General features: G+C 40.0%; 1 protein-coding gene and 1 long non-coding RNA gene across 2 annotated transcripts in view; one reads left to right on the forward strand and one right to left on the reverse strand.

Moving 5' to 3' along the window:
- Positions 1-2764: 2764 nt before the first annotated feature.
- PREP (prolyl endopeptidase) lies at positions 2765-94006 on the reverse strand. Its single transcript, XM_032101355.1, has 15 exons — positions 93766-94006; positions 92396-92470; positions 86031-86164; positions 81701-81831; positions 77647-77856; positions 76296-76417; positions 66843-66948; positions 50776-50967; positions 41426-41623; positions 37750-37853; positions 17659-17795; positions 11935-12029; positions 8699-8830; positions 4215-4371; positions 2765-3425 (listed from the first exon to the last, which is right to left on the reverse strand). The coding sequence occupies exons 1-15, from the start codon at positions 93997-93999 to the stop codon at positions 3131-3133; spliced, it is 2322 nt and encodes a 773-aa protein (XP_031957246.1). The 5' UTR covers positions 94000-94006; the 3' UTR covers positions 2765-3130.
- A 48851-nt stretch (positions 94007-142857) lies between these two features.
- The window catches only part of LOC116440531, a 3783-nt gene continuing 2461 nt past the window's right edge, over positions 142858-144179 (forward strand). Inside the window, exons 1-2 of the long non-coding RNA XR_004238660.1 lie at positions 142858-143361; positions 143548-144179. The exon at positions 143548-144179 is cut by the window's right edge and continues 2461 nt beyond it. This is a non-coding gene — a long non-coding RNA (uncharacterized LOC116440531). The remainder of the gene's footprint in view (positions 143362-143547) is intronic.

The following is a 144179-nucleotide window of genomic DNA, read 5'->3' on the forward strand; positions in this document are numbered from 1 at the left end:
TTACATACCCACAGGCCAGCTGCCCTCTTTCACCCTTGGACTATGGAGCGCAGCTCCCAGCTGAAATCAGTACATACATACATACAGTTTTTTTTTTCGTTGCAGATACCAAGACGTAAATTAACTCTAATGCAAAGGAATTCAAATATCTCTCTCTGTAAAGAAAATGAAGACTCTCAGCTCTTAAAAATACTTCTGACCTTTTTCACATAAATCAAATCTAATGCAAAGGTACACTCACGGGAGGAAAGACAACTAAGATACCTTGATATCAGTTGTGAAGAGTATTAGAAGGAGAAATATGTAAAAAGTTCATTTATTTCCACGTAAAACTAGATTTTTCTTCATGTAGCATAAGCCTCTTACAGGACTTTTTTGGGGAGCTGGATTTTGGCACAAAACATTAGTATCTATTTTTCTAATGTCGTTTTGAAAAAGCAGATAGTTGTGAGGTTACCTTGCCCACCTTGTGAATTTTGCTTCACATACTGGAAACAGAAGCCACAAAACACAAGAGTATTTTCATAAAATAGCATTTCCGCTATAGAGAAAAGAACTTAACCTTGAAACCAGACTAACAGAAATTTCATTATGTTTTATACAGCAGGAATGGTTTGGCTCCAGGTCTATTTAATCAAAACCCCGAAGGTTTAAATCCCACTATATTACAAGACCATTACTTGCTCAGACTTAATTACAGATTCCAGTTGGATATGACCCTGTCTGCCTCAAAAGCAGCAACTCAGATAACAGGACAGCTTTGCAACATCATTTTTTTGGCACCTGAATCCTGAACTTGGCACAGCTGATTAAGATCAAATAAATGTTGACGTGATGACCCCGCTACAGAAACAAAATGCCTTCCCAGTACTGACACTAGCATTCTACAAGTGATACTCTGGAACACTTACTTTGTGAGTAGTGTCTCCAGCAAGCAGCTCCATCTTCAGCACTACTGATTGGTGCTCAAAGAGAAATGTTTGTTTCTGAACTCCCCAGATTATGGGTCATCTGTCACGACACTGAGTCATTCAGGGAACTCAGCTTCAACAGAAAGCTTCAGAAGGAAAAGGAGTTACTTTTAACCTGTTCCAGAAGTTTTGCGCTTGAGCAACTGGAGAATAAGGAAAACCATCTTTAGGAACAGACCTAGAGGTGACTGAGGTGGCTGTACCCAAGCATTTGCAATTCAATGCACTGACACAGTTCAGCTCTATTTCTCGAATGTCTGAGGACTGTGTTTCCACACACCCTATCCTGCAAAGCTCTGCATCAGAGGTGAAGCTCTGATATCTTGACAGTAACTATAAATTCAATAGAAGGCCACATGCCACAACTATGAATATTACAAGTAGAGATGGCAGAGCTTTATGTGCTTTGTTTCTGCCACGTGGGGAAGCTGTTGAAAATTTCCAATGATCAAAGAAAGCAGTTCATATACCTCTGGGAAAAGGGGGGTGCTAAATCTGCACCCTGTTTTCACAGCCTGGAAGGAAAAAACCAATCCTCCCTCAACTCCCTATTCTGGTTGTTTATTCAATGCTGTGATCAGAATGCAAGTCTACAGAGTGTCTCGTAAACAACTGTAATGCCTGTGGATCCCAAATAAACCCCCAATCACATATGAGTTTTAGGTGTGGTATTTCTTATGAAAGCAGAAATAATTTTTTATTTTCTCCTAAAATCAAATTAGCCATACATAATAAAGGCCTGGAGAGGATGATCATTCCTGGACTCCAGAGGGAATCAGAAGAAGTCCAGATCATAAGGGAAACACAGAGTGACTCTGGTACAAATTTATTTTTATTTTTGCCCTCTCTTTTAAATACCACTCCCTCCTCTTCCTGCACCGAGACACTATTTGCTTAGAGATAAAACTCCTGAGCCCAGAGTTAAAATACAGTCCTTAGGGTCTAAGTATGAATGTAATGACAAGCATGATTCTGTAAGATTAGATCAGTTCATCCAAAACTGAGAAACAGTGATGTTTTCTGGAGGGGCAACAAGACTAATAATAGTTGATAGAATACTTTTTTCTCTGCAAAATCGAACTTTAATTGCTGCAACGCATGAGAGATTAGACAGTAGGCAAATACTCACATCTACTTTATAGCTCTTCAGCTTAGATGGGAAAAATGGCAGTTCAAATAATGTGCCTGTGTCAAATCATTAGGGAGTCTGACTACAAGCTCTTGTTTTGCAGCCAAAACTAGGTTGTATGTGCATGTTCAGATTTTCCCTTGTTAGAGAACATCCTGTCAGAAGCATCAGAAAAAAACTGAACCTGAACAATCTGGACAAAGCTGTGGCTTTGGGTTGGGGTGGATTTTTTTGTTTTGGTTTTTTTTTTTTGTTAGCTTATTTTTTGTTCATTTATTTAAATCAGTGCCTGGTCTACTCTTCAGAAACAGTTAAAGAAATAACTTCACACAGGTTGTTGGAGAGTATCTGTATAGCTTGACTGAGATTACAGTGAGAATCTAAGACTTCTTCAAGTTTTTCGGCCTCCAGTTTTCTGTGCAGAGATAAATGGCAGAAAACTGGTGACATTTTGAAGACTCTTTGGAAAGAAAGAACAAATTAGCAACATCATTATTACAGATTGTAACACGATTATGAACAGAATGTAATGTAAGCTTTTTAATAATATTTGATGTAACTGTATTAGTGTCTCTTCAGTTTTTCATGGTTATCACTGAACACCTTCAATTTACATTCTTAAATTACTGTGTAAATAAAATATGCGCAGAGTTCTTGTATGTGAACAGTACTTACATTTAATTACAAATGATCTGGACATGTTTATAGATGAAATACATTAAAATTGTTTACAGGAAATAACCTCAACTAGCACTAATTTTGAAATCTAAATTTTCACAACAGTACTGAGAGTAGCTCAGCTATTTTTTTGAACATGCTTTTCAAAATGGGATTTGGAATGCAGTAGAAAAAAAACCCAAAGAAATGCCAAAAAGAGGGAAGCACAGAAGATCAAAACTCCATAGCAGGTTGGATCAATAAAATATTAAACTGTAGTTCTTAAATGTAAGTACTACACCAAGTAGTAGTGTGGCTGTTCTTAAATGTTAAAGCCCTTGTTTTCTAAAGGAGACAGTAATAAGCATTTTGCCTATTCAATCCACTCAAGATTTAGACATTGTGCTATAAAAGCAAACATATCCGACACTTCTTCTATAACTTTAGCAGTTGGCTTTCCTGCTCCATGCCCAGCCTTAGTGTCAACATGGATGAGAAGCGGATTGGTTTGTTTGCTGCTTCGGCCCACAGTGTACTGCAGGGTAGCGATAAACTTCAGTGAATGCAGAGGGACCACACGGTCATCATGGTCCGCTGTGAGAAGCAGCGTGGAGGGGTACTGGACACCATCTTCTTCTGGTAGTTTGACATTGTGAAGTGGAGAGTACCTGAGAAAAACACACAAATGTTTCTGTATCTTTTTCTTCAAGACCCAACAAGAAGGTCCTTTCCTATTGAAATCGTCACAGTCGCATTTGTTAGCACTCAGAATAGAACAGTTCTCAGTTACTTTAATCAGAATTGCACTAATGGCAACTGACACGCAGTAGTGGCCACAGATCTCTGGCTCTTAAACGTGAAGCAAGTGCATTTCTTTAGTTTCAGAGAGACATATGTGTACATCTCACAGAAATGTCCAAAATATCATGAGCAGCCAGCAGGGTAACTGCAGCAAAACCTGTCAAGTCCATAGCAGGATCTACCCTGCTGGAAACAGGGAAATTGAGACTCTCAACAGAAGCTAAGAAATTAATTAAGATCCTAATATGGTCTAGTGCCACTCAATTCCTACAAATAAATCCCACCCACATCGTATAATACAATTCACAATGGTGACTGTCCCTTCCTCATGGTAAAAAATACAATTTTTGTAGGGGTTCACTTGAGAATACTCTGTTCTAATAGCCCAAAAGAGTCATTATTCAGAAAGAAAACTTCACGACTGTTAAAAGCTGCTAGGAGAAAAAGGTCTTTGAAAATATGACCACTTGATTCAACTGGGCTTTGAAGACAGTCTTTTATTCAAAACTGACTTTTGGAAGGAAATGCTCAACTCCCCAAATTCAGTGTGGGAAAGGATGAAGTAATCATCAGAATAGGTATTGATCATGACAACCGGAAACTGTTGAGCAGACTACATGTTTTAACAACCACAGAAAGTATTTAAAGGCACTTACTTGCACAGCCATTCAAACTGCTCTTTACAGTCGGAGCAACCATAGTCAGTGGTCCAAGCATGGCCGATGGTGTACTTGTGGAATTTGAGCATGTCCATCACTCCCACTTGGGCAATAGCACAACCAAATAGGTCAGGGCGCTGATTAGCACAGGCAGCTTCAACAGGAAAACAATTCCATTAGCATTCAGATCTTAAAGAATTAAGCTCAGCAGTAAAACGTTCACTACCAAGTCGCAGAAGAGAGAAGGCTGTCAGTGAATATGAAGTCAAATAAGACTTTCAAGCAAAACTGTAAGCAAATACAAAAATGAATAAAAAATACAACTCTGAAAGATGTTGTGTTCAAAAGAACTTAAGAGCCATTTCTGTGCTCTTCAGACACCAAACATGTTGCCCTATGAAAACTGCCTTTCCAACCACCAAATTGGGTCTGAAAGAGAAATGAACTTTTAAAGCATGTGACATTTTGAACTGCGGAACTGAAGGTACCTAAACCAGTCGCTGTTTAAACTTTTAATATTAGTATCAAGAAAGAAAAGGGCATTCAGGATCAAAAGCCCTCCATTTACTGATGAAAGTTGTCTTCCATAATTACTATGTAAACCCATATGAAAAGAGTTTTGATAAAGGCAGACTGATACAAAATCAGTGGAATAACCTCAAATTAACAAAGGGAATTACTGCTGTTAAAATTTTCTTGTTTTACGGTTTTTATCTTCCTACAACTGGGAGGGACAATTTCTTTAAGAATAATGCTTGCTTATGTACTTTAAAAATAACCGCAGTAGGCCCATCAAGCTCAGTGTTCAATTTATAAGAGTGGCAACTGGCAGATACCCTGGGAAAAGGTGTTGAACAAATACTGGGAGATCTCTCCTTTTAATTATCATGTGATGAACTCTAAGTTTTCTCTGAGTTGGAGTTATCTCCAGCCATCCTATTAAACAGCCATCAAAACACACCTCCCCTGTAAATACAACTACTCCTTCTCTTAATGTTTATTCATCCAGTGTTCATCATATCCTGTGGCACTAAGTTCTTCAATTCCAATTCCTGTTTCTTGATCTAAACCTTTTGCCTGCTGATTTTACAAGTTCCCCTGCTTTTTTTGAATTTTAAGAAATAAGAGCACCGAAATTTTCACATAACTACTACAATGGGTCCCAGAATCCCTTAATTGATTCAGAACTATTCCCTGTGCATCAAGATGTAGGTATAATCTTTCCTAAATTCTTCTTATCTCCTCATTTTTGTCCATTGTGATAATGGATTGATTATTGCCACTCTTTGCACCCTGCTAACCATGATACTGCTATGACATGACTTTGCTTCCAGCTCAGCAAGGACTTTCTTTCAAAGCCTTATGTGAGGAAGCTTTTGAAAATCCAAGAATAACTCCTCCCCTAGATCACCATTACAAGCCCCATATGCAGCCTGACCCCTTCAGATAGCTCTAATACATTTGAAAGCTGTAGCTTCAGCCTGCAGAATTCTTATCTGTCAGCTATTATTTATTGGTTTCAACTAGCTTGCCCATTAGAGAAGTCAGATTTACTCATCTGCAGTTTGTGTATCACCATGAACCATTTAAAACTTGGCATTACACTTGCCCCCTTCTGTTCCTCAGATATTCAGGCTTAGTAGCCTGCAATTTCGTATCAGAGTTCACTTAGGATCCTGCATGTGCACCATCTGGTCCTGGCAACATATTGCTTTTCATTGGATTGATTCATTCCAGAACCTCTTCTGCTGATGCTTCAACTGGAGTCAGCTCCCCAGAATACTCCCCATGAAGACAGACTGGTGCAGGGAACTCCCCACACTCCACAGGAGGGAACATCAATACAAACAGACCATTTAGTTGTTCTGCTTTGCCATTATTTTTCTTGAATGCTCCTTTTACATCTCACTAACCTGGAAGTCCCACGGATCGTCTGGCCAGCTTCCTGCCTCTGATGTGCACAGAAAAATGTCATTGCTAATCTTAATATTGGAAGCAATTTGCTCATCAGTCTCCTGTGGTCTGTCAGTCCCTGCGAAGAGTTGACACTTTACCCTATTTTCTTAATTTAAACATGATTTTTACTTTCTGAAAGATGAAACTTTACTCCTGGTCATCTCTGATATGTAACTATGCTAACTCTTCCTTATTTATGAGTCGTTTCGATAAAGTATATATAGACCCCTAAAGAGATCTACGTAAAAGATCTTTAGGTTTTAACTGAAGCTTTTGATCAGATCCCCCCCTTTCAAGCTATTTTCTTTTATGAACATAAATTGTATTCTGGTAGGAAGAAAAAGCCAAAACAACTACCATAACATTTCATTGTAATAGTCTTTATTTCAGAGTATCTCTTGGAGCACTGTCTGTTGCTCAGGATTTTGTAAGAAATTGGTCCTTGCTAGTTCCTTAAGTAGTTACTTCAGTAAGAGATCATCCATGGAGACATTCATCCATGCACACTGCACCTTTTTAATTAGCCATAATACTTAATTATATTAATTAATGAAGTACAATGTGGAACAACAATTTATTTGTGAATTTTATCCCTCTATACATAACTTTGAGCTTTAAAATTCAGTATGAAAATATGCCTTCAAAACGTCGGAACTGGTTTTGTCTAGCAAACATGAGAGGTCAAACACTGCGTTTGCAGCAGGGTTTTCAGCTCACAGCTGTGCCACTCTGCTCAGCTTGGGGATCACACTGCAGGACAAGGAAGTCTTGTTTTGTGGTTGAATGAGGCAACAGCTCAGGGCTCTGCAGTCCTCAGAGTCACCTCCTGTTAGTCTGACTGAAAGGAAACAGTATTTTGGAAGAGTGTCAATACTCTTCCTTGTCAGCTTTTTCTTCAATAAATAAGAACGGACAAAATCTGGCAGTGAGTCATTAAACCTAAAGGATGAGTTATGATCTCTAATGTTGCATCAACAACTATTGCAAAATTCATTCTTGCTTTAATGAAAAAGACCTTACATGAATTTCCTAAATTCACCTAATTCTACCCAGTCAAGGAAAATCCCTATCTGGTTCATCAAGAGCATGGAAATCCTGCTTGATAGTAATCTACCAGTAAATGCAAGGGGAGGATTCTAACAAGATTTTTTAGAGCAGGGAAGTCTAGATTCCTAACACCTGTCTCCTATCAGAATGATGTATTCCCTGCAGATGTCACTTGCTTCCCCTTACTGAGGAGCCCAACTGAATAGTTCAGCCAGTAAACCAGGGGGTTTTATTACTGAAGCTGGGTAGGATGCACCTCATCCTGACTGAAACTGAAGTCCACGTAAGCACAGACCAGTATTTTCAGGCACTATGTAATATGTTCTAAGTTTAACTGCTTTTCCAAACACATATTTAGGCTCACATAAAATTGACTTGCGCAATGCCCACATTCCCAAATGGAATGCAAACGCTTTAATCCTTAACCATATTCACCCATTTCTATTTTCAATGCACAAACACCTCCTGACACTTGTTACTGAGAAGCATATAAGCAGAAACCAAAACACAACTTTACAAGTACTTGTTACTTGATCTTTAAAACAACTGCTTTTTAAAAATAATAATGCAGGTCTAGCCAAGATGGCTTAGACCAAAGATCTGTACAATTCCAAATCCTGTTTCTTATGCTGGATGCTAATTCACTGAAAAATCGAATAAAACCAATAGAGTCAGTATACAGCAGCAGATAAATACAAAAAGGAGACCAAGCAGAGTGGGCCTGGTAAAATTGCTGGTTTTCTATAATTCAGTTGTTTGTGAACTTGAGGTGCCTTTTCTAACCCCTTCTCACACAAGTAGCTCAAATCTTTCATACTGTCACTTTTCCTGTTGCTTAAAAAAAGGCAAACAGACCCTGAAATTACTACTTTGTGTCTCCTTTTCCTTTCAAAATTGCACAAAAAAATCACCTTCTTTTTCTTCTGCTACTTTCAGACACTTTCAGATAGGGATCTTACCAGAAATAAATTTTGTAGCTCTTAGACTGCACAGAACATGAGATCTTTCTGTGACAAGACTTCTGCTTAAGAGGAGGCTATTAATTTCCTTGAATTTAAGAACACAGCAGTGAAATTTGAGTGAAGAAGATGCATTTGTAACAGACCACACACAGTTTCCCAATGCTACATGACAAATTAATAGTTCAGTAGTTATTTTGTAATGGTTAATCTTAAGAAAGAAAAAAAAAAACCCAAATGTTTTTTAAACCATTCTTACTTTCTGTGTGATTCTACCACAGGGCTAGCTCTTACCACACACGACTGTGTGGCTTTTAACAGTCAGCCTTTGCCAGAGACTGCAGAATCCCAAAGTTCTATGCAAACAGCAAATGAAGAATGACTGTACCTATTTAACACCTGGTATACATTAACGCATTGACAATCCGGCAACTTTTGACAGGCAGATCTCATCAAATTTTGTCTGGTTACTTTAGAAAACCCAGCACCAAACCTGGGAAATAGACAAGCAGTGCTTACCAACTAAAAGGCCCCCATTTGAGCCTCCATTAATAGTCAGCTTCTTTGGGGATGTGTAGCCTTCCTTGATGAGGTATTTGGCAGCACACTGGAAGTCATCAAAGCAATTTTGTTTGTTGGCCAAGATACCACCTAGCACGGAAACAAAACAAATCAGTTGATACCATCAAATCCTTTTAATACCATCTCTTCAGAAAAACATGTGTGCAAAAATACCTGGGAACTATTCCAGTTTCATGAACATTTTAATAATTGATGCAGCTCGGAAAGACAGCAAAAATGAAAGATTCTGTCAACACAAAGAGGCTATAAGATGGTTGTGTCAATAACTCTGATGCTTTCAGAAACTCTGAATAATACATACCTATATTGTGGAGTGAGTGCCAGGTAATGTTCCTAACTAGTGAAAGGAAAGCTAAAAGCTTTGCACAGCAAAATATATACTAAATGACCACATACAATCCACTTGAGGTTTGAGCTAATGGGACTTCAACATCATTAAACTCAGTGACAGTTTCTTAAGGCAATAAAGATTCAGCTTATAAAATAAGCCGTATAAAATAAGCACTTCTAATTTCCTGGATATATAATATGTGGCTGGTAATTTACTTTTTTTTCTTTCATCTGTTTTCAAACCAGATGATATATAGCTACGGTCAAAAAGGGACTTCAGAGTTGCATCTTGCTTTCGAATTTTATTCATTAACTTTCAATATGTAAATGCTTAAGATAATGCCATCATGTTGAATGAAATTCCAAATGTCATCAGCTGTAAGAAGGAATAAATAATGACAGAAAATGTAGGTCGTGATAAGTCTTAATTGATAAGACTCCCAAGTCTGAAAACAAAAAAATTTGCAGGGTGGGATAGGGAAGGAAAAGGATGGTTTTCCGTACAATTTTACAATTATTTCAGTAGAAGAGTATCCACTTAGAGAGCTCACAGTTGTCCAAATCTTGCCTGTTAGGCAAGGGACTAAAACTAGCTCCTCCTCAAAGGTTATCCTACCTAAAGACCATGGTAATCTCAGGCAATTAAATGCTAGGAAGAAATGGGAACTAGGAAGAAAATCCTTGCGTTCCTGTAGCAAAGGCCGTGGCCCACACAGGCAAGCGGGGCTTAAAGGATGCAGAAATGGAAGCCCAGTTTTTTCTGCTTTCTTTGAAAGCTGGATGTTTATTCCAAGCTGATTGCCTAAGGTTCCCCTTATGGTCCAGGAACCTCCAGGAAAATTAACTTTACACTAAAATAAGTGAGATGATCTACAGTCTGGAAACGTCTCTTTATCTCCATTGTCCATCAAGTGATCCTAGACAACCAGTTTAGAATGGTTGCTTCATTTCTATGTTGCAGAAGTTTAGCAAGTCTGACATTCAATCATAAAGATCTTGTAGAACTGAAAGCAGTACATTTTAATTTTTTTGTCTTTTTTTTTTAACAAATACACATCATTCTCGTATTAACAAGACCATTGAAGAGAGACATACTGTGACAACAAAAAGGTCTTCAAATATAGGGCAATAAAGGAGAAATAAATCTTACTCTTTACTCAAAGTACCAGGCTGGTGTAAGGTCAGAATCCTATCTATACAATTAAACCTAAGCAAAAAAAACTTCCGTAATTGCTTCTGGAACTAACAAAGAACACATACATATTTTATTTGAAACTGCAATAAAAGACTTTGGGTCAAAATCAAGCAGGAAATAGGTGGATCAAAGAAGCATTATCATATTAAGATAAATTTTATTAAAATCTATTACAAATCAATCAGCAAATTAAGATTAAAAAAGGATATTTCATCTTTAGCAATAATATCCTGTATCTGCAAGCACATACAGTTTCTATTTATGAAACTATTACATAATTAACTCAATTGTGAGGAAATGACCCAGACAAATAGTTACCACAGATGAAACAGTAAAATCAAGATGCAATGATCTGGAAATACCATTTTGCCAGATAAAAAGATATTATGGATTACTGCCATGGCAAATTGCTACATCACAAGCACCACTGCTTTGGTACATTTGGCTTGCTGACAACATTTCTGGCAACTTATCTACCAGATTCTTGGAATATGAGTAAAGCATCAACATTAAATAGTGATGGGTATGTTACAGAGATAAGAAGGACTTTTCAAGCTTTTTCCCCTCGTAGAGGAATGTGGACAGTTGTCAACAATAAGGCAAGTGGACAAAGACAATTGAATGATTAAGACAAAGACTTGATGGGAAAAACATGGACAGAAATACATCAAAAGTGTTAAGAAAAGGGGAAAAGAGATTGACAGAGCTTTGCAGTGTTTGACTTAGTTTTTCTGTGGCATAAAAGTCTACTTAAAAAACCCTAAAAGGTCAAATGGTTGCCTACAAGTTGGATCCCCCAAGAGTGTGAAGGAGATGATGTCAATGCACTTCTGGAGCGGTTGCTTTCATGTGAACTTCAATCACAGAATCACAGAACCATTTAGGTTGGAGAAGACCTGTAAGATCATCAAATTCAACCATTAACTCAGCACTGCCATGTCCCTAAGACACACCTATGTGTCTTTTAAATACCTCCAGGGATGGTGACTCAACCACTTCCCTGGGCAGCCTGTTCCAGTGCTTGAAAACCCTTTTGGTGAAGAAATTTTTCCAGTCACATTCATCAAACATTAAAAAAAAAAAGTCTATTCATAAATTATGCAAAAACAATATGGAAGAATTATATTCTGAACTCAAGAGTTCACACCTTCTGTAAAATTCTGCAAATGATTTTTTTTGAGTGTGCGTGATACCAAGAGAGTCTAAATAGTCAGTGTTGCTGTCTTGGGGATTTAGAATTGCGCACCTGCAATAACGAAAGAGGTATGTGAAAGCAAGACAGGTCTTTTGCAATACAGACAGACATTTTTTCTAAGATCATTTCAAGATAAATAGCTGCTTTTTACAGTGTTTAAGTCTAGGGAACTTGATCTTGCTTAAAAAACCACAATTATTTTCTTGGAAAATATTGTCTTTGTACAAAACTGTTTTTAATTAGGGGGCAAAAATTAAAAGAATCTAATGAAAACCATCAGATTAACACTGGACAACGTACAGCTCTAACATGTAAGTAAGGAAAAAATCTACTTTTTTTCAGAGTAAGTAAAATGCAAAAGGAGATGTGAGCATGGAAGAGGGAGTGAAAAGAAAATGTTGCAATTTTCATTGCTAAGCCTGCAGTTTTGTTCCTCTGCTTTGACTGACTTACCTTTGTGCCAGGTCTCCCCATATTCACCACCGCCCCTGATGTTCGCCACTGCTAGAACACCTCCCAGGTGTCGCACAAAAATAAGTCTTGACACACTGAAAAAGCAAACAGATAGAGGATTACTTTTATTTTCCAATTTTTATACACTCACCACTTCTGCAGAAATACTTTGAGGGAAAGATCTCTCCCAAAATCAATGATGAAATTGTGAATGAAGTCCCTTTCGATGGCGGACCTGAGTAGTCAGGCTTTTTACAATGGTTATCCATGGAAATGAAACTCCCAGCAGCTTTGAGAGAGGAAGGAACCAGTGCTGGTCCACTCTTCCTCCCTTAGTTCTGCTCTTCGAAGGAGAATGGCCAGTGGTTTGGCCTGACAGATGGCCACTCAGGACATGCCACAATCTTAAAAAATTATCTTCAAGGTCATTAGTGTGCAGATTAGAGTTATGCAGTACCACTGGGCCTTCATAGCTTTCTGAACTGTTCCTTTTTCATGGGATCTCCACTTCTTCAGAGAGGAAAGCAAGACTTAGGAAGAAAGCAAAGAATTAAAACTTAAGATCAGCACTTGATCTTTGTTTATGAGCAGCTATTTTCAACCTAACCTCTGCTTAATATATTTCTTCTGGACCTTTGTAATACTGTGTTTGCAAAGAAAAATTCTGTATCTACCACTCTTTTGTGCCGTGGTCAGCAGTAAAGTGCTGGCCAATCCCATTCTTATTCATTTTCCTCTTGCACTGCTAAATACAAAACAAATAGTATAACATAAAATTACAGGTTCTGCCTCCCCTACTATCTCCTGAACCTGTCTGAAAGCCAAAACAGCATATTTTTTTAAAATGCCAAACTGCAAAATGATCAAAAATATTACTATCATTTTTTTTTCAAATGGACTGAAGTAATTTAAATTATATTTAACAATTAGAATAATTTAATTGTTGATCTGTTGAGGCAGTAGCTTAACATAGCAGAAGCTGCAGAAGGCCAACCACACATACGCCAAGGAGACAAGTAAAATATTAAAATTTAACCTCAACAAGTCTTTTTTCCCCCTCTAGTAGGTTTAAATTTCTTATTTACTTGAATTCTTTGCTCATCCAGAAACCACTGTCTGCAGAAATTAAATTTGTTCAACCACAAGGGCAAGGATTGGGTCTTTTTTTAAGTCCCACTACTGCTTATTAGAAATGGCTTGAAAGATGGTAGTCCTTCCGTGTGTCTCATGTGGATGTAGTATCACAACAGGTAGAATTTTCATACCTCCAAAAACAATTATCTCCGTACTGGCACATGTTCTTGAGAGTATATACCAAGAAGTAAGGAAATAAAAAGCACAAGGATAACTGGTAAGAGATTTCTGCATTTTCATGACCATCAAAGGAAAACTTTTCCACCTAGGCTGGTTATGTGGCCATCAGATGGCTCAGGAGGCATGAATAATCTCAGCTTCTGTAAAATCAATTCTCAAGACCATCACTGTCAATTGCATTTTCCTTAGATTGCTGTGACATGCTGATCAAACGCAAGATTGATATTCTGTAAGCACATTGCCCAAAGGCCAGAGAGCATTACACTGGCAAACTCCAGGACTCCTAATTTCAACAGGTTGCTACACAGCTAATGTGGAGTAGCCTGACAGTAGATTGCCTCATTAGAGTGTGGCTTCTTAATTTTTGGTATGTAGAGTCACAAAACCTTCCAAAATATTCTCCACTTCTTTTCCCTGTCTGTCTCAAACGTTGGACCTCTTGGTCCAAAGTTACTTGATTCCCCAATAATCCGAAGTAGTAAGAATTGCAGGTAAGGTAAGAGCTTGCTTCCCAAATATATTCCCTGAGAATACTGAAAAAATAAAATACTCCACAACAGAGTCCATCCTCTTCCACCTGCTGAAAGAAACTGTGCCTGTCTCAGGGATCATGGTGAGTCAGGACCGTAACTTGATCAATACTTTGAGACACATGCCTTGAGCTTGTAACAAACTTTCTCAAAAGTACTTTTAAGTTCAAGGAACCAGGTTTTATAAGCATAGAATCTGAACTTACTACTTTTTTAAAAAGTGAAACTTCCAGGTAATCAGACAGCACAAAGCTCAAGTTTCACACACAACCCTACTACTGCCTCCTGTGTTTTTCCAGGTGGATTCTTGCTTACAAATTTGATTTCAAGTCACCTTTGTGGCTGAGTCACAGCAAACTGCCCAGTCAACCTGGATGGCTACAAAATGTCTCATTCTGCAAAAGAAAGTCTGGGTCCCTGCTCTTTCTAACAGTCCCTGCAGCCTTTTGCTCATTACACCTGTTTTTCTTTCTCTCCTGGAAGCAGGATAAAGGAAAGGGCAACAGGGTCAGGATGGAGTCAGTGGAGGGATTAGAAAATAGTTACCGCCCTGGAGAACTCCTTCCAGACCCTCTCATCACTCTTAAGGAGCATAACACAAAAAATAATAAATCAGGTATTGTTTTTTACAGTAGAGAACAATGTGAGGATCTATGCTTCACAGAGCAAGAACACTTTCCCAGAATTACTAATCTGATTTCAGGTATTAGAGCTGACAGAAAAATGGAGGCTAGCGCACAGGTGATGGAGAAGAAGTCCTGAGTCACTGGACTTGGTTGCTTTCTCAGTTTTTGTGGAGCTGAAGGGAGCAGTAACAGAATAAGCAAAAGGAGTAATCCTCCACTCTGCACTGAGGGCTGCTCTGTTGCTTGACCTTTCTCCAGGCTCACAGTCTCTCTTCCCTGCACCTCTTTGCTTAAAGGCTGGGAACAACCTGGCAGTGAAATGCAATTTCACAGTCTGCTGCACAACCAGCTGTATTCCAGGATGAGTTAGAAATTGCTTCTCCTGTACCCACGCAGGCACACACAGAACAGTGAAGGGAAACATGTTGGTTCCTACAGCGTGGTTAGCCAAATCTGAGGCATTAGTAGTGGGTTTGTGATGGCATCTCCCCAGCAGCTCTGCCAAGCCACTGGTATCAATTCCATCAGCCTTCACTTGCACTTGCTATGTGGGCTGTATAATTAATGACAGTACTCTCTCTAGCAAGCACCATCTCAAAATGCCACCAAATGCAGCTCTCCAGTCCAGAGAAGCATATGAAAGATGCATGCTTGCATTCAAAAATAAACCACTACTGTAACTGACTTAATGACTTTGGCCTGTCATTCTTGCAGTTATTTCTGGATCCTGTAACCTGTTGGTTTGTTTCTATTGCTTTCAGTGAAGAAGATTTTTTCATTTTTGATGTGAAAAGGAATGCTAGTTTCTGAATTAAGCAGAAATAAGCTACCCAAAGCAGAGAGCTGGCTCACACTAATGGGTGTGAAATACCAGTAAGAAAATACTGTACTGGCTGGAAGACATACAGGACAGAATTGAACCATTGGAAAGGAGAAGATGGAGTGCTTTGTGGAAAGTTCTAAGAGCCTTAAGTTTAAATAAAACAACCTAGGAGTGTTTAGCTAGGAATATTTTTTTTTGGTTTTTTAAAGGTAAGCTGGCTACTACCTGGTTACATTTCCATAGCTACATCTCAGCTCAGGACCAGGTGAACGATGTGGCAAGTCTCAGCCTTGGCCATCCTGTGGCTGCTTTCTAGCACTTGTGCCTGTTGCCATCAAAAAAAAAAAAAAAAAAAGACCAAATAGTGGTGTTGGGCTGTGGCTGGAACAGCACTTGGACTGGGGAACTCCTTGTGGAGTGCTGTAGTATACAGTAACAGGGATGGAGTAAAACATTAGTGGAATCTGCCAGGTAAAGGGTGAACTGGACATCCTGCCTTTCTGTCATAAATTCTCTCTCACAATTTCCTTTCCCTGATTTTGCCTGCCTACTTTTGGAACACATTCCCTCATCAAGTACACAATTTTCAAGTTATTAGCCATAAACATGTATTTGAAGGCTTTGGCTTTTTTTTCTTTTAGAAAGAGACAGCCGAGAAATCGTATCTTGATATTACAGGGAGAGACTAAGGAGGGAGGTGTAGCCAATCATGTTTTATTTACATGGTCAGTGGGATAAAATATTTAAATCTGAAGGTCACTGATTGTTCTCTGTGCATTTACTTTTAAGCGACTGTTACAAACTCATATTCTTAATTTATGAACTGTATAATGAAGGTTTCATGGGGTTCAGGAAAATATAGGTCACTGCTCCTACCTCCCATCTTCCTCTCTTCTAAATGTCAGCTGCACCCTCTTGCTGCTGTTTGCTGGACTCCTACGGGAATCAATTTTTAGCTTGCCAAAATGGCAGAAAACCACCCACTCTGTTTTGCTGGGATAGTTTTCTGTCATTCTTGTGAGGTAAATCAGCTTAGCAAAGGCTCCAGCAAGCACCAGGGCCAATGGATGGGAGATGGAAGTAGGCAATGTGAAATACCTTCTCCTTTTGCCAGCAACCAGCTTGTGTCAGCTCTGCAGTATGTGAAATTTTACCTTAAATCAATAGATATGTAATATTTATTTTATGTTCTTTAAAAAAGAAAGCATGGTAAGTTTTATCACAGTTTTCAGCATTTACAATAAACTGTAATAAATCAGTGGTTGAACCTAACTAAAAAGGAATTTGAAAACTATGCTAGTTATATAATTGTGTCTCTCAAGAACCACAGGAAATTAAAAGTGTAGCTTTATGAGGCAGATAAAAAGCTTACAAATAATCACAGAACACAAGATGGGAGGTCCATTGTTAGACAAGGTATTTGCTAAAAAGGATGAGAAACTGTAAATGCTATTCAGAAATACAATCACAGCAAACAAGAAAGGCAAGCACTAAAAAGGATTTCTTGAAATGTACTAACTCTAAAGCAAGACTGGTAGCACCTAAACTTAATAGGATTGTTTTGTAACAGATTGTTTTTCTGCGGTGAGTTGCTCTTCTGCTACCTGAAAAACTGTTCTCTATTCAGCCCTTTCCATTTTTTTCCTCTGCCTCACCTAGGAGCATTTCTTAAGTATTCAAACACTGCCTCTTAGCAAGTCTATTCAAAATGCTTTGCTTAAGAAATAAGCCTTTTCTTTAAAGAGATCATCTATGCAATAAAGCTTACGGCTTTTGAGAGCTACAAAGCCTGTTCTGCACACAGCATTTTTGGTTTAAGTGTTGCTTTGCATTTGTGGAGACAGTATCATTTGCGTCTCAAGACACAATCCTCTTTCCTCTTTCTTGATCGTATGGGACATAGAAGGATTTTGCTTCTGACATAATCTCAGAAATGTAATATGAAAACACACCCAAATTTTAATTATTTACATTAATTTAGCCAAACATTTGATTTTCTATACTATCTAGACATAGGTAATTGTTTAACTTGAAAAAAGAAAACTTCCTATGTTATTAGTTCAGCAAAGGGCTCAAATATTTCCTTAATATATAAGTCCATGATTTTCTGTTGAACTCAGTGACAGAGCAGGAAGAGGTTAAAGTGTAATCCTAAAGGCTGGGTGACTGTTGTAAACCTCAGGAGAGCAGAGCACTTCTCTGCTCTGGCAAAATTTCTTCTGTGAGCCCAGGCAAAACCCTTGAATTCAGAACTAACAAAGCCTAACAAATGATGCCTGGGCACTGATGTGCAGGCAGCCCTTATGGCGCCCATCTTGCTCCTCAGGGACCTGAAATGCATCCTGTCAAATTCATTGTCCACTCTGCCCACAGTCTGTGACAGTTGTTAACACCAGATACTTCAGAAGAAAGTGGGAATCACCCTGCTTACCTGTAGCTTGGTGTAATTGATATGTTGAAGCCTCCATATCCATACAAGAAGGCAGGATGAGAACCGTCTAATTTAATTCCTTTCTTGTGAATAATAAACATTGGGATCTTAGTGCCATCTTTGCTAGGGTAGAAAACCTAAGACAAGAGAAAAAGAAATACAAAATGCTCTTAGTGCTGTAACTCTCCACAAGTGCTGTTAAAAAGAATCAGAGGTGATCGTTTCTGTTGTGCCTGATGGGTAAAACCTTCTGAGCAACTTGCACCAATTGCCCAGGTCAGGTTCAGCAATGGGCACCACCAGTTTGGTTTCTTAATAGCTCTGGAAAATGTATCAAAATGAGACAATACAAATGATGGTATGATGATATCATGTTTAGGTGTCTTTTCTATCAATTCTACACACAAGAGGGTTTAAGAAAATGTTGCCAAAAGAATACAGTTCTCTGCAAGGGAAGACTGGGAAAACACAAGGGCTACATGGTCCATCACATGTGAAAGGAGCAAAGACTGAGCTGGCACAGAGAACAGAACTAAAACCAGATTACCTGCACAGATGAATTCACCAGGGCAAGTCTGTGTCCAGCAAAAGTGGACTAAGCCCAGTCTTTCAAGGTTGTCTCAGAAACGCTTCACCTCATCAGGATGGAAACACAAGCCACGACAGAAACTTTTGTGGCACTTGGTGCATTTTCAGACATTATGTAGCAACTAGAACCAGGAGAAGTTGCAGAATCCCCAGTCCATTATGTAAGACAACTGAACTGCCCACTGGCTTTCAGGAAACCAGCTCCCAAAACATCAAGTATCCACATAGCACATGCTTTCATATGTCTTTCTATTGCTTGCTGCCACAGCACTGTGTGAAGTTAAAAGCTGAACTCCATGTACACAAACACAGACTGTAATTGCTTAACACAGTTCCCACATCTTCTTGTTTTGATGCATGTCTCTGCCTGCATACTCTAATTTGGGATCCACTGTGTCATATTTTGCCAGTCAAGCAAAACACGTGGCTGTGAATGCAGTTTATTGCTTGTCCTAAAATTCTGGCTGATTCCTTTTCACTGCCTCGCTTTAACATCATTGCAGCTTCTACTCTAATTAGAACAAAAATGTAGTAAATGAAAAATGACACATTCTTATAATTTAGTTGCCTGTTTACAATCTCTGCTTTTAAAGGAAATAGTCCTACTGTGATTTATAACGCACATGATCAACAGGTTCTATTTTTACAAGACATGAACCTCACCAGTAATATGAACCTATGCAACACATTTATTCTGAGCATTGCCTGTAATGTGAAACATGTAAATCCACATGGCATGCTGAAAACAAAGTAATCACATATAATTTTAGTTCAATCATTGCTAAGGAAATGTGAGAAATTTCAAATGAAATCACATCTACCTCCAAAGGCTTTACCAAAACCTCTATAGACATATTACAGATAAAAATTCAGTATTTCACAGTGCCCAGTAGATGGAAAAAAACCCAAAAAACAAAAGTCTAAGGGCATTTTTACACAGATGAAATCACTGTTTCCAACTGCAGCCATAACTGTATCTTAACTGACAAAGTGCTTCTCAGAACGGTAGAATATAAAGAATTTTCACTTTAAATAGTTACTTGAACACTATAAACAAACAAAATAACTGATGAACAGGAGAACTGCTGAGGATGATGATGAGGAGTCCCAGAGACTCTTCCATAAAACACCATCCATCAACTCCAGCTGGTGCTGGCAATTCTCGGGAAGCGAGCACCTGGCCTTTCTACATTTCCAGAAACTTACTGCTGTTGGCCAGTCCTTTCCTGATGATTAAAATATGCCATGAATTTTAATGCTGGTTTCTGAATGAGGACTTTATTTTTTTTACAACTCCCTAAAAACTGACTTCTGTAGGGCTTTTATTGTCATCAGTTAAGATAAAACATACCATTAAATGAAATCTCAACAGAAAAAAAAGATGCATGTCAAGCTGACACTTGCAATTTAAGGGTTTTCAGTCCTATCTTTGCTAAAATAATGATTATCTCTCCCTGCAAGATGAACACACGAGAGAGGGGTGGAAATCAATTCAGCGAGACGCTAAGATATGTGAAGCTATTTAAGCATCTCCAGATAGACTATTTTCAACAACTGATTCAATCTCACCTTTAAATTAGCTGTTATCTCTGAAGCAAGTCCAATGGTTTATTCATGTAACCAATAAAGGGACGTGCTTCTATCTCAATTAAGTTAAACTGCAAAGGGCAAGCCCTAAAAAGGATTCCCAAGATGGTGTTTCATGCCTAATTTTAGATGCTGTCAGCTTTTACAATGGTAAATGCTCATAAAAGGGTACTACATTTTTCTGCTTTATCACAGACAGGAGTGATCCACTTGTGCCAGCCACATTATATTACTCATTGTTCATATATTGTCCAGTAAGGTCTCATGTCACTAAACTCAGCATATGTAAGAAGAGGACAAGTTAGAAAAATTTATTTGAAGGGAAAAGGATGGAGAAAAATACTTCAGAAGTACTATTATGAACGCTGAAACTCACCATTCAAGGAGGGACCTGCTAAAAATAAGTATCTTCAGCCTTTAGGAATGCAACAGCAATGCTGTGTGGTAGACAGGGCACTCCTGCTGTGTGCAACCCTTGGTGCTATTCTAGGACCATAGTGCTGGAGCAGTACAGCAGCCCTGGAATAGCCATAGCTTTGTCTCCCTCTAATATCCCTGTGTCACATGGCAGTGGGGTCTCAGTGCCAGAATCACTTTCAATTCAGATGGTAGAACCTGAGGCATACATTTATAGCCTCTAGTCTACTTATTGTGATGCAAGGAAAAAGCAACACTATTTGCTATAAATTACATGAAAATTAAGCTGTATAAGCTACACAAAGCCCAGTCTTTATCATTCTTCTTTAGTGCACACATATATATTTAGAGAGTGGTGTGTTGTTTTGTTTTGGTTTTTAAACTTAGCATTTGAAAGCAATTTACACTCCATCTTCACCTGAAAAAGTCAGTGGAAGTTTATGTCAGAGACAGTTTACAGAATAAGTTTTACAAGCAAATACAGTTAACAGCTCTGTGATTGGGCTTGTAAATTTACTTAGGGGTTGAACAGGATAAAAATGTTCTATACATTCATTCCTGGGGAGCTCTCTGTCCTCCTAATTATTATCTTTAAATGTGCAGTATTTTTGTTAGGTGAATGTTCACTTAGGGAAGAGGGGAAATATCAGCTTGCATTGTAGACACAGACACTAATTCAGAAAGACTCTGTATTTATCCACCTCTGCCTCTGCTATGACAAGAAGCATCCTCTCCATCTCAAGTCACCAGGAGGCAAAACTAAGTCTTTTAGAAAAGTAAAAAGATTTGAAAAACAGACGCTGCAAATGAAGTTTTTCTTTCATTTATCTACAGAGATAACACAGACAGACATTGATACTTACACACAGAACTAAAAATAATTTTGGCAATCATCCGACATGCACTTCTCTTACGAGCAAATATGAAATCAGTATTTTGAATATTAAAGAAAGTGACACAATAATCCCCACAAATAAGTAAAACTCATGCACTCGTATTGTGCCACATAACTAAAAATACCTAAAATTACTGACATTGAATAGAAACTTCAATTTTTAAAAATTAAAAACCTCAACAACTTCTGAGGTTTTATTTTCACTTTTACTCCCTTTCAGAACTATTTTTTCTGTTTATATAATGGAGATATTAAAAGATGTTGGGGTAAGAAAAGTGCACCTGAAATCATCTTGCTTTTACAAAACCTAAAATCCTTCTACACAAAAAACCAACTGCAAACCCGTACACATTTAAAATTAACCTTCTAAGGTATTCAACACAGGTTTTGAAATACTGCTGTAAAACACACATCTAAAATAATCTTGTCCATATGGGTCTAATGTATATATGTTTTGAACTGTGAACAATATCTGAATGTTCAGAAATCTTTTGTCATTTGCCTGACTCGCTCATGAATGGCAAAGCATTAAAATCCAGTTAAAAAGTGATCAGTTTGTCTTGTCAAAAAGAATTATTTCCTGTAGATAAAACATGAATTTTATACCTGAAAAGAAACTTTGATTTCTGAGACTTGAAAACACTCCTTATGTCACAGTAGGCTAATTATTCTTAGGAAGCCAGTAGTTATTCTAATAATGTCTCTCTCAAACTCTCTTTCAAGATTAGGTATTACATACCCGAAATAGCAAATGTTTCCATGTCTATGTGTGCTTGATCAAAACCAGGTAAGAATTACACTTGTCATTAGATTGACATCCATTGTGTGAAATGCCAAAAAATTTTACAAGGAGCAATTAAAACGGCATATAAATCAAGCTGGAATGCTCCTTATTAAAAATTCATGTTCAATAATTTAGGTTTATTAACACCACAACAATGCCTTTAAAACAATTTTTTCCAATGTCTCCTATATAATTTTTCTGAGATAATTCCTTTTCACTTGAATCAAACACAGGATTTAGCAGTTTTGTGAAATTTAGTCATTGTTTTCTGCTTCTAGGTAAGAACAGCTGCCCTCACACACTGCTGCAACCACCACAAAGTTACAGACAGCACTGGGGAGGCAAAACATTCTGTTCAGTCCCAGCAACCCCAGACACAGGGGCTATAGGGAATGACTACTTCAGGTTTTACTTCCTGGAACTGAGTTTCAAACATCCAGTTTCACATAAAGTATTTCCCTTGTTAAATGAAGATTTCTCATAACACACCAACATTTGAGATTTGTGGAAGAAAAGCATAAGGAATTCAGAGTAAATCATACAACGTTGCCCATGTTTTCCGAAATGTCAATTCCCAAATGTCAATTCCCAAATGCTTTGTTAAAGGCTCACTGTTTTAAAAATCCCACACTAGTATCTTTGAAAGGTGACCAGGACAGTAAACTTAAAGGAGTAGCCCCTGGAGAAAGTTTTCCCGCACAGATGGAACATCAAGGTTTTCAAACCTATATTTAGGTACCGAGATAACAGTGCCTGAGGCTGAACAATGCCACATAGGAACACGTCCCACCGACAAGCCCTAACACTTGGTGCTTCAGGAAGGCAAGTCACAAAGACCCTGCTCTCACACCAGCAAGTCTGAACACTTCTGCTGAATTGGCAGGCAAGGAGAAATCCTCTCAAGATGCCAGGGCAGAAAACTCACTGATTCAACCAGAATCATGTGCTGCCTTCCACAGCACCTGTCCATAGCCCATTCCATCCCTCATCACCTCTGACCTTACAAAAAACCTGACACTAGTCTGGGGCTAAAGACTATATAGCTCATCAGAAGCAAAACTCCCTATTTATTGCAGCAGTGGCATGGACCCAAGGATAAGATCAGCAGTGGCCCCTTAGGCAGCTCTAGCAGCCAGCCAATGGCCACCCGTAAGAGCAGCTCTTACTAACCACCAGTTCTTGTATTCTTATATAGAGCATGAATCAGAAGTCAGGAAAAATAACAGAGAACTGTCACCACTACAGAGTAAATCCACAGGATCTGAGGTTTCCTTTCTTCAGAGGGGAATCCTCATCCATCTTCTTTAAGCCTCTTAAATTAGCTTCAAAGCAATTCTGTGTGGGTTGCAAAGCTTGCTTAACACAGAGCTGGAGAGGGGCCAAAGTAACTCAGTACAGTAAAAATTCATGCAGGTAAAACCCAGAAAGAAGAACACCCACCACAGACGTTTGCAAAAGCACTATGAAAATAATCAAGAATCCGCTCAGAAGAAATTGTTTCACCACCCACTCACCGGCACAAAAAGCAGACTCATGCTGACAGAGGCAAAGAGCCAGGAGATGGTCTTTTAGAAGAAATGTCTCCTTGCTACTAGGTTCAGCTGCCTAGCTGCAATTGACTGCAGGGAGGTCTCTCACAGGGTGGTGGGAGGATGTAGGGGAAGACAAGAGAAAAATACAGGTGAAAGATCACAAATCCTGCAAGACTGGCATGGCAGAAATTTAAATCACTCTTTGCTAGATAAGCTAAAAGGTATCATCCCATTTATATAAAGCCTTAGTGGTAAATGGGATCCAGTGAGACCCCTACACACACTCTACTTCTGCAACCAGAGAGGCTTTGTGCCTCTTCTGTTTATTCTTTGCCCCTCTCAGTGCAATCTCAGAGCTTCCTGCAGCAGAATAATTAGAATCTGTCAGGTACAGTTACTCCTTTCATCAATTTGCCTTGAAGATGACTTAGTGTACAGTGTAGAGACAGACAGATATGAGAGATAAATTTACCTTTTCATTTAAATATACATTGTAGTCATATTAAACAGCAAAATGTCCCAGGGGCCTTTGTAAGTTACAGTCTCTTTTCTGAATTGCCTCTGTGCTTAGGCATTCAGGAAATGTACTACTATGAAGTAGTATAGCATGAGACAAGCAAAGGAATGTCTCGATGGAAGCAGCACACCATTATGAATAAAACCATAAATAACAGCTGCTAGCTAGTCCATTTTCTGTCATTAAATCATGCTTTACTTCACTGAATAAACTGCTCTGACGAGGCAACTCACTGCAGTAGTGTGTAGGCATTAGAAAGTAAACACTACTCATTTTTACCATGCTGGAAATCAGTTCAAGCTGTGATGAGAAACATGATAAGAACAAAAATGTAGAGGCAACTTTCCATGGGTAAACAAGAGGGAGAACTCACTTTTTGCAAGCTACTTCACAATAACTATTCTTATTTATGGTTTTATGATGTGGTAGGTGCACACACCTAATCCAATGTGCTGAGAAAGAGATACATTCACTCAAACTAGCTAGTAACTAGCTAATTTACCTTTTCTTTCTTTGACTCCGTCTTGCTTCAAACTTGCTTGGTTATCTCAACATAGCCTCATTGTTGAGTGTTTACAAGCTTCAGGAGGATGACACAACTACTGTTGGATTTTCTCCATAACATAGGGGCAGCTACACAGTTCAGGGTGCTCAATTTTCACTTGCAAACCCATACCCAAAAATTCTTGCACAGAGAAAATTCAATCTTGACAATGGGGATGTCAAGTGCCAGCTTGTGCCAAAGCCTTGAGAGGATCCATGCGTTTTTTACATGGCCAAGAAGCTTTGTTCATGACTTTCAAATGCCAGGCAATTTCAGAAGGCTCTGCTCTCTCTTCCTTAGAGAATCATACCATGTTTATAGATGCCAAGTTGGCTACCTAAATGCAGAAGTGCTATAAATCACTAAACACCTACAAAAATTCTGCGTGTGGCTAGTACAATATTAAAAAGCCATTCATGCTTTTTGGTTTGAAAGAAAACAGAGATCATCTACACCAGACAGTGCATATTTCAAAATCAGTTCCAAATCACTTTTCCTGTGAATATTTACTCTGAAGTACTTACTGAAATGAATAGGTCATTAAAAATATTGTGAAGCAATTCCGTGTGCATTTTCTCACTCAAATTATAGCTACATATAATTCACTTTCTGAGATAAACTTGAATTTAAAGTTACTCATTTGTGCCCCTACGTGATTAAAAAACCACCAAAATGGTAGCAGAAGAAGAAAAAAATCCCTTGAGAATGGTTGAGGAAAAACTTAAGTCCTGGAAAATATCTGGGGCGCTATCTTAGAAAAAATAATTCTAAGGTTCAGATGCTATTGATTTTGAAAATTTGCTGTGGAGAGACTACTATTGTTTTCAGATTTGCAGTAGACATTTGTACAATGAAGAAAAATCACTCAGTGAGTAGCAAGAAGCAGAAGAGAATTATCAGTTTTCATTCACTGTTGTAACAATACTTAGGGAAAAAATTAAACCAAATCTGGTATAAAGCAACCCAGCAAAAATTTCAACTGCTGCTGTAGTTTCCAGACAGATGTCAAAACCAAGACTTTGAAGGTACTTCATACCAGGCACACCAAGGAGTGTGCTGAAGCACCCTTGTAATACTCTTGGAACAGTGCAGAGAAAAATGAATAAAAAAGAGGAATGCTTTTTTTTTTAAGAAGCCCTAACACTAAGGACAGTCTGCAGCAATCTTTCCTTTCTTAGGCAAAAGATGAACAAGACAGTAAAAGCCAATAAACTTGTATCAGACATTAGGTAATCCACAACTAATAATCAACTATCAATAAATATATGTATCAAATGTCTAATGATGCCAGATCAACTAGAATGAGTGCTATCAGTTCAAAAACCATCAGTAAGCAGAAAGAAAAAGTCAGGGATGTTCCTACTAGTAAAAGACTCCCTGATTTCAGGCATTCTACCATTACGCTTTGAAGCTTTTTCTGCATCCAGACTATTTTTAGCTGCTAGCAGGGATCTCTGTACACTGCTACTTTCAAAAATAATTGACAAATTGGATGAAAAGCAAGCAGTTCAGGCAGCTGTCAGGGAGAATTTATGTAGCAATTTTTCCCTGTCTATGAGAACAGAAGCTGGAACTAAGGAAATCATCTATTTCTTTATATCATTCATCTACACAGCTGAAACACTGGTTACTGTGAATAAAAATGATAGTTTTTAGAGGCTTTCCTTGTCCCATAAATCTCCTGGGAGATGTCTCAAGGACAGAGCAGAAATAATTAATCTAAGGAAAGATAATATTTTATCAGTACCTCTGAGCACTGTTGATAAAATCAAATCAACTGCTAAATGAAGATGCAAACTAGATTACCATTAATAAAATTGCACACTGATGAATTTGTGCTGCATCATAAGCAGACAAAAGCCCAGAGAAAATTAGTGACTGAACTGTTCCTGGGTAGAAAGTGAACTGAAAAAGAACTATCCTTCTTTCTTTTCCCTCAAAAAAATGTTCTTTCAGATTGCCCCAAGATTTTGTGATTTTTAAGTTTTTACTACTTCAGTTTTTATACTGAGGGCAAGTAAGAGAGGTCTGCAGAATGATTCTACTCATACAAGTTCCACTTACACAAGTTCACCACTCTGCATCTCTGGATACTTATCAAAGCACTTTGTGTTCAGCTTGCCCCCTCTCTTCAGCAATGAACCCAATTTAAGAAAAAACAACCCACCAAATCTGTTGACAAAGCTATTGACTAAGCTTTTTAAGCTCTGTCTTTTTTTTTCTGTGTTTAGTATAAATGGAGACTATGCCCTTCAAAGTGGCCAGCAACACCAACATATATATGCTAAGAGGTATGATTGTGCCGTCATAAACTGGTAAGAGAGATTCTCCAAAACCTCCTCTCTACTATTTAGCAAAAATTATTTGCTCAGTATAAACTGAACTGCTCACAACTATTATATGATCATCTTTGTTACCATGCATCCTTTTCTAAGATAATCATGTTCACAGTGAATGCAAGAGTTATAACTTTAGGTTACAATACATGTTATAATTTGCTTCCCTTTTTCCCTTTCAATAGCAGAGTCTGCTCCAAGTAGTGGCCACACACACTCATTTACTTCGCAGAGGTTCTCATTTTCCATATGTCTATGTAAGATCCCACCAACATTTGAAACTGTTGTTTTCCACTCTCAGCTCTAGTACTCTGCTTTCCACCATGATGATGAATGTTAATTAACAGCAACAACAAAAACAACAACAAAACCCCTAATCCACCAAGCAGTTTTGACCCTGGATGAAGACAGCAAGTATAATTTTACTGGGCTGCGGTGATTATGTGTGTGTATATATACATATCTCAAGAATTTATCTGCATTTTTTACCAGTTCTAATTTGGTTTTGTCTCCTTTAGGTAGTTAATGCACAGCCATCATTATTAATCTTCCAAATGTAATTTATTTCTCTCTTCTGATTCAAGCTGTGGTTGGAAAGGGCCCTGTGTTGGTCTGCATTTCCATGCTATCCAGCACACTGCTGATTGTGGTCCATGATTAAGACTCTTAAGTCCTGCAATAACCAAGTAAATGAAAGAGCAACAACCTTCTAATTTGTTGTCTGCAGGCTGCCCTACCTCCTTAAACCTCTTTGTAACAGTTGTATGCCAAGCCTAATAAATAACTGCATAAACTAGTTATGAACTTGTGTGTGCCTGGAGGCCTGCAACTCCAAAACACAAACCTCCCAGCTCTGCCAGAGCCACGTCTATTCTGGAAACACTCCAGTCCCCTGGTTGCCTACAAGGACGCTATTCAGAATGAGAGATGTATCCACTGTGAAGTATTTAAATGGGAGTATGGAGCTGTGGTGAAGCTTAATTGCTGACAGGAAACACTGAGACACTGAAGAAAAGAGGTGACAAGGGAGTGCTGCTTGGAAGGAGTAACAAACAAAAGGCAAAACTAGCTGAAACAGTAAAATGCAATCCAGCAAGGTCAGAAATACAACCTACTACAACCTGACAGATGCAATCACATAAAGAATAGTGAACAGCTCACTAAAAAGTAGTTTAGAAAAGTATCTTAGAGTTGTAGACATGCCAAACTGAACTTGAACAATGAATCGTTAGGGAAAAGGCAAACCCTACATGAGGACATAAACCAAAGTCTCACCCACAAGATATTATCAAGTAACCCCTCCTGTTGCATTCACATTTGCAAAGCCTCAGCTGGAGTGCTGTGTTCAGTTGAAACCATGACACACCATATGCTGAGCATCTAAATAGATTCCAGGAAGAAAAAGCAGAGTGATAGGAGGCCCACGAAATACAATCCACTAGAAAAACTGAACAGAGCACAGATTTTTCTTTTGTTTTGATTGTTTTTAGTCTAAAGGAAAATAAAACTGAGGGAGACACAGTGACAATCTCTAAACATGCAGAAGTTGGCTGCAACTAGAAGAGAACTAACTGTCTTCCATGTCAGTGAGGGACACAAAGCAACACATTTCAAACTCAAGAAGGGAATTCAGGTGAGGCCTTTAGGTGGTGTATCCCCTATTCACTGCAAAAGCTTTTTAACAGTAAACTCGGTGAGAACCTGGGACAGATTTCCTAGGGAGTGAAGGCTTTTAAACATAAGGCAGACGGAAACCAGTCAGGAATAGTACAGGCAGAAGTGACCTGCCACAGTGCCCAGGACAGATCAGTGTGCTCTAGCCACAATGGCCAGTTTTGGGACATGGGTACATGCCCACATCACCACCATGTCCACATTCAGGAATTGTAGTTTCTTCCTCTTCCCAGTCTTTTTGCTCCTTGTTTATTATGGCAGGTTTTTCTGTTCACAGCTGCAGCCACCTGTTGGGCAGTAGGAGCTGGTTCCTCTCTTCCTGCAGGAAAAGCCAGTGTCCTACCTCCTGGGTCTCCAGTGGGTTAGATGAGCTTCTGAGATTGTTCTTATACAGATTTTATATGATTTTAAGAAGAGAAGCCTCAAAAGCAGAAGTGGAAAAGACAGACACCTAAAACAGAACTATCGCCTCCCTTCTCACTCCCTTTTGCCTTTCATAAAACTATGATTGAGAAATGTGAAGGCCATCCAGGGAGTTCACATATGTAACAAAATCTACAGGAACAGCTGGTGAACAGAGACATATTGAAAAATCCACCACTTGCATTATGGATCTGCATTAGTTAAACTTGAGAAAATGGTTTAAAAATTTAAATATTAAATATTTACATGTTAAAACCAAAGAAAACATTTTTAAAACTTGCCCATATGTATACTACAGATGTGCAAACACCTATTAACAGAGCGACCAACATTTCATTTTCAAGTAATATGAGCTTCACTATCAAATAAATGACTATAATTGCTACTGTTCTGGAAATCTGTTTGAATTTAAACACTGTCCTATGGCACAGACAGATATATATCTGTGTATATAACTCTTACTAAAAGTAAATCCTCTTCCTCGGAAACCTAATGACTATTAAATGGACTTACATGACACTGCTAGCACAGTACTGAAAAATACAACCAGGAAAGTCTGGTTATCTTGGGGGCCTAGTAAAGGAAGTCAATGTGTCTCTCCCTGCTGGGTCAGTGGCTCGAATGCTGGCCCACACCAACGATGACTGACAACTGCAATCATCTAATGATCTTTTGCCAGCTGTGTGAATAAAACTCATGATTGTGGTCCCAGAGCAATCTGTCCTCAATGCAGCATTATCATCACAATTAAACCCCACCTCCCCGGCCAGGCCCCATGAGGCAAAGTGATGGGTGGGCAGATGAATAGAAATATTCCCACTCAGCAGAGGAGCACTCTCATTCTGAACAATGCTGGCGTGCCAAAGTTTGACATTTATCCTCTTAGTGAGAAAAGAAAAGGGGCAGCTATCACTTTTTTCTTTCAGCAGAGGACTGTGCTGAAATTTCCCATTTTTATGACTACTTGGTTTAAGCAAGAATTAAACAGCTATAAAGAGGCTAAGAGGCTTTAGAGCATTTTTTTTGTGGAAGCATTCTGTGTTTAACCTTCCACCATGGATGGTATCGGCCATTCAATCTGCACTATACAAGACACACAAACACCATAATGATCAAAAGACTGTATGTTGTCCGCCTTTATTACTATTAGACGTATTGAGAGGGGGCTTTTTATTGATGCTGAAGTTCTCTGAACTGCTATTTGTGTAAGATTTTAATAACTGTCTTGATGAAGTTTTCAATCCACATCTGAAAACTCAACTCTGAGGATCAGCAAACTACTGCCATTAGAACAGCAAACCGTATCCCCAGAGCAACACCTCATCAATGTAGAGCCACAGACAAATTTCATTCTGAATGTTTCTGTTCCTGTAGAATGAAGTTAATAATATTCACTACCTTTGAGAAATAACATGGATAAGCCTGTACAAATGGGAGAAGAAAAGTTGGAGGTAGATTCCCACTGAGGAACATTAAATAGAATTCATACTTGTGAGTAAGAGTTAATTAAAATAGCAATGTGTTCATGCTTAATTACTGGAGGTGAGTTCAATCAGAGGAGCGAATATGGAAGTTGGAGGAAAAATAGAAGGGAAGAAGTTTTCAGTGACTTGTTTAGAAAGAAGACAAATCCCAAGTATTTTCACTACAATATTATAATTTTAATATCTCTTTATAAGCAAAGAACCTACCTACTGAGGTTCCTGAAGACTTTAACACACGTGCTCATTTAAGGCGTCTGACTGAATGACTTTTTAAATATTTTTGATGGCAAAAGGTATTTTCCCATTTACCGTAAAAATCAAAACTATTTTTTATTTACAACCAACAATGCAATCATTTAAGACATGCGAGGCAATCCTTTAAGCTCCACTACAATTGCTTAAGCTCTTGTTTAAAACTCCTGTGTGTAAAAAGGAATTCACTACACTATGTTCAATGGTTACGGGTCTGTTTTAGTCCATGCTATTTTGCCTTGTGTTTTAAGGAATTCTGAGAAAGAAATGGAGCGTGGAATGCATCTTGGGATTAAGTAAGCCAACTAACACCTCCCTTCACTAGAAAAGTGGAAAACAAACCACTGCAAGTTCAAACAAAAGTTCTACTGAGTAAGGCATAAGAATAATATTTCATAATGAGCTTTAGTTAGACTACTAAGCAATCACTTCTCTTGTAGGCTTAAAACAAATGAGCATTTTTATAAAGTCTAGAGGTTCTACAGACATTTCCATCTTAAAAAGCTCTCCAACTCCCTGCATACTCAGCAGAAAAAATAAACAATTTACTATTAAAAGCTTGGAACTAATGAATCACAAAGCCTATATGACAATCCAAATGAACACAGAGAGTATTATTTTAATATTTTAGTATTATTCCCCACATTGTGTGGTCTGGTAGAGTGCTAATTCTTTCTAAGAGCAGTTTTGCACTCCCCTCCATCCTAAACCACATTTCCATTGTTCTGCATTCTGCTGAACAAAAGCTCCCAACCTAAACTGTGCATCAGTCCCCTGTGGTATATAAGGGGATAGAGCAAATCCAGACATTTAGACCTTAAAACAGGACTTGAACTGGATTGGTGAAGAAAGCAATGCAAAGTCTATTGCTTCATCCTCTTACTTAGAATAGAGAGATCTGGTTCCTACTCCAGATACCTAAGGAATCTCTGAACTGCATTGGATGGGACTACTTAAATATAATGGATGTAGAGCCAACTGCTACTCTGCTACTCTGGCATATGGTTTTCAAAGTTCAAGAGCATTTAAGGTCATCATAGGAAATCCATCTCTTGATACTCTATCTAGATGTAAAGTCCTTGATTCTGACAATTTCCTCCTTTAAAAAGGAGTGTAATGTGGCTGCAAATATGTAACATTTAATATACAATCTCTTGGCTTTCAAGAACTGCAAGGGCCTTTAAACTAGAGCGTTACATTTTCAGTTAGTGTTTCTTCATTGACCTCCAATTAGAAGAGGTAATGGCAGACAAATGTGGTGTTTGTAACAACCACATGCCAGGGCCATAAGACACTACATTCACACAGGCAAACCGCCAATGCTGTCACAGTTGTCACTGTAATTTTGTTGATGTCCTCCAGAGTGAGACTGGTGCCTTGGTGCCAAAACACTAGGTGAGATCAGAGCCAAAGCCCTCAACCTCCTTCCTGGGAGCTCTGAAAGAAGTGGTTCAAAGCTTATTTCCCCCCTGCAAGAGAGCAGGTGTCTGCCATAATGTGGCAAGCACTAAAACTGTGGTGTTTGTCACATTCCTTCTCCCCGCAGTATTTCACAGAATCACTGACTATGCCAAGTTGGAAGGGACCCACAAGGATCATCCCAAGAGTCACACTATGTGTCCGAAAGTATTGTCCAAACACTTCTTGAACTCATTTTCTTCCTTACTGCAATACAAAACCTCAAGGAAATAAAAAGAATAAAATAGAAACAAACAACAATAAGCAACTTGTTTTCCCCAAGCATTAATTCTATCCTCCCATCCCATGAGATCACAGCAGGATTCAAACCCCAAATACTGTGAGAAGAAAGAAAGTCCAGGTCTTCAAAAATCAACCCCATTTTGGTTGTGATGGATTCTTAGGAAAGGGATGAAAACGATGCCAAAATTACTTACTCCTCTGTAGAAATGGGGAGCATTATTTGTCTCTGCCTAGAATCAGCGTAAAGTACATGCCTTTAGCTCTCTGGTGTAAAAGTGCTTTGTCTCAGCAGATAAGATTCAAAGCTACTGAACTTTTCTCCAACTTACAATTGATCTATTCATATAGAAAGTTGCACTCAAGAGTTTTGGTCAATGGGGTTCGCATTTGGGACGGTGCTGCACAACATCTTTGTCAGCAACATGGACAGTGGGATTGAGAGTAGTATCCTCAGCAAGTTTGCTGACACCAAGTTGTGCAGTGCAGTGGATACGCTGGGGGAAGGGATGTCATCCAGAGGGACCTTGGCAGGCTTGAGAGGTGGGACTGTGTGAACCTCATGAAGTTCAACAAGGCCAAGTGCAAACTCCTGCACTTGGATCGGGACAATCCCAAGCACAAATACAGGCAGGGTGGAAATGGATTGAGAGCAGTCCTCAGGAGAAATACTTGGGGGTGTTGGTTGACCAGACACTCAATGTGCCCCAGCAATGTGCACTCACAGCTCAGAAAGCCAACTGTGTCCAAGGCTGCATCCAAGGAAGCATGGCCAGCAAGTCACCACTCTGGTGAGGCCCCACCTGGGGCACTGTATCCGGCTCTGGGGTGGCCAACATATATAGCACACCAACCTGTTAGAGCAGGTCCAGAAGGGGCACACGAAGATGATCAGAGGGCTGGAGCAGCTCTCCTATGAAGACAGGCTGAGAGAGTTGAGGTTGTTCAGCCTGGAGAAGAGAAGGCTCTGGGGTAGCCTAATTGTGGCCTTCCGGTCCCTAACAGGGGCCTGTAAAGGAGCTGGAGAAGGACTTTTTACAAGGGCATATTGCAATAGAACAAGGGGAAATGAGTTTAATCTGCAAGAGGGAAGGTCTAGATGAGATATTAGAAATAAAGTCTTTACTGTGAGGATGGTGAGGCACAGGAACAGGTTGCCCAAAGAAACTGTGGATGCATGATCCCTGGAAGGGTTCATGGCCAGGATGGGCGGGACTTTGAGCAACCTGATGTAGTGGAAGATGTCTCCGTGCATGGCAGTGGGGTTGGAACTAGATGATCTTTGAAATCCCTCCCAACTCAAACCATTCTTTGATTTTATGATATATATTTGGATAAGGGGAAGAAACAACATTAAGACCACTTTATAACTACACTGAAAAAACCAGAGCTAATTATAGTATCAGCTCTTGCACTGCTTTGCAGGTTGAGCTTACTACAGTTTTCAGAGGACACTGCTTTCCTCTATTATTTTTATATTAATGAGGGAACCTAATGCTCATGGAATGATACCACCAGCAACAGCAAGATCCAGGAATAGCATGGGCAGGTGCTGTACACAAGTTTCTCTGCCAATCAACCTCAAGCCTGACTCATCTTCTCTGAGTGTTTTATTTCCCTGAAGCAGAGCTTAATCACTGTGCCAAACTGTATGGTGTAAAGTTCCACTTGGAATGACAATGACTGTAGACAAATTTTCCCTATCAATGCCTCATAACTTGAAATCAGTACTGCAGGGGCTTCGTGATGGGAGTGAAAGACTGAGCAAGAAAAGAAAAAAATTCTCATGAAAATTACTTCACCTGCAAAAGTAATTTCTGCAAAAGAAAGGAGGAAATTCATTCCGGCCTGAAGAGAAATATCCTTTTTAAGACTTGAGCTTCTTGCATCTGTGCAGCAATATCTAAACAGCAGCTGCTTTTTTAATCAAACTAAGTTGTAAAACCAAGTTGTTCTATGAATTTCACCTTCTGCAAGAGCTAATCCAAAATGCATCTCTCAATAGCTGCATCTACTTTTGGTTCATCTCAAAGTATTTTAAGTACTGGAGGGTATTCAAAGAATGGCGAAAGGAGCCAAGCAATATTTTTATTGTTGCAATTTTAACACTTAAAAGCCTACACATCAGCCTAAAAGTAGGTGAGCTGTGAACCACACCAGAAGACTGTTTATCCATGATAAAGTGTCACTGTGAGGTGCTAACATGGGGAGGTATATAAGAATGTAGTTGGCAACTCCACAAAGATAAAATAAAGGCTGCAACTTTACAAAGATAAAATAAAGGCTTTTTATTTAAACCAACAGTTGAGTTATTAGCACAGCAAACATCTTAGGGCAAGTGCTGTTTTTAAGTTCCTGAAAAAGTGTTTTTTCCTTCTGTAAAGCCCACCACAGGCCATTTCCTGAAAAAGTCTGCCATTGTGATAGATGGAAGTACGCAGGGAAACAAAACCAAATTTCAAGAAGTGCTTGGCAGAGTAATTAATGCAACCTAATGTATCATTTAACAAAAGTAGCTAGGATAAATTTTTGATGTGTGGCAAGCATTTTAAACAGTTTGACTTTTTCATGGAGGTCACAGAGTCTTTCAAGGTAAGGGCATAAGCACAAGCTACAGCACAATAAATCAGACTATGTACTTGCAGGGTGTCCCATGGAGCTGATAACTTACAAACATGCTCTTACCCTGGTGCAAAAGTCAGGTATGTTGAAACAGCTCTCCCTTCAGTGCAAGCTGGCTAATTTGTTCTTAGTTTGGGCTGTCAGAGTGTAAGATCTTAACCCTAAGTACAAAAAATGCAGCAGCTCTACCACAACTTTTCCTAGTGTAGTAAATTTATCACTGGTCCACCCTTGCACTTTACAACTTCTACCAAATACTGTAGACTGGATTTGAAAGACCAAAAAACAGGCACTGTGGCAATTTTCCAATTGCCATTAATTCAGGTTTCATATACACGACACCTTACATTTCAGTTCAAATCTTGACCCAGTTACATTGAAAGACTGTTAAAGAACAACTCATTACAGTTTCCTATATGCTACACAGCGAAACTGGGAAGATTGCTAGTATTAGTAGGTATTTCTTCAGGTATATAAGAATGAAGAAAGAACCTTGGCAGGAGACCTGCCTTTCATTAAGGACATGTATTAGGACAGAGTCAGCAATATTATCCTTTACCACTTAGTAATTCTCATGGAAATTAAAATTATTAAATAGATTCTGCAGCATTGTTCATTCTTCTACAGTAATCAGGTTTTGCTTACTTTCAGTATATTTCTTGCATTCTTGTTCTTGATTTTTTTTCACAAATCCCTGCAATGTTGCCCGAGTTTTGAAATGGCTATGCATTCATCTAGGTTGATAGCCATTTATACCCTGCTTTGATACCCTTCCATCCCCTTTCCCTCCTCCAAGCAGAAGCACCACCAAGGCTCTAAGCGAGACCACACAAATGGAAATGAAGACTGGAGTCCATCTGACCTGTGCAGCACTGACAGGCTCAGTTACTACAAACCTGAGCAGGCAGTCCCAGCCCTGGCCCTGACAAACAGCCTTTTTCACAGCTCAGCTGAGACTTCACCATGGATCTGAATGAAAGACACCAAAAACTAATTTCCAAGATGTTGGTGTACTGAGATCATTTGTTGGTAGAATGCAAAACTGGATGACCAGTGAGCCAGGAGTGATCTTTATAAGCACTGATCCCAGTGTAACTACACAGGTCACATTTTCCTAGAGCTAGAACTGAGCAGGAGCCAAGAAAGGAAAAAACCAGAAACAGTGATACTGACTTCCACCACATTACAGCCTAGCAGTGAATCTCTGCCAGTGCTTCAGACAGTGCATGTTTCCAAGGGCATAGCAACAGCATGCTTCCTCCTTTACTCCTCCTGAAATTATTTATATTGCTGTTCTACTTTTACTTGATTTAGTGTAATTGATTTAAGTGTAAAACGAGATTTTTTTTTCCAGACATTTATTTTATAAAATTTGATTTACTAAAAAAATACATTATTTCTAACTTATAGCAACCTCTCCTATACCCTTTCAAATTACATGTCTATTTGTGTTTCATTATTATCCTTCTGGGTTAGATGGCAGCATTGTAATTGTACCAAGTTCTTTCCTAAAGAGAACGTTTTCTTTCTCTTACCCAGCTCACTCTGCCCTAAAGTTATCCTGTGGAAGTCCCTTAATGAATTTGAGTGAAGCAACAAAAATGTATTCTCTGTGAGAACACTTACAGCAAATTGTCCTCTACCACACTCTTATTTCTGTCTGGAGATGCAGAGACAAACAGTTGGGGCTATTTACAACCACCTCATGCATACATACTACTGTCTTGATGTTTTTAGAGAATCTGCCTTGTGCATATGTCAGAGGCAAAATTAAAAATAAGATATTAAGAGAAGTATCTAATCTCTTTTCAAAGACTCCAAGCCATGCTGTCACACTGTTGCTTATCTTCTACATAATTTCACCTTTTTCGAGGCTAAGCTTATTAAAATTCCACTTTTGGCACTAGACATTGTTATGCCTTTGCCTATAGAAAGAAAAAGCCTCAATTCCATTCTTACTTTACACCAGAAGATGAAAAAATCCTACATATAAAATAATGAATCCATCCTCCAGTATTTATTCTATAAATTGCAAGTCTTAAATATGCTAAGAATCCCAATATAATGACTGTTTTTCTAGACCCCTAATGATTTTACTTGTGTCACCATCCCTGCAGGCTTTTAAAAGACAAGTAGATATGGCACTTAGGGACACGTTTAGTGGGACTTGGCAATATTAGGTTTATGGTCGGATTTGATCTTAAAAGGTCTTTCCAACCTAAATGATTCTATGGTTTCAACAAATTTCCATGAACTCCCTCTAGAAGTTCCATACCTGTCTTAAAAGTCGTGACCAGGGCATAGTATTTTATCAGGGTCTTACCAAAGCTGTGTTTAGCGGAAAGATCACTTACTACTTAAAATGTATATTTCGTATAATCTTTTTACTCACAATACCTGTTATGAGGTCAAAGCAGTTGTCTGTGAAGAACGCTGTATTTTCCTGAACCTGTTCCATATAATCTGTAGCTTACACTGTTTTCCATTGAAGTAATTTCTCTTAATGTTATGAACCTTAAATTTAGCTAATTCTTATACACTTCCACTATGTGTAATAGGCATCTCCAAAGGAGTCTTCACGCTACTACACTGAGTTACTTGTCTGAACCTACAATAGTATTTCAGTTCAAAACCAAAGTACGGTTCTAAAGCAAGTCTCCTCACCAAGAGCCAAGTCCAATTGTCTTGAGCTCTGCCATAGGTGATTAGAGCAAGACAGCAGGGTTCATGTTTATTACCTGAATTGTCTGGTAAACCGAAGGATCAAATCCTTTAACAGTCACTTCTCGGAAAACTCTTGGCTCCAGTTCCTCTTTGGTCAGATCACAGTGATATATAATACCTAAAATACAGAATACAGTGCAAGTTTGACAGCTTAATACATAGCTATCATTAAAAAGACGCCAGTTTAGGCACTGTGATGGAGTAATGAATGGTAAAGGTAACTCAGCAGGGTGAAAAACAGTACTTCTGGACGCATTTTTTCATTTATTACATAATTTAACACTTACATACATGCACTTGATCTAGGGAGGGTGCAAAGGCTTTCTGTACAGAAAGAGTAATTCTCACCACTCACACAAAGCCAGGGGGCTTAAGCAAAATAGGGCAAAAAAAGTGTTTTCATGAAGTTAGAAAGCACTTATTGAGAATGATAATGCTGGAAGAAAGAAATATAAAGCCAATTTTAAAACACTCCTTTAGATCCACCAGACTGAGAATAAATATATCAAGAATTTCACTCAGGTCAACATTTTTCTCCTTGTGATAAAATATTTGAAATTAAAATTCAAATGGACTCCAGGTAACAGTAAGAGCTAAACATCCACTTGAAATTGTGGCAGACTGGCACAGGTTACCTATGGAACTGAACAAAATACAGTCTTCTGTAATTTCTTTTACATCCTGATCCTGCAGGTTTGAAGACAACTTCACTTGAGTTGTATATATGATTTCCAAAGGGCTGTGCACATGACAAAACTCGTATCTATAAACAGTATAAAACTTCTAGGTTTCAGCAGAGACTGAGTCACAGGGACTGCAGCTATCTAGACATTACACAGATGTGTAATTAGCCACTAATAAATTTGCATTTAAACGATAAAACGTATTTCCTGTCATTCAACCCTAATAACATTTAAGTATGTGTCATACAACATGACTGTGGTGTTTGCACACTGGTTAACATACTAAAAAAATCCTAGTATTCATGCCTGTACTACGGATACATGTGATACATAAACTAACTTGAGTGTTAATTATCCTTTCTTTTTCTCCTTTACAACAAGCTGGTCCTTGCAAAATTTAGAACATATATTAGGGAAAAGAACACTAAAAGGTATGGCAGTAAGCACTTTACTGGGATCCTCAATGTAATGAAGTTAACCAAGGTGGGCAGGACTTGACTGAAATACTGCATTACAGATACATTCAGGAAACAGAAGTAATTATTACAGAAGTTATAACTATAAAAGTTGATACTGACTAAAACACGAAATAATGAGGAAACTTATCTGATACCAGGGAATTGTCTCTTTAAGTCACTTTTATAGACTAGAAAATCAGGAAGATAGAGATTGATAAAAAAATGCAGATGTAAACTAACATTTCTAGCAACCAATAAAGCCTTTTGCCATAACAGGGCATTAACAGGGGACTAGAAGGACTCCCCTAATCTGCTGGAATTTTTTTTTCATTTATCACAAAATGACTAGCAAGCGTAATCAGGTGCAAAGAAGCATTAAGGCAGCATTATCCTTAAAGATTAGGATCCAGAAAATGATGCAAAACTGCAGTGTAAGGCGCTCCAGGCAGTAACAGGCAGAGCAGCTGTTTGACACACAGGCAGCTGCCTAGGCTGGGTAATGTATTGGCAAACGCTGCACACAGAGCAGGCAGAATTGCCACGTCTTAGCAAACCACATGAGGAAGGGTAAGCACAGTCACAGACTGCATTTCCAGAGCAAATCAACCTAATGTTATAGTAACATGCAATTCAACCCCTGCTACTGCATCTCTTGTTCTATTTTTAGTGCCACAGAAGTTAATATCAAAAAGCATTGTAATATTTCTAACTGTTTTGCTGGGTGCTAAATAAATGCAAAACGACAGAGTGGTCACCTAAGCATCTGACTAGAGTGGACAGCGGGGATAACCATATTTTTCAGGGAATAACAAAAATTATTTCATGGTGTCAACATAGATGGGTTTAGAACTGCTTTATTCATTATTTCATATATACGTTTACTATTACTTTTGTTGTAGGTATTAAACACAAGTATGTTAATTTATTTCTCATTAGAAAAAAACCCAGTAATCCAACTTAATACAAGTGCAAATTATGTTGATTTCCAATAGTAAAGTAGGAATATCTGGTTAACCAAGGATCAGCCCCATACCGTTTGTATGATTACTCCACTGATGAGGTGAATGAAGGTTTCACACAAACTAAGGAGGATCCATAAATCTACCTAAAAATTACCTCTCTGCTTTCCTCATTCTTTCCTTATCCCCATACAGTCTACTTACATTTCTTACCTTCCCTTTTTCTTCCAGATTCCAGGTCACTCTGCCCCAGTTAGCAGAGCTATGACATAGTGAATTTTTTGTAGATGCTAAGCAAATGAATGAAAAGGAGAAAAACAATCTGCCTAAGCAGCCAGCAGGCAGTGAGATAAGCCATTACTGGCCGGCTGGAAAGCCACAGGCTAAAACAGATCTGTGCACTTCCCCTACACAGCTGCAGAGACTCTGCTGGCTCAGCTGAGATGAATAGTGCAGGCCTGTAAAACTGGCAACTTCTGGCCCATGATGTGGGCAAGTGAACTACGAACCATCAAGGTGGATGAAGTTAAGAGATAAATGCAAGAGTGTCCTCAAGCTACTCTCGAGCTGCAATACCTACAACAATCTGAATGTTGTTTAAAAGAGGAACTGAAAACATAACACATCATAGTTCTGTTTATGTAAAGAGTAACATAATAGGAAATTCATCACACTTCTTATCTGCCAAGTTTGAAACCTAATTTTGATAATTTGACATATTCCTTTCTAGCAAAACCAGCAAACTTATCAAAACTATTATACAGCCATTTTGCAACATAACGTTGCTGTGCTCTAACTGAAATAGAGCAAAAACATAGGTCAGATGCTATAAGAACATTTTTTATCCCCTTACAATACACATCCTTGGAAGAAGATAAAGATCCTGAAGCCTATCTGCTCCTCCATATTTGAATCCTGTCTTGTATTAGGTATTGATTGTTTGGGCCATAAAGAAAGAAGAAGAAAAGAAGAGTGAACAGTAAATACATTTTCTTGTCATATACTAGATTGACAACTGTGTAGAAACTCCCTTCCAATGCAAAATGCTAGAATATTTACTGTTTTGCCACACCTGTATTATGTAATGCTTTGGACAGCTCCAGCTTTGCAGGACTGTACAAAGAAGATTCCTACAGCAATCCAACACTGTAAGGACAGATAGTAAGGATGCTCATATAAGGCTATGCATAAATGGATCATAAAACTGTCAGAGAACAATTTCTGTGACTTCTATTAATGTTCCTTAAACTTGTGAAAAAAATCACATCAAACACATTAACAATTATCTTTTACTGAGTTTTTCACCTTCTATCCTGCTGTATGAAGCAAGAACTGTGAAAATGCTACAATTTTATCTCCAGTACAAGTTAGTCTTGAGTCTCAATGCAGGTGTCTCAAATACTAGTAGGCACATTATTTAGCCTTGATGGATCAAGGACTGATACATTTTGATGTGTACAACCACTGCTAACGTGGGTGGAAGCAGTTTTATCTGCATCTTAGACATACCAAATAACTACTAAACTACAGAAAATGAGGAAGACACTGTTCTCGGGAAAACAAACAATAACTTCAGACAAAAAATCTTACCTGGAGATAAAAAGGAAGTAAACTGGTAGAATATTTCAGTGTCCTTCTTTTGGCCACTATATCCCACAATACTGCCAACCTCTAGGGGAAAAGTCTTGAGATGTGCACCAGTGGCTAGGTCATGAAGCTGCAGGACATTCTTCACGTCATGCAGGTAGCACAAAACCAGGAGATTGGACCTCACACAAGCAACCCATTCTGCACAGAATGGAAAACAAAAACAAAGCCACAGAAAATACAATTAAAAAATGTAAGAAAGAAAGCAATCAGATAAACTCTGATCCTAAAATTCTTTAGCATACCTAAATGCATGCAGCAAAATCTCTGACATGCACTGCCTTTAACTCTTAAATCTTTGTAAATGAACCCAAAATAAAGTCTGGCATTCTCTGGAAATGCATTAACCATGCTGCTTAAAGTTAATTTATGCAGACACAGGAATAAAGAATTGCTTAATCAATATGCTTATGCATTTGGGATATTTATAGATCAAAACTGCTCTTAAATATCACGTATTTCAATGCATAACCCAAGCAAAACATTTATCTTTGCCTGCAATACTTACGGAAAGTCATGAAAATCAAAGCACTCATTATGATTTATACAAACTAAACTCATAAGGAAAGAAGACGTGATCCCATATTGCACATTGAGGTGTAGAACCTAGACGTTACTATTAGTCTTGGCTCTATTGCTTAAGTAATCAGGAGACTATTCTTCTAAGCAAGCCCTACTGGGTCTAAGAAAAGGGCTCTTCCGGGGTGAGACTCTCATCATGCCATTAAAAACCCCCCACGTACTTTTTCAAGATGCTAATGTTGTTAAACAGCATTCTTGAGACTGGAAGGTAATAGGAGCAGGATGCAGCCCAGTGAACTCAATCCAGCAAAAGGACCCAGGAACAAATCACCCTCCAGAGGTTCATTGCCTTTATGCCTCTCCTGGCAGTCCTAGTCCTAGTCCCACCTTGTCTGTGCAGCTATGCAGGAATGAGAGCTTCTGCTCCACAGAACTTTTCCCTCCCTGAGTTTGTTCCTTGGAATAATTACTAGAAATATATGAATCTTTTTTTCATGGCATGCTAATTTTTCAACTGGACTTTAGAATATTAAAACCAATTAAAATAAAATACCTGGGCTGGCAATTTCTAAAAATCTCAGTGGTTCTACCAACTATCTCATTTCATTCTCCATCTCTATAGCCTGTAAAGTGTAGAAACTCTTTGGAGCTCCAGTTCACCCATGATATATAATGTAACATACTGTCTCCTGTGCCATTGGCTTTTGATCTCTAGTGACAAGTCTATTTATTTACTTCTACAGACAGGAGAAAGGTTGAAACGCCTTAATCTTGCTCAGTATTTGTGTCATTTAAGAAATTAATTTGCAACAAAAGTATTTTAACTTCTCTTTAATTCACAAATTGGATACAAGCAAGACAAAATACAAGCAAGGTGAAAAATTAAAGAAAGTATCCTGAAGGAGGTAATGTGGAACATTTTTATTTGTCTGTAAGACTAGGTGAGGAGGTAATTCTTATCCTCTTCCAAATACATATGCACAACTCCTTCTCTGACAAGTCAAACTGGATATCTAAATCATGGGCAAGGTACCAGTGTTGGACAATGGCTTTTTTTTATCTGCTGGAAGCAAAGAATGAGGAGATGCAACCAAATGAGCAAGAAAACTGAGGAAGGACTGACAGGGGGGCACACGGTAATGCCAAAGCAGCACTGTCAGATGGAGAGTTTAATGTGATAACACTGGAGGAAAAAATATTAGAACATAAGCATGTAAAAATTGACAGAATTTCAGTTTTATGATACTTTATGTTATTCACATCTTAACAGCTCTTTCCAGTTTCCTCAAAGTCCTATAAAACCAAATAATTTGAATTCACAGAGCTGTAAAGAAGACAGTCTTACAAATGCATCTTTGCATATTCAGGTTCCAGAATAAAAGTTCTGAGTTGTATCATGTGCCCCTTCCATTAAGGTAAGAAGTTTTTTCTGAGTTGAAGGTCAAAACCCATTATTCTGAAAGCATACCATATGCTTTCATACTATATGCTTTCAGGTCTGTCATGACCCCCTAGAGCTCAAAGACCTTAAAATAATTTTAGCTTGTTTCTAAAGGACCAGTGAAATGTAATACTTGTCTTTCCAGACACATGAAGTCACGTTTCATAAACACCTAAATAAAGCTTTACTACTCCCCTCTTCCCAAACACCATCACATTTTCATATGGTTCATATTTTTTTATCCTCAAACTTTCTAACTCCCTCATGAGCTTCTAGTCTAAATTTGGGAATTTTCTAACCAAAGCCCCAGAGGACGCTAACTGAAATTTCAGCCATGATCTGAAATAATAAGATAGAGCATAACATAACGTTGTTTATAAATTAGTAATTGATGTGTAATTTTAGCTCTAGGGTGGCTAAAATTTCTTAAGTGAGTCTGGAGAACATAATAAACTTTGTAAGTTAATAGTTCTATTCAATTATGTATTTTGAAAGACAAAATCATTCTTGACTGTATAAACAAGGAGAGCATGTAGTAATTTAAAATATTTTTTACACTGTCACTGCACAGATTTGCCAACATTTTAAAGTGGTTTATTAACACAAAATATGAATTAAAAAGTTAGCATCCCAGCAGTAACACACCTTTTTTGCATGCAGAATTAATGGCTCTGCAATGAGTATAAGATCCCATGAACTCCACTGGTATTCTCAGCAACATCTATAATTAAAATGTCCAGTTTTACTCCAAAATTTCTTGAAAAAAGTTTCACAAAATGGATTATAAACACTCTCAGATCAACTTCAAATGTATATATATAGCTTTACCTCAACAAAAAAAAAAAAGGAATTTTTATTTTAAAATTGTATTGTGGTGATGCTTTATTTCCTCACTAATAATTTGATTAAGCAGTTCAGTTTAATGGATTTTTTCATTAAGAGCTGAAGTACATTATTACTTTGACTTATTATTATTCATATATTTATGAAGAGATATTACTCTTTTTATTAAAAAGGTTCAATTGCCCAGGAGTAAGGCTGCTGTCTTATGTGGGGATTCCTGCTACTAAGGAACTTGCCTAGGAAGCAGCAATATTAACTCTCCATCACCTCTTCAGTTTACAAATTAGATGCTCTCAGCAAGGTGAAAATAACAGATGAGAAGACAATGCAAAATGTTTTTAAAACATTCCATGAGATTTAGGAACATAGCTTCTGTGTACAGTACCTGTATTATAACTGGTTTTGATGCATTGCTAACTGCCTCCAAAACTTACAGTAATGGAAGCTACAAAGAAATATAAAAATCAAAATAGAGGAAAACACTGAAGCAGACTTGAAAGACCAGAAGAAAAAGAAGACACTAAGAACCAACGCTTATATACACAGCAAGCTAAAACAATGCTGAATTATTAACAAGAGCTAGTTTTTGACTGCAAGCTTTAAGCTGAGCCTCTGCTATTCCCATGCTCAGCACTGACAACCACAGATACTGTCGGGTGTGTTGCATTAGCAGTCAACCTTTTGGTTTTGCTTGTGCAGTACAGGATGCATCCTGCATGCCTCTATTTCATAGAAACTTTTAAGACTGTATGCTTTCAAATCTCCTGTCTAAGCCTGACATCACTGCTGTAGGCACCCTTTATAGACAATGGGGAGAAATAAACCATTGAAACATTTATTTTGGATACTCTGTTCTGGGATACTGTGAATTACTTGCTGAGCAGTGTCACTCACACAAGTGGTGTTTTTTAAAAAGCTAACTATCCAAAACCTCTCCAGTGTTGACACTGAACCGTGCCGTAAATCAAGTCCCTCCAGTAAAAGTCCTTGCAAGGTGTTTCAAAGATAAACTGAGACTTTTCCTTGAGTTTCAATGCCTCCAAACAGTTGCTTATTAAGTCTTATCAGAGGAACAGAGCCATTAGCGTGACCCAGGTACAGCATAGAGCACAGAAAAGCAGGAGTGAAGCCTCTCTGTCAAGATTTACACAGCCTTTTAAAGATATTTTAACCAATAGTTACTAAAAAAGTACATTATTTTCACTTTCCTACCAATTATTCAGTAACATGACTAGGAACTGAGGAATTTTCTATCCAATCATTCCAAACTACTTTTACTGTAGAACATGGAGTAGTAGAAGGAGAAGAAGGTTTAGAGAACAACAACAATCCTCCATTTTGGTATTTTTTACTCTTACCTATTTACTACAAAGAGAAGCCCAAAACCTCTAAATTTTTCACCCTGTGACAATCTTACATAGTAGTCTATCACCTAATTCACACCACTGTATTTTCTAGTTCTTGTCTGACCGTTGGTAATTTTTTCCAAGGTTGGAGGCTAAAACAGTGTTGTTCCGGGGGGTAAGAATCCTTAAAAACAGGCAGAGAAATATTCTCGGCACTCTGGGTTCCTACAAGTGTATAGGTCAGTTTATTTTCAGTTAAAACAGAGCAGTTACTCTCCTGGTTACACCTAAATTTGTCGACCTACCTACTTCCAACATCCATCAGGCACAGGATTTATATTCCTATACAATAAACACAAAGAGGTTGCCTTCTCCAACCTGAGCATCTTGCTTCAGGCATCAGAGAGAGACAAACACACTTGGAGGCAGTCCTAAGTAATGAAAGCAGGTGTGAAGAATTATCCTTGGTACTGGCCAGTTCTCTCTGAATATTACAGTGACCACTTGGATGACTACAATAGGTTACACACAATTCTTCAATAGCTAAATTTGGGCTAGAGGACATACACTTCTTAACAAAGCCTAGAAAACTGAGCTCAACCATGTCTAGAACTTTTAGTTCAATCTTTCAGAAATTCATATACTGCTACTTTCCAAAAACTTTTTTTTTTATCTTGACAGCTGTCATTAGTCACAAAGCCATTAACTTGACACCTGCAATGTTGCTATGAACAAATTTTTGAAATAGTTTCAGGAGAAAAAAGGGTTGAATCCTCACACTGAATATCTGTGCCACTAACCTTAATGACTTAAAACAGTTTTGACCTTTCCCTTCTGCAACAGTAGCTACAGCATGTTAAGTGTCCGAATGCACAAACATGCTTTGACAGATGCAGGCTGAAATGCTGATGGAGAACACACCACACTAGAAGAGCCAGACAGCACAGAGCTTCAGCAAGAATTGCTGAGTTACTTGCTGTACACTGTGCTTATGCATCCACTCAAAGCATGTCTTGTTGAGTGAGAATAATTAATGTATTTCAATGGACCGTCAAAGCTGTAGCTGCAAGACAGACCTGGAAGGTCATGGTGGTTTTTTTGGGCATCACAGACAGAGACCATAAACTTCACCGTCTCTGCACATTAACAGGTACCAATGCTGATCTCAACTAAAATGACCGGTAACCACCACTCAAGTCTACTTTTGAGTAGACTTGCAGGTAAAGCATGAGCAATTTACAGAATAAAACGTGAACAATTTACATGTAAGTAAATGTTGTCAAGCCCTCACAATATAAAGCATGTGTCTTCTCACTGAGACCCCATCCTCAGTGGCAGCCTGCCATGTTAAAGTTAATGGGAAAGCTTCAACCAATTTCAACAAATCAAGGATTTGGCACTCCTTTCAGACTTTAAGCATTTATGAATTAGTTAGCAGGTTAAAGGTATAAAGAAAAATACTATTTTTCACTTGGGAGTGGCACATCGTAGCTGAGGGAACAGAAGCATTTTACATGCACTGAGTTTAGGTGTGCAGGTGTGTACAAGGTACAGGGAGCACTGCTAGCTTTGCCTGTGCTTGTTAAATGACCAACTGAGATTCAAGGAACTGTTCAAGATCCCTCTCCACATCTACAACACATTCAGGAATACGTCTTATTTCTCAACCCTCCTTGCTCAGGAGATCTGCTTTTCATTGTCACAAGGAAAGGGCTGGATACTAACTGCTGCTCTCCACTCACCCCACTCTACCAGTATTGAGCACTTTGGGTGCACTGGGGGTTCTCACAGTTCTTAAAAGGAATAATTTAAGCTTCTAAACCCAGCAGGTTTATCCTGTGCCTTAGAACTAGGGTTGCAGTGTCTGTTATGGTCAGTCTGCATTTATGGTTTCATAGCTGCTCTTCAATTCAGCATGCTTCTTGCAGCTATTTGGTCACTTAAAGCACAAGTTCAATGTCAGATGTGAATCTCTCCTGTGGTTTTATTTCAGACTCCCTGAAAATTAAAACTAACACTTTATAAACAAACTCCAAAGGGAAGGAAATGAGTCTCATCACACTACAATATGCCCTGAGGCACCCTCTTCAATTTCATTTTAAAATAGCTGTCATTTATTGCTTCCCCTCAGCTCACAGAGTAGAGATCTAAATTTACCTCATCTCTGTGTGAAATCCCTGCTGACAGTTGTAAAATGAAGTGTGTGTACAACCTCACTGCAGGAATATGGTTGATTTTTCCCTTTATTTCCCAATTATCTCATTTATAAACAGTTATTGAAAAAGAAAGGGTCAAAGCCAAAAGAAAAGTCTATCTTAAAGAATATGCTGAGGGAACCAAATGACATTCACACCATCACGAAGGCATGTGTGTTTATTTCTTGGTTAGACTGTATTAGCCGTAGCGTCTTTCTAAGAATACAATGATACTTTGTGGAACATCTCTTTATGCCAGTGATGGACACTGGCATATATTCTTAATTCAATCCTGAATTTATTACTTGTAAATAAACCTATTTCTGTAACTACAGCTTTTATGAAATTGAATCTAAGTTAAGACACAGAAATGAACAGGCTATGGCTTCCAGGCAGGTCACTCAGAGCAGGATCCACATAGCCCAATAAAACACGTTTGTGACATAGGGTATCACTAACTATAATGCTTATAAAGAAATACTAATACAGCTAAACTACATCACTCCCACACATAAGTAAAATTGGACAAGCAGCAATACCCATTTACTCTCTGAATCATTAATGTCTTAGCTTTTGCAGAAGGAGCTTCATTACATTGTCATCTCTTTATCACACAAATCAAATTCACTTGACTGCAACGTTTTCAAGAATGAATTATTAACAGTCATTTCTATAATTACATCTTCCTTAACAAAGCTTGGAATGACTAAAAAAGCCTGACATGGAGACTGGCTTGCTTGCTGGCTACATCAAGTGATGGAGTGAGGCTTTTTATTTATTCAGGACTGCAACTTCCTGAACATGATAAAACTCCCTTATCTTGGTGCTAAGGACACAACACTAATCTGCAAGTGTCTGTCACAAAGAAGCAACTGAACAATTTAAATTTACTTTACTGTAAGATCTACTATAGATTTATTAAGTTCTACTTAAAACTCATCTTCTTAGGGAGACTCTTTCATTTGTTAGTTTAATCCAATTTCTTTACATACTGTTCCAAAAAAGCTAGAGAGAGAAGTAGACATATGACTGCCTATTCTGGCTTCACATTCAAATACAGTAAAAGATTAATGACACACAACATATTCCTGGAAGTCACCCTGATGGTTTGATACGACAGATTATGTTTGCTTTCAAGTGTTTAAGAGCTGAATGCCTGTTGGGTTTACAGTCTAAAGGCCAGTGTCCTCAGCAAACCCGTTCATCTGAGCTTTCAGGTTTTTAAGCGCAGTTCTTGTTAAGTCTGTACAGTAAAGGCTGTCATGTATAAGTCATTAAATGAATGTTTTCATGCATGCATGAATTTTTTTTGTTTGTGCATGAACATGAACTCATCATGACTTTGCCCTTAGCATGAAAGCAAAATGGAGTAGAGCTAAATACCACAGTGTAGTGAAGAGCAGATCTGGCATTTATCTTACTGGGAAGGAATAGATAGTCAGTGCTACAGAGCCACTGGTCAAAGCTCCTTTGGCTGCCTAGACCACTTTTCAGGTAAATCCACACATGGTAACCACATTTCATGTCAGTCACACCTTTCTGTCCCATTCTGTTTAGACACTCACCACATCCAAGTCAATCCTTCAATTTGGTCCCACTTTATAAACTGCTGCTCCTCATAACTTAAGCATAGCTTAACAGACTGTCAGTGAATTTGCACATGACCAAAATTAAGACTTGAAAGCAATTTTTCACTTACATCTATTATTAATTCTCTGCTTAGGACTTGAAACATACTTCATTTAAGATGCAGGTTGTTCCTGATTCAAATAGTTCACAATCTTAAAAAAAGAATTGTGCCTCACCAAGGTCTAATTTGCTATATTTCCATTTGCTAAAATTGTCTCAATATTCTAGACCCCAGTCATTTGCAACATCACTACAATTCTGGATATGTTCAGAATCAACATTTATGTCACACTGGTACATCTAGGTTGTGGCAGAAATCACACAGGACACATTGTGAACTGCAGACAGAAATTAAGACTTTTGTTTATAAGTGACAAAAGCCTTAAGATGGCTTTGAAATAGTAGTAAAATAGGTTTGTCTTAGTGAGGAAAGACATAAGTTACTGTATATGCACATACCACATCATATACACAAAGAGAGCTCTACTTATTCTACAAAGCAGCTCTTGACTGGAAAAGTAGCACACATGAAGGAATTTGCATAAAAATTTATTAATAAAAAATTCAAAATATTTTTGAGTAACTAATTATGCCAGTCAGATAAATCATAATTGTATCTTGTACTGTATGGAGAGCAAACTACATAAATGTACACTAAGCATCTGGGAAAAACAGCTCAGAGGAGGTTTTTCTGTATTATCTGAAACTAATTCTAAGCTTTCATAGAACCTTCTGCAAAATGATGGGATTAAAAAATATACCTTTATTTTAATTATATCAAAACCAAAGATTTATGTTTTGAGCTCGCTTTTCTATTTTAACAATTCCATGCTCTTCAACTTTCCTGAGGCTTTTTTTTTCAAGTATTGTTTACTCCTCTTATTCCAGGAACAAAAGAAAATCCCGTCCCAGATTCTCACCAATTCTGCTCAAAGCATGCTGCAGTACAGCCAGATTTGCTCTTTCCCTTCTTTCTGCTTACAAAGTCCCTCTTGTTGTAATCCCTGGCTGTCTAGTAAATATTTATTACACTGACATGAAGCAGGAAAATACTTTCCCTCATTTCCTACAAACACAGAATTAAAACAAGGACAGATGAAGCAACTTCAGTAGGGCCACACAGGATGTTGGAGAGAGAGAGAAAGAGATATTCTGAATCATTTGGATCTCAGCAAGTCTTTTAATTGCAAATCCTAAACAAAGTTTAAACACAGGAAAAAAGCAAGGAGGTCTGTAAAAGATCATTCAACAGACTAATTACTGAATTAATTTGGAAAAAGCAGAACAGAAGGTCTTTAACTTGACATGAATTCTTACCTAGAACATCTTTTTCATGTTCAGGGACGAGAACTTTCCATTTGGATTCCTCTGGATCACTGAAGTCAATGTTGATTAACCGATAATTTGGAGAATGGCGGTTTGTCTTGAAAGTGAACACTGTTCCTTCATTGGTGACATACTCATACTCGGCCTCAAAGTTATCTATCAGCTTCACCCATTGAAGAATTCCTGCAAGATCAGACATAGAATGTCAATTCTTCCTCTCCTCAAACAAAACCTTTCAACACCTGAGGGCAAGGCCTTCCTGACAATTGCTGTAGGCGCTTTCTCAAGCAATGGCGGTGACCAGAAGTAGTACAGCTATGGAAAAGCCAAAATGCATACCAAGTGGAAAAATGCCAGTTCACAGACATGTTAACATGACTGGTTTTGAGGAATTTTTAGCAAAATACACGCAACATACTTTCAGAATTCTGGCTAGTATTTCACCAGCTTTCCTAAGGAGCTGCTGGAGAGCTCAAATGTTTGCCACAGAAATGCTTCTACCACAGTGGCTGCTGAGAAGCCAATGCCATCGACCACATCAGGTTCTCATCAAGGGAGTTCACAAGTGCCCCCTCCTACAGACTTTGAATGAAGGGCTGCAGCTGAGTTGAAAGACTGCACTAAGCTTTCAAGCTCAATTTTATTTTTAACAGCTTTTCTGAAATTATTATTTAATTATAAAGAAATGTTTGGGGATTTTAGTTCCTGCAAAAAATTTTACTTTGAATGGAAAGTTTTCCATTCTTCTTAAAAGCCCAGAACTTCTCCAGAAGAGAAATGATGCTATTGGAATGAGTACAATAAACTTCAACATAAGGAATTTCCCTTTCAACTCAGAAACAACATTCCTGAAATGCTGTTCTGCAGAAGCTTGTCACCACCAAAGGACTACTACAGTTAGCTAAAACATCTGGGTTTGAGAAGAATGAAATTGCTTTTTCCCTATCAAACTCCTAGAGTATCACAGTAAAAGAAGAGGACTTTTCTCAAACATGAATTACCTCAGTTTCAGACGGTGGTACAGAGTGGGTAGTACTGACTCAACCTGGAAATGGGATTTTAAGACTCCACTGCTTTTTATTCACATTTTCCTGTTTTTCAATAGGTTGAGAGGTTAGTAGAAAGAAAAAGCATCAAGGCTAGATAAGGTATGCAATATACTTGTTATATCTACAACCCAACCTATCATCCAAACTTACTATTTTAAGTATCATACTTTAGCTGTGCTGAAAAATCAGAATCCATATTGATATGTGAAACTAAAGCTCTTGTATCTTAAAATAACATTTAGTGTACTGTCTGCCCTTTTCCTAAAGCTACAGGTTGGGTCTTTGCTTTTAAGTATAAAGAAATAATCTGTTCATAAATCTGTTTGTGAAACTCTATAATGCAATGTTTGCATCAATATAAAAGCATTTCAGCTTATTTTATAGTATTAAAAGCTGAGCAGAATAATGCAAGTAGATCATAGCTGAGCTGTAATTATTGTAAATTAAAAAAAAGAAAAGAATAATTGAGGAAGCAATAAGATGACTAAGGTCATTTAAAACCCATTAGACGTAATAACAGAGTATAGTTCAGCCTGATACATTCATAAAGTTTGTATTTCTTAATTGCCATTTTGGTTTAAGGAAAACTTCCCTGTCTCTTCATGCAAAGTGATAGATAAGCCAAAAATTCTACTTTGCATACTGTTGTAATACAAACTTTCCAGATAATCCAGTCAACTTAGTATCCTGAGTGAATACATTGCCCAAATTTTGATTTTTGCTGAGATCCAAAGTTTTGCTCTTCTCAAGAGATTTCATGGTGAAGAAAAATCCTGCTAAGTCATTTCAGCTGCTGTGAGTTCTACAAAGAAAACCTGCTTTGATGCCCAGTAAAAGCAAATCCAGCCTACAGTGAACCCTGATAAACACCAGTGAAACCATTTCAAGATCCCAAGTCACATGCACAGGCATTTCAGTAAATAAAAACTTTAACTGCAGAGTAACACCATAACAATACTGGTATCTGACAGAATGAAACCATTAAACTGAAGAGCAAGATTTCATAAAAAGAAATTGCCAGACTGTTGAAAACCCCCACTTTTTTAATGGCAAATGTGCACAATAGTTGTAGCCTCCATGAGTGCAACAGAACTTGGATTCCATGAAGAAAAAGGACAATAATGTGACATTAGGGATTTGTATCGCTTCCTTGCAACTCGTTCATCCACTCCCAAATGAACAGCTAGTAAAAAAGTGAGAAGGTTGATGTTCTACAGGGGTACACTTACTTGTTAGTATACAAAAACAAGAGCATCCATCTTACTAAAGTGGCTTTTATGTAGTCCTTAGAAGACAAATACTGCAGATGAAATACTTCTAAACCACTGTCTCACTGAAGTGGTTAAATACGCCAACATCTAATCCAGGATCAGAGGCGGTAACGAGGCAACTACAAGCAGCCCTTACATCAGACACATTATTACTGCACAGGGTATGTGCTGTAGTTTCTCCAGGGAGAGGAGGAAACCCTTTCCCATGACACAGATATCAGACATAAGAGGATGCTTCTTTATGGCTGGTTGCAGGTGACCTAGTTGTGGCTGTGACTGAAAGGATGTTCTAGCATTGCCTCAGATCCTCCTGCTTAGGTTTCTCCTTTGGGCTAGGAAAAACAACCTGGTGACAAACACAGGAAGTTCACTGGGCACTAATATGGCTGAAAAGTGATGGGGACAGACACCATTTCTCCCCAGGTCATGCCAGTGGCAACACAAGGAAGGGACAGGCCCACAGAGCTCACTAGCATGGCACTGCCCCCCTGTCAAGCACTTTGGCCTTGCTTCTCAGTAACAAAAAGAACAGTAAGTCTGTAAGTTATGACTTCAAAAAGTACTTGAAAAACAAGGTGAAGCATGGACATTCAGTCCATTCTTCATAAAAAGACAGGAGGAGAGGGAGGAGTTGAAGAACTGGATCTTGATAAGACACAGGTTTCACCAGCAGCCCTCTGAGAACATGTGTCTTTGAGGAGAGTCACTGAGAAGTGGCATTTGTATAGTCTAAGGCTACTCTTAACACCTGTACCACTGAAGACTTCAGTTTAATCCACATAAGCATACAATGAGACAGATTTATTACATATAGGAAAAGCATGACAGTTTCCTGTATACTGCTGCTATACCCTAATCCTCTCCCCTGCCAGTCCTCCTATTAAAATACATTGCTGAAAAGATACAGATGGTTTTGCCTATATCCTTTGTACCAGTCAGTTATTCATCATCACGTAACTGTATTACAATAGGAACTGCAGGTAGAATTCAGTGGACAGTAAAGCCATGCCACACAACAGAAAATCACAATCCTACAGAGCTAGGCTTCTGCAAAGGACAAAACAACATTCAGTGTACAGACAGAATTTTTAAACAAAGTTTTTGGATCCATAGAAGATCAAAAGAGAAATTGTATCAGTAAGCATGACAGAATAAGCCCTCAATCATGTACTGGCCTCTGAACATAGTAAAACATTCCTTGGTCTGCTGAGAGCTCTGTTTGATGAAGCAGGTCTGTAACTGAATGATGACAACTACAGGAGAAGGAAAAGCTAATCTGAACAAATTGATAACAGCATAAATTACCACAAGGTCTTGTTACCAACGCCCTTAGACAGAAAAGACAGAGTTGCTGAGAGTCACTGTTAATCACTTCACAAAATGTTCTCAATACTTCCATATTTCATGTTTCATGGAAAGGCCAAACAATCAATTCATGGCAAATAACCTCTTGTCTGTGCCTGCTGGAGCGACAGGGTTTAATGGTAGGGTTATCTGACGCTGTGAAAAAAAGTTTTCAAAAGGCAAACACTTGCATTTGGCTTTTTTCATGTGCTCTAGCAATCAAAATTATCAGATGAAGATGTAAATGTTCATCTCCATAAATTCCATTCTGTCTTGACATTTTTTCTAGACAGTTTTTCTAGAAATGGGACAGTGCTGAGAAAGCTCAGGAAATGAACCAGGAAGTTTGGCTCATAACAATAGGACAGGTTTTCTAACCCAAAGAATGATGCCACATTTTACTATGGTACACACATTAAGTAAATAAACTTCTACTCAAGGAATGATCATGATTTTTTAACTCCTAGATTTTCATAGAATTACAGAAAATTTGGGTTGGAAAGGATCTTAAAAGCCATTTAGTTCCAACTACCTTGCCATGGATAGGGTCACCTTCCACTAGACCAGGTGCTCAAAGCCCTGTCCAACCTGGATTTGAACACCTCCAGGGATGGGGCAGCCACAAACTCTCTGACAACTGTTGTTTCACAGTACTAATCCACACTAGGTTTAATGTTCAGTAGAAGACAGATAATCTCATGGTACACAGCATAGATCAGATTGGAACAGACTGTTTCAGGGCCCGTGTGACACGTTCATAACATGTTCTGGGAACTGAACAGCAGAGTCCTTCCCTCAGACATCTACTTCCACATCAGAATCTAATTTCTTTTTGAATCATGCAATACTCAGCTTGCTCTCAAGCTCTTGTTCTGAGCCAGGCAGCTAGTGAAAAGAACTCAGGGCTTTTTTCCTCTTTTTTCTTTAAAGCCACAAATATTTAATTGTCTCACTCCGGTCTCCAAAGGCAAGAGAGATTTCCAAACAATTTGGACTCTCTTTAAAAGCAAGATCTCTCTATGTCTTGGGACCTGACTTCACTTATAAACATCTGAGAGAGGGAATACTGGAAAGGTGATATTAGGATGTTCCTGAAAGGAATGAAACTTTTGTGTTTGTATTGAGAGGGTACCACTCATTTTGCAGATGATGGATGACAGCTACTCAATGATCATGGAAAGTTAATGTATTTGCCATCTAAAATATAAATAAATGGAAGGAAGCAATATTCATTCCTTTGAGTTAAAAAGTTCAGACATGTCAAGATATAATCAAAGATTAATTCAGAAGAAAGAAATCAAGCACTTTTATGAGCAGACATTTCTCAATCAGTTTCAAGGCTCCAGTTTTACTTCCACTGGGATAATCACTCAAAAGGCAGAAGAAGAGAATAAATATGATTAATTTTGAAGGAGTTATGCCCTCAGACAGCAGAACATAGCAACAGAAAAGCAGGCATCAAAGGTAATCTCTCTCCCCCACACTACACTTTCTCTAAAATAAACGAATAAAAGCACGAATACCTCATCTAAAAAATAACTTCATTATGAATACTATTTACCCTGGGGGTGTTCAAAGCCAAGTTGAATAAGGTCTTGAGTGTAACCTGGTCTAATGGGAGGTGCCCCTGCCCATGGCAGGTAGGGTTGGGACTGGATGATCTTTAAGGTCCATTCCAACCCCTCAACAGTCTATGATTTTGTGATTTATATATGTAATGTCCAGTCAAACAGTAACAGCATGAAGATGTCCTTGCTCAAATTAACAGCAAGCTATTTAATTTCATAGAATAGTTTGTGTTTGAAAGGATCTTTAAAGGCCTTCTATGCCAACTCCCTTGCAATGAGCAGAGACATCTTCAACTAGATCCAGTTGCTCAAAGCGCCATCCCACCTGAATTTAAACGTTTTCAGGAATGGGGCATCCATCACCTCTCTGGGCAACCTGTTCAAACGTTTTAACACACTTATTGTAAAAATCTTCTTCCTTATATCTAATCTAAAGCTACCCTTTTCTTGGTTTAAAACCATTACCACTTTTTGTACGGCAACAGGCCCTGCTAAAAAGTTTGTCCCCATCTTTCTTACAGACTCCCTTAAAGTTGTGAGGCAGCAGCAAGGTCTCCCTAAAGCCTTCTCTTCTCCATGCTGAACAACCACAGCTCTTTCAGCCTTTCCTCATAGGAGAGGTGCTCCAGGCTTCTGATCTTCATCATGGCTCTCCTCTGGACCCACTCCACCAGATCAATGTCCTCACTGTGCTGAGGATCCCAGAGCTGGATGCAGTGTTTCAGGTGGGGTCTCATGAGAGTATGGCAGAGGCACAGAATCCCCTGCTGCACCCTGCTAGCCACGCTGCTTTGGATGCAGCCTACAATTGGCTATCTGGGCTGTGAGTACACATTGTCGGGTCCTGTCCAGCTTGTCATCCACCAACACCAAGTCCTTCTCAGCCCCAGCAGGGCTGCTCTCAATCCCTGCATCCTGCAGCTTGCATTGATAAAGGGGGTTACTCCAACACAGGTGCAGCACCTTGCACTTGACCCTAAGGAACTTCATGAGGTTCCCAAGTGTCCATTCCTTCAGCTTCTCCAGGTCCATCTATATGGTATCCCATCCTTCAGGTGTGAAGCATCACTTGGCTTGATGATATCTGCAGACTTGCTGAAGGTGCACTCAATCCCACTGTCTATACAGCATCTCTTCCAGTACGGGACCCCCGAGTTCATATGGCCCCATCAGACCATAGACACTTGTCACCAGTGTCCATTGGGACACTGGGCTGTTGACCACTACCCTCTGGATGCGATCACCCATCCAATTCCTTATCCACCCAACAAGTCCACCCACCAAATTCGTATCTCTCCAATTTAGAGAGAAGAAAATTGTAGGGGATCACAAACGCCTTACAGAAATCCAAACAGATGACACTCTGTAGTGCTTTTTTTGTTGCTAATTTTATTTATTTTTATTGCTAATAATTTGCCTCAAAAAAACCCATATAAAATATGTATTTTTACTTATATTTATGTATACATACAATTAAAAAATACAGTGACAAAACTCTGAAACTGACATTTAAGGGATATGAAACATTTTTATTAAACACTCTATTGTTGATCCTTCCACATATTTTTCAAGACAACTAATTTTTTTTCTCCCCATTTGTTAGAATACAATAGGCTTGTTTTGATATTCATTTCTGAAACTTTTTTTTAAAGTTACTTCTATCACAGAAAAGTTTTTCAGAAGATGGAAGAGTATTCTCCCTCCCACCACATTCCACTTTATAGCTGATGTCTGCTGTTGCCTCACCATCTCTTGTTCATTTTCATTACAAAGGTTTTGATCCACTTTTTCAGGCTACACAGCACATACTGACTCATCCCTTTGATGTGACTGTATATAGCACTGGTCATTGCTTATTTATTTATTTAGAGAGCCTGATAAATTGCAAGACTAAACTAAAACACAAAAGGCCAAACAATCCTATTTTCAACACTGAAGTGGACAAACATTACCTTTTTCCACCTGCCCTCAAGCCACATATATGCTTTCCTCAGTGTGGGGGAAAAAAAGAACAACCTTCTAAACAAAAAAACAAAAACCTTCTGACAGATAGCCTTGCTCTTACATTCTTTCTTGCAATCTTTCTCTGCCAGTCTGGTACAAAGCAGTTCCAGCTGACAATGACTAAGCAACCAGCATGCTGTGAACTTCTGTGTTTGCTCAATTTTTATCACATCTTTTCAAGCCAGTGGTTCTCAAGTATTTTTCACTAGCTCCTATTCCCCTACATATGTCCTCCCACCACCTCACACTGTTCCCACCAGACACAAACTACCAACCTCCAAGCAGCCCAGTACCCAAGCATAAGAGCCCCTACCAGTGTTCTCTCTCTGGAAAGCCTTGTACCTCCTACTTTAAACAAACCTGTCTCTAGCTTCCCTTTCCAATCCAACAATTCAGGTGTGCTTTCCCATTAGCCAACTCGGTCAGCTTTTTGCATTCCAGAAATCACTGCAGCCTTTCATTAAGGCTATGCTTCTATGTGCCTAGAGGTTATAAGAAGAGCCACCTCTTCTGCTCCCCATGCTGGTTTATATCCTTTCTTTTTTCCCTCTGTTCTCATGCTTCAGGTCCTCCCAGGAAAAGCAAAGTGGGGCTCTGCCCAGAACTCTGAGTCAGTAACTCACAAAACAGTGCTACAGCACTCACAAGAGGATCCTGATTTTTTTATTTCCTAGCTGCTACCACAATACAAAATAAAGAAAAAGGTCAATATTAAGGACAACTTCAACAAGACCAATAGGCAATGTCATGCTGGTTTAAGTTCATAGCCAAGGGTGATTAAATAGCTTTCATTTATTTCTTCTTGCACACCCAACAGACTGGTGCTAAATTCCTTTTCCACTGCACCAAATCACATATTCAAAAGAGTAAACAGTCAAGGCTGACAATCTAATCAAAAAGGGACAATCTCATTTCTCAAGAAAAAGGAAAAAACAAAATTACTACCAGGCACAGAAGCATGAAGAGACATGCTACAAAAAAAACCCCACTGTTTTTGCAGTTTGGTTGGGGTTTTTTTTGGTTTCGTGTTTGGTTTTTTTTTGGTTGGTTGGCTTTTTTTTTGTTTTGTTTTGGGGTTTTTTTGGTAAGGTGTACAAAAAGGTTTGCTAATATATAATAGTTTGATTACTGTGTATCCAGCTGTTTGGCTACTATGAGGCATTTTCAGGTATACTAAGAACAGTTAAGCAAGGTGATTAATGAGAGTTTTCTTGTTTGACTGGTTCAACAAACAAGCAAACCTGAGTGCTGTATGTACTATGGAAGATAAGTTTGATAAAATAGCTACTAAAAATTGTGCCTTACAGTGCTCAGCTACTGGGTAAATACATGTGTTTTTTAAGAAATACTTAGCATTAGATCACTTTTAAATGTTTGTAACAGGAGTCAAGAGTTGAAAAGCCTACTAGCAGCTTAGCGGGATAAGTAGGGAAATCTGGAGTCTTGAATGAGGGATAACCTGGACAGGAACCCGCAGTGCTGTTCTTCCTGACCCAACAGGCACTGCACTCCTGCTACTGATTCATAAAGCAAAATTATACCATACCAGTTGGCTGTGGTCAGTACCATATCAGTTGGCTGACAGAGTGGTCAAATCCAGACAAGAATCCCATTATTTTGTCCCTGATCTTTCAAATCCTCACCCCATAAGGAAGTAAAGAGGCAAGCACAAAGGGAAGAGCTCCCATATCCACAGTTACTTGAAACAGAGTACAGCAAGGGAATTACCCCAAAAGCTTAAAGAGCAGCCAGCTGTCTTCTCCCAGTATTGTCTTGCCACAATACTGTGAATTATGACAGGTCTTGAGAAAAGCAGTACTTGTAAAACACTGATATGAGCTAATAAAAACTTTTTTAGAAAGTGTGTTTGGTTAGTTAGTTGTAAACATAAAATTCCCATCAGTAAACCTGGCCATTTCTAACAAAGAGTTTTGTCACAAAAACTGTGCCACAAACTGGGTTAACCTGGTGGAATTCACAAGAGGCCTGTGATAGTAGGGGAGGAGGGAAAACAATACCTCCCCAAATCTCTTATCTTTTCAGACTAATTTAAAATCCCCATTAAAATGAAGCTATTATGTACTTGTCACAGGTTACTTACCACAGTGATTTTCTATTCTAAAAAGGAGCATTCTTGGCACAAGTAGCTCACAATGGCCCACTTAAAAACCCAGCAAACAACCTGAACATTTGAAGAGGAAAATGACTCAGTCTGTATACAGTAGAAACCCTGTGAAGAGGGGAAGGGAAGCATGAAGAACATTTTAGCTAATCTGGGAGGCAGAAAAGATGCTCAGATGCTCCCTGTACAGTTCATGGAAAGAAACAGAAACACTGCAGTGTAGATTATCTTCTGGGGAAAACAATCTGACAAGGATTATCACAGGAGACTGCACTGCAAATTTGATTAATCTACAGCTGTTGACAAAAATACGACATACAGTAAAGGGGGAAGACCTATTGACACACCTAAATTTTCAGATGTAGAAACAGACAAGTTAAATCCTTTTAAGTTTCCTAAATATTTAGAAATACACTTCTCTCATTTATTAGATGTGATCTCCATTCAGAGACAAGATGATTTCCCACTCAACACAGGGCAAATTAACTTCCACTGAGCCACAGCCTGAGAAATACATGAAGAATCAATGAATGCACAGGACACAACTTTCTTCAGTACAACAGAACTAATAAAGTGTCATGCTTCCAGAGGGTCTTTGATGACATCATTATCACCTCACTTATTATTTAAAGGGAGTATATGCAAAAAAAAGCAACAACTCATGCTATGCAGGAATGAAATGCATTAACTCAAGATTACTAAAGCAATAATTAAGCGGCAAATATTGGAGAAACCACGTTTCATAAAAAGTTAACTTGTGAGAAAGTTAAACCAGAGGTTTCCAATTCATCAAAGCAATTTACTTTGGATTGTTAGCAGAATCATTCTGTTCCGTTTCTTCGTGATTCTTGTGGAACAATCTGAGTCTTCCCTTTCAGCGTCTGATTGAAAAGGTGCAAATTTACTTTTTTATTTGTATTGTCTAGACAGACAGCAAAAATGGGATAGGCATGTAATTGAGCATAAATATGGAAGAATTTCACAATTTAAGAAGGCAAAAGAGGGTTTTACAGTTTTGTTTTTTTGATTGAATGTGCTTATCTGCTTAGATGAATCTATTCAAAACAGCCACAAACTGTTCAATTTATTTGACATTTAAAAAGAAAATATTTTCTTGCAATAAAAACATGCCGTATATCAATAAGAGCAAAAACGGAAGACTAAACATTCCTTTCACCTACTAGGGAAAGAAATATTTGAGCTCCTGTAAGCTTGTTATGGGCTATATTGTGTTCCTTGATGATTCCCACAGTAGCTGACTCATCCCTGAATTTGCTGCCATCTTCCAAGTTCTATCAGGCAGACATTTATTAAGCATTTTCTATTTCCACACATGAAACATACTGTTTAATTCTGCACTCCTGTTTCTTCTCTCTTTTCCCAAGACAGATACCCCCTTTATCACCCTGCTTCTCCACTCTACCCTGCAAATTTAAGTAAAATAATTCAACCAGCTACTGTGCTCTTTGAGGGAAAAGGACTTTTTTTGTCTCTCAGACAGACAAAATAAAACTTTATTTTGAGCAAGTAGGTCTCTTAACATATAGGTAAAAATATTTTTTAAAAATTGTGCCATGTTTCTAATCTACAGTAAGTTAGAAACAAAGCCCACAAATGAGCTACCCAGCCTTAATTCTAACAACCCTTAAGTACAGCACATTTACTCTTTCTAGATGATGACTTTACAATACAAATAATTTCAGAACTATGAGAAATTTGTTGACACCAGACTTGAAATGTTTAATGAGTATTTAATTTCCCATATGTTCAGCTGTGTGCTAAAGTAGACTAGTTCAGGTAAATCAAACAAGTCCCCCAAAATTAAAATAATAATGAAAAACTACATCAATAAAGTCTATACATGAAAGAGACGGCTTAAACTTTTATTTAATCATATGAAATCTGCCACCTCCCAACCTCTCCATATCCAGTGCAATATTGCCAGATTGCCAGTTTTCCAAATTTTTAAGTCCTCAGTGAAATGAGAAAAATTATAAAAACAATCACTTCTTCTAAATAACCTGTACAACATACCATCAAAGGGATCTAAACTATGAATCATTTCATGGAAACACAAATGGCTTTCACTGAATGCAAGGGCCTCAACCTAGAAACCACAATATTGCTATTCAGTACAAGAAGAGTTAGTAACAGGTAACTAGCCTATGAAATGTCTATGACAGGAATAGTTTATTATTGTGATCCCTTCGTAGTTGAGGGAAGTCCTAACCTTTGTTTTGCTCCATCCAGACAAGAGAAGTCAGGTCTGCCTATTCATCCTTGCTGCTACAGCCAGGATGCTGCTGCAGAATGACAGTCAGTACATTGAGCACCAGAGCCTCTACAACCATAGTGTGGCTTTAGTCCATAAATACACACACGTGCATTTATCTTGACCTGCTGCTCAAACAGGACTTAAAATCTGAAGTATCTCAAAGTTAAACAGTGTAAAGGACACTTCTATAACCAGCCTCTGTGGGATTTTAAAGGACAGGTCCAAACACTGGAAGTGATATAAGAAACATAGATGTAAGAGGTCTATTACAGAAGGAGGAAAAAAAAAACAGTAAGAAGGGAACAGAACAACCTAAATACAAAATTACTACAAGATTGTAATACCAGTTGTGTCCCTTCAGTTCTGAGGTACATTCCATATATTAGGTCCTTTTGCCTTGATTACTAGCTCTTACTTTTTTTCTCTTCATTACAAAACCATAGTCCTGTCTCTTGACAGAAGCTTTCCTTGGTCAATCAGTTTCAACAATCTAGGTAACAGTTTAGTCAATATCACCTTAATAAGGTGTTAAAAATGTAAGTAACTAAGAATTCAATGGTCATTTTCAGCTTTCAGTTGCAAATTCAGACTTACTTGCACCTCTGTCTTCAGCAAGCGCCTCTCAGATATAAAAGCATTTTGACTGAAATAATCAGAGCCTCTCCAATGTTATTTCACCTCTTTATGGTCACTAAGTTGGAGTTTCACTGTCACATCACTGTCCTTAAAACAGCATCTCTATCAGATAAGTTACCTGCTAGATCCCAGGCTACCTATAATATCATCCATTTTCTTTCATTTTTCAATTTCCCTCATTCCCTTTTTGCCAGTCAGTACAATTTCTGATATAACTAATATTCACTCAAATAGTCCTGCAACTAGATCTCTTTTTTTTCTGACATCTTCACAAACATCTGTGTCTTAATCAGATCATTTTCTCTCTCCCTTCAACTTTGTACTTTTTTTCAGATGCCACAGGAGAAATGTTGCCGCTTTAATTTTTTCAAGTTGCTTTCAGTTCCGTGGTATTTCCCTTTTCCTTTTTCTCCCTTTAATGTTAGAAGCATGTGAACTACAAGCCATGGGCACCTTTTGCAATCAGTACAGGGGTCCAAATCTGTCCAGAGAAATACTTGTATTTCACATGGACTGAATCATCCTGAAGGAGCACAGGAGAGCAGAAGCCTCAGCTAATGGTCTAAACAGGTACATTCAGTCCATCATCTTATCCCATCTACAGTCCAGAGGTGATTCTCTCTTTATCTCCAACACAGAATTTGGCAGTGACCAAAGTCCTTCATTAGAGCAGAAGGTAAGAAAATTCATTAATCATCTCATCCACGTTGGGTCTCAAAGCAGTCAATGATGTAACAGCTGTTGGATGAACATGTGGCTTAGAGCAACTTTGCCTTGTTGTCACATACCCAACTCAGCTAATAGCCCATTCAAGGAAACAGGTTTACAAATTTAAAACCAAACAGCATTACCCCATTTGTCCACCCCATAGGTCCTTTAAATTATACACCTCCCTATCAGCCAGTATTACTTGCCTGTGATAATTCAGTGCATTTTCCCAGTTATAGCTGTTAAACTTTATTTCATCTCTGAGAACACACTTGTCTAACACACTATGAGTTGATCTATGACTTACAGCTGTCACTTCTGGGAAAAATCAGAATAGAAAAGAGGTTGTTTAAGGAGCTCTCTAGAAATGTAACTGTGCTTATAACTGCTCCTTCTAATCCACAGGTGGGTTCTGAAATTTCATCATCTCAGGTCACCGCAACCTCCCAGTGATGACAAAGCCCTGCTGAACACCATAATGATCCAATTAAACAGATGCACAGGAAGGGTGAATCTTAAAACTCTTCTTAAGAGAGTACAACACATAGACAGAGTCTTGTATGCAACGAAGAGACGTAAGTCTCTGAACTCTGGAAATAGTGGAACCTAGTGGTGCATGGCTTTGTATAAAGTCATTTGACATTCTAACTCAATTTATATTGCGATTCAACATAAACAGAGTGTCATCCAAGAATTCACACAGGAGAGAGATGTTATGAATATCAAAGTTGGAAGACAAATCTTCATTGACTTTCATACCTCTGATAATCCACAGGGGAGAGAACTTTGACTGAAAGTGGCTTAAGTCTAGGATGATAAAAATTTCTTCTGAAGCCTTCTCCACATCTCAGGTATCCATAAGGGTGCTCATTTGAGTGAATTTTCAGGGTATAACAAGATTAAATTTATGCCACAAGCTTATGTTCTCACCTCTGGCTGGCCAACTACCTCCCACACACTCTTGTGAGAGTTGGACCACTGGGACTCCTGCCTTATTCCATTACCACTGATTGCATTTGGGAGCCAATACCTCAAAAAGCAATGTGGGATTAAGCATCTCTTATTTCTGTAGAAAGCAGGCTGCAATTAAGGAACAGGAGACATTCATCCATACCCATCCAAGAGAAAAACCAATGATTCAGCAGCAATTCTAGGTTATCCCATTCTGTACTATTGCTGCACTGTTGTTCACCTGATTACGCAAGGCAAAAATATCCTTGCAGGTTAGACAACCCACTAGCAGAGCTTTAAACCACAAAAACAGGAGAAAGAGATTTCTCAACAAGGAAGATGTGGATGGGGTAGGCAAGCCAAGGGCCCGGGTGACAAGAATGAAAGAGACACAGCAATCAACGAAACAGAGCTGAAGTGGAATTTCTCCAAGCATAGGCATGTAAAGAAGGAAGTGCCTGCAGAACAGCCTCATGGAGAAGCCCCTCAAGCCTGTACTGAGGAATCAGCATGCCTGGGTGCCTGCTTGAACTGCCTCTACACTGATGCACACAATGTGAGAACAAACAGGAGGAGTTAGAAGTCTGTGTGCAGTTTCTGGACCATGACCTCATTGGGATCATGGAGACATGGTGGGATAGCTCACAGGACTGCCATGCTACAATGGATGGATAAAGGTTGTTTAGTAAGGACAGGTTGGCAAAGTAAGGAGGTGAGTTGTCTTTTATGTGAAAGAACAGCTGGAATTTGTGGAGTTCTGCCTTGGGACAGTTCAGGAGATGGTCAATAGCTCATAGGTTAAGATTAAAAGGCAGACCAGCACGGGTACTACTGTAGTGGTATATGCTGTACAGCATGTAGTAGTAGTCTACTGTATGCAGTAGCATATGCTATAAACTTCCTAATCAGGAAGAAGCAGATGATGCCTTCTTCAGACAACTGGAAGAAGACTCATGTTGACAGACCATTCTCCTTATGGTGGGAATTCTAGCCACTGTAATGTCTTCTGTGTGGAAGGACAACACAGCAGGGCTCACTCAAGCAATCCAGAATTCTACAGTGCCTTGATGATAACTTCCCAAAGTGATCATGAAACCAAAGAAATAAAGGTGCCCTGCCTGACCTGATATGTACAAACAAGGAAGAATTGGATGTGCATGTGGAACGTGCTCGCAGCCTTGGCTTAAGTTTGGCTGTAGACAAGTCAGTAGTATTGTACTCTCTTTAGCCTGAAATATTCTTTCAACAAACAAGAGAACAAGTTTCTTCAGATCCAATATTCAACAAAGAGCTATTGCTGTATTTATTCTGTTTCCAAAGTTTCTGAAGAGAGAAGCTGCAAGAATCAAAAAAGCTAAGTTGTGTTCTATACAAAACACATACTGAGGAATACCTTTCAGTAATCCAATACTCTGGAAATACAAAAACCACCAATCAGTAAACCAGCTAACTATGCCAACCTTCAACAACAGCCATATGGAGTAAAGTGCCATACTTTCAGCTCATACCATTGCGGCTACAAAGCCCAATACACAAAACCAAAGGCTACTCCAACTAGAAGGCAAGGAAGGAGCATTTCATGAAAGCACATTTGAAATACAAGTTGACACTTCCACTGTAACAACAGTGATGCTACCAAATAACCCTGGAGGACTTTTGTGTATTTCCTAGTACTAGACACAGAAAAGAAATGTTATCTATAAGCCAGTTAGCATTTTTTTGCAAAAAGTATCAGCACTTGAAGGGACATATGTGAAATTTTTAAAATATGAAAAAAGTTTAAACATGGAAAAGTATTACTGGTGTAGAATGAAATAGAACATACACTGGTACGGCTGCTTATACTATTCCAATTTTTCCTTGTGACCTTTTAAATAAACTACAGAACTAAGAATGGAGTTTTTCATCTACTCATACATAACATACATACATACTCATACATACATAACAGAAAATGGAATGATAGTAGTGCTTATTTCATCCATAAATTATTATTTTATCCTTAATTTCTCCATTAAGGTAGCTAAGCAATAGACATATTTAAATATATATATATATTCATTCAAACATAAAGTATTTCTAATTTCATTTTGTCTTAAAAGGAAGCAAAACTTAAAAAGCAACACATACCTGATATACCCTGAGACTCTTTCTGTAGATCACAGTACCACAGTCTGTTCACTGGATCACAGCCTTCTCTGATAGACAGCAAGACATATCGACCATCATCTGACACCTGTAAGAAGTTACAGAAAAATCAAAGACAATTCACTCTCTGAAAAAAAGACCGACTTCAAAAAGTGAGTTCACACACGCAGAAAAATGTAGTGCCTACAATCACATTATCAATTATCTGAGGAAGCTTCTTGGTTCGCTTTTGCACATGCATGCATACACACACCCCAGAATTTCTGAAATTGTGTCTGCTAGCACAGAAAGTCATCAATTAATCCTTCTTGCTACTCAGGCTTTGCAAACATACCCCATTTCTTGACAAAGCTTTTGCAAGTCCAACAAGGAAAGGCAGGAAGTAACAAGAAGTCATCAACTTAAAGTCTCCCTCTCCTGACTGAGCTGTTTTGAGCATGTTCCAAAATTACTGTATCTTGATGTTTTATCAACAGAGCTGATAGAGAAGGCTGTTTCCTGTCCACATTGTTATGACCATATCTAATGGAAATTTAAGCCCCCAGTCACAAAATAGGAATCTGGCTTCTGGAAATTTTCCACTTGGCACTATACACATCTTCAAAACAATTCTTACACATACACTGTAATTACTTCTTAGATATATTTCAGTTTACATTTGCAACACTAGTTATGCAAAATATCTGTAGAATGAGTTACCCAAAATAAATTTCGTAAGAATTAGGTTCTAATTATACTGCTATTTCAACAGATCCACAAGAATGGGACCTAGCAGAACAGAAACAAATCTCAGTGTATGAAAGTTAAAAAAACTCCAACAATCACACACTCCTTGAAACAAAAACAATCCTCAAATGAGTGTTTCCAAATCGTATTTTTACAGGCAGTTTGTTAAGAGTTAATTATACCATGAATAAAGTCCATACAGTCGAAAGCTCACAAGACAAATAGGAAAGAACACCTAAGATTCCTACTGTAGCCAAAAACCACCCCATTATATGAAATGGCAAAGACACCTTTAACAGTGCAGCCTGAAAAATTGAGATATTTTGCCTCCTTCCTTGAAACAGGTATATCTGGAAATGGAAACCAAGATTGGGTGATCTTTCTTGAAAGATGCATCTTCAGTGGTTTTAGATAAGCAATAATTGCAGGTGTCAATTTTAACTAAGAAAATGACTGCAATATGCTGCTTAAGCATCTGTCTGTACTCGTGAAAGCACCAAGTTTCCTTCACTTCCTCACCAACGGAAAAACCATACAAATTAATTTTAAGTTTTATATAAAAGTACAAATTTCAGTTAACCTCTAGAGTAAATTCTTTTACTCATGGTCAGAACCCACATAAACTTATTCTTTGATTCTGTGAGTAAAACAGTTAGAGAAGACTGATAACTTTACTCAAGAAAGAACAGAGATTTGCAAATTTCTGATGTTTTTGCAAGGGCAATTCAGAACCTCTGATGAAAGCAAATCTGAGTACATCTAATTTTTCCTTCCATATTCCCAGCTGGACTAGTTAAGAGTTGATAGCAGTTTATGTTTAATTTGAAGTAAGAATTCCCAAAGTATCTTGCTGGTGGGATACCAATTACGTCTGTCTCTATCACTAAAGCTATTCTTATACTAGTGAGTTCTACAACCCAAAGGAATTTGACAGAAACAGGACAAGACAGTTGACTGCAGCAAGCTAAAATGCTCAGTATTATACTGCAGATTTAGACATCCACATTGCAAAGTTACAGTTTGATGAGCAATCTTGGCAGCAGCATCATCTTATGCAGTCTCCACCTCTAGCTCTTCCTACTGCTATAGTTGCTTGTGTCCATGCAAGTTCATTCCCCATGTTGTGCCAGTACAAGCATCCACCATTTGTGAAGTAAACCAGTTTGGGGAACTGATCTAACTGAAAAAATGGGATGTTAAAGCAAATTTTAAAACCCCCAAAAAACAGAAAAGAAAAAAGAATCCAGAGGAAAAAAAACACCCAAACAAACAAAACAAACAATCCAGGAGGGGAAGGAGAAAGAAAAAGGAAAAACCCCCAAACAATCCACAATAAAAAAAGAAGACTAAAAGAAGCCCCTCTGCCAGATTAGTATCTCAATCAGTTCACTGTTCAGTTGCACAAATGGCCAAGCTAACACACAGCATCCAACAGCTGGAAACATGAATAATGGGGGCAGAGATTGCTAAAGGCAGCTCATATTGCAGCATTGAGGAATGTGTAATCACAGCCCAAATGCCACTGACCCTACACTGTAAACAGACAAGAGCCTGGGTTTCAGGATGGCAAAAGGAAATAGGATTTACCAACTATCATTTGGATTGTTCTTATACTGCTACATCATCTTCATGAGCTGAGCTGCAATCCTTGCTCTTGGCTCACAAATTTATGAACTGAAATTTTATACTAGTACCTCACTCAAATCTCAGAATTCATTCATGGTTCAGCATAAGGGGGACAGCTGCAATGTCAGACCTGTTTCCCACATTTAAGATGAAAAGGAAACATAGCTCAAGAATTTCAGAGAGAAATCTGGAATGCCAGTCAGTGCACATTTCTCTCATTAAAATAATTATTATAATTTCAAACAACACCCACTGGTAAAAGGTAAGCAGGTTATAAAGCAATTGCAATTCTTAAAACAACATTAAGTATGTGTCAAAACAGGACAGAAGAAATCCTGTAGCCTTTCAACTGGAGCTTTTAAAAACCTGCAGCATAACAATGATTTTACTGGCATAACACAGCACTAATCCCTAACTCAGCACTAGTAAAGGAAGGATTATTTCAAGAGTTGATGTTGGTATGTAGCTTTTAGTTTCACTACAACTGTCATTCAGTGAGTTGGCAATTTTGAGTTGTTAGATCTATTATTTCTTAAATATTTGTTGTGACCATATTACACCACACCAACATACACAACAGTATCACTAAGCTAGCTGTACTCCCAAGTACTATTTTATTTGGTCTTTCAAGCATCAAAATCTTTAAATCCTCCTTTATAGAAGAGTTTTGGTTTATAGTAGGGGCTTTTTTTGTGGGTTATTTTTTTACCTAGTAATTTTGTTTCAATGTTACCTGTTCTCTCCATTTTGATGAAAAGTAACCACTGCTTAGCCAAACATTAAGAGTAATTTACACGTCACTTCAATATGGCAATGAGCACCAAAATAAGAAAAATTAATTAAAGCCTAATTAGTAAAAACAATCTTCTAACCACTCAAATATTTTCTTTTGTTACAAAATACAACTAAGTCATTATACAAGCCATATAAGGAACCTCAAAGGGTTATGAGGATCCACAGCAAAAGAAAAGTTAAATATTTTGTCTAACAGCAGCAGCACATTTCAGACCAAAAATTCATACATAATTAAACAAACAACAAAAGAATGAACAGGAGAAAGCTGTCAGGTTTTTAGACTTCCTGACTCTACGTATCACTCTAAAATGTCAATATGAACAATATTAGAGTGCTCTACTTTCAAGTCATGTGCATCCCAACAGTGAATATTAATGCAAGTTCTGTGAACACTACGTGGGCAGTCACCACTGCCAGTCTCAGGATAAGGAAGAGCTCTCCATATTTAGTTCACAAATAGGGGCCCTTAGAGTGCATCATATTATATTAAGGCAGCTATATACACAAATCATTCCTTTATAGACAATAAATTAAAAGTTTTACTACCTTTGCCCTTTTTTATTATCAAGGTGGAAAAAACCTAATAACTGTGTAATTTGTTTCTGTGTAAAAAGGTACTAAAAATAAAACAAAAAAAAATTCAGTTATTAGATCCTATGCCCGTGTTGAGAAAAAGATAAACCCTCCTCCTAACTGCAGCCATTAACACTGTGGTAATCTACAACCTGATCTGCATCTGCAGTTATTTCACAAACTACTGCTCTTCATGCACTGGTGCCCTTTGCATATGAGACAGCACTGGCATTGCTATCCAATGCACTTCCAATGAAGCACAGCAAATGAATTATGTTAAAAAAAAAAAAAAATCGAAGTTCACAAAAAAATCAACAGACAGAATCAAAGCCTTCCAACAGAGCTAAAAGGTCAAATTACTAACTGAACACCATGTATCCAGCCAAGAAAGATCAAATAATCCAGAAAAAGAAAGATGTGTGGCAATAAAGATGCAGCCATGCAATGCATTAACAACTACGAACTAAAAACTCATTGCATCAATAAGCTGCATTTTAACACTGCTACAATTTTCACTATATGCTATGGATGTAACAGCTTAAAACCACCCAGAGCGAACTAGACTAGACTAGATTTTTTTAAAAATACTTATTTAGGACTGCACCCAGTCACCACAATAAAACACACTCATGACAGCAGTTACCTCCTCAACTTTAGATATATGCTGCACAAAGATTTTGCATAACACCACTGACCCTGGATATAACTCGACTAAAAATAATTCACAGGCAAGAAACTTTTCACTTGCTGCAGAAATTACCTCTTTTGTTATTTATGGGTATTTTAAAGCTTTCTATCAGATGAACAAAGGAAAATATTAAGCACAAAAATCCAAAAAGTATGTGGCTTCTACAGAGAAAAAAAATTACTGTAAACATTTGGCAAGTAAAGAGCAATTACACTGTCTGAACAGCCTCAAGTGTTCTAATACCACAGATATGCACATGCACCTGTGCCACAAAGATCTGCCTGCATGATGACAAAGAACCCCCACAGTAGTCTCCCAGCCTTTCAAATTCCACTTTTATTATCTCAGTTTTTAATAGAAAAATCGAAGTTATTTTCTTTCCTAGAATAGGAAACAGTGCTTTCATTAAATGATTGTAAAATGTTGTGGGGTTTTGTGGGTTTTTTTATGGGAGTTGAGGGGTGTGGTACTGGTTTGTTGTTTTTTTAATGAAGAGAACATAAAGCTGTGTTCTGATACTATCTTTGCAGTGGTGCCAGAAAGTCACTGAAGCTTGCAAATAGCTCCTATCACATTTTATGTTCTCGCACTCTTTTGAGACGTTGAGGATTGGGGCATGAACTTCCTCTCACAAAGCAACCTCTTGGGACTGTCTGCACAAACCAAGCCACCTGAAGCTGCTACTCTCAGGCTGTAAAGGCTTTGTTTTGTTTTCTATTTGCAGAGTACTAGTCAGAATCAACTAGATTTCAGAAGCCCTAGTGATGGGTGATCACAGGAATGCATAATTTCAGGATGAGGTCCAACAGAATCCCCTTCCTACATTCTGAGGCACTGACACACTTTATGCAGGACATGGACATGGTTATGGTTATATGTAAACAACATTCTGATGTATTCTATCCACCCACTCCCCAAGTTAGAAAATTTGATCTGGGCATTAATTCAAATTTCTTATTCCAGCTGGGTTTTTATTCTTGGATTTTAGATATGATGTCCAGTATAAAGAACACTTCTATTCTGAACATATCCTTTTGAGCATCTGCTAAGTTTGGGGTTAAAGGAGCACTACCAAAGCCAGAGAACTGGGATTTTGAACCTAGATCATTGTGCTTATGACTATTTCAATTCCAACAAGACACCAGGCAGCCTTGTTCAGAAGAGAAACACAGCAACCATGTACACACATATTTACATGCATTTTCTTTCCTAAGCCTAGCACAGAATAAAATCAGTAGCCTTCTGAGGTGACAAATATCACACACAATTTTTACTGTGGCAATGAAAGCACCAAAGCATCTGGAACCTAACTATGTAAGAGATTATCATATACCACAGTCCCATGTGCAGCCACGATTACCTGCCTCTTTCTTAACAGCAAAACTCCCCAGGCCTACTGCCAGGGCTGTAGGAAGATTCTCATACTAGGCTTCTATTCCAGATTCAGCCTTGACTAAGACAGTGTAAGGCTTTAGAAAAATTCCCACAACCCTATTTTACCCAGCAGTGTGTCTCACTTGAGCAAACTGACAATGTTTTCAGCCCTTCCCCTTCATGCTGCTCACTCTTTCCCTGTGGATGCTTCAATGTTGCTGCAGTGAAAACACTACAGCCAGCACACATCTGGCACAGCTTACTCCTCTGTGCTCTGAATTTAATTTGCAAGATCACCTCCCTGGTTTAGAACCACTGATGTTAACTGACAGCTCTAAATATAAAATAAAAAAATTTTTAAAAAGTAATAGTCAATTCAGAGACAGTGCACCGTGTTTGTTAGAAAACATGAAAAACTGTATTTATTTTACTGCTGGCAGAATTGGGATCAGAGTTGATCCCAGAATTGAAGGTTCCCTTCACCCACTCCTTTCTGTTCTGTTTACTTTCCTGCTGGTACCATAGGGACTTCTCACACTACCAACTGTGAAGGAGTGTTATATAACTTATTGTTTAACTTTAAGAATAACAGTCTGTCTGTGAAAGAGAGATATGCTCAGTCAGTCTGGAGACGAAGCAAGAACATGCCACTTAAACAGAGAAGCATGGGAAGCTCCTGTTTTCCCAGAGTACCTATGACATTGCCAAGGTTTTAAAAACCTTCATACCAGACTGCCCTCTGCTGGGGTGTTATTCAATTAAACTCCATTCCTGCTCTTCACAACTCTCCCACCATTCTACATCTGTACTAGAAATACATACGCTTTTTAGACTAAATGAAAAGGTTTCATAGCCTCTTTTTCAAAACTTACATATCTGACTAACAACAAATAGACTTTTTCCTCACAAACAATCCATTCAATTAAAGAGCTAGAAATGCATCCATATTTCTCTGCCAACACCATTTTCAGCACCACAGATTTTAAATCAAGCACGCTTGGGGCTGGTGTTGAATGTATAGTGAGGAAAAAAACCCTGAAGCTATTTTCTTGCATATTATCTTGTAAATATATTACACTGACAAAATTTTATACAACCCTCTTTTGTCCTTATGAATGACCTAGTTTCCCATCTCCATTGAGAATACACACCACTGACTCCCTACAGTGCACCTGAGATTGTTTTTCTGAAGCATCATGGCAACATTATTAATTTTGCAGTATCTGAAGGATCTCCTTGTCAGGTGCTTTTCACCTGCAAGACCATAATCCAACTGTCTTCACTGAAGCTTGTGTAAAACATAATGTCTCTACCTAGTGGGACTAGCAAAGCTGGTAAAATAAAAACATTTTTTAATCTGACAGTAGCACATGAAAGCATACATTTTATAACATGTTGAGCTGTGCAAAGTAGTATTTTAAAATCTATAGCAGCATCTTAGAACCAAGGAAGCATATTCAGGACAGCACCAATAAGCCATATAATTTGATTTTCACTAATGATATTTTAATTTTTCCCCCATTACTTTGTGGTCTTCCACTTTCTCAAACACTTAGAAAAACTGACCAGAAAAGTCATTGGAATGGCCTGAAAAGAAGATTTTTCACCCACTGCACAAGGATGAAACCACATTTTGCAACTGCACTGCTTTGGTTTGCTTTTTGTTGTGGTTTTTTTTTTTTTTCAATTGCAGAGTATTTTTCTCCTGACCATTAAACCCATTTTTTTCACTAGTATCAGTACAACAGAGCCACGTTTTACAGCTGGAGCCCACAGCACAACCCCAGAATATTTCTCACTCAGAAAAGTTAATGATTATTTACAGAGGTGGATCTCTGCTTTTCCACTCCTCCTTAAAACAGCATTTATTCTTAAATACCAACGTCTCTGGAAGTTTATGGCTCCTAGAGGTCAGGAAAACCACCATAAGCAGCCATACCATCCCTATGACATAACTTTATTAAACAAGAGCCCACAATAGGGAGGTGTTTCTCTATGCACTGTCCTCCCCACTTTCACAACAGTTATGGGGCTCTTCCAACTCCAGTGGTTTCAAGAACTCGTAGCTGTGCTACATTCCTTTACCTCCCTGTTCTGCAGCAAAAGTCTAATTAATCAGACTGCAACAGTCCTTCCCCATGGAAGATGAATCTGCCTTCACAACAACACATGTAGTTCAGCTCATGATACTGGAAAGGAATAATAATAATAATAATATGCATCACTCATGTGAATCAGGGGAAACATCATTACAAGACATGTGTCAACAACAGAAAGCCCATTTATTTATGGAACTAGAGGAAAAATAAGGATAATGATGTCCAAATTCCATTTTATTGCCAGTTAAACGCAGAAGTGACTAGTTTTTGAACAGTTAAAAAAAAATCCCAAGTCCCATTTGCAAGCTTCCATTGATACTCAGGTCAGTTGTTAAAGATATGTTTCATGAATACATGAGATTGTGTAAAAAAGGTTGTGGCTATCTGCAGAACCTACAGATGAGTCTGATTTGTTAGAGAAAGCTCAGGGTCATCACCTTGTTGGGAAGCCCTTCACATTTTCGCTCACTGTCTCATTTCAAATCCCACTGTTCAAATTCTTTGAAAGAACCTTTGTTTTCTGGCAGCCTACAGAAAAGACACCCTGAACATTTTCACAGGTTAAAGTGTTGAAAAGTGACACAAACTGATGATCACATTTTTCAAAAGAGGTACTCGCAGAGAAAAGTATTTCTAAAAACTGAATACCCCAAACCAGGCTAAAAACACTTCATGTTCCTCAAAAGTCTCAGATCAAAAAGGACCAATATAGAAACCAAATGTACTGTACAGAGCATTACAAGTATTCATCCACAGGAAAAACATCAGTTCCCTGAAAAATGGAATGACCATCACTACATTCCAGCAGCGCTTCGAAACAGTGCACTCAATTGCACATCACTAAATCTAATATGGAGAATAAAAAACAGATTAATTACAAAAGGTTTACTGGGAGTTTGCACTATATAGCAGCAGTTCAACAAAATAAGCTTAAAAAAGCAATTCCAGCAGCAATCACTGCTTTCACTTCCAGTAACACAGTCTGTACCATATGTGTGCTGATAAAACTTTTCGTAGAGAAACTTAGAATTCTTCAATTGTACACACAGTATTAACAAATTTTGACTTGTGTATCTCCATTCCTCAAACAAGCAGAACAGATATATTTGTTTTTCAGGGAAGACATTGCAAAAATAAATATAACCCAATAAATACATGGCAGGGAATATCCAGACATGCTGACTAATAGAATAAGCTTTTTGTGCAGGAAGCAGAAGCTGGGGCTAAACACTGACCAAGAAGAAACAAGAACAGTGACATGTTGTCTCTCAAATGATCTTCTCTGTCTTGGAATGTCTATCAGGCAGAAGGACCTCAGTGAAGAAAAAGAGTATATGATTGTGTCATTGCAGGCTGGAGGAGTGATTTAAAGCAAACTAGGTAGTCTTATTTTCAGGAATTCTTAATCAATGATTCTTAGTTCAACTGTCAACTCTACAACACTAATAAAAAGTGTTCTTTTAACAAAATATTTTCAAATTAATATCCACTATCAGTTGTTAGAATCTGAAAAACAGAACATGATAATGATAAGGTGCAGGACATTTACCATACCTCAGCTCCACCCATCCATTTTGGTTCATCAGGAAATTCAGCACATAGGATATCTTCTGACTGGTTTGTTCCTAATACGTGGTAATGCAGCTTTTGATGCAGATTAGTGGAGGTCTCAGTGCCTAGTGAAATGCAGATATTTAAACCACTAAGTTCTCAAAGAAATCCAACAATCATACAAAATCCCTAGAAACTTCTGTATCCCTCTGTATATAAAAGAGAAATTCAGAAGAGAGAACTAGGAATGGCTCCACACTACAACCATTCTGCTCCAAACAAACACCCTCCTAAAAAACCAGATAAAACTTCACGCTGGAAACCTGTTCAAACAGTATCCCTTTCCTTTTACTGTTGATAATACCTTCTTCAAATTTGAAGATTTATCATTTCAAGCTTTGCTTTCTAGAAATACAAGCAAGCAAAGTGATGAAAACCAAGAATCCCTGCCACCCTCTAATGATGTTTTCATTTCCTTTTCACCCAGGGCAACTAAGAGGAGATTTATTGCTAATTAACATTCCTAGAAACCTTCATACTTCCATTTGCTGAAAATATAAAAGTGATGTATAGGGTGCCACTTTTATTTATTTTTTTAAAAATTTCATTCTTGCAACGTTTTCCAACACTTCAGCTTTTGAACTACAAACAGGAAGTAAAAAAACCCTCAACAAAACAAGGTTGGTATCTATCTTGCAAGTCTGGCAAAATTATAGGTTTCAAAAGCAAATACAGAGTTAAAATTCAGGTTCTCCCCAGTTTAACAAAGAGAACATCTCCAGAAGAAACTTTTCAGTAGCTCTGCCTTATCATAAAAGCTGCTAAATTCCTTCCCCACTGATGCTCCACTGCAATTCATTCCACTTTGTGTGGTGCTACTTGAATTTAGCTAGCATAAACATTTTGTTTTGCTTTGCTGTGAACCACAGATGAATTAATCTGGTTGAACAACAAAAACCTTATGCCCCACATTGCTATTCATCAGGTCAATCTCTCAGAGCAATTCATCTATGCCCACACAAATGGGTAAGGGGAAAGATCTAAGTAAGCTGTCACCAGACATCAAATTGTAGCCAACAACACCAACAATATGGAACCTGAGTAAATCATCCCAAAGAAAAAGAAAAGGAGCAGCAAAGTTTTATGAGAAAAAGAGGGGCAGGAAGACAAGAAGGGACTCGCACTAATTGAGCATAGGCTTTTGCCATAAAAGACACAATTTGATCTCTAATTGCATAACCAATACAGCTACTTATCTCAGCATAAATTTGTAGAGCTAATTATTTGTTGCACCAATTTACTGCAAAAGTGATTTTGCTTCCACATGGTACACAATTAGTACAGTCATACCTACCATCACTCTTCCCATCTTGCTTTGGGTAGCAGTTATAGAACATGCCTTTTCCATCATGGGTCCATGCCATGCAACTGAATTTAACTCTCTCCAGTGTATCTGGGAGATCCTCAGGACCTTCTACTTTCATAAACTTGATAGTAACCCAATCAGAGCCACTAGAACTCAGGCCATAGGCAAAGTATTCACCGTCTTCGCTGAATGCATAACCTAGGAAATCGGAAACAAACAAAATGAAGAGAGATTAAATTGGGATGCTAGTTAAAGGAACTGTTCATCAAACATTGAGAGAAGGTTTATTTTCTAAAAAACAGTGCAAGCAACTACATCTGCTATCACATGGGATTCACAGCACTTTTCCAGTCTCTGAGTGTACTTCTCAGTTAGTTCACAGATCCAAGTTTAGGCACGGATACTCAGTAAGTATCCATGTTCAGTGGCATAACTTATACCCAACATCTGAATTATGGTTTGAATCATATTTCTTCTACTTCCCTGAGTTTGGCAGGAGGAGCTGGAAAATGAAAATGCACAGGTACGGAACTTGTGTAAAATTTTAAGAGAGAAACAGTACCAAAGAAGCTAACAGAGATGCATGCTATGTATCCTGAAATAGTGTAAACACCACCTAAAAGATGGAGTCACTGAAAACTAGACCCTTTTAAACCCTGAAAACTGAAGTAACTGGGAAACTTTGCCACTAGCATGCAAGTGGTTAATTACCCGTATTCTCAGCTAAGAGCTCTGATATATATTTCACTTTATCCAAACTGTGAGGAATAAAGAGCTTCTATCATAGTTGATAAGGATCAAATTCATGCTTGCAAATCAAGTCAGGTGAAGAGACTGAATTATCACAGGCCTGTACAGACCTGAAAGTATCTACCAAAAAACGACCTAAGAAAAAATAGCCAGAGATCTGCCGGGATGAACCACGCTTCTCATAGAGATATGATGGAACTCCGTTCATTCTAGTGTCAGACCCATAGTTATACCCTAATTCCCCAAGCACGCGTAAGCAAGCTCCATACTATTGGGTTACAGCTACTGTTCACACGGCCTTTAATAGCAAGCAATTGGTTACAGATTGGTTACAGATTAATATGCACATAACTAACATAAGGCTTTCTCTTTCTATGGTCAGCATCCCCCTCCGCAACACCCTGTCGGCTTGCCACATCAGCATTGCTCGTCTCTTTTTTTCCCTAGTCAAGGACAGTTCACTAATGTAGCTTGGATTGTGCACGTATACATGTCCCTGTTCACTCAGCCATTTCTCTACAAGAAAATGTTGCATTTCATAGATACGGTAGTTTTGAGAGGCACCACTGTGCCACACCAATATATTCTCCCCCATAAGAACATAAGAGTGGCCATTCTGATTCAGAACACAATTCCACCTAGCTGTCCTCAGGAGTAACCGCAATGTGGTGCCTACACAACTAAGAACAACCATATAATCATTGTATCAACCATATGGAACCACATGGAACAACCATATAACCATTGGATTGGAATGGATCTTAAAGATCATTTAGTTCCTACCCTCCTGCTGTAGACAGGAACACCTTCTGCTAGACAAAGGGTGCTCAAAGCTCTGTCCATCCTGGCCTTCAGTGATGGGGTATCCACAACTTCTTTGGGCAACCTGTTCCAGAACCTCACTACCTTCACAGTAAAGAAGTTTTTTGTAACAGCTAATCTAAACCTATTCTCTTTCAGTTTAAAGCCATTCCCCCTTGTCCTACCACTTCATGCCCTTGTAAAAAGTCCCTCTCCAGCTTTCTTATAGGCGCCCTTTAGGTACAGGAAAGCTACTATAGGGTCATCCCACAGCTTTCGCTTTTCCAGGCTGAATAATCTCAACTCTCTCAGCTCTTCATCATAGAAGAGGTGCTCCAGCCCTCTAATCTTCTTCATGGCCCTCCTCTGGACTCCCTCCAACAGGGCCCAGATTTGGATGCAGTACTCCAGGGAGAGTCTCACATGAGCCCAGCAGAGGGGCAGAATCCCGTCCCTCACCCTGCTGGCCATGCTGCTTTGGATGCAGCCCAGGATTAAATTGGCTTTCTGGGCTGCAAGCACACACTGCTGGTTTGTGTCCAGCCTCTCATCCACCAGCACCCCCGAGTCCTTGTTAGCAAGGATGCTCTCAGTCTCTTCATTCCCCAGCCTGTGTTGATACCGCACAATGCAAGCACAATAAGAACAAAATACAGGAATAAATGCGAGAACAATGCAAGCACATGCAATATTTCCCTCAAATATTCTTACCACCTCCAACCATTTTTAGTTTAGCAGACTTTTCCATGCAGTAGTTGGCTAATACTCCTCAATGCTTTCCTTCTCCTTGATTATGTCCAGCTTGCCTTTTTCCACCACCACCATCCACTGCTAAGGGATTCTACAGATCTACTTCTTGCAGCATAAACAATCACCTTCTTCTGTTTGCTTTGGGCCTGACTCACACTGCTTTCATTTGATATTCCCTCATTCTTCTAACAGAAAAAATGACTAATTAGCCCTTATTCCTTCTCTCCATCCTATTGCATGCCACAAATGATTCTGCAGACCTCTAATATCTTTGCTAAATTGTCCCTTTTCCAAGCTGATTAATCCAGGCACACTCCATTTCTTCCCTTGATTGTTCCTACTGCCCTCCTCCAAACTGCATTTCAGAACCCCTTTTGAGCTGAGGAGACTGGGACTTGATTTAGTATTCAATGGCACAGTATAAATTCCTGGGTTGCTAATCTAACAGTGTCTCCTGTTTTGTTCTTTATTTCATGGAATCATAAAGGTTGGAAAAGAGCTTCAAGATCATAGACTTCAACCTTTGACCAACCACCACCTTGTCAACTAAATCACAGCATTGAGTGCCACACTGAGTTGTTTCTTGAACGCTTCCGGGGAGAAATTTCTTCCTTATAAATAAATTGATATTTGGTGTGCTTGTTTCGCTTCTACCAAGAAGCAAGTTGACATTTTCATGTATTACACTCCAAGCATTGTTCCCAAGAGGTTATGGTGAGCTCAAGAGTTTGTTCCATCCATTCCTCCATAAATGAGGTTAGGATTGTTTGTCCCCTGTGCATCACTTAATTTATCTGCACAGAGACTTTTACCCGTTAATTTATTGCCCACTTATTATTATTAAGGTCTTCCTGCAGCTCTTCAGTCATTCTTCAGCCTGGAGTAACTTTGTATTGTCACCAAGCTCTGCTACCTCACTACTCACTCCTTTTTCCAGTATGTAGCAGCATACTGAACACTGCAAGTCCTAGCATAGTCCCTGACAAGGCTTTTCTGGTGATTTCCATTTGACAGCCCATCAGTTCTTCCTTTCCTTGCCCTTAAATCAATTATTTATCAATACCAGGAGTTCTCCCTCTTGTTACACAGCTGTTGGTTTTCTAAGTGCATTTGGAAGGAAACTATGCCATAAGTCTTCTAGAAATACATAGATTATATGAATCCAATATCCACAGATTAAGGCAGGACTTCTCAATAAAAAAAGCCATATTGATTCTTTTCAACTAGGTCACTCTTAGAGAAACATTCACTAATTCTGTCCTCTGTTTTTATTAACTGTCCTTGAACAGACTTAGAGGACTTTTAGGTCCCAGAGTCTGCTTCTACAAATCAGCAACTAGGGAGTGTGAAAATGGACAGCTAAGAGAAGTTACAGTCCTAGTGAACACCAACAATTTTGTGATCATAAAAGTTAATGCCATGTTCCTTCACAGTCTCTAACTTGCTGGCTTGTGTTAAAGATGCAAAATACAACTTCAAGGGAACTAATCAATATAAATACATAAACTTTTTGTCCTTGCTATGGACAGCTTCAAGAGCTGCTCATATTCCATCGGAAACCTGTTGTGAAAAAAAGCACTGGGAAACTGAACCAAGTTAATTGTGGATACAATGTAGATTTAGAAGTGTTCTTCTAAAACACCATACAAACCCACACACAGCTATTGTGATTACTTTGATTAAATTTTCAACTTCTGCTGAAGACTGAGACTTACTCAGCAGGAACTGCTGTCTCACTAACCTCGTAAGGCCACAGTGCCATCATCAGAAAGCTTATTTGGATCGAGAAAAACTTTGGCATCAGCATCCAAGGAGTCTTGTACATATAAAACTCGCTGATTCTGGAGCCCTGTATTGTAGAAGTGAAAATACCTAAAAGAACACAAGAGGGAAAAATTAAGTAGGAAGAACTCTGATTCTCAGTTAGGCAAGCACAAAAAACTTGTATGAGATTGTCATGAAGTGAATAAAAGACAGATGAATATGTTAGGGAAACACAAGTTTCACATCAGAGTAGGAATCATGGCTAGGATGCATCCAAAATATCCTTTAAAAATAAAAGCTGCATTTGCCACAGTGCATTTCAAAGAATTCTAAGTATACTATAAACTCCACATAACTGTCTATGTTAAACATTTCTGGCAGCTGCAGCATTTCTCTGTTACAAGTACTGGCACAGGTTCCCATCCCTTATGTTCTCAGGTTTGTCATTCATATAGCTGCTTTCAACCCATACTGAGTGACAGACTTATGTTCAAATGAAACAGAATGAAAACTGTTTCATTTGTATTTACCAATGCCCCTAAAGATGCGTTTGAAAAAGTTGCAGAACAGACAACTACAGAGTTGCCTTTAGTGAGTGATACTCTTCCCATCCTAAGACACTACAGATCTCAAAGAAATTAACACCCATATTCTATGCAAGTCAGAGGTACTACATTTTTCTTCCTTCATAGAACTTTACTACACAAACATGTGACTTAACAAACCAGACAGCAGCTTCACCTGGGGGAACAGGGGAATTTATGAAGCAATGTTCAAACCTCAAAATCAGTACATATATTCCCTAAGACTGACCAGTACTTGGGTACAAACTTGGGTACAAACATGGTGTCATAGGTTAGCAAGCATAGTCCCGGAAGGGATGTCCTTGCTAAGGGGTGCTTACAGCTTCCTCTGGGACCTGACAGAACCTATCAGCTGGCCAGTTTGAATATGGACAATTCTTTAAGCCACTTAAAGTTGTGACCACCTCTGTGATGCACACTTAAGAATAGACAAACTCCCCCTCCAAGCTCTCTCTCGTTTCCGGCGCTGGCACAGGTGGCTGCGGGCCCCGTGTGGGGGCCAGCGGGCCCGGCCAGGCCCTGCTTGGGCCAGGCCGGGCCGGGCCACGGCCATCCTGAAGCCATGGACCTGTTCCAGCCGTGGAACCCCCCCCACTGCCGTGTCTTGGGCAGCCGGAGCGGCTCGGCTCTCCCCCCTCTCCACTTCGATAAGAAAAATTCAACATTCCAGCTGCAAAGCTGCAAGGCCGAGGTGGGATTAACCCTTTTAGTGCTGTGAAGAGCTGAAAACCTGAGGGAAGAGAGAGAGGAGATGCTTAAAGCTGAAATTCTGTTGTGAAGCTATGATATATCAGAGTATCCCGTTGTAATTCCATGAAGATATGGGGGGTGGAGTGGTCAACTCGTGCTTGTTAGCAAAAGCACCTGCACTGAGATAGGCAGATGTTGATGCAACTGTAATTTCATGAGAAGTTTGGACAGGGAGAGATGAACCAGATGAGGACTTTTGCTCCAAATGGGAAAGGAGAGAACCTCAGTTCCTAGAGATGCTCCCAGAGATAGTCCTAAAGATGAAGATGAGGAAGACCCTTTGCTCCCAGGGAAGGAGAAGGGCCTCTGTTTTTGTTTCTGAATGGCTCAACCTTAAAATTGTACCCCAAAAACCTTCAAGAGTGGACTCTCGAAAGCAGTTGCGAGAAAAGCTTCAAGTTGGGGGAAGGGGCTCACATGCGAGCAGAGAGACTCCTCTTCCTAAACGGACTGAACAATATTTGGAAGTGGGCGGCTGTCTCGTTGTGATAATGTTTTCATAGCATGAGCAAGAAGAGACTTCTCTTTCTAAATGGACTGAACAAGGTTATTATGGAAGTGGTAAACAGACTGAACATCTTAAGGGTTGTCTTTTTACATTGTCAGTGGGAGAAGGGAGGAAGGTGGGGGGAGGAGGAGAGTTCTGAAGGTGGTATAATTTTTTTTCTTCTTTTAGGTCTGTTAATAAACTTCTTTATATTCTTTCAAGTTTGGTGCCTGCTTTGCATTTCTCCTAATTCTTATCTCACAGAAGATAAACAGTAATGAGTATTTTGGACCAAGCCACTACACATGGTAAAGCCATAAGGGGAAAATACACTCACAAAGGCCTTGTTAACAATATCAGTAATACATTACTATTACAATATATTTTTATATATATATATAAAATATTTTATATATATTATGTACAATAACAATATAGTAATACCTTAAAAGTAATAACAAAAATGTTCAGCAAGTGCTAAACTGAAAGATTTAAAAAAATAGAAGAAAAAGAAAAGTAATTTTCCATTTGACCATGCATTTTCTTGCCAATTTCACCTCTGCAATGCTGGGCAACAAGCTGGGAAGCAAAGGTCAAACAATGAGACAAACACAGCACCTCCCTGGGCACCCTCCCTTTCTGCAGCCTCTACAGAACAACTCTTCACACACTGTCCTTTAGCAGCTGTTCTTCATCCGGAAACCAGAGTAGTTAAATTTAAGAATTTTTAAGTGTCATGGGAAGTTTAGAAAATTCTTGAAATAGAATAGTTCCTTCCCCCACACCTTACTTAGTGTTACTTAACTTGGTAGAGACCTCTTGATCACCTCAAACACCACAATATAGGGCTTTTCTGTATTATTTTTGAACTGCTCTGATTTAAGTCCAGGACATGCCAAGAAGGAATATCACTCAGAAAGACTAAAGAGACATCTATTAAAATCAATGTAAAGTGTCATAAATTACAAGCACATTAAGCTCCTGGCAGGACAGTCAGCTGCATAAAATTAAGAACTTGTATCTCTTAGCAGAGACTGTATTTATCACTGCCATGAGCACTTCTGCAACATTAAGCCTTAATAGCACTGAAGGTACTGACACCCAGGCATGTTTGCACTGCGCAGGGAGAATGGGTCAGAGAATCCAGAGCAGTCACTGACCAGACCTGGTCACCTGCTACATCTGCAGGAGCATCACATACAAACTAACAAGCTTTGCCTGACTCACTCAATAAGGCATACATCCCCAGATGCAGCACTGTCCTAAACAGCTCCACTGCTTCTGAGCTTAAACCTCACACCTCTATACACTGACATGCTGTGCCACATCCATGACAATGTAAATCCACATTAAATCCACAAATAGTTTGGGTTCACTCCCTGCCATATAGCTTCACAAAATCCCATACAGTACAGAATTTCCCTCCCATAGTAACAAGTATCTGTGCCTTCCTCACAGCACAGATCACTAAAACAAATCCCTCTCAATATCTGTGTAGAAATCTTAAGGCAACAAGATATCCTCTGCTCTTTCTCATCATCTGTGGATGATGGTGAACACATAGCTGGCATATCTGGGTGCCCACTCAACACGGATCAAACAAATTGAAAATATTGAAAAAGATTCTCTGTGTTTCCTGTGACTAAGAGTGGCTGGTTGCTTGCACTACCCCTTTTTCAATTGCTAAAACAATCTCTAGATGTTATTAAGTTAATAAGCAGTTTCACCCCTTTACTTCCTTTCTCTAGAAGCTTTCTGGTGTTTCTAAAAGAGATCACATAAAATTCAGTAGCAGCTGCAGTCTCCAGACCTTGAGTAAGACACGGAAACACCACATCTTGACCTAGCCAAAGATTAAAACAGGGATGTAAGTAGGCTAGGCACTGGAATATAGCAGGATTTCTTTATTTCTACAAAGACAGATCTTTTTGCATCAGTTGCTTTAAGTCCTTCAAATGATTTTTCCCTTATCCCCTGCAGCTACAGGAACAGTTTTTCACAAGGGAATTCCTACTGCTTTTCACTGGCTATGACTAGACAAAAAAAGCCCACTAGCTGCTCAAAGAATGACCAACATAAGAGCAGTGTTCTAGCAAATATGTGGAACAAAATGCACGAGGGGTTATGCTGTTTTCAGATGATGTGCCTATAACTATACTAACAGTGACCAAGCTTTTCTGAAAGGAACTCCTCAAAGCTTTACCTTCATAACAATTATTCTACAAAATCTGAGTTCTGATAAGCTCACAAATTATTATTCTTCCTATAGAAAGAAAAGACAACAAAAGAAGATAATATGACTGGAAACTGGAGAGAGACAAGCACCTTGGGCTCTCCATCATGCAATCACACGTTAACATTGGCTTAGTTTTCCTACTTCCCAACTATAAAGAAATAAATACAATTTGTAACTTGTTTTCCTAATTAGAAGTTGCCTCTGACTTGCTTCACATTCATCACAACCTAAAAAGACATTCCTCACATACCTTTTTCCTTTCTTGAAGTGGCAGCTGTACTTGGGATAATCATAGAGCTCAGTCATTCGTTCCTTGAACAGTCCTCTGACAGGACACTGCTCAAGAAAGGGTACTGTGAGCTTGTTCTGAGCCTCCACAAATGCCTGAAAGAAAACAATCAAAAAAATTTGAATTCAAGCAGAAATGCGTATTTTCTACAGAAAACATTTTCAGAAGAATGCATCGCAGTCATCTTTCCCCCATATAGATTATGCAGTGTCACACATGAAGCATCCTACGTGCTTATTTGCATTATGCTACAGTTCTTTAATAAGACTCAACTTATATATTGAATAATGACTCTCCAGGGCATACACTGGGGTAACCAGCCAAGGACAAGACCTTCCTGCCTTTCCCCTTAAAATACCCCAAAAACCCAAAACAAAACCACAACAACCAAAGAAACCCTAAGCAAACAAACAAAAACCCCCAAAACCCGAAGTAACAACCCCAAAAAGAACACCATGCTTTTAAAAATCTCTCCCCATATTTGCCTAAATGACAAATATTGCCCACAGACTGCACTATTATTTCAGGAGCTGGGAAAGGTTTTAAGATGGCACAAAATGTCATGTGCATGATCTGTTCATATTATTAACATAACACACACAATTACTCCCAGTGAATATTTCATGAGAAGCCCGAAGTACTGTTCACAGATCAGTTCTTAGGAAAAAAATACCTAATCTCTGAAAACTTTGGGAAGTCTGTTTTCTTTAAAACACTCCAGCTCCCTGTCACAAACACTTAAGGACAGGGATCAAAACCATTACCACTCCAGCTGTTCATTGCATGCATGGAAAACCTGGTGCTCTGTTGGTGTTTCATCATCCCTATTTACAGCATGGTACATTAACATAAAATTAATACCTAAGCATCTTAGGGTGAATCACAGCTGCTAACAAGCAGATGGGCAGGCTTTTCTGTCTCTAACATGAAGCAGGTAGGACAGGACACTGTGTATGGCTGTAACTCACAGCCAAATCCCACAGTGGCAGCTGCAGTGTCACCCTTGGACTCCAGCCACTTACCTTCAGCATGAAATCCCGTCCACTCATCTCTTGCTTACACAGGGCTCTTTCCCAGAAGAGGGTTTGAAAGAGCCTATTGTTTCTACCTGTCCTGAATCTGTCACACAGCAATCAGATCAATGCATTTTAACATCTGAGTTACACTTCATTGCAGGGCATGACCCACAGGAATAGCAGGGCTACAATCCACATTGCACAACTTGTGCTTCACAGACCTTCAGAAAAGCCAGCTGCTGTACAGACAGAGTACCTGGCACACACTTACCAGCTGCTATCAGTGTTTTGTCACAGAATTAATATGTGCATAGTACATCCCAGTGGTAAGCCAAGCAGCCACCACGTTCTACTGCTATAACCGTCCCCCCATCAGATGGTGAAAGAACTTAATCAAATCTCCCCAAGAATTATGTGTATCTGAATTGGTTTTCTCTAAATGGAAACACATGAATTTCAAAGACCACATACACAAAAATCTGGACAGTGGATCCCACACAAATAAACTAACTTGTCCCAGTGCTGTGACATCTACAGGAAAACGATGGCTTATAAAAACATGTGTAAGACCATCACCATCCAGTGTACTGAACGGGCAAAAGCACTTTCCAGTTGCATGTAGTGAACAGAAACTGGCACACATCTTAGTTTCATCCGTCAATAACAGGACCAAAATGGCAACATTGCTGCAAGGGTATACTGGAACTGTTTGTTACTCACTTTTAACTGCACAGACACATCTTACCACATCCGCTTTCATTAGTGATATTCAAAGAAGAAACACAGACTTTTCCTTACAAGCATTTGTTGCACAAGAGCATGCTTACATACTAGCTATTACACTCACAACTGTATCACTAGTAATTTTGCTTTCAGGAGCTTAATAGATTTTTCTCATTTCCAATTACTATACACTAAAGGTTCCAAAATTAATTGTAAAAGGAATGCCAGTGCTGTATGAAAAAGGAGGAAGGAATTACAGATTTTTCAAAGAGTTTTACAGAGAAGAATACAGTCCAGTCTGGAAACTTTCTGTTTCCACACTTCTGGGCATAAGGTTGCACTCATGTTTAAAAAGCAATCCATAATTGAAATGTTGCTCCAGGTAAAGTACAGGAACATATGTCAGCAGAAACTCTCACAGTAAACAACTTCATCTACCACACTGAGCTAAACAGATGCCACCCAGGCTACAGGGCTAACAGTAACCATACACCTTCATGAACCGAGAGAGAAAGATTTTTATTGTACCTATAGATACCTCCATCTGACAATGTATCATAAGCCTTGAACCAGGACAACCCACCCAAGACTTTGCTAACAGAAGAAAGGACAGAATAAGGGTTCAAGTAAGGCAACTCCTTATGGCTATTTTGGAAAATAAGGTAATTTGAAAAACAAAACAATTTCTGAAGTATTGTACTAAGAGTAGAGATGACCTACTTGAGGCTGAAGTGTCTGGCCATTACTTACATAGGCCAGTTGTTATTTTAAACAAATTGTTTAACTAAATTTCATCTAAGAAACACACACCACAAATTCTTTTTAACCATGCTTTTTTACAACCTATCAGCTTTCCACATTCTACTAAGCTACTCTGTCAAGACAACTATTCCACTGACAGTATGACAGTACACTTTCCAAGAAAGTCTCAGAATAGAAACTGTTTCAACATTACCAGTTTTTATTATTAGTCTGAAAAGTATTTACAGTTTATATATATATATTCAGTCAAGCATAGTTCAGTGCAACTCTTACAAGAGAGCACATACCTAAGTATTACAAAATACAAAATAAAATTAATCAAACTTCTTGTGACTTGCCCCTTAGCATTTAGTCTTTTAGTGTTTAACAAATAAATATTCAAAGTACAATCGGAAGACTTATCAAAACATGAACAAAACACTACTCTATTATAACTCCAAATCCATTTAATTGTAGATTTGAGAGTTTCAGTTCTAGTCCTAATTCAAATATACACATGTTCAGAACAGTACAACCCAACCCCACACGATCCCTGCTTTTTCATCACTTGTCCATCCCTCATGTCTGGAACAAGCTCAGCATTACTGCCTACACTGTCAGTGAGTTAAGGTACTGTATATGACTGACATAGCAGCAAAAGACTTTGCTGTTGTCTAAAAAAGAGCTTATTTCCCACAAAGCGTTAAAACAAACCAAGAAGCTGAAAGTCCAAAGCCAAGACAACAGTGAAAGTGTGGTTTTGCAGTTTGTGGTTTATGTCATTACCAGAAGTGTTTCACCTGTGTAGCACATTTCAGCTATGCTGGGGATGTTTCCTCAATTGGTTTTAGAAGTCAATGGCCAAACTGCAGCAGAGCATGAACTCACATTCTGCACTTCCCTTCCCCAAAGTGAGACAGGAACTTCCCCATCTGAACAGGGGTTCATTTTAATTTACATATCTGGAGAAGGGAGTTTGTTTGCTCATAGCTGCCCTTGACTGCTCCAACCAAGCACACACGGGAAAAAAAAAGGTGATACAGTAAAGCACATAGATTGTGAATATGGAAGTGCACACTTCTTGAACAACAGCTTTTCCACAAGATATTGAAGATGTGACTTCATGAGTGGCTTTATTAGCTCTGAGACTGTGCATTGGATCTGCTTAGCCATCTGCAGATTTCAATAACCTTTTTTGTAGAAGATACATGCACTGCATACATAAGACCATCGCTGTGACCTGGCTGAAAAATTTCTAAATTTGACTTTCACCTAATTAAAAGTAGACTGTGGGTGGCTAGAAAAGGAAAGATCCCATTCTTGGACCATCTTAGATCCAACTATCATGTGGCCTTTGGGTGACCTAGATTAAGCACATATGTCAATAGAAAACTAATCCACAAACATGTTCGCTCCCAGAACATCACCTTGTGATGGTTATACCCATGCAAGGGAGGGACGGAAGCATTCGTATCAGTGCAAGAAGGGGAGGGAAGGCAGAGAAAAACCACACAACCACTTAACTTAATGGAAACCTGCAAATTATACTGGGTCAGGTACAGCACCATCTTGCACTCTACTCTCACTGCAAAAAAACCTGATTAAGCCAATTACAAAAAAAAAATTCCACCCTTCTATGTTCACTGTTTGTAAACTGCTAGCTATCAAGACTCCACATAATCATTTGGACTAGTCACAGAAAATAAATATAATTTTTTATACTCATAGCTGTTGTGGGCAATTTCCTTCATCTCAGTCCCTTTAGCTCTACAGTGGATATCAGGTGAAAGCACCATGGACGTTTCAGAGTTAAAACCAATCTCACACACCTTTGCTTCTTTCTCCATGCTTCGGGGAATAGCAAACTTTATGCTCTGCTGACTCAATACAGAAATTAAGTGAAGCCTACTCATTTATTTTCTGTGAGAGCACCAATGTTTGACATGTCTATTCCTGCTACACCTAGAAAAGCAGAATCCCAACATATTTGTGTATCTATTTGACAGCATTTTTTCTGACCTCTTCTACGAAAGAGGTAAACCAGCAAAATACTTTAATTCCCTTTGTCCAATAACTCCTGAAACTTTGGAATAAAATTATATACTTGCATACTTACTTACACAGGAACTCTTTCCACTCCTTTTGTCATACTACTACTGCACAGCAAAATTCTGCCAAGGTGTGTGGTTTTTCCAGTGTAGGCAAGTAAGATATAACAAGACCTTCATTCCACCAATATGACAACTTGTGTCTGGGCTGCTGCATTTTTGAGAGGATGTTGTAATTCCCTATTCCTTATTCTGCCTCCTGTATAAACTACAAGCTCTGGAGAATGTGATTCACTGTCCTCCAACTGTTCTCACCCAACCTGTTCACAGTATGTGGCTATAGTATTGAATACAGGGACACAAGAAATCAGGTCTTTGTATCTTCTCAATCCCTAATCTTTTACAGGATCCCAAAAAACACTTTAGTAAAGTGTCTGTAGGGCATCTCGAAAAGGAAGACATAACCACACATACATCCATCTCAATTTGGCACAAAATTATCCTGTGTTTACTGTTTCTTAAAGATATCAGAATTAAAAAATCAGTATTCTCCCAGCTTTCTAAATATCTCATTTTCAATATTAATGTCCATGGCAGAGTTTTTCACTAAAACCTGATCCCAAATCAACCTTTTTAATCCACATGAGTATTTATATATGCTGACAGATTTGCAAGTAGGGAAACAGTTCCTAACTGTACACATTTTATCTTGCTCTTGTCAGTTACTGTAAGTTCTATTTGACCAGCCTCAGGCTCATGAAAATGTATAAGGTAAGCACATACGCAGAAGAAGCTAGAAGGAATCTCACTAATGGAAAGCCACACTGTTGGATATTTTTGAAAGGAGATCCTGCCCTTCATCAACTTCCTGACACAATCATGCATGCTGGGTAGATGCCAGTGTTTCAGATCTGGAGCTACAATTGTCACTAAGTCAGTAGCCATTGCAGAGGAAACCCCCTCCACACTGTCACCTACCACTTTCTGGCCATCATCCCTCCAACCCCCCATGCCATGAATATCAAAGCAACTGGCTCACAGACATTATTTAACATGATTCTCTCTCAGTGAAAGACTGGTTCCAGCAGCACATTCTCACTATACCACACTGCAGGCTGAAAACACTGCACACCTGCACTCTGTAATAACATACACTAACAAAGCCTAACTTCAGGAGGAAAATGTTTTTGGTTTTGCCTTTAAAAATTAGTTTTAAAAAATGCACTCACACACTTTGTCAGTTTTTGAAGAAAGCAAGCCAAAGAAGCTTTCCTTCTACCCTTTCCTAACTATTTTATTATGGCAATTTTAGATTTTAGATGTACTTAAGACAGTGGACAAAGCACCCTAAAATTTAAGTGTTTCTCTTCAGTATGACACCACCACCTTGAACATTCAAACCGGCCAAGAAAAATGGGTTCAAGATAAACAAGGGTTTAGTTTTGCAAATTCTGTTATCTAAGTTATACAAAGTGTTCCGGACTTTCACAGAACCATGGAATGGTCTGGGTAGGAAAGGACCTTGAAGATCATTTAGTTCAACGCCCCTGCCATGGGCTGGGACATTTGCCAGTACACCAGGGTGCTCAAAGCCCCATCCAACCTTTCTCCCATTAAAACATAGGGACAAAATAATGGCATTGCTGGTGTAATGGGATATCACATGATGTACACCTTCATTCACTATGTAAGTTTTCAAAAAAATATTGGCAGGTTCTTCAAAAGCAGAGTACCAATGCACCTGGTCTATAGAAGAGAACCATGTGAAAACAGCCATTCCCATGCAAAGAAAGGTTACCTTTGTCTGTTCGCTATCGGGATCTTCAAGCCAGCAGTATGGATCACTGATTTTACATCCATGGTAATCCGACACCTGAATTTATAAAAGACAATAATTTTAAAAAAGACATGCACACAAGCAAACTCTATCTATCAAGCAATGACAGTCAGCATGATGAAGGGCATTTGGAATTTCACAAAACCATACAGTGCTAAGGAGCAAAGAAAGAGAGAACCAACACATTGCTCTCAGGTGAGTTACTAATATTACCATTCTTTGCTGAAGGCATCACAGCAGCAGAGTAGTCCTCAGAGAAAAGCACAGAGCACCAGAAAAATGGTGAAATGCACATAAATTCCTTCCACGGGATAGATTAGTAGGCAAAAACGAAACCCCACCAACCAAACCAAGATCCCTAAGGTTTTCAAGCCAAATTATAAAACCTCATTACGGGGTGTACCCAAAATATGGTTCCTGGTTACACAAACGGTCTCTGGTTTAGCCCTCCCCACTACTCTTGCCCACAAATATGTGCATAATGTGTATAGATATAAATAGTAATTTTTTTAAAAAAATCAAAAGCCCACCCCCCCAAAACAACAAACAAAACAAACAAGCCACAAAAGATTAACCCACGTGGTTGAATTTACCTTCTTTCTTCCTCCAATACACAAAAAAGGATTAGATATCTGCTGCTAGGGCTTGCACAGGTCAGCCTTTCAGTCAACTACGAAAGTAAATGCTTCAGGATTTTTTCCAGCTGTGGCTCATATCGGCAAACATTTTCGTTTAAATGCAATGTAAATACTTCCCCGGCCGGTGTCCAATGCACAGAGGAAGGGAAAGAAAATCGAACCCATTTTAACCAAACCTACACCGTAATCCCGTGTGCATCCAGGTACGGCGGGAACACCGGGAGATGGGACTATGTTACAGACGTGCCATCCTACACAAATAGACTATTTGTTCCTTTGCTGACGCTGCTGCAGCCCGGGCGGAGGCCTGGGTTTCCCTGACACAAGCCGCGGTACCGAAGCTCCGGGATGCGCCGTGCGGCCGCTGCTCCTGCACCCCCGGTGCCGCCGCCCGCCCCAGACCGGCTCCCGGTCCCGCACACGCGGGACGTGCCCGGAAGCACCGGCGCCAGGGCCCGAATCCCGCCCTAACAAGCGCCCGGCAGCTGCCGCGGCCCGCGGGCGTGACAAACCCCAGAGCCTCTGCACGGAGCACGCCGGGCGTTCAGCGGCCGCAGCCGAACAAAGCCCCGAGAGCCGAGGCAGCAGCCCCCGCCCCGAGGCGGCCCCGCGGGGATTGCGAGCCGGGTGCCCCGCGCCCGGGCCCGGCGGCCGCCGCACACCGGGGGCTGTCCCAGTCAGCGCCGTACTCACAGCGGTCTCGTCGCGGTACACCTCGGGGTACTGGAAGGCCTGCATGGCGGGCTGCGGCGGAGAGCGGTGGGAAGCAGAGGAGGAGGAGGCGCAGGCGGAGGAGAAAGAGGAGGAGGAGGCGAGGCGCGGAGGCGGCCGCGGGGCTGGGGCTGGGGCTGGGGCCGAGTTTCGGGCCGTGGCGGCAGCAGCCGGCAGCAGGCGCGCAGCGCGGCACAGGCGGAGCGCCGGCGCCATACGGCCGCCCTCTGCCGGCACCGCGCCTCCAGCACCGCGCCTCCAGCACAGCGCCCCCTGCAGGCCCCCGCCGGGTAGACGGCAGCGGGGCGGGGCGCGATGGCGGCGGCTGCGGGAGCGGCGGCTGAGGGGTGGGTCCTGCCGCCCCGCCGCCCTTGGTCTCTGCTCCCCCTCCTGGTCACCCTCCTCTAGCGGAGTTGTGTACCTGGCACCACCCGGGTTCCATCCTACTTATAGTAAACGTTTGCAAAAAAATAAAATCGCAGGTTTTTATTATTTTTCCTCTCGGCTCCCCAGCCTTGCCACACGGTGAAGGAAGAGGCTCGGGTCTGGCTCGCAGAGTTCCACTCCATGTTGACCGGAAAACAGAGCTGCTTCCTGGGTGGGGTTGATTCTTTGAGTCTGATTCTGTGGCTCAGGCAGCTCGAAGCCAGGTCACAGAATCACAGAATCGATTAGGCTGGAAAAGACCTCTGAGATCATCAACCTGCGACAGAACACCACCTTGTCAACTAAACCGTGGCACTAAGTGCCACATCCAGTCTTTCCTTAAACACTTCCAGGGATGGTGACTCCACCACCTCCCTGGGCAGCCCATTCCAATGTCTAATCACCTCCTTCTGTGAAGAAACTCCTCCTGATGTCCAAATTAAACCTCCCCTAGCACAGCTTAAGACTATGTCCCCTCGTTCTGTCTCTGGTTGCCTGGGAGAAGAGACTGACCCTCACCTGGACAGAACCTTCTTTCAGGGAATTGTAAAGACTGGTAAGGTCACCCCTGAACCTTCTCTTCTCCAGGCTAAACCCGGCTTGGGCCACTCAAACCTTTAGTGCACTTCCATCGAACATGTCTCTGCAAGTTTCCAGAGACGCCCCTTCACCCTAAAAGCAAAGGACAAGTTGGCCACCTGGTCCCAGTGAAGATGGCCACTCCAGAACACCAGCCCGGCTGGCTGGTGCTTGTGCCTCTCACCCCCAGTGTCAGGGCGTGTAGTCCCACGCCAGCCCCGACTCTGGCCTGTGCAGCCAGTCTGCATGAAAGGGCACCCAGTAAAGGAGTTTCAAGTGGATGACTTCAGGGTCACCCATGGGGTGTTTATTTTACAATAGGATTTCCTGGGTCGGAAAACTTGCAAATATTTTTCCTCCAGGGAGAGACCAGGTGTACTCCTCCTGCACAGTGGAAGCATGAAGGGGACAGGAGGTGCTTTGGCAACATGGCTGAACTGCTTTTCTTCCGAATGAAGCTGCTTCCCACAGCTTTTGCCAAGCTGTCCTGTCAGCCTGGGGGACTTCACTGCAGCTCTTCTTCCAGAGTAAACTCGTGTGTATGTGTGGTTAATGGCACCAGCTGGAGACACAGAGGTTTGTGTGTGGTCTTTAAAGGTCTGGTCAGCCCAAAGAGTGCTCATGGTTATTAATAAAGTAACCACCTGGAATGACAGTGACCTTAAACATTTTAGAAATGGCATCAAACCTTTATGATTATGAGCTCAGAACTGTGTCTTGATTGCCTTCACTTAATGGAAAGAGTTACCATCTCTAATTGGACATCCTGTGGAGGCTGAGGGTTGTGTACACATGAAATATTCCAGGCCCGTAGTGGTCACTAAGTGACATAACCATGTTCATCATCTTTGCTTACATCCTAAACAACACCTATGCAGCTTCTTTTCTCTCATCCCTTCTCTTCTGGTCATTTTTCCTTCTTACCGTGTTTCTTTGTTAATCTTCTCCCTTTGCAAGGCAGCAGGGCAGCTGCTGATTACAACTACACGTTTTCTTCTGGAGCTCAAGAACATGCCACCAGCAAGGAGGTTAATGGCAATGCCTTGACATGCCCGATGCTGATAAAAGCTTGCTAATTGTCTGAGCAACTTGCTTAGGTAGATACTGGCAAGCCAAGGCTATTTCTGTCTAAAGCTTCCCAGACGGAATTGTATGTGCACACAAATTTGCATCACAGGGAGAATTATTATCTCAATACCTCTGTCAAGCATTTGGCTTGCCAGTGTGCAACACAAGCTGTATGTGCACAGTTTGTCTGGGAGTTTTGGGCAGCCGACTGCAAATTCATTTCATAGACAGCAGCGGCCGTGCATCTCATTCAGAGCTGCAGTTTGCTTCACGAAAATGTCTTTTTCAGCCTGATGGTGTTGTCTGGGATGAATGCATTTATGTTTGCCCAGAATGACGAAATGTTTAGCAGCTCGAGCAAGGCTTGAGAATACCTCTGACTGAGCAGCTGAACATCCCAATATCCTGGGCATTACCACAACGTCTCCGAAGATCAGCTTCATGCTGTAAAAGCAGCCAATGTGAGGTGTAGTGAAAGTTTTGGGCAGCTGCGCTTCCTCCGCACAGCTGGAGCTCCCTGAGCTGGCGGGAGAGGGCGGCCTGACCACACGGGTGCTCTGCAGCTCCACATGGCAGCGCCCGTGGTTCCTCAGGCTCCAGCAGCCCTCTCAGAGCAGGGCAGGGTAATGCCTGTAGGGGCTGGCAAGCATCCAGTAAGCACAGCAATTATCCGTCACAATACCTTTCAATTCTTCCTAGACACAGAGAAGGTGGGAATATACAAAAAAACCAAAGTACAAAGTTGTCCAAGATAAGATCTTTGGACCTGTAATTTTACAAGCAGTCATTTTCTTTCAAAGATGAGCACTAGGGACAGAAAGTGAATTTTCTCTGTAATGTAAATTTCTCCCTTGTTTGTTGGGGGTAGTGGGGGGGAGAAGGAAGTGAACAACAGCAGAAGGAGTAAATCTACACTCTCAGATCTTTTCTTATCAGAAAAGCAGTTAATACAGGTTTACATAGTGTCTAAAACACTGCCCAAAACATGTCTTTCTTATCTGACACCATGCACCCCCTGTAGAAATGAGAGTTGCAGGAGCTTTGGGGTGGGTCGGACGGTCGGGATGTGGACGGACGGTGACGAGAGATCTCTGAAGTCAGATCTTGGAACATGTGGTTTATTGCAAAGGCCGTGGGTACAGGGGCACTGCTTAGAGGTGCCAGACTCAGCTCGGAGCAGGCCCAGGAGAGCAAGAGAGTAAGTGGGTAAGTAAAGAGAGAGAGAGCGAGAGAGGAATGAGAGTGAAGAAGTAGAAGTGAGAGTGTAGTAAGAGTGTCTGAAGTCCTGGTTACAATACAATAAATCATCTTCTGTACTGAATATTCTAATTGTCACTAACCAATCTAATACAATATACAAATCCTATAGCATTTACATACAGCCTATAAGAGTTCTTATATTACCGTAGAGTGTTACATCTTAACTTCTAAAAACTACTCTTTGGACCCCTTCTGCTGAGCTAGTAGGGTCTGCTCTGACCCTTGGACCTGCCTGCAAGCAGAGGGTATTGTTCAATCAAGAGGGGATTACCTTCAGTCGGCCATACCATTGTTTTCCAGTTGTTCAGTAACTAAGACTTGGTAATTCAAAGGTGGCTTTCATTTCGATGTCGCTTATAGTTTTCATATTCCCAAAATCTTTTGTCAGGCAATCATATTTATAAGGCTTTCCTGTTTCATCTTCCCCAACAGAGAGTGAAGTGTGCAGTCTGCTAACAGAAATCCTTACAATGAAAGGTGTAGCAATCTTCTCTCTTTTTCAGTGTGTTTGCTTAGCAAGAAATTAAAGTGATTCACATTAGGACAGTACTGTGACTGAAAATTTGAAGCCTCTTAATTGTATAGTGTTGTTGCAGTAAGCAAATTTCTACTAAAATGTTACCTTTTCTTAGGCCTAACCAACACCAGCAGAGTTCAGCTTTGATATTTGCTGTGTTTTGAGGATAAATTGCTGAGTAAGCAAAAATTTATCTTCCTCTATTTAAAACAGAAAGTTTAAAAAACTCTCAGTAGTCTTTGTCATCTTATCACACTCCCATGTTAGCATGATTCTGATCATTTGCAAAACAGATACTGGTCTCTGCTGATATTAATCATAATTCTGCTGATCATCCAGTCATTAGCAAATCTCTTTCAGCTTAGTCAGCATCTCCACAATTACTCACTGCAAGTAGTATATTGACTCAGTAGGAAGTGAACTCATCGTCTTGGTCAGGGAAGATCTGACAAAAAATCTAGCAGCAAATTTTGTTTTTACCTTCCCTTGTCGCCCTTTCCCCAGCCTCACTCGCATTATGACTTACCAATAACTGGAAACTTTTCTGTTATAGAATGAAGACATGTTTGTACCTTTACTCCTGGTTTTTTATACATGTTTTTTTATTTCATTTACTTAATCGTGGGACATCAGTTCTGCTGTTCAGACGTTTATCAACAGGTGTCAGCAGAACCTCAGTCTTGTGCTACGATGAGTGTGTGCTGAGGTGTACAAATAACTCCAGTTTCGGAGGAATGTGACTTTCAAATTGTCTACCCTGATGGGTTTCTATTTTGGAAGCACTGACTCAAGAGCCTAAGTCCTGTTGATTTTCAGTGATTCTTTGATTCCTAAATGTTCATCTACTCTACACATTAATTATGGTCATTGTATATTGTTTATAGATAATTAAAGGATTTTTAAAATTATTTTTGAGCTGAATTATGAAGTGGCTTACATAATAAAATATGGTTTTTATTATCTCAGTCACAGAAACTTCTACATGACACAGGTCTGGTCAATATTTGAATGTGCAATCAAGCACAACAATATTTAATTGTGGAAAATTTCTCAGTACGCCATGGGACCGGATGGGTGCGTTGAAGTCAGTGTCACGCTGCAGAATCATCCTCTAGCCTGCCCTGGGCTTGTGCATTGGTGTGCTTATGTGTGCTTACGCTGCTGGTGCTGTGAAGCCAGTTTGGTGATGTAGTGATGTCCATGAAGCATTAGTATGGCATTGCAATTACGAAGTAGTATTAAAAGGTGTTTTATCAGGTGGGCAATCTAAACCAACATATCTAAACCGACATATCTAAACTGATGTAGGAGAATGAACACACAGATCATAACATAACTACATCCAATCCAAAATAACTTTTCTTTGAAGGAACTTTTTCAGATAGATGAAAGTTAAGGTGTTTTAGGTTCGCCTTTTCCTTGTGCAAAGGAAAGCTGAGGCAAAGAATGAACAAAATTCTAATCATAGACAAGACTGATGATGTTTTTTTTAATTGATTCTTTTTTATTGTTATTAAATTTTAACATATAATTTGCCATTAAAAGAAGGATTTGCCCAAAACCAGAGATCACATAGTAAAAACTGTGCCCTTGTGTCCCTGGATAGATAGTCAATACTCAGGTCTCACTGCATGTGGTGTGCTTGGGTCATTTAATAAGTTTTCACAGACACCTTCAGTGCTTGCAAGGTTTGTAGGTCTGGTCCCTACTTATGCACCCAATCACCGTGTTCCTGACACCTAGATTTTACTTACTTCAGCATTTCTGGAAATTAGTCCTAATCTTATACAATTCAACTGAGACTCATGGCTCAAGTATTTTGCCAAATTCTTCTTAAGAAGGCTCTTGCAGAAGAAAAGTTAGGAGTTGAACTTTTCTTGCTACACAGTATTTAACAGGGGAGAAGGGTGTGACATAAAGTCCAACAAAGTCAATAGAAGTTTTCATGTCTACTTTTGTCCCGCACCTATTTCACTGAATCTTGAATCACCCCTTCCTCCACCTTTTCCCACCAAACATCACTCTGGAAAAAGAGCTATCTTTATAAATATCATTTTCTATATAAAGAAATGATATTAATTCTTTGGTGTGGAAATGTAGCAAATCCATATTAGTAAAATTTAAATAGAAGTGTTAATTTTCAGTGTTTGCTTTTGCCTTTCCAAAGTATCTTTTGTTGTTGTTGTTATTGTATGCAAAAATACTTTATATGCTAACTCCTGCCTTCAGCATCAAAAGCAACTAAGATAATCTTCATACAGAAAAGGATGACAGTATAAATAATTCTTACATGGCAGTATCTGAAAATGGAGATAAGTATGAATTGGAAGAAGGCTTTTCATTCTTTTCTGTTCTGAAAATGTAAGGATAAAAATTTTCTTCCTTTGGATGAAATCTTCTGCCTATTAAAATCAAGGAAGTTTTGTCACTGATTTCAAAAGCATAGGAATGTCACCCCTAGTCTTGGCAGTGAGCAAACCAGTAGGCAGCTTCCTGTTAACAGATTATGACATGTTGACACAATTTGAAATACATTAAACATAGGGAATCTGATATATTTTTCTTGGAAAGGAAAACAGTTTTAGCTCCTTTTAAAAGACTCCACATCTAGAAATATCTTCCTCTGCAGTCATCATCTAGCCATGTTTAATACATTTTGAATGCATGTGTTCAAATGGCTTAGAAATAAAACTTTCTGTTATGCCTCAGAAAACATTTGGTTTGGGTTATAAAAATATAGAAACTATAGATCCCTGCAGAAAGAATAAACCTTGGAGTCAGAGCACTAGAAAATGTGCTTCCAAGAGAGACTTGCATGTGCCTTTGAGAAGAACCTCTCAATACTTGGGAAAGAGAGAGAAAGAAGCCATATGCAATTCAGTGACCACTGAATCTGACATTCAAACTAAATTGGACACTGTGCAAGGTTATCACACACAGTGGGTGCTCTAGCCCCCCTCTATAACAATTCATTTAAAATATTGCTACTACGATTCCATAATGAAGGCAAAAATAAGAAGAATGAAAAAAAATTAAATTCCAGAAGTGCCTTTTCTGAAAGGCATTGGATTTCAGTAGATGCTAAATAATTATAATTCATGTTTTTAACATTTAGGGATAACTTTAGCCTCTTCTCTAAATGTGAGTCAAATCTAGTCCTGAAACTGAAAACACATTCCAATGATCCTGGATATTAAACCTCTGTATTTCTAGTGCTGCAGACTCTATGTAATTCAGATGTGGACCAGGGCTTCACTGTGCCATTTTCCACATGTGGCCAGGTGGTAGAGATGCTCCATGCATTTATGATCTACTGCTTTCAATCAAAGTGAGGAACACAAAACCACAGGTAGCTTATATTCAGAGACGTGGAGGAAAATCGTATGATGTTACAGGTCATTGTGCATGTAACACTTGCAGCATGCCCACAATCTGGTGTTTTGCAGCCTGTGAGAAAGGAAAGCTCCTGGGGAAAGGTTGAAGGTGTATAATGGAAAAGTTATGTATGTTTTTACAGCTTCACCTTGTTTTAGAGCTTCACCTTGACTGGCAAAGCAATGTAAAAAGAGGACATTGCTGATGTGAAAGTTTCCCAAGTGCGTGATGACAGTTGGTGCCATGGGTTGTCCAAGATGGCAACATGGCTGCAATTTGCATGGAGGAGAATTATGTTGTGCTTGATGTCAGGGGAATGGATGGGAACACGAGAGGAGAGGGGAAACCTGCTTGCAGCTGTGGGCATGGATGAACAAGCAGGAAATGGGCTCTGTCAAAATCAGGGAGAAGCATCTTGTGGTGAAAGGATGAAAGCTGGACTGGTAATTTTAGCTGTGTGGAAGTATGAGGAAGGTCAAAGCTTTGAAGTTTTGTGCATCAAAATTTACAGAGAGCCTTGAGAGTCCTAGACTGAAGGTACTGGACAAGCTCAAGGCCCAAGCAACAGAGCAGCCAGTGATGTTAACCACAGTGACTGGAAAAAGCAGTATCAAGGAGAGCTTAGAAGACAGATTAAGAGCTATGGTGAGCCATACTGAGCTTGAGCCGATGGCGAGACATTCAGAAAGAAGCAGGCTGGGCTTTGGGCTTGGACAGAAGGGAGCAGACAGGTGGATTTGAGTCATCAGTGTGAGCAGTTGGGCTTGTGTTTATAGCTGACCTTCCCCAGAGATGAAATGCCCTCTCCAGTGGGAGGAGGGAAGCCGACCAAGGACAGAGCCCTTTGGAGCTCACAGAAAGCTGGAGAAAAATGAGGACATGTTATTCTCCTGTTCCAATATGTGATTTGTTGATAAGGAAAGCTTTTAATAACTAATTTTAAACCCTACAACCAAAACTTTTCAAGAGATACATTCTAATGTAGTGTGGAGCTGGTACAGAAGCCCTATGTGGTTTACTCAGTAAATAGTCACTTTTTTAGAAGAATTTGGAGTTTGTCAAGTTACAACAATATTACTGAAAATGAATGTCTTTCATGAATTTTGTTATTTCCTTCTCTTGGAGAATTGTGCAGGAATTTCAAGGATCCAGTACATACTAGAACAAGTTAAACATTTTTCTTCACCTGGAAATTTTAATTAAATTTTTGCGAAGTTTTTTTTTTTTCAGGTTTTCTGTTCCTGTGGTTTCAAATTCTGATAGAAAATGTGGAGAAGGAGAAATTAAGACAAATTTCATGGAAATAAATTCCTCTTCTGAATATTTTTATTAGATGTTCTCCCTTTGCATTCAGTCTAGACAGAGGAGATATTTTGCAGTGCCTGGAACAGGTTCCTGAGTACAGCCAGAAAACATGGAGCAAGTCAGAGAAATTGCAGAAATAAGTATGACACATTTGGGAAGAAAAAAAATCCCTCTAATTCACTGCATCTAGTTGATCTAATTTATTTTTGCCTCTTGGCATGTCTTCTGCTCTAAACTCTGCACATGCCTGAGAGTCATCAAAATGCACAGGACAGGGCCAAGGTAAAACAAGGCCTGTGCTCTGTAATTTCATAGACCAACTATTCCAAAGCACTGCTGAAATTACTCAGGTTGGAAGAACCCTTTATGAATCTTGAGAAAAAAAATTAAACGAGCATTTGTGCTAAATAACAGTGATGTTATTTAGCTCCACTTTGCCCCATTCCTCTCATACGTAGTGGGATGTGAAGTCAATATTCTTCAGCCATTTCTGATGTTTGGCTTCTGTAGAACCAACAGACAACCACTGCAGGTTATTTGATCCTTTACAAAAATTATTTAATTATCCACAGTTAAATATTCTAGAGGAAATAAAAGTACTTTGGAAAGAAACCTAAAGGAGAGAAAAGTAAGAATTAAAGACTAGGACACCACATCTTCTGCAAGAAGGGTCTTGCTTGCCTGGTAGACTTTCTTTGATCTCTAATTACGTTAGATGTTATGTTGTTGATGTTAGTGCTGTAAATAATCCCTCTCTGAATTCACTAATTAAATCTTTTAATATTATTCATTCCCTCATACCAAAACTTACTTTAGTAATTAAAAATGTCATGGTAATTTATGCTGGCCGTATGACTATTTTGTCAGTTATTTATTTAAATAATTTTATTTTATTACAACCTCACAAAAACTCATCCTCATCATTTAATTAGAGATGTATGTGAAAAGCCAAGAGGTATTTGGAGTTAGGCTGTGTTCACTTTATTTATGTGCTTACTCTTGCAAACTTCAGGGTATTTACAAAGGTATAAAGGGTAACAGTTGTTACCACACCAAGTAAAACTTGCAAAATATCTCCATTTGCTTCATGATAAGCGTGTTATCTAGATCTTGTAAGCACTAAAGAGATCAGAGAAAGAAATGTACCTTTCTCTTGTGTAATGCTACCTGGATTTTCTTTTTGTCTTGTGGGAGACTGGCAAGTTGCTGTAAACCAGCTTTCTTAATCACTTGTGCACTCACTGCCCTTTTCCTGATACCACTCACATGAAGAAAGAGACATTTCTACACAGCACTTAGGATTTCTCTTTTACCAGAGCTAACTGAAGGCGGCTGCCTACATAAGATCTTTCCTCATGCTGGCAGCTCTGAGCTGGGGTGTTTCAGCTAAAGACACATTGGGGCATCAGACAGACTTTCTCCAGGACTCAAACCTTCGGAAAAAGCACAGTAAATTTAGTAACCATGCCCCTACACCTACTAAAGAAACGGAATTTGTCTTCTAGTTTCAGGATAATAAACCTAACAGCCTCATTTCCTGGAGGGCACTGAAAATAAATTTAGCCATACCCCTTGTTCCAGGGAGTGGAAAAGTTGGCAAGTAGTGTTCTCCAAGGGAAGTCAAACAGAACAAATCCCTTGGTTGGAAACACAGGGCAGCCTTCCTTTTTCTCTTTGCAGAGCACAGAGCTGAAATCATGGTTGTCTGAGTTAACAACCCTTTTTATTCCCTGGAGGCTGTCTGATATGCAAAATAGACATTGTGCCAAGCACCAGGCTGGAGCAGGTGGCTTGCCTGCTGAGCCATCCACTTCCTACAGACCACCATAGCCAGGGGAGATCAACTCCCCCTGATTTACTCCTTGTAACTTCTCCTTTTAAGGAGGATTTGCTCACCAGTGGGGAGAGGCACTCAGTGATCAGACAGAGCACTACACCTGAGCCTGACGCTTCACAAGTCACATAAAAAAAAGAGATTTATCTATGTCTTCCCCACTGCCATTCAACCCCTCCAATCCCCCTTATAATCTGTCCCTGAATGGGCAAGATCCGGTTTGGAATGACAGCAAGGAAATGAGGAAAGCCTTAATTCCCCAGCTCCCTGGGAGTTTGCCTTAGAAACCACTCAACAAGCCCATGGCTCATGGCTACACTAATCAAATTGTTAAGCTCATGTTCATAAGCAGGTCTTCTTTGGAACCTCATGGTTCTGTCCCTCCACCAGGTCCTCACCTTTCCTCAAGTACATTGGAGGACGTCTTCACCATATGTGAGCAGAAATCTTATGTTACCTTATGCTGTGTTGATTGAACTACTTGAAGATCTTTCTGCAGTGACTCGGGGAGGACCCCACCTGGTCTAGAGAAACAGGGAATTCTGGAATAGCACCACTGGAGGACCATCATCAGGTCTGTTGTCCAGCTTGAACCTACAAAGCAGGTGATGAGTAACTAACACATAACCAAGTTTCCAGCCCATGTACCTAAACCTTTCTGCTAACATCCAACTTAACTCTGCAGTGAAGAGATCCTGCACTGTTTTGCTACAAATCTTGCAGAATCCAATGCTGCCCAAAAGCATGCTCTGAAAGCTCATTTGCCAGTACATACTATGCTGTCTGGTATGGTAAAAAATGCCCGGTCCCATGAACTCAGGTCTCCTCCTCCTTTCCCCTGCCCTTGCATACCTGCACACTCAGCACTTCCCTCGCATAAAGCATGGTCTGCCTCTAGGTTTGCTTATCACAGTCTCAAGAGTAAGTACTATGCAAAGTTAAAATCTGTTGAGCTCAAGGGCATTTGACCCTGACCACAACCTGCTGTTCCTTTAACAAACAATTAAGACATTCCATGTGTGACTAAATTTGAAAGCAAACCCAAGAATTAACCAGCTTGTTTTAAATAGGGATATAAATAAGAACCAGCCCAGCCATTGCCTAAGAGATAAGCCAAAACTTTGGGTCTCAATAAAAGTTCAGTCACTTCCGAAGGCTGGATATTTATTTAAGGAACAGGGTCATAATTTAGGGAAAAGGTCTTTATTTAGGGATTTTAGGGAACACAATGTCCCCCTGAATCTCATTTCTATTTGAGTAAGTTTTCTCTGAGTATGGATGATGCTAAAGGAAAATAACAAAGCCAAATCCATTCTTGCCTAGCACAAAAAGTACTTCTGTGGGACTTCTAGTCCTAGTGTGAAGTAGCAACAAACAAAATAGTTACAAAGGTATCTGCATAACTTTGCACTGTGTATCTATCTCATGGCTTGTGAGAAGAGAATGCAGTAAAAAAAAAATCTGCATTTAAATCAGGTTTGACATAAAAACTTGGCTGGCCTAATAGAGATTAGCTTTTAAAAAGATGCTAACAAAAAATATTCAAATTTTGAAGTTAGTGGAACCTTGCTTGATCAATTTCATTAAAATGGCAAATATAGTTTCTTATATGAAATGGTGTATTAGATCCTTGAATAAGAAAATTATAATACATCTTCTAGAGGTTCATATAATTATGTGTTACAGTTCTGGATCATATAACTTAGGAAAACCTAAAATAGTTTTAATGCTCTATCTAGGTAAAAAATGCTATGATAAAACTGCATGTATCAGGAGAATTTGAAAGTAGCTTTTTAGCATGAAAATTTTCTCTGTGGCAGAAAAATAGATGGAAGGAGAACTTTGGTTCTGCTTAGTAGTGTGAAGTTAACAAAACCGGTAATTAAGTTATGAGATCATGGAAAGTGACTATACCCACACATTTTTCGAGGTGATACGGAGTGCAGAGAGTTCATTTTTCAGGGTTTGTAGATTGAAGATTACACATTAACCACTAACCTAACTGATAACTCTATGGACAGAGTCCATTCTTCCATGTAACATGGCCTCACTTGTCCCATGCATGATGTTTTATGAGAGCTCTAAAACTTATGCTTGCACTGTTTTCTTGCAAATTATTTTCCATGTAGGTAAATAGAGCCTTTCCTAAAGGATTCAGCAAAATATCTGAGGATTTTCATGCAGATAAAATGAAACCTTACATGAAAACTACTACAAGGAGGAGTTTTATTTCAGAATACGAAGTGATCAATTATTCCTATTACTTTTGAATTGAATTTGGAAGAGCGCTGCTGTTTGCCTAAGAATTTCACACTACAGCCTATCACTGCTGTGTAAAGCTTAAAGACTTGAAAGTATTTAAGTACCCAACAAGTATAGTGATTTCAAAGAGACTGGGTACATGAGCATATTTGAAATCTTAGTGCCCTCTACATAAAATCAAGGGCAGTAGCAAGGTCAAGGGGTTTTTGTGATGTTTCTGACACTTCTCCTTTTTGTGAGAGATTTTCTTTGACTGGCAGAGAAATTGCTAATATGTCTGAAGCTGCTGGTTTAATATTGTGTTTTAACAGCAGAGGAAGGTAAGCACATTGTTACAGCAATTAGTACAATGGTAAGATTTGTTTTGAAAAGAAGTTTTCATGCAATATTTTAAATAGATGTTTCATGGCAGTATGAGGGGTCAGATGAAAGTCAGAAGATCCATTTGTTCTGTAAAACACGGGAAAAAATATAAGCACACAATGGTGTTATTATCTTTGTAATTAAAATCTTTAGTGTCTCATGCTACAAGTGAACTAAAATTGTGTAGCCATTATAGTAAGTTAACACTCAGATATAACACAGGGGTATCAATATTGAATTCTATCGCCGTGTAGATCCCTTGTGATAGCTTTTTCTTGAAACCTTATGTAAATAAAGGGAACACATAGCATTCATTAACTAGTACATAATTTTCTGTATGCATTTATAGCATTAACAAAACATTCATTTTCAACCACATAATTTTTTCTGTCTCTTTTTCCACAGATGTGCTACAAAAGTGTTTCAATCACCATGATGCTGAGGTTTTTTCTTACTGGTAAAAAGAAATTATAGGTCTTTTGTTGAAATCAAAAGGATTCAGAGCACTTCAATGTCCGTATTCGCAAAATAAAAGTCATATCAGTATGACTTTTTTCACCCATTTGTTCTCACTTCACCATCCTAATCCATTTTCATTACATGGCATATTTTATTAAACATACATTTATATGTGCCTACTATTTCAAATCTACTAACTAATACTGATATTTCAGCAGGATTTTCAAAAAAACCACCCCCAAAAATTTGATTGCTTTCCCCCAAATTTCTGCTTTTCCAAGAAATTTCAGATTAACAGCTTTTCCACCATAAAAACTGAATATCAAAATGTGGAAAAAAAATTGTGCTAAAAAAAGTTTTATTTTATAACTAGCAACGGTAATTTTCATTTGGAGTCATCTAAAAACTGCATTTCTTCTCTGTAACGTACAACAAGTAAATTAAGTTTTCACTTAGCTGTGGCAATAGTTACATTTTTGAAAGGTTTCAAACCCAAAAATATTTCAAATGTTTTAATTAACTTCAGAGAAATCATATATTTTTGCTTTCCTGAAAACTCACTTTAAAAGGCAGATAGTACCTTCTTGTTTGATTTTTGCCTCTTTTGAGGAGCTTCTTAAAGATCAGAAAGTTTAGAGGTCAACGAGATGATCTGACCCTTAGTAAGTGAACCCCTAATTATTCCAAAAGACTGAGGCACTGAGGATCTGGGATCTTCATTATTCTCTGAAATGCGGTGTTTCCACTGAGCTCTGTTGAGAGATCCCTTTCCTCAATCAGCTCCTTGCCTGCCCAGCAATTCTATACTTTACATTCTTGTTTTGCAGATAACACAAAATCTGTCAAATGAAATATATACTTGATCTTTCTTATCATATCATTTTACCACAAATGATGCTGTGCATGGTATACAATTTTAAAATAGTGCTAGAAACTATTATATCCTGCTTCCAAAAGTGAGGCTGTCTGAAGTCCGCAGATGCTGGCAATGTCTTTTGAAAACCTTCAGAAGCTTGATCCAAAACCAGCTCAAGCTAATGAGACATTTTCCACTGACTTAAAAATGTGATTCCTCAGAGTGCAATACATGTTGTGTGTTACAAAGAAATAGGTGCATTTTACTTTCAGGCTTTTTAGAGTGTTGCGGTGTGGAGTTTTTTTAAACAATCAGTTTAAAGGCTAGCTCCAAAGTCCACTGGTCTCAGAAGGCTGAATCAAGCTGAAAATTCTGTTCTGTGAGTATTAAATATTTTGCTAAGGCAAAACTCAGCTCACAAATACACCCATCACTTTACCCAGCTGACTAGATCCTTCCTCATCCTGCTTTGCCCATCTATTGAATATAAGATGACTGGTGCCCATGTTTGCAAAGAAGGACCTTTGTACTGAGGCAATTTCTTTATAGCTAGATTTAAGGACTGTGACCTGTGCTCCTAAGCTGTAATGATTAATGATACAATAATGCAAAGGTTTCAGGCGCTAGACCCCCTTTTCTTTGGGTCTGATATTAACAAAATGTCTAAGTATTTTCTGACCCATACTCTGAGAGATGCCCATTTTTTAAAGGTATTTTATCAACACACACATGCCCAGTTAAAAATAAGTAAGAACTGGGGAATTTATTCAGTAAAAATAGTGACTGACCAGGAGTGAGCTCCAGTTAGGAGTTCTGCATGAGCTAAATATGATATTTTACTTCTTCACTGCTATCCACCTCAGTGAAATGGGCTAGTCTTATTATAAAGAAACAGCCAGATTTTTGTCTTTCACCTATTTTTTGTTGCAGGTTCCTGTCTTTTAACTTTGATTTGTATAGCTGCACTGTCTGCTGTGTGCTGGTGTCCCCACAGGACCCTTTGTTTCCTACCTTTGAAAACATTCAAAACAAACAAGACCCTTTCTCTTCCCATAGACAGTACACATAATATTAATGGTTATCTACCTGTGATAAGCAGAGCAGTATCATTTTACATGACTTGAAAGGGTCATCCATATCGTCAAGCACAATTAACTTGTCTTACTCTCACAAAATGGGCTGGGGGAAGTAACTAAGAGGCCATACTTCTTCACACACCTGGAAAACAGTTCCAGGACAAGAAGACACCTAAAAGACAAAAAAAGCTTCTAAACAACAAGCACAACAGGCTTTCTATTGAGAAAAGAAGCTGTACTGCACCTTCTTGATGTGATACTCTCTGTGGTGCCTGTGTCTGTATTTACCGAGATGATCAGTTGCATACAAGCTTGAACAAGTTGAGCTTCAGGATTTTAACTTCCTGCTAACCCACTTTTAAAGAAAGCAAGCTCTCTGAAATATTTCTGGGAAACAGAGTGAAAGTTGTTTTTAGGATATACCCAGACTTCACTAAAAAGTGTTCTGAAATGTCACAGAACATGCACTGTTTCTATACGCAGGTTTTGTTTCGCAGCCTGCCTAGATCAGAAGAGCAAACTAAGAATGAGTGGTAACTCCAGTTCTCTGAAGGAGGCTTTCACACCCTACGTACCTTTCAGTTCTCAAAACTAGTAAGCGAAGCGAAGATTCTGCTTAGATGAAAAAAGGTCGAAGTAACCACTGTGTGGAGAGCAGTGTTTGTAATGTAGCATGTGAGCATACCCCCTCTGAGTCAGCACTGAATCAGTGTCCAGCTGATGTTTAGTGGAGTGCCATACTGTTTCATTAGGAAGAAATGAAGTTGACCACTTGGCTGTGGAGAATGGCATAGCAGTTGTCACAATAACACAGCTATTAAATGCGTGACGTGAGCGAATGCCTTATCAAAGTACTGCTCTAGCCACATACATTATTCCTGCAATTAAACTAAATATATTTCACTTCCTGTCTTAAATAACTGTGTAGTACTGCTGCCAACCAGGTGCTGACTTTCAACAGAAGAGTGATTGACTGTCAACAGCACATCCTTTAGAGTTTTTTCCTGAAATGCTTTAGGATCCTTTAGGAGAAAGTGACCTGGTTAATGTAAATTTTTTTCTTTATTAATAAAATTACAAGTTTGAATCTGTCATATTCTTTTTACTACTAATGAAAAAATCTTTACAATGCCAATCATGCTGTGTCTTTTCCCAGGTTAATATACCTATATAGGGAGAGATGGCTGGAAGAAAGTTAGCCTTTCTTGCTCAGATAAAGTTTAAAATAGCGAAGTAATTGAACAATGTCTATTTTCTGTATTTTTACAAAAAAAAAAAAAAAAAAAAAAAAAAAACCCAAAAAACCACAAAACCAAACCACACCAAAACAGTAGGTTTATTTTCTTCAGCAGAAAAAAATGTCTTGAGAAGAAAGCAAAAGTATTTCCAGATAATTTCTGTCAATTACAAATTATTCTGTGATTCTGTGAACAATTTCTATGTTTGTTTTCACCTTGATAAGGAAAAGGAAATTGGAAATGCTTCAGACATCCATTTTTATTTCTTTGACAATGACTAAAGCTAAACTGCTATGTTTTGGTAAAGAAATCAAAACGTCCTTTCCTCCTCTTATCCTATAGTGTCAAATTTTTTGCCAGCTCTACGCTGAGCGAACGCACCCTGCATGAAAGCCGGGAGGTTCACAGGGGTTTAGAACAGGCTGTAGAGGGCGAGTATTTTCCCGCAGGGAGTCCCCGCGATGCAGCGAGGGGCTGAGGACGGACCGGCTCTGTCGGTGCTCACAGCCCACGGCTGCTGTAACATGAAGCTCGGGAAAGGTCAGCGGCCGCGCTCTGTAGCCTGCTCTCTGCCTATCTGTGCTATCTCTTGAAATAACAGCGACTTCCAGGACTCCTTCACCTTCTTCCCTCTCCGGCCCCGGCATCCCTTCCCTCCCCTGTCCTTCTCTGGCACACATCCTTCAGCGCCACTCTCTTTTCTTCCTTGAGCTTTTCCTGTTGTCATCACAAAGACCTCTATGTCCTTTATTGTACTGTGTCCTCTCGTTGCCTGGCTCAAAGGCTATCTCTGGCTCTGGAGATAAAGTCTCCACTAAGAAAAGGAAAAAAAACCACCATAAAGGGTTAAGAAAAAGAAACATGCTGGTGACCTGTTTTGGGAACAAATCCACTCTCTCTGTTTTTTAGTCACATAGGTAAGTTCAGAAATTGCTCTTAATTATCTACTCTCTCCTTATCATAGCCAAACTTTGTGAATTTCCTGAAAAATCTATTTATGACCTGTACCCTTGAAACTTGGAAGCAGTTCTTTTGAGAGAAGCTTCCATATTACTCTGCCAAGAGGATTACCAAAATAGACCTCCATTGTTATTTTTGAGTATTCGTGACCCTTCATTCGTTTGTTTGTTTAAAAGGGATATTTTTGATTGAAGCTGTTCTGCCTTGGTGACAATGAAAGTTGAAAAGGGTGTTTTAAGCAGTAAAAAAGTAATTGTTTAAGTTTGAAGTGCAAATTATTTCAGAGTGGTTTGTGTATTTGAAAGAATGAGACTGCTTCTGTAACATGCTATATTTTATGGTAGATCAGGTACTAAAAACTTCACTAACCTGGAACTGGAACCTTGGGTAGAAAAGTAATTTCTTATGTACTTTTAGGGTATAAAGTCTTGATTAAATTTTCTTCTGAAATGAAGAAACCATCCTTGCTGCAAGAGATCTGCTTGGGGCTGCGGGGCCACCTGTGGTTCCTTTTCCCACGTGTTTCTCACAGATGTGCCAGCAGTGGGTCTTTTGATGCTGGGAGTGTTTGTCACTAGCAGGGCATCCTTGGCACCTGCTCAGGTGGGGCACCAGCCTGGTAACTGGCAGGGGAGGGGGAGACAGGCTTTGCTGTTCACAGACACCAGTGCTGTGCAAATTAAAGAGCTGACTGCAGAGAGATACTTTGGTGAGTACCTGGGTCCCTTCTCTCAGCAGTACATGTAGCAGAGGAAGTACCCTGTGCACTGTCACACCACAACACTGATGGCATTGAGGAGTAACAGCAACCTCTTCTCCTCCTTGCATTGCTGAATTGTTTTGCTGCAATACACATTTCACATTTGAAAAAAGGCAAGTAAGCAAGCAAACCAAGTGAAGATTCTTAACCTAATAGAAATACGATGAGCAGTGCACAGAGTTTAACACATTTTGTCATTAACTGTTCCCCAGTGCCTGCTGAAATATTTGACCAGACTCTCCAAGGAAATTCTGTTATAATTAAGTAAAAAAGACAGTAGGGCCTATTTAAAAGGGATGTATTTGTGGTAAAATACCTTGAAAATGTTCCTAGGACTGAGAGATAATTTCTGAAAACTTCCGTGCGCTTTGCCACAATGCTATTCCTGGTTTCAAAAAGACATCTCAGCTTGTACCGACAGAGGAATCAGAATAAACTCTGATTGCTGAAGCTACATTACAATTTAGGAGCATCCTTATACCCTCTCTACTGAAGATAACAAATGTCTTCTTCAGCCCCAAGTACCTGCAGCCTATTTCAGGATGGAGCATTGAGGTCGTGCTCTGACCACGTATATAAACATATTCGTAAATTATAGTGTACACATACATGTTGCCTTCTCAAACATCATGGTACCTATTAATCAGTGGTTCATTTGCATTGCTTGTTCTTGGATTTACTTTTGAAGCTCCTAACACCCAAGGTGGATCTGAGCTCAAGAATTACAGACATGGTGTGTCCTTGCTGAAAGTTTCACTGGGAGACTTCTGAAAGGAAATTGTCAGTTTTCACACAGAGAACAAGTATTCCTTGCCCTTAACAAATGCAGAGACATCTGACTATACCATTGTCAAATGCCATTAGATAAATGCCCATCTTGTAAATCTGGTGGAATTATATGCCATTTACAAGAACATCTACTGAAAAGTAATATTTTAGATCCAGAAAAAAATACTTTATCAAATGGTAATTTCTTAAAATTATGGATTATTCCATAACTCCAGTGAATAGACATACTTACAGAAATATCTGTGCATTTCTGTTCCCCAAACCCTGTGTTTTTCTTCTAAAAATTATGACCAAGACATTGTCTCCATTAAGATAAGTGGTAGGATTTCAGGTCAATAAATTAAACTGTAATCTCACTGGAGGAAGTCCTAATCTTTACATCTCTTCCAACTTTCTTTTACACTATCACTACCAGAATAGCCCCTTTATTTGACAGGTAATATTACAGTAAAGAGTGATTGATTTGAAATAAAGTTATGACAGAAATTGTGTGAGTGAATGGTAGAAAGTATTTAATGGTTTTGTAGCCATAGTGAATAACTTTTGGCTTTGATAGGTTGATTTAGACTGCAATCTAGAAATATTGTTATAAGTCCTGCTCATCCAGTTACAACAATCCTGCATGGCATCACAGCTCCCACTTTTCTGTCATCTCTTTCCAGAGAAGAGTTTCCATCTAATCTCAGTGGATGGTGACCTAGCTTTGCTTATTTATGTCCTTTTGCTGGGATACAGCAATGTGATGTATGCTGGCTTTTGAAGCCGAAGAAACATCAAATGGCACAGGACACTACAGCATAGAAATTATCTAAAGCTTGTGAAAAACTTTTCTTTTTCAGCTTCTACAAACCATTATGTGCGCAAATCAAGAGATTCCCATGCCACTTGAAGATCATGGGCAGCAAAAGCCTTCCTCTGCTCTAGGTGTAATAAGGATGATGATCTTTGAGGAAGACAAATGATCAGATAAATGAATGAACTCCTGTCTAAAGAATACCATTAATTTCATCAACTTCCCTTCCACAGGCCTGGCACCTTGGGGCCCATTTCTTGGACTTGCTTACCTTACATAATTATATTTAGAACAGAAATTAGAACACATTTTTCAACCATTGAAACAACGGGTTCTGAAATAGCTGCCAGAGTTGATGGAGAAATAATACAAAATTACTTCTAAGATAAATTTATGAATGGGATTAAATAGCAAGATATGATGATGATGATCTCCAAGCATGGACATTAATATTTAAGTCATCAAGCTTTGTTAGTTTCAAGTGTGAACCTTCTGATCAGCACTAAAATAAATGTGATCTCAGTTCACGAGATGAATTGTGTCACATTAAGGAAAGGCTTCGCTTTTCTGCTGGCCACTAGCAGAGACCAAAGATTTTTTTTTCCTCTTGACATTAAACTCGACTCCAAATTTGTTTTGTGTTTGAAGACAATTTCTTCCTCCTCCCTTCTGCAGCAATAAACTGCCTACAGTAAGAAAAAGGATATCACATAGGATGTGCTGGGGCTCCTGTCTGCTCTCTTGGGTGCATAAAGTAACCACCAGATTTGGGATCAGGAACATGTTTTCCCTCATGCCCAATTGGTGAGGCCCATAGGTGTCTGCAAGACAGTGAGGACTTCTCTACAGAGGCACAAATAAATCAATTCCTGCAGCCCTGTGAGCAAACCAAACAGCAAACATAAACAGGGCATTGCCAGTGATCTTGATTTCTCTTGCTCTCTTCTTGTGGCACTACACAGTCTTGCAAGAATCTTCACAAATCTTTTTTCTGTGGTATGCTGGGAATTATATGGCTTGTGGTAGATGGAGACATGTGGAATACATGTGCTCAGCATCCTTTTAGGCCTTTTGTCTGGGCCCCAGTCTGTGTCATAGTCTTAGATTCCACAGTATATTAAAAAGAAAAAAAAAAAGAATGTAAGGTAAGAAAAGTCCTGGAATCTGTACCAAATCCAAACAATGCACTGCGTGCCTCTCCTCTTGGGAAGAGGACAAGAAAACAAACATTTTATGCATATATGATGGATGCTATCTGTGCTACTTAATGCATTAATAACAATTACTTGCTAACTTCTGGTCATTGATCTCTAAGACTCTAAAGCATAGACTGGAATAAAGTATGGGAAAGTAATATGGATGAGCAGAGATTTCACTGTATAACACCATAAGTATTTTTAGCATGCTAAGCATGAATTTCCTTCAATTACATAGATAGAGGAACTCAAAGGTAAATGTAATTGTTAATACTCCCAGCATGTGTATCTAAAATATGTTATTTATTGACCATTTGTACTATGAATAAGTGTACTTAAAGACACTTTAGTGTAAAGTGTTACTGTCTGCTAAAGATCTCTTCACTAAATGTTTGTAGAGTCCTGAGTGGTTTGCAAGTCAATTAAACCACTGATGGAACAGAGATAAACACTTCCTATTGAGAAATGTCACATCAGTCTTTCTGCTTCATTTCATTGTGTCATTTAATGCACTGAACATCATTCAAGTGACACAGCACCAGCTATGATATCATGGCATGGGCTATATAACATGCTGAGCCACATGCAGATGGATAAACAGTATTGTAGTTGTACCAACTGGCACAGAGAGCAGAGACAAGCTGTCATATATTTATTTTCAGGGCACACTAACCTGCAGCTGGAGTCTTGATAAATGGATTTTCTCCCATGCATTACTCTCTAAGGAGCAGCATGCAGGCATGGGCAGTTTAACACCTGCCAGCTCTCCCTTCCTTGAAAATTAAGAAGTGTGGCAACCAGTGTTGTCAGGATCTTTTTTGGATTAGGTTTCCTCTTGCTTTCTACAAATGGGAATGGCAGCAAACACTGTCACTCTGTTCTACTTGATACATTACTCACACTGTTCAGGGTAATAGGAAAGGCACTGGAGTTTCAGTAGTGCTAACGAGTTGCAGTTCAGTTAGTGCTTGCAATTTTTCAAACACATGAAGTATCTACCTATTATAAACTATCCTTATGAAGAGCTCAAGAGGTCCTGATTTCTTAAGAGCTATGCAGTTACAAGGAAGGGAAAAGCATTCTTGGTGAGCAGAGAAACCATAGATCCCTATTTTAATATGAGGCCTCATGAATTAGATTTTAAAATACTCGAAAGCTTCCAGATTTTTATTTCATTGTTTAGATGCTCTACTATGGTTGCTAGCATGTTGTTTAATAACACCAAAATATGTCAGAGTTGACTCAGAATTAGTTTTAGTGTAGAGTACTATGTTTCAATCAAGTCTAAATTGTGGAGGAAGCATACAGTAGTATTTAGATGTATTTTGTGAGATAAAAACAGAAAAAAGAGAAGACAGCTCAATGCACTTGGGAACTATTGGATTTGGTCCTGTGCTTCAAATAAATGTTGGTGTCATATGATTCATATTTTATGATAAATTAATGCAGCACCCTGAAATAGAAATAAACAAGGCTCCATTTCTCAGAAATGTGCTTGCATTACTGTTGAATCAGAGCTTGGCATCAATACCAATGGAACACATTAAAGTGTACTTTTTTCTTCTACAGGAATATTTTTGGAACTGAGTTTTGAAAATACTGTAGAGCTTGTAGCTGCAGCAAACCAAAAGTGCACTAGGTAGCCAAGATAGCCATGAATGAAACTTGCTGCATTTCCTAATCACAGCAGTGACACAACATTTTCTCTGTTCCTCTTGCCAACTAACGGTGCTAAGCCTCCTTCCCACTGCCCCTGAACCGTGCTTCCAGCACTGGGTGTGTCAGATGAGAGACGTATCCCTCTTTTCCATCTGTGCCTTTGCTCACAGACTGCACCTCAATTTGACCTTGATTATTTTTATACATTCATGGCCCTTTTTTTGTGATGCATTTTAAAAACAAAATTAGTAATTAAATTGGAATCAGGAAGATAGGGTTGAAAAGACCTGGAAGCTTCACTTTCTGTTTTTGGGAAAGCAAAAAGACATGAAATGATAAGAAGAGAAATATGCATAGAAAACCGAAGTCAGGGGTTTGTGTGTATTTCTTGTCACCCTACTGTATACAGAAGGAAAGTCATTAAGGTTACAAGTCATGAGAGTTCTTCTTGATGATAAAATTGCTTTGTCAACAAAAGGGCTAAGTGTATTAATGTATCACATTTCATCTGCTCTTTCTGTCTATATATTATATGCTTGCTCATTTGAGTATAATAAACCCCTAAAATTTACAGCTTCTTCTAGGATTTTTATGTGAAGCTAACTGAAAACAGATTTTACTTGGGAAGAGAAAGCAAAACCCACTACAGTGTTTGCAACTGAAATGCTTCTGCTTTGGAATCAGTTCTCTGAACAGAGAAGGTTCTCAGTGAACCCCTGCTGCTGGGTCTCTCTGCTGTGGGACCCGGTACGCAAGGCTCTTTGGCAAATGGGAACACCCCCTCTCACCTGTGCATGTCCTCCTCAGGAGAGCACAGCATCAGGTGTTTGCTTATTTACTCTCCTTTTGCAGCTTTCGCTTGACCTGTCATTGCTCACCCTGACTCATCTCCAGCAGGAAGGGTGGAGGTTTATCTGTCCCAGAAGAACTGATCTGGTGGTTACAGGGTTCTTCTGGGATGTGGGAATTTTGAAGTCAAACTCTCTGAGACTGAAGATACAAGCCAGACTTCCTGCTTCCCTGATGAAGGGACTATGGCATCATGCACAATGTGAGCACGGGTACTTTCTTCTTCATCCAAGCTTAAGGAAATACAGGGCATAACATTGCTTCCCTGAGCACAGAAAATCATTTGAAGCTCTAAAGCCGTTTCACAAGGCTGCCAAATACAAGCAAGAGAAAAATATTCCTGACGCCCTTTTTTTCAGTGCTCATTGTAGTTTGTTTTGAAAGTCCTGTCATGCTGAGTAGAACACTCAGACAGGAATTCTTGGGTGCTCAACTCTCTTGGTTCAGCCTGCTAGGTACTTCACCCAGAAATTGCCCTCCACAGCCAGGCATTCCAGCCTGTGGTGTGGGTTACTGCAAGGCTGAAACTCCTTCTGGTGCCTTGGCCTTAACAAGGTTCTTCTTAAGTAATAGACACTCGGCATTGGTGTGAGCCAGCTGCTTCAGTACATTCTCATTCTGTCATGGACATCACATGCCATCAAGCGCTGAAGGTCACCAGGAGGTCACCTAGAAGAGCATTCGTGTACGGATGAGTCCAGGTGTGGACGCAGCTGGCCACAGAGCTCTTGCAAGAGAAAATCTCAGATCTGCAGTAACCAGAATCCAACCCAAAGCCTGTAGGAGTCAAAACAGGTATTGCTGTCTTCAGTGTGAAGGAGCCACTCCATTAGTTGCAGGAAAAACTATGAACTCTTCTTTCCAGCACAGGCCAGCTATGCAAAAGCAACATTAAGTCACTTCACTGTTAAGACTTTAGAACAGACTAGCATGAAGATTATTGGGAAATCAAAAGAAAATCTTTAGAAATGACTACGCTAGAGATAAGAACACATATTAAAGGAAATTTTCAGAGAGCTTGGATGAAATATTAAGTATTATAACATTTTGAAATAGGCAGCATCTTCCAAGAATTTCGCCAAGAGCCCGGATTTTTTTTGTCTGGTGGAAAAAGGAAGTGTGAAATAAAACAGAGCAAATTGATAAATCTCTTGATGTAGTATAATGCTGCAGCAAGCCAGTCTTTGGGCAGCACCGCCAACTGCAGCTACTGAGCCCAGATGCACTGCCCCACAGAATGTGTGACAAAAGTCAACAACACATGTGATCTGCCCTTTCATACCTTAAATCCTGCCCATCTTAGCCTTCTAAATTGCCACAGTGGTCATGTCACAGCTTAAAATATATCTTTCCTAGTTCCTTATGTTTGCTACCCTGAGAGTTACTCTTGAGGCTAGTGGAAGGCAGGAAGTTAGGTGCTGTTATTTTTTTCCATGTGTATGTAAAGCTTAACAGACTAAACTAGGAGGGTCAACAATAGGCAAAATTAAACAGTTCTAAAAATGAACTAGACAAGAGGAAACAATTATAAGACTGCTATTTGGAGGAAACAAGCACTGGGTGGTTCAGTCGCTAACACAATGAAGGAGACAGCCCATGATGGTGCTTCTAAACCCTTCCTGGTCTGATATTCCCAAACTGTCCAGTGTTGTTTACTTGCCTGGAACACTGCCACAGGCACATCCTGATAGGTCAGGAGCAATCCTCAGCAATTGCTGTGAGAAATAGGAAGCAGGCAAAGAGGGCAGCAGTAAGTGACATCTGCTCCTTTGAGGAGCAGCGAGCACTTTCCTCTCTCTGGGTTGTCTGAGGCAATGCCTTTGGTCAAAAAATAACTCCACGAGGTATCATGGATTTCAGAAAACATCGTCATATAACATTTATGGTTGTCCAGGTCTGCTTTTAGGACATCAAAGTGTTTGGTAGTGTTCTGTCATAGGTTAGCAAGCATAGTCCCGGAAGGGACGTCCTTGCTAAGGGGTGCTTACAGTTTCCTCTGGGAACTGATAGAACCTATCAGCTGGCCAGTTTGAATATGGACAATTCTCTAAGCCACTTAAAGTTGTGATCACCTCTGTGATCCACATTTAAGAATAGGCAAACTCCCCCTCCAAGCTCTCTCTCGTTTCCGGCGCTGGCACAGGTGGCTGCGGGCCCCGTGTGGGGGCCAGCGGGCCCGGCCAGGCCCTGCTTGGGCCAGGCCGGGCCGGGCCACGGCCATCCTGAAGCCATGGACCTGTTCCAGCCATGGAACCCCCCCCCACTGCCTTGCCGTGGGCAGCCGGAGCGGCTCGGCTCTCCCCCCTCTCCACTTCGATAAGAAAAATTCAACATTCCAGCTGCAAAGCTGCAAGGCCGAGGTGAGAGTAACCCTTTTATTGCTGTGAAGAGCTGAAAACCTGAGGGAAGAGAGAGAGGAGATGCTTAAAGCTGAAATTCTGTTGTGAAGCTATGATATATCAGAGTATCCTGTTGCAATTTCATGAAGATATGGGGGGTGGAGTGTTCAACTCGTAAGCAAGAGCACCTGCGCTGAGATAGGCAGATGCTGACGCAGCTGTAATTTCATGAGAAGTTTGGACAGGGAGAGATGAACCAGATGAGGACTTTTGCTCCAAATGGGAAAGGAGAAAACCTCAGTCCGTAGAGATGAACCAGATGGGGACTTTTGCTCCAAATGGGAAAGGAGAAAACCTCAGTCCCTAGAGATGCTCCCAGAGATAGTCCTAACGATGAAGATGATGAAGACCCTTTGCTCCCAGGGAAGGAGAAGGGCCTCTGTTTTTGTTTCTGAACGGCTCAACCTTAAAATTATACCCCAAAAAACTTCAAGAGTGGACCCTCGAAAGCAGTTGCGGGAAAAGCTGCAAGTCGGGGGAAAGGACTCACACGCAGGCAGAGAGACTCCTCTTCCTAAATGGACTGAACAATATTTGGAAGTGGGCGGCTGTCTCGTTGTGATAATGTTTTCATAGCATGAGCAAGAAGAGACTTCTCTTTCTAAATGGACTGAACAAGGTTATTATGGAAGTGGTAAACAGACTGAACATCTTAAGGGTTGTCTTTTCACATTGTCAGTGGGAGAAGGGAGGAAGGTGGGGGGAGGAGGAGAGTTCTGAAGGTGGTATAATTTTTTTTTTCCTCTTTTAGGTCTGTTAATAAACTTCTTTATATTCTTTCAAGTTTGGTGCCTGTTTTGCATTTCTCCTAATTCTTATCTCACAGCAGATAAACAGTAATGAGTATTTTGGACCAAACCACTACAGTTCTTGCTGCCATACCCCCAAATCATTAAAGCAGTATTAGTTGGTGGGGAAAAAAAGAGACATGACCTTAAGCCAAATGCACTGACTGGGAATTTAGAGGACTTGTCCTGGTTTTTGTGTTGATGCAGAATTACACTGACTGCATCCTTGGAATGCTCAGCTTTCTACCTGTGACTAGAATTCTTGCCTTCTCCTTGTCCTTTAAATGATATATTCAGCTGCAAGGGTTTTGTGGCAGGCACTGTCTCACGTTGGGTGTTAATACTTCACATGCCACAGCAATGCTGGGTTTCACACTGCCATAACAATAACAGAGAGAGACTCGAGTCCATCTGCCTTACTGATAATTAATGAACTTACCTATCAAACCCTCAATCTGTACAATAATCAGTTTCATTTTTAGTGACAGACATTTGCCAGGCTCTCTGATGTCTAGTTGAAAGTTAATGATTAAAAAAAAAAAGGTCTTTTTTGAAGGCATGGAAATGTCAGAAATGGAAAGTGCCAAGAGCCCAACAGATATATTATGCAAATATCCGTTGATAAGCAGGACAAAGATAAGAGAGAGTTTACCTAGTGACATTTTTTTGTGCCTCCTAAAATGTTTCTAGTAAGTGAAGATAATCTAAAAACTTTCATTCAAAAAGCTAAATAAAAAACAATGAAGTGCTTTCAAACCTCTGCTCTGGAGAATTTACGGAAGACATCATGCATAGATGTTCTTGTCTGTCAGGTTTTATGACGTGAGGTGAGAGTGGTGGGTTTTTTTAATCCAGAAAACAATGCAGACCACAACTATATCATCATAAATTTACCACATAGTTATTATTTTTTTTCTGCAAACATTTTAATTGCAGCTGCAAGAGACTGAAAAATCCTGCCTGATAAGCATGCTTTTCTGCTTTAAAAATACAATGGAAAGCTACCATGCATGCACAAAAGCTCATTAAATTAAATGCTAGGGATTATCTCTGAAGGTAAGTGAATATAGAAGGCAGGTGGAGATAATGAAAGCAGGATATTATCCCATTAACATTTGTTCTGTTACTGCACCCACACTGCTGTCAGTTCTCATTAGCATCCCACCGGAAAGTTACAGACTACCTGGGAGCTCCAACACCTCTGCACAGCCGGACACTCTTGCAGAGTGTGGAAAGGTGCTGATGGCTCTGTGTCAGTCAGGGCAGCCACATGCCAAGGAAAAGTGCACGCTGCAGGTGAGGCTGCAGAGAGGTGCCCGATGATACGCCCTTCTCAGCACAGCCAAGTGATGCAAGAGCTCTGCTCGGGTCCTACCGAAAAGGTGTATGCTCTTTCACTGTTTCATTGCCTCACACCACCCATGCAGCTGCTAATGATAGTCCTTCTATTGAAAAGTGATTTAGCATGATGCCCGTGTCCCAGAGGACACACAACACCTACAGACCCCTCCCTAATACCTAGCAGCTCAATGTACTCTTTAAACACAGGCTGGCAACAAGGGTGGTGCAGAGCTATGCTGGCCCTGGGGCAGCTCAGGGAAAGGAGGCAGGAAAATGAGGATCCTCCCTCGAATCCCGGGCTGCAGGAGGGGCCAAGGGTGACCTGGCAGGGTCTCTCGCAGGCTGCGTGGGTCTTCCAGAGAAGGAAAGTCAAAGGGGAAGACAACAATAAGACAGCTCTGCTGTGTCCCTGGCTCTGCCCTCTGGAGTCCCCCGGGAGCAGGAGAAAGGCATTTTGCTGCTCTCCAAGGGTTTTATTTTCCAGAGAATCACAGTCAGGGTGGTGGGAAAACAAGAGCCACTGGGAGCTAGTTCTTGGGACTTTTTCAGGAGACTGAGTTAGAGCTTTCCTGTCCTAGAATTTTAAACCATTTCTGCAAGTACAGACTGACCTTGTTTGTTCATCTGGTTAAGCACAGACTTTCATTCCTTCTGCAGAAGATGAGGAAGAAGATCTAGAGAAAAAAATCATCCATGGAAGAGTCCTTATGATGCCCCTAAACTGGTAGCAGTTATTACAACACAGTAGAATTTGCAGGAGAAATGAGGACACTGTAATTGACTGGCAGTCAATTCATTGCTGGTCCAGGTGATGCCACGAAGATTTTTGGCCTTTTCTTTTATACCCGTTATACCTTTTTTACAGCTTCTGTATTCTTAGTGCTTTTTGCCTACATTCTTGGACTTGTTTGTCAAGCTAAGAGACTAAACATTTTAGAAGCTTCGTAGCTAGGGATCAGTGTGCCCCAGACCCCAAGGTCCTCTCCAGAACACATTCTGTAAACTGAGACAGAACCATCCAGGGGAAGGTTCCTTGGGGAGGGGGGCTCACTTGAGCCTCTCATTGGGGAATCTTTGACATATATGCTAATTAGTAAGACCTATAATGTTATACCAGATTTTTTGGGGGTGTGCATTGCGGGGTGCATTTTGATGCATATGACCTGGATGTGTGCACCTAAGGATCCTTAAAATAAATACCAAGGTAAAATCCCTTTTCCCCTTCTAACCATGTTTGACTCTTGATTTTAAGACCAGGAAAGGGCATCACAGGCAATCCACTTTCAGCCAGTGCCCTCACTATTTTTACCTCCTTCTTTCCTCCCATTCTTTCCCTTGCCTTTGGAGTTTCTCCTCTGATTCCTCTCCCTTCCTTGCCTTTATGTGTAACTAATCTCTTCCTAATTAAACCCTATCCAAAGAACCAAACTCCCAAATCCATTAATCACTGCTCTCCTTGGTTTTATGTTTTAGTTTTCCCTTACCCCATCTCTAGTTTGTTTACATACATTAAAAAAACCTAATCTGTTGAGGTGGGGAAACCCATTATTCCCTGTTTCTATTCTAAGTCTCTTTTATCTCTTTTCTTTCCCTCTCTCACCCCCTAATTGCCCCTAAGGCCTCAAGTCTTATAAACAAAAATAAAACTGCATTTGACTTTGAAGCACATATCAGCCCCATACAATAAGATGCCATACAGAGGATACCTATAGGCTATGCTTCGTTTTTTAAACTGTTTTCCTTCCTCTTCTCTGCTCCTGTTTTCATTGTCTCTCTGTTTTTGTTTGTCTTCTCTGCCCCATTTTTCATCCAGGACCTCTCTGCGCTTCACCCCACCCTTGCAGCCTCACCTCAGAGGAATGCAAACCAAATAACCATTCAAGACTGGTGAACTTTAAAACCCATGACATTCAAGTGGGTTGGAAATTAGACAAAACAATTTCACCCATCCCTTGTTTAGGACCCTGATGAACAGCTCGCTGTAGCTTCTGGGTTAGTGTGCAGAAGGATGTGCTGCTGCATGTCTCCCTTTCATAAGGGAAACACTGGAATGTGGCTGGGTACCAAAAGCCTGTTGCAACATGGTTTGTTAGAAGGACACCCTGGATTCCCCACATGCATCTCATATACAGGGTTTTTCAACTCACCTTCTTTGATAGTAAGCACATGGAAATGGCAGGATGAGTCTTGTTGATTGCTTAAGTGGAGTAATTTTTTAGGGTAATGAATAGACTAGTTGGCAAATCTGCTTGGCCCAAGCTGAAAATCTATCCCAAACAACCAAATAGAGCTTTGTTTTCTTGAGCAAGAAAACAAAATTTAAAGGGCTCCCCAGTTTTCATTTTCTTGCTTTTTATAAACAATTTCTTAAGGCTGCCTAAGAAAGGCACATGCCATCCCCTTATTGTCTTCGAAAATCACATCCAAGCTGGGTCCAAAATGGATTTTATTTACTTAGCAAGTAATTCAAACAGTGTCAGTATGAGCAAAGCCAGGATGCTGGAGTCTGAGACATCAGGAGGATATACTTTCCCCTGTGCCCCCAGCACGTCAGGGCTGCAGGCAGCAGCAAGAGACCCTCAGTGTGGGGGCTTCCAGACAGTGGGGAGCACCAGTGGGTCCCCAGACCAGAGGGGTCCCTGCCCACGGCATAGCAAGAGTAGACAGGGGTTCTGACTGACCAGAAGGGCCAGTGCTGTGCCACTGCACGCAAGAGCAGCAAAAACTCATCCCCCCCCATTGTTTACTCAGCTCTCTCCCTTCTCTCTCTTCACACGCAAAACCAGGCTTGCAATTTTCACAATAACAAAGCTGGAATTTAATTTCTTCTCTGGAAAACCTTGAATATCAGTTCTAGTTTTGCATCTTATAGGATGAAACTGTTCTTTTTACAGGAAGGGATGGAGATAATTTCTTGAAAATGAGCAAACAAAGTGAAAATGAAATATTTTAAACTACAAGAAAATGCTTGAATCCAGATTCAAGCAATGACAGATCTCTAAGGGGCATAAATCTAATTTTCCATGCAATTAGTTTCAAATAATGATAAGCGACAGATGCTTTTATTTATTTGGCTGAATTGTGACAACATCCTTTTTTTTCCTATAGCCATCCAAGCCTGATCCAAAATCTACTAATGCCAGTGGAAAGACTCCCGCTGTCCTCAAATGGGCTTTGGATCAGGCCCTAATTAGTCTAGGACAAACCAATAAACTCAAATACTTAAATTGTTTTATGTTGAGTCCCAAACCATACTTTGTTTTCATTCTACATTTACTAGAAAAGCTATGAATAGCTTAGATCCCTTCATTTAGGAAAATTTAACTGAATTAGTTTATATAAAAAGCCCCCAAAAAGTTAGAAACCTGCCCTGGAAATACTATACCTACATTGTATTAAGAAGAAATAAGAAAAGTGTACAATCTTTCCATAGACACAATGCACACATTTCAAACATCACAAAAAGCATACCCAGGAATCTTCCTTCATCAGAATCTTGGTGTTGACTAATGATAGTCTGCTGTATGTCTACCTATACCACAGCAGCTGATGTATGTATGATATATAAAAGAGTGTGTACACAAGGATGCATATTAAATATACCTATAAGCAACTATAATTTTTATTGACGTAAATAAACTACACTCGCTGAAGGATTTTTTTTGTTGATATAATTATATCTACATTAGAGTTCTTTTGGCATGAGTATGTGCTTCAGGTGAATTTTTCACACATCATAGCAGAGCTGGCAAGACTTTTAAGTGTTATTAAGTTGTAGGCTGAATAACATTTTAGTTGGCAAGTCATAAGCTTCTTGACTTGCTTTGCACTAAGATGATACAGTAGAATTTACCTAATGAGCACACTGGAGAAGGCACTTGGGTCAGATGCTTAAATCAAAATCTTGCATCCATAACAGATCCAGTGCCAATCACAAGTTTTTATAAAGATTAAACAATGCAGAAAAGGTACACAAACAAGTGCAGACAGCTGCCTTTTCCCTCTGTTTATAATTAGAGCAGACAGTACCCTACCTAGCTCACTCTGTTCCAGAAGTCAGGTAGCCACTTTATTATTGCCACATACTCTTCCAGCAATGTGGTTTATTAGCCTGGGCTTGCTGCCATGATAGCACAGCCTCATGACGTTCAAAGAAGACCTGGTGTATGTCTGGCTAGCCCAGAACAGAGCCATGTAAGAATCAGCTGCATTGCTGTAATGAGTGGGACTTCTGGTCCAAAGTTAGAGATCCACCATGTAGGCATCTATGTCTGAGTTAGTTCTCAAGGCTCTTTTTAGAAGCAGTGAAGAGAAATGGGCACATCTGGGGGTCAGTTCCTCTCATTTGCAGATGCGTGTCTAAAGTCTGAGGAATTATGTGTGCAGGTGCGTAAACTTAGGTAGGGTGATCTTCAACCACCTCTGTAAATGGCTGCAGCTTGGGCTTGACAACATGGAAGCTGCACTGGTTTAAGGAAAAGAGAGTTACTGCAGCCACATGGAGCCACATGGAGATGTGTGCCTACGGATAGTAAAGCCTAGTATTTTTCAAGGACACTTCTACAAAATTCTTTTCTGGAGACACATCAAATCATTATGTTGGTGCTGTGACTACTTCCCTGGGGAGCCTGTTCCAGTGCCCAGCCACGCTCTGGGTGAAAAACTTTTTACTGATATCCAACCTAAACCTCCCCTGACTCAGCTTCATGATGTTTCCTCAGATCTTGTCACGGGTCATGAGAGAAATGAGTGAGAGTAATAGCAAAGGCAAATTATGTTCTTAGTGATGGAAGAGGTCCCAGATGCTGAGGTCTTCTCCCTGCATGGAGCTCCAGTGAAATGGAGGATGGCTGTGTCAGCAGCCAATATGTCTTACTTAATCAGATCATTTGCAGGAAAATAGCCAGCACAGCCTTAGGTTAGAAAACATTTGCAGGCTATCAGCAGCTATCTGGTATGAGATGTAAACCTTCCAAATGAATAAGCTGATTGTGGTGCATCAGACACTCCACACCGAGTTTGAAAGAAAAACATCCTAAAAGCCTGTTCGCACTGCAAAGTTCAGTATGTCCTATCTGGTAATTAGCACATCTCTTCTGTGAAACACTCTGTTAAATAAATTCATTTGATCTAAGCAGCTTTTGTCAATGGTTCCGACAATTTAACCTAGTGCACCTTTAAGGACTAAACCTGCAGAAAGAGGGGTTTGTTTTATTCTGAGGCAATACTTTTAACAAATCTCAGCTGCATGGGAGTGAACAAATCAGTGGCTTTAGAAGGTGCCAGCAACAGCCTTTGATGCATATTTGATTTGTAGATATATCTTCAAGTTGTAAAAGCACCACCTATTTCCCTTTACATGGAAAACAGTGTTTTTGGGTGGAATCCTTCATCCTCACTGGTGACCAGATAATCCTAATACCCAACACATTTCAAAGCTGGGGTTCTTTTAATCTGCCAGTATTAAAGTCTGCTTCATAAATTTATCTCATTACAATACATACAGGTCAAAGAAGGTTATTAATATAAATTTGAATGAGGTGTGTTATTCAACAGTCTCTTCTGTCTTGTTTGGCTTTCTGGATAACCACCACCAGAGTATGTGCACATAAAAGTAATCAAATCCAAATCAGCAGCCTGCCCACCTCTGTGATTTGTTTCATTCACCTGTGGAAAGATTTTCAAAGCTCTCACAATTCAGTCTTTTAATGGAAACAGCAGATTATTTTCCTGATGTAGAGGGGTAACATTTTTATAAGCACCCCAAGCTTTTCAGACTGACAATACATAGTAAGAAGGACTCTAAGCACTAGATGCAACTTCTACACTTTAACGAAAGACTACTTAGCAGAAACTATTTCCTCTTCTGTATAGGAGACAGTTTTCCTTTCATTGATTCTCACTCCTAAGGCCACTTTATGTGCCCTGGATGTGCCAAATTTTTTAATATCCGTCTTGCAGTTTTTGAACAACTCTCCATCAGTATAGAAAGTAAATGTCACAGGGATCACTAAAGTAGGGTTATATAAGTAAAAGAATAAAATTTCATGTCATTTAAAATGGTGTAACTCTCCACACTGTTCTCCTTGCCTTCAGATGTTTGTTCATCCAGCCTTGAAAGAACAGTTAGGAACATAGCCCCGGGGACTAAACTAACAAATCTTTGACCCAGCTACATACAAATAAGCTAATGTTTACTCTTTGTTTGACAGGTGGCCACAAATTTCACCCCTGATTTCACCAAATCCTTCAGAAGAAGTTGCATTTATTTTGACAGCCGTTGTTTAGCCAGATATAGTGTGTCCTACCAGATCAACCCAAAGTTTCCTCAGGTAAATGCATGCCATAAGGTGAGACGCAGGTCAGGGGATGATTAAAGGCTGTATGTCTGGCCCTGGGATGCCAAGGTGTGGGTGTCACGCACCCACGTTGTTCTCAGGGCAGCTCAGCATCCAGATGCTCTTCCCTCCCCAGAGGACCTGCCTGCCTACAGCATGGGCCTTTCCCCAAGGAACATGCGCCGGCTGGCTCGCCAAGCACGGCTGTCTGACACTGCTCCAAGGCACGCTAGGGCTGGCGCTGCAAACCCATGCTGAGCCAGCCTGGCCTCTCTTGTGCTACCACTGCAGTGGCTGTGAGGGGGGCATGTGGGGCCAGCCTCCTCTGCCTCCCAGTGTGGGTTTGTTCAGAGCTCTCACAGGAACCCCCTGTTCCCATCAAAATGCTTGGACCGCTGTTCAAAAGGCCTTATAAGGGCTCAAATCAGAGTAAGGTCAACACGAAGCATCACTGGCCAGTTATTTTGTGACTTTAGCCTTACTTTTTTTATCCAGAATCTGGAAACCATTTGCTCGATCTCTGGTCCAAGGCCAGGCTGGGCTCAGCTGTCACCAAGAGGGGTAGATGGGAGCTCTGGTGGATGTACAGTGGTTTTCCGAACTTCAGTACATCCACATGAAAATGAAACAGTGCTGTTACGCTTGGATCTACTATTTCCAGAACTTAATGTCGGTGGGCAATTAGTCACTGGAGAATAGATAATACTTGCCTGGAAAAGGGACCTCATGCGATGAGTCAGCAGATCAGCCTCTGCTCTCTCCCCTAACAAGCAAATCCTTACTCAAATGCTAGTCATCAGAGCAATTAGAGTAGTCTGTAAACTGGTAATCCAGGCAGAAGTTCTGTAATGGTGTGAAGTAAGAAGAAGGGATATTCCTAAATATTTTACCCATCCACTCATCCCTAGCGTGAGTAGCTAAGTTTCAGCTCTCCAACAGATGTAGGCCAAAGTTCACATAATGTTGTGTTAGTGTTCATCGGTTGTATTCATAAACTAAACTTATGGCACATTTCTTATTAGAATTTAAAAGAATGAATGAAGCAATGTTTTCTCCATGGAAATTTCTTGGCACAAGTTCTTGGGTACTTTCAAACATGATTTCTGAAACATCTTTTTAAAAACCAGAAAGTCAGTGCGTATAACTTGGCCTCGGCTATGGATAGATTTTCATCATCTTGCCTAAACCAAAAGAGCTTCTCCCCTGAGTGAAAGGGGATTTATTTGTTGTGAATCCATGGCCGAGATCTTATTGAGTTCATGTCCACCACTGGCTATTTTCATCCATACAGACTTTGTCCCTGTTGTCCTGTTACAGGATCACTGTCAGCACCCCAGAAACCACTATCACCCTGACAGCACTTCTTGCACCCCCAGTCTCATTGCAAAGGCAATCCACACATAGGGGCAGGGCTCTCCTCTCCCCCACTACCATTCAGTGGGACCCACACAGCCAGAAAGCCCACTCCCCTCCTGGACCCTGCTTTGCAAGGACACCCTGACACCCTTCTGCACCAGCCTCAGGCTTTCCATGTTTGATGAGCCACTGGCCACAAGAGGATGGAGATGAGGATGACTCTTGCGGGGTGCCTGTGCATTGGTGCAGCTCCACCAGCATACGCTGGTCAAGCACACTCCTCCACCCCCTGCTCACACCCAGCAGAAGCTGGTCCCCTGAGCCTGGTGTTGTGAATATGCAAAAGCACTGTTTGCAGCCACCATGTGCAAGCAGGCAGACAGCAAACAAACAGCATAAAAGGGTGTGCTTTTTCATTGGATGCAAAATACTCCCCATGAGGTATGGATTTCAGGACATGTGGTGTTCTGACTTGCCAGTTGCCTTCTCTCCAACTCACTCCCAAGAGAAGCAGCAAGAATGGTATGGAGAGGGGTGAGACAACTTTTGCCCACACTTGTGTGCTTCAGGCCGATTGTCCAGCTCCTGGGGACATTTGTCACAAACACATGCCAGAGCACCCTAACCTGACATCGTCACTCCTTGCCAGACAGCACAGGACCTTTGTACTCATCCTTTTCCCCCAGGACCTGCCAAACACTCCTAGGTAGAGGTTCCCCTTTCTGCCTCCTTTGTCCTCCACCAGCCAGCCAAGCCCAGTTGTCTTGGTTCAGACAGATTCTTCTGCTTTGGGAAAAGCAGGCTCTGAACCTGTCTGTGCTGCAGAGAGATGGAGAGCTGGCCAGGAAGACAGAGAGCTGGCCAGGAGAACATGTTCCAGGAAGTGGGGCAGGGTGCTGCTCTGGCTCTAGGCTTGCACTGCTTGCACCTGGGTAGTCATAGTGTTGGTATTGACCTTGCAAGGCTGGAAGGTATTGAAGAGGCAAAAGTGATGCTGATGTTTCTGAAAAGGCTGTGCTGGGGCTGAATTAGGTGTGAGTCTCATCTCAGAGAGGTGAACCATAAGCCAGCTGGCCTCCTGCTGCCAGCATGGTGGGGCTGGGCTCAGTTCCTCCTAAAACTCCCAGGACTAGCATGCTGGGGCACACATCTGGTGATCAGAGGGTGGGGAGAATCTAAAAAGACTGAGAAATATCCTCCAGAAGTGCTGTGACCTTTGTAGGCAGTTGGCCTGGACCTATTTTTTTACTCTCTTCCTGGCTTCACCTTTCTCCCCGCTTCTTCCACATCTTAAAATTACAGCCAAAACACTCCTCAGATGCCTCTTACTAATACCTTCATCTGAACTGTCCTTTCCCAGGACCTCTAACCCACTCAGGCTGCTGTGTTGGCAAGAGAAGGAGTCACACTTCTATGCTCTTTTGGTTTCTAAGAAATGCTTCTATGGAGACATCCTGAGAGATGTCTTGGGAAGTTGTCTTAGAGAGGGAGAGCCTCAGCCCAGGGAACACCCTGGGAGTTGCACCCCTTCTGCCACTGCTTCTTTTATTTGCAACAAATGGTGCTCAGGGTGTCCTGGTAATAATTTAAATGATTACTGCCTTTGTTCTTCAGTGTGTCTGAGATGTTCCTAGAGCTGCCTCAGGACACCAGCAAAGCGAATTTCTTTACACACCCAGTTCTTCGATGGGCTAGGAGCTTGAGCTAGTCAGGGCAGCAGGTCCAACAGCATGGGCCATAGAGAGGGCTTGGGGTTACCGTTTTTTGAAGAGGGGTTTTCTATCAAAGATGCATTGCCTAATGCCTTTTTTCCAGGTCTGTTGGCTAAGTAGCCAGTCCTGATTGAAGGCTGGCTTGAGCTAGTGCTGGACTAAATGCTGTTGATGCAGTTGGCACACTGTAGTGTGGAAGAACAGTTTCTCTTGCAAATGCCTGTCGTCCACGGAGCTCTTCTGTGAGGATCCTGGAAACCGAAGGCAATTTGCCCCTTTCAGAGTATTTTTGTGAATCCTGGAGGACTGCAAAGCATCAGTCATCAATGTCCTGACCCATGGGGGCAGGCTACAAAGCTGCCAGTTCATCGCTCCCAGCCTGCGCTACTTGGGAGAACACTTGTGTTTTATCCCAGGCAGTATTAATAGGCTTTGCCTCTGGGTTGGGAAGCTATGTCACATTACTAACCTGCATCTCATCTCCCAGACTGATGACGTGGGAAAGGATGAGTCACAACTCCTCTCACGCCAGGGTGTGTGCAGCACCAGTGAGGGCCACTGCCACTGCTCGGAGATGACAAAAGAGAGCCTGTGCCCTGCCTGTGCCCAGCCTCCTGGCCCTGAAGTCTGGGGAGAAGAAAGAGGAGAAGCTTTCTCAGCGCTTGTAGGCAACCAGACAGGCCAGGAGGTGTGTGTGTGTGTGGAGCCTGGCTGCTGTGTCCTTGTGGGCGGCTGGGCAGAGGCACAGACAGCCCTGGGCAAAGGGCGCAGAAGGCGGCTGGCCCAGAGCTCTCTTGTCTGGCCAGCGCTTTTCCCTATCCCCTGCTTTTGCTGGAAGGTACTGGTGGATAATGTAGTGACTCAGGCAGTGCTTATGTGGTCTGCTGCATTTCTCCTGGGGACAATAGGTGTTTTGATTTTGTGGTTTGGGTTTTTTCTTTTTTTTCCCCCTTTCTGCCAAAAATTGGAATGAAAGGTCAGGAGAAATAACCAGAAAGAAGGGGAATAGAAATACTTATAAAGTGAATAAGCCTCTGGCTGGGAATCTTGGCTGATATCTGTTTTGCACAAAATTCTCTGGTAGCTTTTACTGTCAGAGATGGCCAGGGCTGACAACTCAAATACCAAAACCAGGGTAGGGCTGAACTAAATGTATTCCCTGGATGGAGAGCCAGATTCTGGAAAGCATAATGGGAACTGGCAATCTCCACAGGTGTTTCAGTAGACACATAATCCAAATCCATGTATTTAACTCAGCATGCTCAGTGAATAGCTTATTTGTATTTCAACCACACAGTTGAGGCTTAATTGAATTGGTACAAATCTCCCAGTAACTAAAGAAGGTCTCAAGGCAGCATCAGGTTGAGCCTGCTTCATGAGGCAGGCCAGAAGTTTTGCCTACTTCTCCATCTGCTTTCTAGCAACCTGACAACACATCTGTCACCTCTCTTGCCAATTTGAACACGAACCAGTCATTTCCAGGTAGCATTAAGAAAGTTTTGAACACTTATGAATTAGCTTTTCAGTCACCCATTTATTTTTTGGTGTGTCCTGTTGATGCATTTTGGGTAATTTGAAGTGGGCAAAGATAAATGTCCAGGAAACCCAACAGGAGAGGATTCTGGTGATTAGTGGAAAATAGTCTGAGCTTGTGAAAGGTTTTCTCCATGAGCACAGAGAATAATAATTTAGTTTTAAAGAGGCTGCAGTGCTAACATTTATTTGGTTTAGTAACTACATCTGTGGGGGAAAAGAAGACTCTAGTCTCTGAACTGAGTAGAAAAGGACAAGTAGTTCAACAGGTTTTCTACCCTTTCTAGCTTTTCTTCTTTTTCAGTTCTCTGTAAAAAGGCATGAGATGGAAAGGACTAGATACAACAGGAAGAAAACCTTAAACCAAGTCTTTTTAAAAATTTAATCTTGGATGATCAAAAACTTAGAAATTAGTCACTATGTCTTCCCCAAAAAATTACCATTATCCTACCATTTTTGGCCAGCTCTTATGGACAAAATGTTAAACATGGTTTTTCAAGAACAGAGTCACAAGAAAGGACCAAATCAAACTCTGGCCATCGGGCAGAGACATGTCATCGAACTAATTTCCATCTCTGCTCACTGAAATCACATACTGTAATTGGATTAAACTACAGGAAAAAGGATGTGGGGCCTGAAGGGACTAATTTATGAGAGAAGATTTAGATAGGAAGTGTTAAGTGTATTTTTAAAAAGAAGACCATTTCTAATAATCGAGAACTTTATGTAGTGCAGATATGTATATCAAAAAAAGGGAAGAAATACGCAGGAAAAGCTCTTTACAGTAGGATGCACAGTTTCTTGTGGAATTGTCTCCCACAATAGCTGATGAAAAAATAGTAATTTTTGTTAGATCTGACCAAATACCAAGCCCCAGGGCAACCCTGCATAATATTGACTGTTTCTTTCTTTCCTGATTTTCCTCTCATAAAGATCTCGTTTTGCTTTCAAAATGAAGCAGGGGAACTAGTACAGCAAATCTCATACAGACAGGTTAGAAATAGGTGAAAACAAAGTCAGGAGGTGCTATCAGGACCTTTCCTAAACTGCAGGGGTGGCAGCCTGACCAGTAGGCTTACCAGTGCTGCAGTAATTACTGTGCTTCATTACACAAGAGCAGAAAATACTCTGATCACCTGGTTCCTTTTCGCTCATCCGCTGCGTGGAGGTTAGACAGCAGTGAACCACGAGATCTTATCAAAAGGTAAAAAGAAATGAGTAGGTTTGTGAACAGCAGAGCCAATGCAGCCTGGTCTGCGAGGAATTGTGTCTTGTGGTTGGGTTCTGATGTCTAACAAGGTGAGAGCTTTGCTTGAAACTTTACACACAAGAGAAGCAGCTGTTCACCATTGCTGTCTTCCACATAAATTCTCTAATGCTTCATGAGGGATGAACCCATGAGCATTGATTTCCTGGAAGTGGATTTCTTGGAAATAGTCTTTCTTTTCTTTAATCTCTCCTCCCCATCCTTTGAGACCTCTCTACAGCTAACAAATTTAGTTAACATTGGTTGTGTGTATGCCCAAGTCATTGATTCCCATCCAGTAGTCTCTGCTCCCTGGAGGCTTTCATGGGACCAGAGCAGAGAGCTGAGTTGTCCAGAAAAACTGAATTTAAAAAGCCAGTGGGTCGGTTCAACAGAGCGGGCCAGATCAACTGCAGTGTATTCTGGCTCCCTGCACTAGGTTCCCCCAAATGCTCAAGCCAACAGAAGGCAGGGGACAGCCCAGGGCATGAATGGTGGTTTGGGGCAGGATGGCAGCTCAGCAGCTTCTTCCAGCAGCTCCTTTCTGGCAGCTGGTGAGGAGCCTGTGGCATAAAAAAACATGCCTGGAAGTGTTAAACAGTGGTCCCTGAACAAAGTTCACTGGCTGAATCCAGACAGTGTGTGTTCACAACTACTCGTGGGCAAGCTTGGGGCTACCCATCAGGTACAGGGACTAGGCTGGGCCAGTGGCTGTTTTCCTGAGAGAAAGCACATCCTTGCCAAAGCTGGATTATAACAAGCTCAGAGGACACACTCAGAGGCATTGCTTTATTCTCAGATAAAGTCAATTTTAAGCAAATGGAAATCTGGATATGAAGAGCTTCAAAAAGAAGTATAAGTGTTAAAAGGGAGATGTCAGGTTTTTCACCAACTGCTGGTCCCACTCCTCTCTCAGTTCCATACACTTCATTCCCAGGGCAGGATGTAAGGCCTGGCAGCTGCAGCAAACTGGTGGGAACAGAGAGAGTTTCAGGCCACAATCCCTGAAATATTGAGTTGCATAAATTGTCAGACCTCTGTGTGCTCAAGATCTGGGCAAGACATTAAGGTGGAAAAGAAACTGATGCTGATTTCTGCTTGTCTGAGTCTGTGTGGCAGGAATGGGTGGCTGGTGGTGAAGATTTCTTTTTGTGGATTAAAGTTGACTGCATGTGATGCTCTGGTCAGAAACAATATGGCCACCACAGAGGAACTATAAACACAGCAAAATTCTGGCAAGCTAAGGACACCCATGGTAAACCATCTATTTTGGTAAGTATCATTCTCATACATAGCATCTGTCTCAGTCCACACGGTTCCTAGGAAATCCAAATGCTGTTTCATAATAAATCCCATTGCTTTTAAATGTCTTACTTTCAGTGCTGCTTCCTATAGTTGTCTTATCAGGCATCATTTTATTTGTTTCTGTGATACTGCCCTGGTAGTGCAAGTGCATTCATTTTAGCTACTTTGTGTACTGATGTCCAGTTTTAAAGCTCCTCCACTTTTCCTCCTTTGCTGGAGTAGATGTGGCAAGCATGCCCCAAATGATTTAGCTTTGCCTGCCTGTCTAGTCAGTGAGGTCTGGAAAAATTACATTCACACAGAAATGCTGAGTTAATAATGATGAGGTGCTGAAAAAGTTTTGGGCCACTTCCAAGACTGTGTTTCCGAAAATGAGACCCAATGCAAGAACTACAGACTCAGAAAAATATGAAAATCAGATTCACTTTTTAATCTTACAAGGGGCTTTTTCTTCATTTCAAAGGAAATTCTGTTCAGTTACGCACATGAAACTTCAACAATTTGAGGATGTAATCCTGTAATTCTTTGTCAGACAAGTCTCCCATTGACTCAGTGGTTTCAAAGGCTTTGATTCCTGCGTATGAATGGCAGGATATGGTGCAAATTTATGATCATGAAGAGCTTTACTCTGTACTTTCACATTATTTTTTTTAATTCACTTTATGGGAACATGATGGGAAAAAGATCCTGGCCTCAATTCATACAACTGGAGCTCTGCCACCCACTTCCGCAGAGCCAGGCTTCCACATGTTCTGCTTTTTGCTAGATAAACAACTTGTGGACAGCATCCCCTGGAGTGAACCTTGAAACAGCATCCAAAATCATCAGAGAGCAGGTGACTGATTTTAAGCAAATACACAAATTGGTTTCTTAGGAGAAGGAGAATCAAGGGTGTGTGGCATCATGGCACTGTGACAAGAAAGCTCACTCTGCAGGAAAGATCTCTCAGTGCTGTGACTGTACCTGACAGAGACAGCTTATGGCAAACATCCTAACTTCCTCATCCTCCCAACCTCCCAACTTAATATGAACTGCCTTGATAGGAGATGAAGGATAAGATGGATTAATAAAATAACTTTTCCCCACACCTAAATCATGTACAAAGTAAGATTTATGGCACAGTTGGTGTCATAAAATAGAGATGTGATATCATTGCCATGACATTATCTCCCTTGCTACCCTTGAACTCAAGAGACTTAATGGCCTTCAAATAAATGATATTTAAACAAACCACTTTTCAAATGATCTTGTGGAACCTATTTAATCATTACCAGGAATAAGTGGTCATTGCTAAGAACTGGATTTTCCTGGATGCACAAGCAATAGTCAGTATGGCTTAATCCCTAGGGAGTAAAAGTGTGTTTAACTACTTTTTTGAGGACAACTGCATCATTTAAGTAGTTTGAAAAATCATGCCACAGATTTAGAAGCCTCCAATCACAGTTTTATTATCATAAGTAGTCTGCAAACTGCCAATCTTAAAATATGAGCTCCTACCAGTTAAATATGTACCTTTTTATATCTTCCTCTCCATGTACAATATATGGATATATGTATTCTTAACCTTCAATTTCATCATTTTTACATAGGGGCCAACAATAGCATAACTTATTCAGGCTTGGAACTGAATTCAGTGATGGCTAATCACCATGCTTCATGTGCTGGAAATAAGATTCCCCATTCTTTATCCAAATATGCAATTAGTCATAGTGGTTGCTGTAAAAACAGAGTGAATCTGAGAAGATGCATCTGCTTAGACAGAAAAAAAAGTCCAGAGGAACTGCAAGTACTTTCTTTCTCATGCAATTTCACTAGGGTAGCAACAACGAAGTTCTCTGAGAAGGAGTTTCTCCCTTTAACCATATCCATGGAGCACAGCAGTGGATGAGTGCACATGCTATATACCAACCCTTTGACTAGTATAATGACAGCTCCCATCTATTCCTATTTTCCCACTCTATGTTTCAGTCTGTTTCAACTTTATGTCCCACACCATGATTCCACCATAGCTGTGGATCTTAAACACTGGCATTTATGTGTGAGATGTAGTAAATTGGGAAGTTAGATGGATCATTGCAGAGAAAAAAAAGAAGAGCTGTTATCTAACAAAATCCAGTGCTCCATATGTTGTCCTGCAGGTGTCCCTTTATGTTCTTGAGCTGAGTACTTAAGCACTCTATTTTTTGCATAAGCACTGTCAGATTTTCTTTACCTGTTTATATCGTCATAGCCAAAACTCCATGAAAGAATTTTCTGTCAGCAAAGTACTCCTAATGCCAGTCAGAGGAGAGATTTTTCTCGACAAAGCCATACTTCTCAAGTGTCAACTTCTCTGCCATCCTGAAACAGTTTTCAAAAAGATGAGAGAAAAGGTATTAATCTTCATAGAATCATAGAATAGTTTAGGCTGGGAGGATTATTTTAAGGTGATCTAATCAAACACCCTTGAAGTGAGTAGGGACATCTTCAACTTGGCCAGGTTTCTCAAAGACCTGTCCAATCTGGACTTGAATGCTCCCACGAATAGTGCATCCACCACCTCTCTGGGCAACGTGTTCATGTGTTTAACCATCCTCATTGTAAAAAAAATCTTCCTAATGTCTACTCTAAATCTATTTCCTTTCAGTTTAACCATTATACCTCGTCCTATCTCTTCAGAGCCTGCTAAAAAAGTGTGACCCTATCTTTCCGTTAAGTCCCCTTTAAGTACTGGAAGGCGCTCTAAGGTCTTCCTGGAGCCTTCATTTCTTCAGGCTGAACAACCCCAGATCTCTCAGCCCATCTTTAAAGCAGAGGTGCTCCAGCCCTCTGATCGTCTTCTTGTCTCTCCTCTGGACGTGCTCCAGCAAGTCCACGTCCTTCTTATGCTGGGTTCCTAGAGCTGGACGCAGCACTCTGGGTCTCACCAGCGTGGAGCAGAGGGGCAGAATTCCCTCTCTCGCCCAGCTGGCCGCACTGCTTCGGATGCAGCGCAGGACGCCGTTGGCTTTCAGGGCTGCGAACGCACACTGGCACGTAAGTCCAATGCCACAGACATTTCCCGGCCAGTGTCCAAGGGGCCAAGGCACGGTTTTTAAGCTTTTTCCCCACCCAAATGCCCCCCTGCAGCCGGACGGCGCCGGCGCTGCCGTTCCGCCGGCCGTCGCTAGTTGGGGCTCACGGCCAAGGGACCGGCCCGCGCCGGGCTCCGGCCACTGCCCCGGGGCTGCGCTGGCCACCCCGGCCCTCCCGCCGCACAGCCAGGGGCGGCTGCTGCCGCACCTCTCGCCACGGCAGCAGGGCCTGCCTCTCCCAGGAGCGCGTCTCCCTGAGGAGCTGCGTGCGCCTCCCATTAAAAAGCCCACATAGGAGGTAGCTGCCATCCCGGCTTTGCACGGAGGGAAAAGGAAAAGACCCCTAAATTAAGCACCTTTCTCAAGGGCAGGAAATAAGACTATTACAGGTATCCGGAACAGAATCGAGGCTGAGCAATTCAGCAGCAATTCTTTTCTTTGGAAACAAGTTATTTGTCATCTTTAAAAGGTCCTAAAATCTGTGCACGATTTTAAGGACGTAAGCGATACCAGTGACTTCACTGGTACGGCTCACGCTGCAGCAACCTCTGAAATGTGCTGCCCCGACTTGGTTTTCTGAATGTCTTGGTTGTTTCACATCCAGGGAGATGGCTTTGCCAGCCCTGAAGAAGAAACCTAAAATAGAATAAACTTCAGTATCTAAGGTTCTGGGCAAAGTTTCAGTTTAAATCCTAAATAGCCCTAAATCCATCCTTAGTAAGATGTGAATCATCATGTTTATAGTCAGAGCTACAGAGATAAAACCCAGCACAGTCTGTAAAAACAATTCTGTATTAAAATGTGAAACTGCAGTTCCTCTTCAAGCTCTAAAACCTGATACCTGATACTAAAAAGGTATTACCCTCTTAACACAAGTGCCAACTATCTGTTCAGACAGGAAAACCTGCTGAAAAGCTGATCTCCCTTTTCCAGCCTCTGCAAAAAAACAAAACCAAGCACCCCCCCCCCCCCCCCCAACCTTTAACAGTCAAAAGCATTCGAACTACAGAACAGATTTTCTCTCCTATTAGGATTCTTTCCCCCCAGGTTTGTTTGTTCTGTCTCCTCCTCACAACCCATGTTCCTCTGGTACAACTGATAAACAATGTCTTTTATTGCTATAGGCAGACAGTCCTGCTTAATACAATAGCAGGCAAGGCTTGGCGGGAGTGCAAAGTGCAGGTGTTTGGAGTATTGTGGTCATCCAAACCAGATGCTGAGGAGATGGAGCACCTGTTTCCCTTCTTTTCTGTGCTGGAGAATACAGCACTATGCAGGCTACAGAAACAGCCTGACATTAATAGCACTGCTTCTGCAGTTTTCCCTTGACAGGGTAACAGAGATGTACCATCTACAGCTTTTGCAAGCTCTCCTCTGAGTGCTCAGACACATGTGCTGGATTTTTTTTTTTAATTTCTTTTTTCCCTGACCAACAGAAAGCATTCAGAGATGGGTCTGCAACATAATTTCTTTCCAGATTTTTTTATTCATGATTAACCATGCCCTGGCATGAAAAAAAGTTAGTTTTTATAGCCCTGATAGCAGTAAAATAAACAAAAAAAAAAGTGCATTTTTTATCCATTTTTACAGGTTCTACAAATGTGTGTGTTGGATGTAGAAATGCATTTACAGTGTCATGCTCAGGCCAGTTGACTGACAGCTACTGACTCTGCAGGCGATGAAAAGCCCTCTGCTGACATGAAAGAAGTTGGGAACCTACCTCTACTGAAATGCAGTAGTAATCCTGCAAGAAATGGTCCCCAAAGTGATAACCCTAAATAAGCACTCCTTTATCCAATTGGCAGTCCCCATGGCTTGCATGGCTGGGAATCAGGAGATCAGCTGGGAACTCCAGGCACCAGCATGATGGCATGCTGTGAGCCCTCCCTGGTCTCAGCCCACCTTCATCTGCTCCTTCCCACCTCCCACTTGCTGTGAGCAGCACTCTTCAGAGAGGGAGGAAGAGCACACCTTCAGCTGCAGCCTTTGTGGGACCAGGTTGTTGTCAAACCATACGGAAAGGACCAACTTTTCACAGCCTGGAGGACTATGTCTGATGCAGCAGCTGTAACCCCCATTTGTCCTGAACTCTGAACCATAGTCAGTCTCTAAATGAAAAAATGAAACAGGTTTAAACCAACAGGGAACATAAAACACCAACCACTTCATGGCTTTTTGTTTGTTTGTTTTTAATTTAGGGAAATTTGAATGGGAAGCAACATTTTCCAGTTTTTGGCAACAGAAATATTTGTGCTAAGAAAATGTAAGTATTTGAAAAAAACTGTCAGAAAAGTAAAATTAGAGAGACTTTGAAAGATTTTATTTTAGGCCATGTCACTTTTAAATGGAGCTAGCTCTAGCTCTTACCCCTAAAAAAATACATCTACCTGAAAAAAAAGAAACCAAAATCAGACACTGTCACTTTAGTTTTACCACCATATAAATCCCAGTAAAGTCCAGCTTCCATAAGGGAAAAACGCTCAAGATGCTATGGTAATATCACAGTAAAATGAAGATGCTGTGCTTTCACTGATTTTAGCTCAGGATGGCTCACAGCCATTGATTATCTGCTGGAAGATGCAATCATTTTTGTGGAGAAAAGATGATTGCGCAAATACTATCTTCCCCATATTTTCTCTCTCATTCATGAGAGAAATAGATATGCAAGCAAGGCTCTTGCTGGACACCAGAACTGCTCCAGCTCTTCAGCCTTTCAAGCAGCTCTTCCAACATTTGGATTTCACAAGAAATTGACTGAGAGCATGCCAGCCACAGAAGCAACATCTCAGTTGCATCTTTCCATGCATGCCCACCTCAGAGCAGGGTTGAAATTGCTCCTGGCTTCCTCAGTCCTCAGGCAAAGCCACCCATAAGTCCCGAATCAGTCAGTGTAGATGTGGGTTTTTTTCCCTGACTCCTTGCAATTCATTGTGCTGACAAATAAGAGCTCATCATTGCTACCACCTGGCATTCATGAAACTATTTTTCTCATGTCTCCATGGGCAAGGTACACTGGTTTTGCCATTTAGGCCATTTATTTTTATGGCTTCTGATGCATCCTTCAGCTTAACCCCCAAAAGTCCCCTACTGCAGCGCAGATAAACCCTGCCTGACATAAGAACAACCACATTCAATCCCCTTTCTTCTTCCTGCTCCCCCCCCTCCCGCTCCCCCCCGCCCCCCCAACCAGACAGCGTTAATGAAACAGAAACTGTTCTGAATCAGGAAAAAGGGAATTTTGGCAACCAGAGACCTCTTTCTGTAAGAAATCAAAAACAAAATCAAGAGGAGAAAAAAATGTTACAAAGAAGCCGTTTAAGCTGGAATCACAAGAGAGGGAAATTACCCACGCTGAGAGACAGGCAAAAGAAGGGCAAGTTGGGAGACAGATACACTGGGCAGACTTCAAGGTCTACAAAAGATTGGTTGTCTCTTTTGGGGTTTACACTCTCTTTGTCTAATTAGACTAATAGAGGTAGAATAGAACTGGGGGAGATTAAAAACAATGATAAACAAGGCATCTTTTATTTGATATTATTGGAACTGGTTTCACTTATCTTTAGAAATCTTTCTTTTTGTGCTCCTTAATTTGTCCTTGAAGTCCTGTATCTAATCACTAGTTGAGCAACCAATAATCCTCCTCCAGCCCCTCCACCCCTTTTTATGGCCAACTTTAATCTTTCAACTCAGTGAAAAACATGTTTCCCCTATCATAACTAGTTTAACAAAAATTCCCTTTCAAGTTTAGATTGTGCAGATACAATGGCTTTCCTGCAGCTTCATGCTGAAGAGAGGAATTTACATCAGAAAAAAAATAGAGATTTATGATAGCATTGTATTTCCATTTGAATATGGAGAGTTAATAACATGCATATGTTTTTTTATTATTATTATTTTAAGATTTAAGCTATGCCATAAGCAAAAGGAAACCTGGAAACTGTGAGACTGGCAGGGCTCAATGAATAACCTAATCTGGATTTCATTCACAAACAGCAGCTCATACATAGGGAAAGGGCTGGTGTGTTTCGCCAAATCGGAACTGGAGTAAGTGCCAGGATTTCCTGATTTGTTTACATTTCTCAAAAAAACCTTTTTTTCCCCTGGATGAGGCTAGAATTAGACTTCCTTTTCCACTTTTGGCCATTTCCAAACTATTCTTGCTTGACATATTCTCTCCTTTTCCCTGTATTCTCCTTTGTTCCAGTCTCAGCTGGCTCTTTTGTCTTGGAAAACAGAAAAGGCAATGAAAGATGTCAGTCTATGATAATAATGATAATGCAGCCAGGTTTGCATGACAGCAAAACAATGCCGCAGGCTTTTCCAACACCCTTGGATCCACCACTCTTCTTACAAAGGCTGCGGGGGGTGGAGCGAGAGGTGTCTCTCCGGGAATGCAGTCTGGAACAATAGTGTCATAAGGTAAAAGAGATAAAAAGATCAAAACGAAACAGGCTAGCCCAAACTCTCTTGCTGAGGCGTGTCACTGAGTTAATCAGAAATCAGAGGGGGCTAGTTACAAGTAACTAAATCACCTTTGCATTAGCTCAGTGGCTTCTCAGTCAGCTGAAATGGTCGCGTTCCCTGCCGGTCCTTTCTCACTTTCACTGACTTTACTGTACTTTGCCCATTGTCTGCAACCTCAGTGCAATCACTGCAGAAACTTGTTTGGGAGACCTTCTCCGTGCCTTTGTTTAGAGCCCTTTGATCATCCCACAGAAAGGAAAACACTGTAGCTTGGACCTAAGCCATGGTTTTCTTAACATGACAAGACTGCCAGCCTGCAATCAGTGTTTGATGCGCATGCGTTTGGGCTGCTAGGGACTTGGAAAATCATGGGAAGACTAGCAGCGATCTTGAGAGCTTGGGCACCGTACTGAGCAGAGGTGAGAGTTTAAAGTCCCTCACAGAGCCACCCTGCCACTGCAGAACAGCAGCCCGAGGCATCGCTGCTCCTTAGCAGCAGCGTTACCGCAACACAAAGTTACTCTTGCGGGGATGTCAGGTCCTTCTTGCCGCAGCACCTCACTTGCCATGAGAGATTGCCCTGGGAACGGTTCATGCTTTAACAGGATGAAGTAGCAAGGAGGGGCTGTGCCAAGCAGAGACTTCCAGCACACAGGAAGAGCGTTCGCAACAGGAGGCAGGGGTGCAAGACTGAATTTCTGCATTTCAAACAAGAGTCGTCAGCCGGGGTTTTAGCTGACATCGCTCCCATTGACATCGATGTACCAGTGCTGATTTACACCCGCTGATGATTGTGCGTCTGGGAGAAGAGTGGGACAGGGTAATGGTGCAGAAGAGTTAGATGGGAGAAGGAAGTGAGGGGGAGCAAGATGAAGATAAAAGGGGAAGGGGAGACTTGATCATGGGACTCAGGAAACACAAACTGCAATGTACGGCTGTGGGAAAATGATTAGAAGAGATTGCATCAGACTGGACACCAATTTTGCAATTTCTGCAGTACCTTTTTAAGATTCCATACGGAGATACTGAGCAGAATGTGTGTAGCTGTATGTCTGGAACAAGTTCAAGCGAAAGGCCAAACGCAATCAGTCATCTGTGTTTGCTGGATCTGTGTACTAATGTTTCCTGTGCAGTCATTGCAATATATGTCTACTCTCGCTGTTCTAAATCCTGTTTTTCACCTTTAAGTATTTGTATCGTATTTAGTTTCTTACTCTGCATACAAGCACCTGGTTTT

Source organism: Corvus moneduloides, chromosome 3 (assembly GCF_009650955.1).
Source record: "Corvus moneduloides isolate bCorMon1 chromosome 3, bCorMon1.pri, whole genome shotgun sequence".
Lineage (NCBI taxonomy): Eukaryota > Metazoa > Chordata > Aves > Passeriformes > Corvidae > Corvus > Corvus moneduloides.

Coding starts and splice junctions, on each gene's coding strand:
- PREP (XM_032101355.1), bottom strand. CDS start 93,999: ATGGCGCCGGCGCTCCGCCTGTGCCGCGCTGCGCGCCTGCTGCCGGCT. Junction 41,624..50,775: donor ACATGAAAAAGATGTTCTAG/GTAAGAATTCAT, acceptor CATTCTGTGCAG/AATGGGTTGCTTGTGTGAGG. Junction 37,854..41,425: donor TACTTCCTTTTTATCTCCAG/GTAAGATTTTTT, acceptor TCTGTATTTTAG/GTATTATATATCACTGTGAT.